At 39.8% G+C, this 144,179-nt stretch overlaps 6 protein-coding genes across 12 annotated transcripts; 2 read left to right on the top strand and 4 right to left on the bottom strand.

Annotated features, from left to right (window-relative positions):
- Window positions 1-28,881: 28,881 nt before the first annotated feature.
- On the bottom strand, window positions 28,882-29,393 carry CARTPT (CART prepropeptide). Its single transcript, XM_030467707.1, has 3 exons — window positions 29,241-29,393; window positions 29,074-29,157; window positions 28,882-28,989 (listed from the first exon to the last, which is right to left on the bottom strand). The coding sequence occupies exons 1-3, from the start codon at window positions 29,391-29,393 to the stop codon at window positions 28,882-28,884; spliced, it is 345 nt and encodes a 114-aa protein (XP_030323567.1).
- A 5,095-nt stretch (window positions 29,394-34,488) lies between these two features.
- On the bottom strand, window positions 34,489-69,417 carry MCCC2 (methylcrotonoyl-CoA carboxylase 2). 2 transcript variants are annotated; one of them, XM_030467105.1, is made up of 17 exons: window positions 69,246-69,417; window positions 65,541-65,607; window positions 62,449-62,533; window positions 62,093-62,194; window positions 61,462-61,589; window positions 59,613-59,725; window positions 55,281-55,394; window positions 49,589-49,653; window positions 48,588-48,687; window positions 47,507-47,602; window positions 46,238-46,310; window positions 45,988-46,064; window positions 43,912-43,978; window positions 43,501-43,657; window positions 42,642-42,756; window positions 41,319-41,404; window positions 34,489-34,897 (listed from the first exon to the last, which is right to left on the bottom strand). In XM_030467105.1, exons 1-17 carry the CDS (start codon window positions 69,390-69,392, stop codon window positions 34,780-34,782), a joined length of 1,710 nt encoding a protein of 569 aa, XP_030322965.1. In that variant the 5' UTR covers window positions 69,393-69,417; the 3' UTR covers window positions 34,489-34,779. The 2 variants fall into 2 exon arrangements, with proteins under 2 accessions (XP_030322965.1, XP_030322966.1); XM_030467106.1 differs by lacking the exon at window positions 55,281-55,394 and having other exon boundaries at window positions 69,246-69,413.
- A 796-nt stretch (window positions 69,418-70,213) lies between these two features.
- On the bottom strand, window positions 70,214-121,161 carry BDP1 (B double prime 1, subunit of RNA polymerase III transcription initiation factor IIIB). Its single transcript, XM_030466749.1, has 42 exons — window positions 120,855-121,161; window positions 117,356-117,908; window positions 116,624-116,727; window positions 115,553-115,612; window positions 115,119-115,262; window positions 114,112-114,245; window positions 113,035-113,129; window positions 112,371-112,425; window positions 111,575-111,718; window positions 110,308-110,592; window positions 109,779-109,956; window positions 108,634-108,793; window positions 106,152-106,228; window positions 104,058-104,190; window positions 103,434-103,510; window positions 102,661-102,832; window positions 102,061-102,143; window positions 100,760-100,982; window positions 100,079-100,263; window positions 99,196-99,418; window positions 98,552-98,739; window positions 97,779-97,977; window positions 96,137-96,252; window positions 95,261-95,480; window positions 94,539-94,729; window positions 93,362-93,575; window positions 92,171-92,385; window positions 90,778-91,171; window positions 87,574-87,672; window positions 87,231-87,267; window positions 85,266-85,349; window positions 84,417-84,648; window positions 83,153-83,310; window positions 82,510-82,645; window positions 81,766-81,943; window positions 80,503-80,563; window positions 78,781-78,970; window positions 77,178-77,385; window positions 75,692-75,734; window positions 74,561-74,852; window positions 73,021-73,258; window positions 70,214-72,670 (listed from the first exon to the last, which is right to left on the bottom strand). Exons 1-42 carry the CDS (start codon window positions 121,025-121,027, stop codon window positions 72,542-72,544), a joined length of 7,080 nt encoding a protein of 2,359 aa, XP_030322609.1. The 5' UTR covers window positions 121,028-121,161; the 3' UTR covers window positions 70,214-72,541.
- Window positions 121,162-121,303: 142 nt separating this feature from the next.
- LOC103530326 (small EDRK-rich factor 1) lies at window positions 121,304-127,390 on the top strand. The gene is made up of 3 exons (XM_030466750.1): window positions 121,304-121,405; window positions 125,949-126,057; window positions 126,531-127,390. The coding sequence occupies exons 1-3, from the start codon at window positions 121,399-121,401 to the stop codon at window positions 126,601-126,603; spliced, it is 189 nt and encodes a 62-aa protein (XP_030322610.1). The 5' UTR covers window positions 121,304-121,398; the 3' UTR covers window positions 126,604-127,390.
- Window positions 127,391-127,548: 158 nt separating this feature from the next.
- On the top strand, window positions 127,549-133,413 carry SMN1 (survival of motor neuron 1, telomeric). 6 transcript variants are annotated; one of them, XM_030467969.1, is made up of 9 exons: window positions 127,953-128,051; window positions 128,149-128,220; window positions 128,309-128,434; window positions 128,724-128,897; window positions 129,301-129,444; window positions 130,460-130,531; window positions 131,070-131,180; window positions 132,035-132,120; window positions 132,813-133,413. In XM_030467969.1, exons 1-8 carry the CDS (start codon window positions 128,013-128,015, stop codon window positions 132,089-132,091), a joined length of 795 nt encoding a protein of 264 aa, XP_030323829.1. In that variant the 5' UTR covers window positions 127,953-128,012; the 3' UTR covers window positions 132,092-132,120; window positions 132,813-133,413. The 6 variants fall into 6 exon arrangements, with proteins under 6 accessions (XP_030323832.1, XP_030323829.1, XP_030323827.1 ...); XM_030467967.1 differs by having other exon boundaries at window positions 132,200-133,413; XM_030467971.1 differs by lacking the exon at window positions 132,813-133,413 and adding an exon at window positions 132,211-132,800.
- A 940-nt stretch (window positions 133,414-134,353) lies between these two features.
- Window positions 134,354-140,269, bottom strand: NAIP (NLR family apoptosis inhibitory protein). Its single transcript, XM_030467615.1, is given in 16 exon segments — window positions 134,354-134,646; window positions 134,649-134,715; window positions 135,640-135,780; window positions 135,782-135,875; window positions 135,877-135,927; window positions 138,027-138,105; window positions 138,108-138,327; window positions 138,329-138,555; window positions 138,558-138,587; window positions 138,590-138,955; window positions 138,958-139,161; window positions 139,164-139,357; window positions 139,359-139,384; window positions 139,386-139,476; window positions 139,478-139,740; window positions 140,243-140,269. Coding segments are annotated over 16 exon segments (2,373 nt in total).
- Between the last annotated feature and the right edge of the window lie 3,910 nt (window positions 140,270-144,179).

Here is a 144,179-nt window from a genome sequence, read left to right as displayed (position 1 = left end):
TGAAACCCCCAAGGCAGAAGTAGCGAAAGGCTTAGACATTCTTAACAAATCACTGTATTTTGCTTCTTGTCTTTGTACATCATTTGTTAGTTATTGTAACCTGTTGATGAGGGAGTGATTTTGTTTATTGTTCAAACCCAGATGAGCCCTTAGTTTAGCAGTGACATGTCACAAAGCAGCTAAATATAATTTTACACACCAAGCCATCTTACTATACCCCATTCCCATTCAGCATATTCATCCCACACCATCACATACGAAGTAGGGATTTCCTTTTTGGAACAGCACTATTAACAGAGCTGTTTGAATGAACAGGACAATGTGGGTAGCACTTCACATGGCTACTGCAGTCTATTTGAACAAATAAAGGAAGTAGCCAAGGCTGTTTCTTCAGTATGCAAGTTTAAAACTACAAGTATGTAGTTGGCTGACATTTTCACAAAACAGTATTCTTCCTTGTTGCTCCACTTCAGTGTTGCCTGTCATTTATATTAAATGTTGTACAGAGCTGGCAGATTATTATCTTGCTAAGCAATGGGCAGATAATCTATCCATTAGATCTTCTTCACTGTGAAAGTGTGTACTAGCAGTGTACAAGATACCCCTGAAAAAAAATTATACCCATTTTTTCATAATTGAATGAGTCTTTTGGGGACAAGGGTGAATTTCATAGAAGCTTACAGAATTTTCTGGTCCTGTGAAAAGACTAGAATTTCCCATCATCAGTGACCTCAGGTCTAACAATTTTTTAAGATGTCTTATTGCATCTGACTACACATTAGCTAACTGACTGAATCTGAGGTTTTGGGGGTTTTTTTGGGTGTTAATCCATTATTTCCCCTGATGTTGTAATACCACAGAGAGTGCACTCTAGAAGAAAGACTGTTACCTGATCATGGTTTCGTACATGTTCTCACTTTCAAACATGAGCATTAGTCTGTCTCTGCTTCCACACAGTCAGCTGCGAAATCCCAGTTACCCAAAAAAAAGGGTTAGTTGTCAGCTGCTAAATAACATCAGTTTGGAATTCAAATATTTAAGTACTCTATAGTCCAAAATTCTTTCTACTGCATCAGGTTTTTTTAATCTGAAAGACAGACAAGAACATTTACCAATCCTACCTTAGCCAACTTCAACATGCAGATGTAAAAATCTCTCAAATTTTGCATAATCAAGTGATTCTTTTTTATTTATTTTGTAGATGCAAAATCAAAATGCATCTTAGAAAAAATCCACAGAAATTAATATGAATATTTTCAGCAGATTTTGTAATCTGATGCATTTTTGAGACCATACAGGAAAATTTTGTAGATTAGGCTCTGGTTTAATCGTGTGGGTACTGGGAGCAGGGAAGGGAAAACAAGAATTTTTAAATTTAGCCTGAAAGATACCCATGGCAGACTTAGAATGGAAGAATCCTCCAGTTGCAGGAAGGGATCTCTATTATGCCAAATCCAATTAGAACTAATAATGTTTTATACTGCAATATGTAAATAAATACTTCTGGATGAATAATTTTATGCAATTCTCTATGGCCAACTAATTTGGTCTGTGGGAGGAATACGAATGAATCTTTTCTAAAGCAACAGGACAACATTCAGTTTTTTCCTCAGTGGGTATTTTGATCAGCTCTATGTTTTTCTGCTTCCAGCTCCTGCTTTGTTGTTGTTGATGCTTTCCCACCTGAAAACTTCCCACGCAAAATATGACAGCAGGATCTGCTAGAAGGTGATTGCCTCCTTATTCCTTTTATCTTCTCCCTGGTGCAGAATGTTTTCTGGAAATCTGCCAGACATTCCTTGGGAACCCAGTCCATAGGAGACCTGCCACATCTTTGGCCTTGGTTTCCCTACAATTTGGAGCACCCCTGGACTATTCACCAGTCCCACCGGACTAAGCCTGTGACTCCTCAGTAGTGTTTTGTGTGCACATGATGGGTTGGTCTGCTTGAAAAGAAGTATTGCTTTCCTTCATAAATGTGGTGATTCTGCATTTAATGGAAAAAAATACTTCAACCAGTGCAATAAATGAAATTAATTAAAATATAATTAAGTCAATTTATGACAGACTCTTATCTTTAGAAACTTCAGTCTATTATTCTGGGGAAATTAGGCATAGTGTCTCTATAATTAGTGAGAAAATATATTGAAATGGATAATCCATGTTAGAGGCTGCCAAAATGCTTGTTTTTAAAACAAAGATCCTCCAGGGTATGTCCCAGACTCCCAGCTTTATGGAGCTTCAGAATATGGGTGCAGACCTTTCTGTACCAGCACTGGCTAATTACAGGGATGAAACTGTGCCCCTGAGACAGCCTGCTTTTTCTTCTCATGCTTTCCCTCACACACACACTAATGCCAGTGCAGCCACTGGTACTGATGGTGGGAGCCCTGTTCTAAAAGATGCTGCAGGCAGCTGCCAGCATTTTAAGTCCTGGTTGTCTGGACCTGCTCAGAGCAGGTCTATACACAATAAGCAGGTGACGCTGGGGGTTGGAAGGCAACTTCACCTTCTCTGCTCTGAACTTCCCTGTGAATCAATATCAACAATAGTTGATCCCATCCTTTCTCCCCTCTCAGAAGCTTAACCTGCAATGTTCATGTGGAGTTCTTCCTTTGTTTCAAGATTCTTTTTTACCTACTTTGCTTCTGATCCTTCACCTGATTCAACTGCTTTTGCTGTCTCTTCCTTGTTCCCGTGTTGCAGCTTGTATAAAAGTTGTGAAGAGCAGTCTGAGAGTGGGAGAGCATTTAATGCATCAAATGAATGTATCTTTTAGCCTGTTTGCTTTCCCCTCTCATATCCTTATCTGGCCATGCTGAAGAGAAGCTGTGTGCTGCTACTGAATATTGTAACAGAGAACAGATGAAGTTTGGAAGCCATGAAGAAAAATGCACTGTCTGCTTTCCCCCATCCCACCTGTTTTTATCAGTCACAACTAAATTTTCTACTTAATCAGAAAATTATTCTTTCAGCAGTTGGTTTCCTTTGTGCATTTGGTAGCATTTGATGTTTGTCTTTCTAGCTGGCAGGGTCTGTGGAGAAATCTGAAAAATCTACAAAGAAACATTGATTTATTAATTTTTTTAATAGCTTCCTTTATTTTTTCACAATAAACTTTGTCTAAAATGACCCATGACAGCAATGGTACTTCAGCAGCAGACGGTCAGATTGCTTTCAGATTCAGTGATGGATTTTTCAAATGGGACGTTAACTTCCAGAGACAGCCTGATACTGCTGAAAAGCATAGCCCTGCTGGTAGTTTGAACTGATTAGATTTCGGGTTATCACAGCATGCCAAATCCAGACTCTCTGGGTTAGTGGCACAGCTAGGATATGCAGCTTTGAAATAATATCTCTCTTGGCCCAAGTCCAGACTAAGCTGCAGTTCATACACTGCCCTCCAAAACAACAAGCTTTGTTAGGACAGAAGTGATTGCATGAGACATCAGATTGGCAGGTCAGAGAACATCAATGTTAACACACCCTGATCTTGTCTGCTGACAGTGCTGTTCAGTTTAATTCTTGTTTATTATATGTCATGTCAGAGTATAAAAAGCCTCTACTGATGTGAGTACACTTACATGCAAACCTTCTGCAGAATAGGGTTCCACGTATAGGCAGTTTTCAATCCAATTAAAGTACTTAAGAAGTTGTTAGCTTAAGCAAATGCAGAGATATTGAAAAAGTTTTAATATAACTCTTCTTATTTATGCAAGATCTGTAAGGGAATGATAAAGAAAAGTTGTATGTACATGTACCTGATCACATATATTTGTATCCTAAATTCTAAAGGCTTCTCAAACACAAACTAGGCAAGTAAACATGTTTTTTCTGTTTATCCACAATTTTTATGAAATAAGAATTTTGAACTTAAAAATTGCTTTCTATTTTGAAAAATTAAAACTTTTTCCCACCCTGAGATATAGTAGTAGTAATAGTAGTAGTAATGTAGTGTTATTCACATGTCTTCAACTCTGCACTTTTTTCTTGCAAGAGAGTAATTGGTGGAAAAACAGACTTTCAATTGTGTAAGAGGAGGACAGCTTGCATAATTGTAATGTTAATTAAAGACATAGTGTTAATGAGAACAACAAAAGGTGCTCTCCTGTGGTATTTTGAAATGTGGTAAAGTGCTTAGTTTCAGAATGGTTTCTATTCTATTTATGCAGTATGTAAAAGCCTGCCTTCCTGTTTTTGGGCTGTTTTGGGTTGTATATTGTTAAGTGACTTGATCATTGACAGCACAGTAACTCCTGAGAGAGGCTTCGTTTTGCAGCAACCACAGCTGGAACACAGCTTCCTCAATGTTTTCTTAGAAAGTGTTAGCTATCAGGGTGTCTGATGACCATGAATGCACATGCTGTTTGTTAAAGATGTTGTAGCCAAAGCAAATAGATAAACCTGTCCTTGGTTTTTCTTTTCATACTCCAAAATCCAGCAGTTCCCTGGGGGGGAAAAAAAAAAAAAAAAAAAAAAAAAAAAAAAAAAAAAAAAAAAAAAAAGCCCCAATGCTGATATAACATCAAGGCATCAGGTTTGAATACAGAGCTGAAAATTAAAGGCATAGTTGACAAAAAATTCCCCAAATTGACAACATTATTAATTGAGTAGCAATAAATAATTGAGTGTTTTGGTGTTGTGAATGACTGAGCCAGTGTGGTCTATACACAGTTACCACATCTATTTGAGACACTGGCACAGGCTGCCCAGAGAAGCTGTGGCTGCCCCCTCCCTGGCAGTGTTCAGGACCAGGCTGGATGGGGCCCTGGGCCCTTTCCCTGGGGAAAGGTGTCCCTGCCCATGCAGGTGGGTTGCAACTGGGTGATCTTTGAGGTCCCTTCCAACCCAAACCATTCTAGGATTCTGTGTTCCTAAACTTAGGGACTCCTTTGGCTACTGTACAGCAGGTACATCATAATAGAAATATATTCAGTATCTTCCCTGGCCCTCTCCCCCCTCCTGACCCTCCTTTGTTCAAAATAAGAAGCCCCAAACAAACCAACCCCCTAACAGCAAAATTGTGGCACTGTGGGCATGACTGTCTCCAGTTTTGTAATGACTACCACTTTTCTCCTGAAAATCTGACTCCTTTGCAAATCCGCTGCCCCCAGAAAAACCTGTTACAGATATTTGTGCAAATGGAAATAGATTACAAGAAGGTGGCAGTATGGTTTCTAAATAAGAATGAAGCTGATGACATATTTCTGTAGCAGCAAATGTTTGTGTTTTAAATCTCTTCCTTTTTCATCCCTTTTTGTTTAGGTGAATCTAGGACACAGACACTGAACAAATGCAGAAAATGAGAACCTAAAATAATCTGAGAATATAACTCTGCTACAGTGTGTCAGATACATCATCTGTGGACACACCATTCTCCCTCTTGGATTTTGTTGATGTGTTGGTAAGGAAACTCCTGAATACATTATTGCTTTATGAAAAGTATTTAATCAAACACTGTGGTGCACCATAGAGACAGAATTAAAACCTGGGCCCTTTGTCAGGGCTTTTTTTAGATCTCATAGCCTAAGGGATAAAAAGCAACTCACTTCAGAATTACTGTACACTGTTCTCTGTGGTTGATATTAAAATATTTTACATAACAGTGTGAAGTGTCTATCTAAATTTTGGTTTTCTATTTTAGATCAAACATATCACAGTAAGACATTATACAGTTTCCAGATTCCTTTCCAGGAAGTTCTTTTATGCAGAGCTGGAGGGGAGGCAAGATGTTGGCATAGCTGTTGATCTAAAAACCTGCTATGCCAACATATTGTCATCCTTCTTGTCTGTCTGCAGCAGAGGGAAAATCTACATTGCAATGTGCATTTGGAACAGCTGTAGTCTTTATAGGTAAGTTGCAGTGCCCTTTGTCTGGTCCTGCTTTTGAGTCAATGTGGCAAGTGTTTATTGGTTGTATAACTATGGAAGGAGAGAAAGAACTTGATATTTTTTTGTTACTGAAACAACTAACAGCTAAACTGGTTCTGAAGTAGTGTAGAGATGCAGTAAGAAAGGGGCTAGGAGGTCTGGGGAGGCTGTCAGGGGACAGGACAGGGGTTAGGTATTTCAGTGCCTGACTTGTACACGTTTGCAGAGAGATGATGACTTGTCTGTTAGCATCCTGCGTAGCAGTAGTTCTGATTACACATATTTTCCCTAGTTCTGACTATATACTCCTTCACCATGTACTTTTAATGTTTGTGCTTTCTGTTAAAAGATAGCTGATAAAGGGTACTTATTCTGCACAAAATATTATTTCATAAAATCAGAGTTTTGCTAAAATTAGTGTCTTGATCAGGAGTAGTAGTGATGCATAAAAAAAAACAAACCCAAAAATATACTGAAGCAGAATCTGGTTGTCTACATTTACCATAGCCCTTTTACACTCACAGTTCTTCTTGTGACTTAAGTATTGAGTTTGACCTGTATGTGAAAGAAAAACAAGAAAAAAAAATTTAAAGATTTATGTGTTATGACTAGGCTGAGTCACTGCTAAACCAATTTTGGGCTAGTATTTGCACCCCCATAACAAAAGGATGACAAATCCTTTCGTTCATATCCCTTTCAGCTATTCTAGTATTAAATTTTGTATGATATCTACACTTACACCATTTATGCACAGTGGGAAGTTGCACAGGTGATCCATGAACTTCTCATTTTAGCATTGTGTGCCAATAATGGCTATAAGCATAGAGCAGCACATTAAATGTAGCTGCAAAAAAATTCTTTGTTCTTGCAAACAAAGAGTTCCTCTGTTCTGATCTACAATAAAATTTATCTGGTATTTAAATAACAAAGTCAGAAGGCCAGAACACATTGCTTTTGTTTTTAAAGCAGGATGCAGACATAACTAAAAGTTAAGCTTCCCTCTTGCCCCAAATCTACCATGGGTCCACAGAGCAGCTGTTATTTTTCTTGTGGCAAGATGCTTTCTTGCTCCCTTAACAAGTAGCCTGTTGTCACTGGACTTTTTATCATGCTAAAATTAATCCTACTTGGTTTTCTGAAAAGAAGAAATTTGTGGGAGGCTATTTAACCTATATGGATAAATTAAAGAGAAACGGAGAAAAATGTTCAGTATAGGAAAAAAATGGCAATGATCTTGTCTTCATTTTAAGTAACAACTCTACTTTCTCAACTCTTTAAAGAGTACTCAGGCCTCTGGATTACTGACTTAAATATTGTGTTTTGGGAAGAACATAGTGAAATCTGCTAGAGTGTCACTGTTCATTACTTTCAAGAGAAACACATTTAAAATGTGTGTACATAGTGTTCCAGTCCTAAGCAGTTTATACCACTACAGTTACATCAGAATGCTAGCAGTGGAAGTGGCTCTGCATTTCTCTCCTGTTGCCTCAGGATTGTCTCAACTCTGACCATACCAGAATGGATCATACTTTATATTTGCTTATCCAGTATCACAGACCTCCTGTCTGTATCTTGTCTTGCTCTTTACAGAAATTCTTTCGACTTCAAGTAGAAGTGTCCATTTGAAGACTGCATTATCCTAAATGTAAAAGAGTTATTAAATAGGCAGTGTATACTTTGAACTTACTAAAATTGCACTCCTGATGTCTTCAGTAGATTCAACAGAACTTAGACTTGGTATCTTAAAATAATAATAATTTAAAAATCTGATTTTTTGGTAGGTTTGCTAATGTTTAAGCCCTAAGGTTGTTAAATATGAAATATCGATTACTTTCTCCAGCATTAAAAAGCTTCTCTGTTTAGAAAACAGTTCTTGCTTTCTGCTACAGCTGTGCCTTAGAAGAGCAGCACAGTGCTAGCCCAGCACAGTGCCTTCAGCTTTAGTCTTGAGCCAGGGTATGACTGTGTACACCTGGCTTTCAAAAGCTATTAGTATTTTTTTTTTCAACTTGTGTTCACTAAACATGTGACACTGGAATGGTTTATTTTTTGTGTCAATTTAGGTGCGGATTAAAATCTTTGAACTCATAGCACTGTTTAAGAGTTGCTTTTTTCCCCCCTTTATTTGTTTTTATTAAGAAGTTATTTTACATTTGCATACCAGTATTTCATAGTGTTTCATGACAGCTATTTTGTTTTGAGAGGTTGCTGAATCTTATAGTCTTCATCATGATAGAGCAGTGACCTTCAGTATAGTCTTGTAGCTCATGGGTAGGCAGCTTTCTTTCTTCCCAAGACTGCTACAGCACCTTAAGTGTGCTGTGTGTTGTCTCATGAACAAACTTGATCAGAAGAGATTTCAAAAAAACCCAGCCAAAGCCAAAAAAATCAGAAAATTGCAACTCCAGATTTAAAATTTTAAAATCTACACAGTTCCTCTTGAGACTCCTTAAATGTTTAGCAACAGCCAAAGAAAGAGAGGTGATCCTTCTCTTCAAATTTGGGGAACACTTTCCTTGAATCAAACACACTTTGTCTCTCTTTTCCAGTGCGTAAATGTCACTGTCAGAATGCAGACGTATTTAACTCATAGAGCCAGCATGTTAAAAAAGATGATTCCAGGTAAAAAAACCCAAGCAAGACAAACTTGGATATGAACTGACATGCAGAGTACAGTTCTCTTATGTCCTTCACTCTGAAAGACAAGGCATTTCAACAGCAGATCATAAAGAAATTTTGGTGTGGGTATTGACTGAACTGACTAAAGCCTTAACCAGTTATCTAAAGAGACTATAGCAGCATTCATGTTATAGGATGCTTCTGATGGTAATCTGATATTGTATAATAATTTAATTTCACAGAGTTTATCAGAGAGTGCAGCTGTTCAGGTATTTTTTCAGTGTGTTAGGCATTTACTTCTGTCTGCTGCTTTAAACTGAATTTAATTTAAGAATGGATTGGAAGCTAAAGCTTTCATCTTGTCAAGCATTCAGAATATTTTAAGGTTTGTGGGACAGGGCCAAGAAGTTAACATTTTTGAAGCATTCTGAAAAGTTTTGACTTGTCACTTCTGAAAAACTGCTTTCCAGCTGCACTGAAAATTTTTGTTTCAACTCCAACTTTGCACAGTGAGTGCAGTGGTTCAGTAATACACCTGTAGAAACTAAAATATAGGCTGAGCCTTATCCTCAACAGTCTATTGTATCTACAATGTACAACAGAGAATCTACATGGAAATCAACAATCTAAATCATGAGAAATATATTTTCAAAAACTGCACTTCAAGTAAAAGAACTTATATTTGGCAGGAAAAATATGGGTAATTTTTTGTTCGTTTGTTCATCTCTTCTCTGCACCATTTATCAGACACCAGCCCACCCTTAACATTAATTTTAAACCTATACATGCACAAAGCAAATAAAAGACTGGTCAGAATTATTACAAAGGATGAGGCAAGGGCCTGGGGTGAGATTCTGACTGTGCTGGTGTCAGCATGATTATGTATTTGCATGTGGAGAAGCCTAGAATGTGTGCATTACCTGTTTTAATTTCCTGAGCAGTTAACTTTCGTTTGAGGCAAAATTCCCCCTCTGGGACGTGGTGAATGTCCCAGGCGGGTGAATCCTTTTCCCAGACGACAGGAGTCTTACTCATGCGTGCTTTGGAATAGGGATGCAACATCCATTTAGGGTGGACGGGGTGTGCCATCCACGGCCATTGTGTGAATCCCTGATGTGATCCACAGACCCAGCAATTTTGTAAATCCAGGACAGTGCTTATATTTTGGCCCAAAGTGAGGAAGGAATTTTTGTCCCAGGGTTCATGAACCAATGTATTTCTTGGCATGCCAATCAAATCAGATTCTGCACAATTAACCAAACATGTTACAAACAACAGCAACCTCGGAACCATTAGAAACGAAATCATGGTCTTACAAAGCACTGCGTGCCAGCCAAGAAGGCGGCTAATCTTCCGGCTGATACGTAGTAACTTCTTCGGTAGTCAGTATCAGAGTAGCCAATTCTGAGACTGAGTCCGGGGGGGGTGTTTCCTTGTTCCGAGAACTGCAGGAGCTGGTAAGCACGTCCTCGTCTCGCAATGCCCAAAACCTGATTACAAAGAGCCAAAGAGATACATTGGTTTGCAGTACACAGTAAAGAGTTACTGCACACAGATTATCCAACCCGTGGTGATCTTATGTTGCTTATTATTCATATCTGTGGCCACCCATGTGTTTGAATTCAGTGGATGTTGCAAAACCAGTGTAATTTTACCTATGTTTGGTAAATTCACATAAGCAGTTTGACCAGGCTTTAGTTGCTGTTTGAATTTCTTGGGAGGAGATTTCTCAGAGTCGTTATGTTGATTAGGTGATACTGGGAAAAATGCTGTAAGGCGTGGACATCCATTCACGCCCCATCTATTGTTAATTGTAGTAACAGCATAGTTAAGTCTTTCGTCCCACCTGCTTTCTTGAGGTCTAAGGAGCTTTTTAATTAATCCATTATTACGTTCTACAATGCCATTTGCCTGTGGGTGATAGGGAATATGAAATGTCCAGATAATATTCTCGCTTTTTGCCCATTGTTGGACCAAGTGGGAAGTGAAATGAGTACCATTATCAGATTGTATGCTGTCAGGTTTAGGCAAAATTCCAAAAACCTTTTTCAGGAAAGAAACAGTATTTTCCCCATTTGCTTTTGCACAAGCTTCAGCACATGTTAACCCAGATATCACTTCCACCATCACAATAACATACTGTTTGTTTCCCGACCTCCGGAAGGGTCCTATATAATCTATTTGCCAAGTTGACCATAATGTTTTACCATCTCTGAGATTTAAATGGTTAGCGGTCAGTGGGTGCTCTCCCAATCGAATTTTACACAATTCACAAGCAGAAATAATTGTTTTGCACTGTTCACGTGTCACAGACCATCCACGTGATTGTGCTTCTTTATACAAATCAAAGATACCAGAATGACCCCTTTTGCAATTAAGCCATTCTAATAATTTTCCCCATTCTTGGACTTCACCTTGATTTAGAGCATCTCGGATTTCAATTACATTAATTCTTGCCAATTCATCAACCCAGTTATTATATTTGCTTGCTTCATTTTTCAAATTGGATTGGTGAGATGGTACCCATCCTACATGAAAATTGGGATTTTGTTTAGCAATTTGCAGAATTTCCTTCCATTTTTCTGTATGCCATACTGGTACACGATTAATTTCCCAGTTATTAATCTCCCAGAAAGTTACCCATTCAACACAGCCTTTAAATACAGCAAAAGAGTCTGTATAGACATATACAGGTTCTGTAGTGGCTTTTTCTTTTACAAATACATTCAAAACAGCACCCAGTTCACCTACTTGTGCACTTCCTTCATCTTGGTTAATTATTTGTTCTCCTGTGGAGGGCTTAATTGCAGCTGATTTAAAATACCATGTTTTCCCTTGTCTTCTGGAAGAAGCATCAGTGAACCAGGCATTATGCATACTGCTTTCAAATTCTGGGGCTTCCTTAATGGGGTTAGGAGTTTTCAGAATTAAATCTTTTTCATCCGTGGAGTTGAGGGGTTCCTGAATTTTCAACTGTTTATCAGGTCCCTCTGTAATTTGAAACAGCTCAGCATAATATTCAATCTGACTGTACCATTTCCTGATAGTACCTTTCTGAGAGATACCATCAGGGGGCGGTTGGCCAGATAAGACCTGGTTAAGCACTTTAAAGGGTCCCTGCAGGATTACCTGTTGTGTTCGAATAATTTTGCTTATCTCTTTCAGCGCCGTGCTGACGGTAAGCAAAGCCTTTTCTAGAATTGAATAGCGCTTTTCAGAGGCTTTCAATGACTGCGAATAAAACGATATAGGTCTGGGGGGTCCATCAGGGCCTCGTTGCCAAAAGTGATAAGAGAAGGTGCTACGGGAAAAGCCCCATTCAATTATTATCGGGTCTGAAGGGTGGAGAGGTCCCAGAGTTTGAAAGGTTTGTGCCTCTAGTAATAGAAGTTTTAACGCCTCTTCATGGGAATGAGTCCACTCCCATAGGCGATGCTTTTTAAGCAGGTCGTATAGAGGCCTGGCAATTATTGACAAGTCTGGTATGTGCTTTCGCCAATATTGCAAAGTCCCCATAATTTCCTGCAATTCCTTTTTATTTGTGGGTGCTTTTATTTCTCCCAAGTGAGACAGAGTATCCCGTGGAATATTCCATGTCCCGTGCATGCTCTACTTTAATTATGGGACGTAGACGTTTGTGGATTATGGGTTTGCGCTCATCTTCTGAACTAGCAGAAGATTCCTGGCAGGAGGAGGAAGGCGCAGAGGTACTTTCACTCGAGAGAGCGAGCTGATTTATCTTCGCCTCCAATTTGTTATATTTCTCGGTCCCGACCTTTATAAAGGTCTTAAGTACGTGGCGCAATTCAGGCACTTCTCCCTCTGAGGAATCAGAGGAGGTATTTTCCCGATTAGTGGATTTTGGTGGAGCTTTTGATTTTAAAATGGAGGACCGTTTTTTCCCTCTTATAGAAACAAAACGAACGGATTTTTTCCCCTGTCGCTTTGCAGAAGATACTCCCTCTTCATCGGTGGTATATTCAGATGTAGAGGGAGCATTATTTAGCACCGAATCAAAGTTCGTGTAAGTCTCAGATTCTGAAGTATTCGGCTCCTTTGATTCTAAAAGTTTTATGTTTTCTCTCATCTTTTTTACCTCTTGGTGCAATTCTTCTTTCTCCTGCCAGAATATTGTAGCCAAGGTGAAAAAGAAACGAGCATAGAAAAAATCTATACCCCTTTTTTTTACATTCTTTTTGGTCTCCTTATCCAAGTTGTATGGGTTTTCTAATGGGGTAACTAATTTACCAAGAGCAGCAAAATTTCCACTTTGATAACGTTCATAAATCAGCTCAAAAACAGGTCTCTTTGGGATATAATTATGGGCTTTTAGGTTTTCCCAGTAGGGACTAAACACTATAGCCTTGACAAATTCATCCTCTTTATAGAAGGACACAGTCTGGTCCTCACTGCTGGTCGAGCTGGCAGAACAAGCTACGGACTCCATTTGTTTAGATTGTTTTAAATTCTCTTTTAAGTTAGTTTTGCAATTAAGGCGCCCAAGAGCAGGCTCTGATTTTTTCCTCAATAAAGATCCTGCCGACTACGCCAACAAAAATGTCGCGATCCGACCTATTATTTTAATATTTTGTTTGAGGAAAACCAGCCACTGCTTCAGAGACGCGCAGAATTACAAAAGAAAATAATAATACTTAGTGATTTTAACAAGTTATAGGGATTTATTTTCAGGGAACAAAAGAACAAGTAAAGAGAGGAGATCGGGTTACCGAGTCCAGACCGCTGCGGAGCTGTTCTCGGCTTTGCCTTCAGGGCTGGTTGCTCGTTGGCTCCTGGCTGCTTCTGGAGTTAGCTGCTCTGGTGGCTTGTCCGTCGCTTGCTGGCTCGCCGAATGCTTGCCCTCTGCTTGGTTCTTTTGTTAGTTTTTTAAAATAAAACGGGGAGAGGAAGGAGGGGGTCTTCGTTTGCATAAATTGAAGAAATTCACGGGTTTCCCGGAACCGACTTTTCCTTATCTATTTGTTAATTTCCCTATTGTTTTCGGTAGGCGCCGGGGAGGTGGTCTGACCAGTTTTAGGCCTCAATAGGTGCTAACGAGGCATTCTTACAGGATTGGTGAAAGAATTTGCTCGAGAAACATTTGAAATTTTGAAAAGGTTCACATCACCTGCCAAATATAAGACTGATCAGAATTATTTCAAAGGATGAGGCAAGGGCCTGGGGTGAGATTCTGACTGTGCTGGTGTCAGCATGATTATTGTTCCATCCTCATTTAGAAAAAAGACAGAGCCATTACAGGGAATTAGGATCCCTGTTAACCAAATCTGTTTTATAAATTCTCTTTTATGAACTACAATCTTTTAAAAGCATCTTTTAAAAATGCTCAGTTACTCTGCTTCACTTACCCTTCACTTACCCTATCCAGTTCACTTGTCCAAGTATTCCTTGCTCTATACTCTTACATGTACACTATTCTCTCTTTGACACAGCAGCAGAGGGAACTTGTGTTGCCAAGGAAAGAACTGATCCAGGAGGGATCTGGGGAATGCAGTGCACAAGTATTCCACCAGGCTGACCAGTGGGTGACCTGCATGAGTCACCAGGACCCAAAAGCACTTGGCAAGCTTGGGTCCTGTCATTATAGAAATACTGTAAATATAGCACAAAGGTTGTCCAAAATAAGAAAATAGCACTGGAGGGCAGGGAGGGGAAAGGTGATTTAAAGTTTCTTCAGAAATAAGTGGAAGAGGATGCAAGGAGACTTTGTATCTCTGGTGATTACATTATCCTCTGAACTGGGTTTGGCACCTAGAATCCCTGTCTGATTTCGTGTGACTACCTGTTGTACATGCAAAGCACCTGTAGAGCATTGACTGGACTCTCCCCTGCTACTTGTTAATTGCTACCATAACTAAAACATGCCAAGAGGCAAGAAGGGCACAGACAAAGGTTTCTGCTGGTTCATACATTCGTGCTCATGGCACAAATAAAAGTAAAGGGATCAGTATTGGGCCCAGTTCTGTTCAATATCTTTATCGACGACCTAGACGAAGGGATTGAGTCCATCATCAGCAAATTCGCAGATGACACCAAGCTGGGAGGAAGTGTGGACCAACTCGAAGGCAGGAGGGCTCTGCAGAGGGAGCTGGACAGACTAGAGAGCTGGGCCGATTCCAACGGGATGAGGTTCAACAAGGCCAAGTGCCGGGTCCTGCACTTTGGCCACAACAACCCCATGCAGCGCTACAGGCTGGGGACAGAGTGGCTGGAGAGCAGCCAGGCAGAAAGGGACCTGGGAGTCTGCATCGACAAGAAACTGAACATGAGCCAGCAGTGTGCCCAGGTGGCCAAGAAGGCCAATGGCATCCTGGCCTGTATCAAAAACAGCGTCACCAGCAGGTCCAGGGAGGTGATTCTTCCCCTGTACTCAGCGCTGGTTAGGCCACACCTCGAGTACTGTGTCCAGTTCTGGGCCCCTCAGTTTAAGAAGGATGTAGAGGTCCTGGAACAGGTCCAAAGGAGGGCAACCAGGCTGGTGAAGGGACTCGAGCACAGGCCCTATGAGGAGAGGCTGAGAGAGCTGGGGCTGTTCAGCCTGAAGAAGAGGAGGCTCAGGGGAGACCTCATTGCTGTCTACAACTACCTGAAAGGAGGCTGTAGCGAGGTGGGAACTGGACTCTTTTCACAGACGACCTTCAACAAGACAAGAGGACACAGTCTTAAGTTGTGCCAGGGGAGGTTTAGGTTAGATATTAGAAAGAATTTCTTCACGGAGAGGGTGATTAGGCTATGGAATGGACTGCCCGGTGAGGTGGTAGATTCTCCGTCCCTGGAGACATTTAAAAAAAGACTGGATGTGGCACTCAGTGCCATGGTCTAGCAACTGCTCCGCTGGGTCAAGGGTTGGACTAGATGATCTCTGAGGTCCCTTCCAACCCGGCTAATTCTATGATTCTATGATTCTATGATTCTAAACTGCTTGTTTCAGTCCATTGTCTTGTCTGAAGAGTAGCTATGAAAATTGTTCTGGAAGACAAAGGCCAGATCAGCTGTAGAACTTGTTTTTCTGGGGAGAGGTTATAACTGTTCTCTCACTGCACACACATGCTTACTGCATAAGTCAAAACAAGAAATGCTCTCCAAATGAAGAACTGTATTAAGCTGCTTATCTACCATTGTTTTCTTCTTAGCTTAATTTTTTTTTTTTAAATAAGTGACAAAGATTTTATTGGTCTGCTGTAATGAGGCAATTGGAAGGGCAGGAGATGACAACATGAAGTAATGCCTCAGTTAGAAAAGTCAATTGTAGGTTGGGTGTTGGTAAAAACTTCTTAAAATATTATCTTCCATAACAAGTAATTTCTTTGACCCTTTCTGAGAGCATACACATGCTAATACTTGAAGAAATCTCAGTTTCTGATTGCTCCCTTGATAAATGGTCCCCAACATTAAGTATTTTGCATTTATTTAGAAGCAGTTTTATTCATGGCTTCTGTCAGCTTCACAGAGTATGTCTGATCTTTAATCATTATGGGATAAATTGCATTATTTCCAATAGATGGCTTTTTACACTATAAACTGATTGTTAAGGTTAGTTGCCTGTTTAAGTTGTGGGAGCTCACTTTCTACGTCCACTGCTGCTTTTGTGTTCTTTTACTGCTGAAAAGTTTTCAATGCTGAAATACATTCCTAACTTGTGAGTAAGGAAAAGGAAAATCGACATAATTGGGTAGGAACTGGAATGACACTGTCTATAATCTCTATTCAAGGAGGAGAAAGTGGGCTTACTTGGGAAAGACAAGGTAAGGCTAATAATAAGTACTTAAGAAAGATCTGTTTTCTCAAGAATTGGTATCTACAGAAGAAAAACTGCCTCAAAGTTCTTCCCTCCTTTTCCATGACTGTTGCAGTCCAAAACAGGGACCCAGTTTGATGCAAACAAATGTCCAACTTTATTGAATCAGAAGGCGATATTTATACACTAATCTAAGAGCTAATGCCACGTATAAATATTGCTGATTGGTGATTTCTACATCTCCTTACACACGTTTTAACTTGATTGGCTACAAAGCATTTAGCAACAATTAACTAACAAAGCTTATCTTTCACACATTTGAGCTTCTTTGTAGACATAACAATCGTGCCGAGTCCCTTAATCTAATCGTCTTGCTTACTCCTTAACCTTCGAGTGTTCTAACGTACTGGTCCCTGCAGTTACAAAAGTTGCTTTACGCAGAGCTGTCCTTGCGCTTAGCCCAGGGCCCATGGTCGAACCGTTCCATCAACAATTGCTCGGCACCAACAGTTCGAGATTGTACTGCCTCACATGACCTGATGGAACTTACTGACACCTGCTGCTGACCTTTGTGCATACAGAAAAGCTTACTGATTGATTTAACAGGTAAGTAAGTGTGTGTGTGCACAGCAGCAATTCTGAAATACCTTGGTAAAGGTCTACTTACTGTATTTTAAAATTAGCAAATTGCCAATTAATTCTTTAGTTAACTCTTCCCCCTCAGAATCAGTCTTTCTTGAACCACAATAAACACCAAAAAAAAAAAAAAAGCACAAACTAACTTCTCTCTCATTGCCTTATGCAGTAGAAGAAGGCATACCTACACTTTCTGTGAATAAAGTCAACATTTCTTACACCGTTGTTTTACAGTCAGGAAGCTGGTAAATCAATTTGTATAATTCATAACAAATTATCATTATGGTTACAAGAAATATCTCATATAAATGCCTATTGTTCTTGAAATTTGCATTTGAACTTATTTTAATTAAGGTAGTACCTCTTCAGGTAATGTTTGCTGAAGTAACCATCACTTGGATGGCTGCTAATCTGGGCTTCTGGCTCCTGATTTATGCAGACAGCCCATTTTGAGGTATAATATCAGTAATGCAGCAAATTGATCATTACTCTAATTGCTAAACTATTCTCCAACAGTATTCCAACACCCAGAGTCTACACTCCACTGCTTCCATCTTCTGCTGAGCTTATACAATAGAATGCAATAATTAATTCCATTATAAATATTTACCAGTGCTTGGAGCAGCATATTATCATATGGACATCATAAAGCAGCTCAAAAGGGAGTATAAAAGCTCATCCACAATTTGGGTGGCGTGAAGGGCCTCCAGTGCAGTCTAACTACTGAGCAGGGAAGACTGCAGAAGCCTCACCTGAAAAGCTCTGCAAGTGCCTTATCCAAATGCCCAGACATGCTGTAATGTTTCTACGAGACTGGATCCATTTCTACTGCTACCACCTTTGACTTTAGACAGGTTAAAGAAAGGATGAAGAGGGATGCAAGTTAGAAGATAGTATCTGTGGCTTTAGTCCTGTTCTAAGGAAGCTTATTTTAGTAGCTGTGATTTCATAACGTGTTGGTCATCTCTCCGGTTCCGGCCACAGGGCAGCATCTTTCCAAATGGGACAGCAGAAATCTCTGCTGAGGAACCAGCACCCTCTTGTGTTCACGGTGCGCAGAACCCAAACTCTGTGCCAGGACCCGGGTAACTCCGGAACCAACGTCACTCGGGAACTTCATCCGCTCAGTGCACCCTCCCTTGTTCCAGATCTGACCTGACAGCAGCAACTGAGGTCTCGCACATCTTCCTTCAATACCTGGCTCAGAAACGAATACACCTCAGATGTTAATTTGCACAAAGACCATTGGAAATATTTGGTCTGAACAACATTTGCCCCTTTATTTCTGTAGAGCTTTTATCTCTCTTCCTGGAAGCATAGAAGTTTCTCAAAGAAGTTTTCATCGTGTCTTCAGCTGAAGGCAGAAAGTCCTCAGTGGACTCCTCCAGTATGTAACACTTTGAAAGTTGCACAAGAAATAGTGCACTAGCAATGAAATAACATAAATAGATCCAAAGCAGAACAAATACATTGTTTGTGTAGGGTCCAACACGAATGTCTGAATAAAAGCACAATTGATGGAACTACCAGTTCTCTTTTTTTCAAAAATGAAGAGGACTGACTGGACCTAATCTGTCCATAAATTAAAGATTTTCTGTTCAGATTGCTTCATACAGACAATCAGAATTGCATGTATTTTGTAAACACTTTCCTATCAAATTTACCCCACAGCTGTAGAGTTTGGTAGAGAACTGTGTATTTTTGCAACTTTTGAAAATCTTCCTACAGAATTATAGAGTTGTGAGGTTCCAGTCAGGCTATCCTCTTTTTCCAGCCTTGGAACATAACTGTTCTTATTGCACAGTAGTTATCCTCCAAGAATTCTCCAGTGTGACCACCAATTTCTGTTTAATTCTATGGGTTTCTCAATGAATGAAGAAGTCAGTCCAAGTATTTTGCACATTAATATAGCCATAATTTATCAGGCTTGTATTTATGCTTATCTATGCAGCTTTGTTATCACCAGACTCACTGGTTTATTATAAGCCACCACTTTTACCCCTACTGTTTATAATATACTGTCGAGAGAAAAGTAGACCCACTTCTTTTTGGTGTCATACCCGTTGCTACAAATAAATGAGCTAATCCTTCCTTGAAGCTACATTTTAAGATTACTTAGAATCATCATTTTTGCCTGCAAGCTGTAGCTTGAAGAATAGAACACCCAAACTATACTGGCATATTCTTCTGGTGAGTTTAGTAATGCAGATTAAAAAAAAAAAAAAAAAAAAAAAAAAAAAATCTGTGCTCAAATGCAGAAAAATATGCCCCCTGCTGGATTTTGTGAGGATGACTGATAATTTGGTGAATACATTGAGAGGTGAAGTTGTAACTACAGCTTGCGCACCATCCTCAATGGATATAACACACAAAGAGTCACACTCTCATTTACCTTTATGTTTTTCATTATACTCTTAATTTTAGTTGCATTTGGTTCAATACATCAGCCTACTGAGATCATTAGTCTAATTGCAGTGATATCTAATTGGCAAAAATGTGTACATTGTTCTGGCAGGTTTTACCTGTTCTGTGGATAAATGCAAGCCTGAAACAACTGCCAGTATCATGTCTTCCAACTGAATTCACAATAGGAATTCAATTATGTTTTGAACAACTTTGTAGATTAAAGAAGGCTGGAAGATTCTGAAGCATAACTTTTAATGCTTATTTACTGAATTTCTCCATTGACTCTGTGAAGTGTTTTTTTTAACTCCTTATAGATGTTATGAAGAGGTAATAAAAAAAGAAAACATGTGGCAATCATGTAAAGGGGAGTTCTAAAATCTGATTGCAAATATTCTTATACTCATTGACTATTCTGAAGTTTAAAAAAAACCAGCTGAACAAATGGTTTGGTTTGGTTTGGGTTTTTAGCAGATAAATTTCTAGATGATACAGCACAGAATGGTGTACCTGAAAATCATGTGCAGTTAATTAATTGTAAGTACTCTGGAAGTGTAGTTAGAAGAAAGGTATTTTGACTAGATCAGGGCAATAGTCATGTCAGAATTCTACTTCCAGAAGGGCGGAAATTTAGCACATCTAAAGTGGCCTCAAATGTGTCAGTAAGACTGTGGCACAGAATGGTAGGTTAAGATGTATTTTATGTATAGAATCATAAAATCAATCATTTGGGTTGGAAAGAACTTCTAAAGGTTCTTCAGTGACCATGGACATCTTCAGCTAGGACAGGTTACTCAGAGCCCAGTTGAATCTGACCTTGTATGTTCCCTGGGATGGAGAATCTATTACCTCTCTGGGCAACCTATTCCAGTATTTCACCACCCTCGCTGTAAAAAAAAATTATTCCTTATATCTACTCTGATTCTGCCCTCTTTCAGTATACAGCCCTTACCACTTGTCCTGTCACTACAGGCTGTGCTAAAAAGTTTGTCCCCATTTTTCTTATAAACCCTCTTTAAAAGGCCACAATAAAGTCTCCTTGGATCCTTCTCTTTTCCAGGCTGAACAACCCCAACTGTCTCAGCCTTTCTGCATAGGAAAGGTTGTTTCAACCCTATCATTATGTCTGTGGCCCTTCTCTGGACTCACTTCAACAGCTACATGTCTTTCTTATGTTCAGGATGCCAGAGCTGGACACAGTTCTCTAGGTGGGGTCTCTCAAGAGCAGAGTAGAGGGGGAAAATCACCTCCCTTGCCCTGCTGGCAACACTTTTGATGCAGCCAAGGATGCAGTTGGCTTTCTGGGCCTCAAGGGCCCATTGTCAGCTCATGTCCAGCTTCCCAAACCATCACCACCGAGTCCTCCACAGAGCCCCTCTCAATCAATTCCTTCCCCAGACCCCTGTTGATACCAGGAATTGCCCCAAACCAGGTACAGAGCCTTGCACTTGACCTTGTTGAACTTCGTAAGTTTGGCATTGGCCCATTTCTCAAGCCTGTCCAGGTCCCTCTGGGTGGCATCCTCTCCCTCTGGTATGTCAAGCACAACACTCAGCTTATTGTCATCTGCAAACTTGGTGAGGGTACTGGTACCCAGTACAGAGTACTGGTCCCAGTACAGACCCCTGAGGGATACAGCTCATCACTAATGTCTCTCTGAGTCATAGACTACTCCCTGCATGAAACCATCCAGCTGATTCCTTATTCTCTGAACAGTCCATCCATCAAACTCCAACTGTAAGATCAGAATATTGTAGGGGACCATGTTAAAGACCTTACAGAAGACCAGCTAAATGACAATGACATACATAGCTCTTCCCTCACTCACTATTGCAATCACTACATCACAGAGGGCCACAAGGTTGGTCAGGCAAGACTTGCCCTTGGTGAAGCCATGCTGGTTTTGCATCTCCTCCCTGTCCTCCATGAACTTTAGCATAACTTATTTTAAGAGTATCTGTTCCATGAGCTTCCCAAGCATAGAGATGAGGCTGACAGGCTGGTAGTTCCCAGGGTTCTCCTTTCTACCATTTTTTAAAATGTGTGTTATGTATCCATTTTTCCCATCTCCAGGGACTGCATTCACTGCCATGACTTTTCAAATATCATGAAGAGTGGCTTGGCAACTACATCAGTAATTTCTCTCAGGGCCTTGGGTTGCATCCTATATGTCAGGCTTTGCTAGACCAGTTTCATTTGTCTACTTCAGACATTATTGAAGTGTGGTTTACTTTCTTAATTTGGAGATCAAGAGAGCTAATGACAGTTCAACAAAAAGCACAATATTCCTCAGAACTGCTAAAACACCTTTTCTTGACCATTAAATCAAGTCATGGCCAAAAAAACAAACTAAAGAACCTTTATTGAATCTAAGCCAATATTAGGTTAGAGGAACCAAGTGGATCTCTAAAAAAATGTCAATAGCTAGGACTTTTTCCACAGTCGTCCTTAGCTCTGGCTTAAATGACTAAAAGCAGCTTCTGTGTGTCACATCTAAGTGCCACAGTCTCTTGTTTATATCCCTGGTACTCCTGGCCCTTGTCAATGTCTGAGCACAAGGCTGTTTCCTGGTCAGCCCACTGCTCATCATGATCTCATCCATAGCATAGTCCCAACACATTCCATGCATGGGAGAGGTGGAACCCACACCCTGGATAACTGCTCCCATCCATATTCACCACCACCATCAGGATGGATCCTGTGTCTTCAATGGTGAGTGATTTCTCGGTGTGTGGATAAGCAGCTAAAAGAAGAACACAGCTTATAGAGAAGAAAACACCCACTTTCCTTTTGCACCTCTCTGTAGAGACTGGAGATTAATTTTTTCCTTCTTGTGTGAAGGTGAATTTACACATTTCTGCCTCAGATTGGCATCAGGACACTCCTGCATACCTGGCACACTTCACTGCAATATTTGTGGACCTGATATACCTGTTCCTTTTTCCATTTCTGTGACCCTATTTGCTCTTCAGTCTGGGAGCAGTAAGAGCAGAGGAGGTGTATCAAAAAACCTCATCTGTCAGACACTGTGTCTGCCTCTGTTGTGTTGTAACTACACTCTTCTGAGCACAGCTCTAGAGGGTAAAAGCACATGCAGTGACATTTCTTCTCAGAAGTAACAGAACCAGAAGCAAGCCTCTCCCCCCCCTTAGTCCCATACTTCTTCTAGTCCTTGTTCTGGTACCCTGTTCTCTGTAATGTCTGATGAACTAACTGGAAATTCTATGCTAAATGACATCTCAGCAGCACAAGCAGCATATTTCAGAAGGCAAGGTCTAGAACTTGAAGAGTGAACAGTTTTGGACAGAGCCAACAGTGATTAACACAAGTGCAAAACTGACAGCACTAACACTATCAGGTGTTACTGAAAAGCATCTTTCTTCATTGCATATTCATCTTAAGAGGTCACGGCAGAACACAGACTGTGGGATGGCTGGGTTGAGGGAGCAATGTTCTGTTTCCAGACCCATCAGGAATGCCCTTCAGCTCAAATCATCACTCTCACAGCCTTTGCATAATGTGCATATGGAGGACAGATGATTAACATCTGCTTTGAATTTCAGTGACAAAATATATCCCTGAACTTTTGGGAAGTCTTTTAGCAGGAAAATACTGCCACAGTATCTTGAGCACTCAGAAACTCTTTGGCTTTTCACAGATGCAGTAACATGTTAAGAAAAAAGGATCAGCAGCCACAGCCTGTGATGATCCTTTATCTCTACCTGTGGACCTGTCGATGGGTACTGGTGACTCCTTACCTGGGGGATTTAAAAGGCAAGCAATCTCCATCCCAAATTCTTTGATACAGTATTTAATATAAAGGAACTACACCAGCACAGGTAAAGCCAGTGTTATCAGTTCAAGGGGCAGAAAAAACATAAACCATCCTTTCTGACTCTTGACACTTTCTTATGTGTAAGCAGCTGCATTCATGCCACTGCTCTTACAAAAAGCTCCTCCACAAGCAGTCAAGAGAGAAGACAGCAAGGTAACTCTCAAAACAAACTTTCTGATGGGCCCAGATTGGTGTTTCTGCTTGGTGAATTCAGTATATCTTATCCTTACCTCCATCAGCACCACCAATGGGAGCAGGTTCCTTTTGCTCAATGTATTTGGCCCAGTACAGATGGCAACATTGCAGGAGCCCATCCTGATGAGTTTTGCCTGGTGTGACACAAGAGAGACAGCAGCCACCTGAGGGTGAGGAGTTTCTCTCCAGGCAATTTTTCAGCCACCCTCAGGGAACAGGAAGATAATGTAATACCACTTATGTTGCCTCTACTTCTTTAAAGTGTTTATTTCATTAAGCTTGTTGAAACTACATGTCTTCTAAAGAGGGGAAAGCATGTGCTTTCTGGATGACTTAGCAGAACTGGTGTTGAGAAATCACCACAAGCACTTCAGTAGTGAGCTAACTGTAAGATTTGCTCTGATGTGCTAGCATTGCTGAACCCCATGTTTTTGAGGAGACCTGTCTCTCCTGAGATCCATAGTATCTTTCCTAGGAATGCTGCCTCTCAGGAGATGTGAGGTACTCCCTCACCATGTTTGTTTGCCTGTATCAGCTGGGAAAAGGTGCCACCTCCTCCTCAGCCACCAGAGCCTGGACAAAAGATGCTCTTCGGCAGCCACATCCCAACTGCCTTGGCACATCTGCACCAGCAGAGGTCTATCACAGAACGAAGTGCCGACTTCTCTTCCTGGGCCACCTGCTGGAAAGAAAAGGAAAAAAATAATAATAATAATAATAAAAAAATAAAAATAATAATAAAAAAAAATCTTTCTTTAAACAGAGGTGAGTGTGCCCCTGTGTGCCATGAAGTCATAAACACTGCAACAGAAAAATTGGCAAGTGAACAGCTGAAAGTGCAGCTCAGACTATGGTGTCTGTGGCTCCTGAAAGGGAATGTGCCTTGTCAGGCTGCCCCAGATCTTGCCCTGCCCTGCTGATCCTCTCCAGGGAGTGTTCACAGCAGCAGAGGCTTTGTGTGCTCAGAGAAACCAGTTCAGTGCTGCTTCTAAGGTTTCTATGCTCTTGCAGGAAACATCCTCTCCTGGGGTGCCAGATGTCTGCTGTGACACTTGGGGCAGAAATAGGCAGAGCTCCTGCTGCTGGGGAACATGGACCCATCTGGCTCTGAGGACCAGAGCTGAGGGAGACACCACCTTCTGTTTAGCCCGTGGTGCATCAGGGCAGGAATTGCCTCCCCAGAACACCTGTGCTGTTGTTCCTGAGAGCTGTCAGAAGCCCCAGAAACTCATGAGAAGCCCAGGCCACAGCAGTTGATCCCCTGGAAAGAGGGGCCAGCAGAAGCTGCTGGTCAGCCTGCTACACAAAAAGCAGGGGCCTGCCAGCCAATATTCCAGTAGGTTTCTCTTCACATCTCTTTCCCACTGGAAGAGCAAATAAAAAAGAAAACAATCTTGAAATGGTGTTGCCAGCAGGCAAGCAGATTTACTGTGTTTGAATTCTAATGGGTTGACAGTCGAGACAGATGAGGCTTTACTTCATAATCAATAAACTCATTATTTCTGAACCATAGGATTGAGTCCAAACTTTCTTTCAGCCAAAGAATAACCCTCAAAAGCTCCAGTGCTTTTTTTGGGCACTAAGATAAGTGATGTCACTTGGAGGTGTCAGTATGTTCCCTGACTTCCTCACTGATCCTGGTTAAGACAGCCTTGCATTCTCTTTTCATTGGTGCCCAGTCTAGGCACAGGGATCCATTAGCTTTTCTCCAAACTATAGCATCTGGACAGAACCAGCTCAGACAGCTCAGAACCATGGCATTAGGCATGTGGTTTCTCCACAAGGTGTTCTGGGTGGCTGTCCTGCTTTCTGCTTGTCTGCGTAACTGTCCTCTTGTTTCATCCAGCTGTCTGTTGAGGGAAGAGTCCTTGATGTTGATCTCAACACTGACTTAGTATTCTGGATCAGCCCCTGTGGGGAACTGGGTGAGAGCTGTTCTGCCCCTTCTCTCTTTGGTGCATAAAAAACGGTAACTGCAGAACCCAGGCCCTTTGCAAGCACGACATAAAGTAAAGACCTCTACAAGGCTACCTTTAGGTCCTGTTGAACTGCATGGTCCTCAGCTGTGTAGTAGGACTGAGCTTTCCCACTTGGGCCAAGAGACCCTGTCCTGGTGTGCAGAGCTATTCATTCCTGTGGTATTTCCTGCATGGTTCTCTTTGGAGAGATGTTGAATGGTAAAGACACTGTGTTTCCCCTGGAGTACACCACTGACAACACAGCTGTCCAGTTCGTACAGCACCTGTGGATCCATCCTGGGGGGGCTGCTCATGACTGGGACCATCAGGGGCTGCCCTCGGGGTGGCTGTGTAGAGCCACACAGCCAGACCCCAGAGAGCAAGGCAGGGCTGCAGGCATCAGGTATCTCTCTGGGGACTGTCCAGGCTGGCATATCACCCCACAGGGTCCAGGACAGGGCTTTGGGGAACGGGAGACTGGCACCCTGTAGCATCTGTGGGGCATGGGATGAGGGACCCAGGCAGGGCTGAAATGGGGTCCTGGGTGACAGGCAGGGTGGGGAGAAGGCCAGGGGGAGCAGGAATGGCCCTTGAGACCCACAGTTACACTGGAGGACTTTACAACCTCCTTTTTGAAAGACATTGGAAACCCTCAGAGCTTTAGGCACTCCCCTGTTTCTAGAACACCATGACAGAGTGTGTGTCCAGTGCCCTCAAAAGGAAATGCGAAATCAAGAGATATTTGAAACTAAAAATGGTGTAATCTCATGTAACTGATTTTAGAAAAGTCAACAAATGCCAAGTCTATGCTGATTGTTAACAGCCCAGGTTTTCTTCCTCACCTGCCTTTTTTCATTCTGTACTAAAGAAAAAATTGTAATGTAATGAAAGTGGTTGTGAGTATAATCAAAGTGGTAAGAGCCCTTAGGCTGGCGCACAGCCTTGCAGGGAGTATTCTCATAATATCACAGTTTTCCTAAGTTAGGGTTTAGTTTTAAAATAGTGATCTTTAGTTAAACCACAGTTATAATTTTGAGCAGTGCAACCAAACAAAAAAAGAGCTATAATACTAACACACAAGTTGAACCATTCTTGATGTATTTTAGTCCCCTATTTTATGTTTCAATCCAGTTTTGTGTAAACAAACTGTCAGCAAAAATGTTACATACTGATATGATCTACACTGGAGCTGGTTCATTGGGATGGTTGTATCGGGGGCTGGGCTCATTGCTGAGGAGACCACCAAAAAGCCTATGAGCTCCATGCCTAGAAGCATTCAGCACCTAAATATGTCCTTATTGTAGGAGCAGAGGGGAACCAAACCCAGATTCTATAAAAATTATTTCATTATTCCTCAAGAAATTAACAGTAAATTAATTGTGTCTCTGGCAAATACCAGAAAGACATCCAGAAGCACAGTTTCCAATTTACAAAACCTCACACAGGCCACCAGCCCTGTGAATGCACTGTCACACCTCTCCTCCACAGCTCAGCACCCACCCACAGGCACAAAAATTGCAGTCACAGCTGGTCATCAGCTCTGCCTGGAAAATCCCATTGCTCCATCCCCACTCACTTCACAACCCTTTTGCTGTGTAAAGTCCACCCTGAACAGTGTTCCCACCATTTGCACGATGGCTCCTGCTCTACTTTGCCACCTCTTGCCCCCCATATTCCCAGATCACTACTACCTCTCCTGTGCACAGCATCCCCCAGCCCCATAGCACTATGCTCCCAGCCTTTACACTCTCTGAATGCTTCCACCTGCCACTTATTTGCTCTTTCTCTTGGGCTTAGAAGAACTCATCCCTGTCCTGAGAGGAAAAAATCCCCAACAAAGCAACAAACAACAGAAACCACCAAACAAAATAACCAACCAAAAAAAATTAATGGAAAAACCAAGACCCAACAAAAGTACAAAACCAAACAAAAAAGTCCAACAATAAGACCTATAACAACAATACTACCAATAACAGTCATAAAGCAAACAGTGGAAAGACTCTTTTTGCACTCAGGTTTTCTGTACTTGCTCTAGGCAGTCTTGCTCAGATTCTCTTACTCCTCAGAAGTAAATCAAGTGCCTTACAGAATTCTCTTTTTTTATCACAAGTGTCTGGTTTTCTCACTGTGTGCTCTCTCCAGCATCAAATATGAAGGCTGTTTGGAGGAGTGCTTTGCCCCCATGCCTGCCTTGGCTCATGCAGACCCTCATGTCCTTGCTGGTAGGGTTAAGAGCTGACTCTAGCATGGCCTCTGATAGATGAATTGTGACCCAGGGAGAGACAACAGGTTCCTTCAGTGGTCTCTCTTTCATGGCAATAAATCACAAAGCAGCAAAGATGATGAAGCTCACAGTGGTTGCCCCCCCTGCACCCCCACCCCCTTCCGTATTGCATCCCCAGCCTGGTGCCTGCAGCTGAGATGAATGCTGTCCTCTCCCAAGGGAAAACCTGAGGTGCAAAGTGTCTGCTTGTCATGGTCCCTTTTTGCACCTGTAGTGCAGGGAGCAGCCACAAGCCAAGCCAGCACCAGAAGACACAGACCTCATCTTCCAACCCTGTTCTGACCCAGCTGACAGCCTGGCTAAAGCATGAAGTAATGCAGGTGGCTGCAGTAATTTTGGAGTAACCCGCAGCATCTCCCTCCAAGTGCTAGGGATTCCCAAGTGTGAAATTAAAATTTCTTCCAAAAGACTTTCATCAGAACAGTGACTTTATTATCAGAGACAAACAAAGGATTAAAACACGTTATGAATTTACTGAAAAGCACAAGGTACCTATGGAGGACAGACGTATTTCTATACATCAGTTCATTGTAGAAACGTGAGCAATTTGGTTTAGGTGACTAGGATATCCCCTGGTTGTTTGCAACGGATCCAGACAGCTTTCTCTCCGTGGTGGCTCTGCTAAAGCAACCGATTTACCCCTCCCTCCAGCGCCCCGCAGCTCAGATACTGCCAGACCCCTGAACGCAGAGACTTTGCCAAGCCAGACGTTCTCCAGGGCAGGGGTAATGCGGCCGGGCTCGGTCCGAAGCTGCCGGTCCGGAGCCAGCCCGGCTGCCGTCTGAGCCCCGCTCCCCCCGCGCTGAGCCAAGCTGGGCCCTCGCAGCTGCGGTGCAAGAGAAAGGGGGTCAGGGTGCTCGGAACACATCCACCCCCCACCCCTCAACCACCCAGGGGATCCCCTTGTCCCAGCCTCTCCGGCCGGCAGCGGATTGATGTTCCTCGCCTCGGGAAGGAGCCGGGCATTCCGGGGCATGACACGGGGCCAGCCCCGCTCCCAGGAATGGCTCGTCTCTGCGCCGGCACCACTCTACCGCTCCCGGTACCGGCATCTCTACTCCACAAGGCACGGGCTGGGTTTTTCCTGGACGGCCAAAAATCAAACGGGTAAAGAGGGGAAGGAGAGGAAGGGAGAGGAGAGAAAGAACACAGCTCCACGGATGTCGGATGTCACGGACGGCGTTACACGGGCTACGCGGGGGCTTCTCGCTGCCTTTCTCGGGCTGAGGAGCCGCGGGAAGCCGCCGCCTCTGCCTCGGGCCGGCACGTCGGGGCGGGGAGAGGTCGGTGCCTGCGCTCCCGGCGGCTTGACCCGGGGCGTCCCTGCTTACAGGCACTTGAGGAGGAAGGAATTGCATGAAGTCCGCCGGGGACAGTCGCAGAGCTTGCCGATGCGGGCCCCCTTCCTCACGGCGCACTGCTCCCCGGCATCGCACTGCGGGCGGCGGCAGACAGTGAGGGCAACGCTCCGTCCCGTCCCGTCCCGTCCCATCCCCTCCCGCCCCGCCAGGACACTCACCATGGGCACCTGCCCGAACTTCTTCTCGAAGTGCGGCATCCGCTTGCTCTTCAGCTTCTCCAGCACCTCCTGCAGAGCCTCGATCTGCCGAGAGACCCCACAGCCCCCGTCAGACCGAGCCCGCCCGGGAGGCGTCCCCCGACCCGACCCCTGTCCCCCTGCCCCACCAGCTCCTTCTCTCGGGAGGCTCCGCCGGGGGATCCCAGGTCTCGGGCAGGGCGCGACGGGTCCGTGTCCGGCCCCTCCGGCCCCTGCCCGCGGGTGCTCAGCAGCAGCGCGGCCACCACAGCGCAGAGCGCCAGCGTCCGGCAGCTCTCCATGGTGCTGCCGACCGGCGCCGCGCCGCCGCCTTTATAGCGCCGCGCCCGCCCCGCTGTGCGTCAGCGCCCCCCGCGGCTCGGGCCCGCCCGGCTCGGATCAAATCCGCTCGGCTCGGTTTGCCACCGACAGCGGAACATTCTCTGAGAGCGAGCAAGGTGGCCTTGCCCGCCGGATTGTCCAAGGCGAAGGGTCCTGTTGCCCCCGTGTTGAGTGGGAGGCTCTTCCCTCAACCATGGGGGTCGAGAGGGAAAAGAGAGAGTGAGGCTGGTTGACATCTGGGGAAGCAAGTGGAAGCTGGGACACGAGGGAGACGAGGCCTGAATCTGGGGACCCAGGGATCACAAAAGGAGAGTTAGTAGCCTGTGGGCTGACTAACCCGCGATGTGGTGGAAGGATGTGCCAGGATGGGAGGATTAACCCAAAGGAGTCAGGGACAGGGTGAAGATAGAGATGGTGAGCAGCCAGCTGATGAGGATAGAATGCTTGAATGAGGGCAGGTGGGTCTGCCTGCAGGCTAAGAAGGCTCTGGGCCATAGTGAGCAAAGTAACGAGCAGCATAAAAAGGCCCAGCATAAAAGCAATTGCTAGTACTTAGATCAGAACTGTAAAAAGGTGCCTGATACAAAATGCCACACTGCTGAACAGGTGCTCACTGAACATCATACAACCTGTGTGTGAAATGGGGTCACCTCCTTCTCAGGAAGCAAAAAAGCACAGTCACTAAAAGGAGATCTAGCATCATTGCACCCTATCTCCATTCAGACCTTTCTACTGAGCTCTGTAAACCTGGTAGCCCCATGTTCACTAACACCATTGCCAAAAAAGCTTCCTGGCAAGCCCAAACCTGCCCAAGCGTCATGGTCAGAGTGGAGGCAGGAGGAAGACAGGAGCAGCTTCCCTCACTGAAAGCAATGGTGTGCCAAGGAGAGCATGCCAGAGGAGGGGCAGTGCTCAGACCTCTACAGGCTCACATCTCTGGGCCAAGTCTGGGGCAGACTGGGAGAGCTGAACAGCAGTTTTGCTGGCAGGAGACATCTGGTCTTCTGGTGTGATGGCTGTGGGGACAAGGAGGCAGCAAGCTGGGTCTGCCTGTGAAGAGACTTCACAGTGGCATGGAGATGCTCCTGCACTCCAGCCAGCAACAGCAAGAGCTGGACTGGAGAAGGAAGAAATTAAAAGGCCTTGTTAGCAGAAGTCTACTAGCTGGTCATCTGTAAGAGGAGCTAGGAGCAGTCTGAAAAGGCAAAGCAACATGAGAGGAGGAAAAAAAAAATTTAAAAATTGAACAGGACCAAAGGCATATTTTTCCAAAGAGAAAGACAGTGCTTAAAGGGACCAAGAGAAGTGTGGCCTAACAGGTAATTTTCAACATGACTATTTTGTTTAAGGCAATAAAAAGACCCTGATCTCTCTGACTATCATGTTGCTTGCCTCTGGAGCTGCTTGTTCACCTCTTGCTGTTACCTCCTCCCACACACTCCTATTCATTATCACATCCAGCAGAGGTCTCATTTGTAATTGCTGTTCAGAGATCCTCTGATGCTTTTGCATAAATCCTTCAGTCTCCTTTTGCCACAGGGAAGGCCAAGATGTCAGATGTCAGACTCCAGGCTAGAGGTGAACAACTCATAGAAAATGCTCCATTCCAGGCTGGAGTGAAAATGTAGATATGTGAAGTACTTAGAGTGACAGACTTTTAGAAAAGGTTTCTTTCAGCCAAGAAATAACACAGGCCAAGAAAAACACAACACTTCATATGGAGAGGCAGATATACTGTCTATTCTACTTCAAAACAGCGTCTGTCAAGCCTGAATAAAAATTTAAGCCATATTTTGTAGTGTGACGATTACTCACATAGGGATGAAAACACTACAGGGATGATCACAAAACATCACTGTTTTCTTTCTGACTCACTCTTCCAGTAAAAAGCTGGATTTGTTAGTTGCCCTAGTAAAATTATTGTTGAATGTGGAGGATATTGCAAATTTCTATTCCAAAGTTGTTTCTAACTGTCTGGCTACAGGCACCCACAGAACTGTACATTTCTGTGCCCATTACTGTCTGTATCACACTGTTTCTGCAGCCATCACTGTGACCTGTTCCCAATTTAGCCATTCTTGCAGAATTTCTTGTCAGCTCTAGGAGGTAAAAAAAGTCGTAGGATGCAGGACTGTTGAATATTGAATAAGAGTGTCAGAAGCTTCCATGTCAAGGAGCATAATGGTGTGAAGGTATAAAAACAGCCACAAAAAGGCAGGTACTTTTAGACAGCAGCAGCAGCAGCCAGTCATAAGACAACTGCTCTGAAATTAGGGGAGTCTGTGGCACTACAGAGCTCAGAGCTCCAGACAATGTGCATGAAATACCATCAGACCTCAGAGACAGGGCTCGGTTGTAGCTATACATTAATTCAAACTTCTCAAAGTTAACTTTCCTTCTCCAAAAAGTTGTTACTGCAGAGTAGGTCCAAACTGAACACAGCAAATGTGTCCTAACCTCTGAATGTCAGATGGATAATTTTTGAAGCTGTACACAGTATATGCTTTTCATAATCACACTCTTCCATCATGATCAATTAACTGAACGTACTCCTAAAAGCAGGAAAATACTGAGGTTTCTGTTGAGACTGGTGTCAAAATAATGGAGTATCCATTGAACGGATGCAGTGTATTTATGAGTTTTAGTTTTGGTTTGATGTAGACAACAAGTTGGATGAATTTTATGACTACTAGACCACAGAGCTTAGTGTTAAGCATTTGTTCAAGTGCACTACTGAATCAGAGCCATGAAAGTGGACACCTGGCTTTAAGTGGACAATATAGGGCTTTGCTGAAAAGCAGTGGGCTTTTGTAAGTGCTTTATTGAATTGCCTTAATATATAAACCTCAGTTTTAAAAAAAAAAAAAGTTAACATAATATACCATGATTAGTTTTCTGAATCAAGACTTTTCTTTGGCTGAAACCCAGAGCAGTGAGAAAAATCTAAGATAAATTAGAGTTCTGCTACATTAGAAGCAATAACAGTGTCCAGAGGCATACTTGAACGATAACATCTGTTTCATCAGCAGATACCAATTAATCTTCATGAATAACAGATTGAAAAATGTCATTTAAATAAAAGATGGGTTCTAACAAGTACAATACATATACAAATGCCAACACAAACACTGAGGCAAAATACAAAATCCCCATTAAGCTAACTCCAAAATGGATGGACGAGGGGTGGTAAGAGCCACCCAGTGGCTTCTCAGAAACTACATTTATCGCCTCTGTTTCTGTGGGCAGAGCTATGACAGAGGATGTGCACTGGCCACATCTCATTTCAGCCTTGGAAACAGGCACACAAACCTCACAATGACTGCATACCAGGCTCTCTACCCTTGATGTCTGTTATGCAAACTGCCACCACTTTTCATTGGTGACCACGTTGTTGCTCCCAGTGCTTCCCAGCACCTTCCTTGTTTCCATGAGAATAAAGAGGGAAAAATATCAATGGGTGGGATTTTATGATCCATCCTGAATTCACCATCTCAGCCTAGGTACTATGAGAAGCATTCTTGGCTGCTTCAATAGCTCCTCAGGACATGACAAGCATCTTAGCCCAACTCATTCACAGCTTTCCTCATCCTTCTTTAGAGGCATTGAAAAACACTCTCAAGGTCACAATATTGGCCTTTCAAACTTCTTTTGTTCAGATATTGACCTCTCTTAAAAAGGCCACATCCAGCTATCAGAGTTGGAACAAGGTAACCTCTTGGCCTTGTCATTTCTTTGAGGCAGGACAGAGTCATACAGCTGAAAAAAGCAACCCAAAAGTGAGACCAGATAGGAGCAGAAAGGTTCTCTGGAAGCCTACAGCACCACATTTGAGGTTCTAGTCCAATACAGGTTGTGCATTCGATATGGCTAAGCCATGTCCTTTGTTCCTCAACTTTCACCTGAAAAATCAGCATCATGCTATGGATAATCCTTTCCAGTATGTAAAGAGATTCATGGTTGTGAGCTGCTCCAGTACTACAGTGAATAGGTGACACATACTGGAACTGGGTAGAAAAAGTCTGAAAAAAGTCACCCACAGCTTTTAGGTTGCTTCTTCCATCAAGAATGTTATGCCCTGGCAGGTGGCAACTATCTTTCTTTCTTCTATGTTTATTTAACATGGACTTTGTAACATGGTCATTCTCACTTCCTATTGCTCTACCAGTAGGAATTCTTTTTGATGTTTAATGAAAGGAAATGTTAAATAAACTCAAATGAAAGGCAGCTGCCATTGCATGGGTATAAGATTCGTGATGGCAGAGGCAACCTAAGAGCTGTGAGTTAGTGTTTCCAGACAGCATAAATACATCTGCAAACATTGCTCCTGGTGAGTCCATGGAGAACACAGCTTTTCAGCAAACCACTGGGTGGCAAGAGGCCAGCACAGTATTTACTTTCTTATTTGAGGTGCACTACATGCCAAGCATTTAGTTTCTACAAGGTGCAGTATTTCTGAAGAGAACAAATGAAATGACAGATGCTGAATTATTGAAAAACATTATACCACAAGAATCTACAATATATAAATAAGATTAATGAAAGGACTCCAGCATCTCCACAGCCTAAAGTCAGTGTGATTCAGGGGTGTGCTCTGGGTGAAGCACTGATCCATGTGTCTTTGTGAAACCACAATTGCCAGAACGATCACATAGCAAGATTTGAAACACCTTTGCAGCCAACTACTGTCCTCAGAAGTGCCATCAGCAGCCTGCAGCTCCCACAGATACCAGCATATGCTCCCCAACTTATCCATAAAACACTAATCTATCCATCAGGTTCTTCTGTTGTTTTGAGGGGAACGGCACAGAAGAGCAATGCTTTTTGAATGAAAGCCAGAGAAAGGCCAAAGCGCCAACAGCTGTGTGAAATCTGTAATTATATGATGTGTTGAACTCCCTGCCTGCTCTTTCTCTTTTGCAAAAAATATTTACTAGCAAAAGTGGGTTGTTAGGTTGTTTTTTGTTTTTTTGTTTTTTTATTACTAATATATTTTGCATTTATAGGAGACACATGAAGAAGAACAAAAAAAATAAAGGAGCTGATAAACACCAAATATGTAGGTTATTTTGCAGATTTATTTATATAAGAGATAGTATCAATGGTTTCCTGTCAAAAATTAAATCCAATGCTAGAACTTGAAGTTTATTCATGCATTGCAGTGTCACACAAGGACTGTATCAAAACACTGAAGCACTGATTGTGATAACTCAGTTAAAAAAATAAGTGACATTTTGATGAAAAATGGCATTGTACAAATCTTTTTTTGTCATTTCAATATTGTTGTTGGTTTACTCTTCAGCCGTGATTTAAATATACAGAGGTACATTTATAAGTACATAACTAAGTTTATATCCTGAAAACCCCAAATTTTGTCTTCTTCGTAGGTGCATTTAATGCTGCGCTAAGACTGAGGCCCAAAACCAGTCTTGTGTCAGCTGGATCAATAATTCCATCATCCCATAGTCTAGAAATAAAAAAAAAAACCAGAACAATCAAACAATTACAATTAGAGGAAATTCATATATACAATGGGTAGATTTTTAAGTACGTGAAGCTGGCAACAATTATGCTAAAGAAAATGGACTCAAGCTAAACTACACTTGAAGCTATGGAGCTGAATCACTTTATTCTCAATGAAATAGACTGGTGTGCATTATTTTGTGGAGTTTGTCTTCTAGAATGAAGTATAAATTTTGAATATATGAAGAACATGAGGTCTATGTATTTTAAACAAGAGACTGCATGCTTAATTTAAATCTGAAATCATTCCTTTAGAGAGAAGAGATCCTCTTTGTTTTTTAATATGCCCATGGAAAATGACTTCCAGTCAGTGATCTTTATGTTTCCATTAGGAATGCTGGTATTTTAAGGACTATGTCACATCATTGTTTATTCTATTCAGGCTGGTTCAGCTGCCAGATAGGGGTGATACAGGCCCTTACTCTTTCACCATTATGAAAGCCCAAGTAAATTTTTTTTCTGAAGTCCATTTCTGAACAACTGTAAGATAATCTCTTTCTTAACTCAGCCATGAAAACTGAGGCCCAATACCAGATTTGTGGTCATTAAATTATGAATGAGTAATTACCAAATTCCCAAGCCCCCCAAATTACAAACACCTATAAATAATTTCCTTGATATAAAACAAAGAATTACAGTTCCTAGTGACAGCTCCATCCTACCCAAAATAAAATTCAAGTCAAAACCCATAATAGGCCATAAAACTGTAAATATCACATAACTAATATCTCTCAGTAATATATTTACACAAGACACCACACCACTCACTGCAGCCCAATCTTGCTTCAATAAGCATGCATTTTCATCAGGGTCTGCAACACATATGCAGTATCTTTGTTTAAGACAGCGATGCTCCCCCACCCTGTATTTCCCTAGAGAGACTTATTTTTCATTCTTTTTTGAACTTCCTTCAGTTTTGGTTAATGTTTAATTTTTTGTCTGTGGAAAATTTTAAAATATAAGAAAGAGACATGAATAGGGAGCTAAGACTGACTCCTCTAAGAGAAAGCATTGCCATTCCTTTCTAACTGAAGTTTCCAGCTTTAAATTTCCTATTGTCTGAAGATTAATTGAAAAAGATCTATTAGACAGGAAATTATATATTTTGCACTCCTTTTGCAATACTAAATGTGCCAACATCACCCCCTAAAGAAAGAGTAACACAAACTCCACATAAATACACTCTGATAAGATCAAGCATCTGAGTGTTTTCCATCTTTATTTTACCATTTGCTGTGAAACTAATATATAAAAAACCAGATAAAAATACTAACAGTCTGACAATGTACACTTTTAATTTTACAACAAGTACATGCATCTATCCTAGGATGCACAAAGTTACATCAAATTCTTTTGGAGAAGACATACAAGAATTGTTGATACGTTCTGGATAATGTGGTAAGCTCCTGAAGTCTGTTTCCTGTGAATAACTCCTTTCCTAAGTGTACCTTTAAATTGAATGTAATAACCCACTCAATTTTTTTGGCATACTTTAACAATAGTTCGGTGAAAATAAACTCAGAGTGAGTGGTTCTTACCTGACAGCAAAAACAATCAGAAGTTTTAATGTAAAAAATAACCAGCAGATGACTTGATTGAGACCTCCTTAAAAATTGTTTGAAATCTCTTGTTTTTTTCCCAAGATGGAGGCTATAGTTGTTCATATAACCTAGCATGATAGAATGGGTTGGAGAGAGTATTTCCTATATTTTCAACATCATGAAGTACACAGTACTCAAGTTTAATGCACATGCTTTTTTTTCCCTTCTTTTTGTATTTTTGATCTTGATTTAGTTTTGATGAAAATAGTCATTTTACTCTGCTAAAGGCATGGAGAAGATCCATATTAAGAATAAAAAGTAAAGTAGGTTTGTGAGGCTATATCAACTACAATCCCTATGTTTTCTTAGGACCATGAAAAAAAACAGCCCTGTAAGAACAGTGTCAAATACAGTAATTTCCATTTTGAAGCAAATTTGGGGGTCTTGATTGTAGCACTTTTGCTTGTTCTGCATATCAACTTCCTTTAACAAACAATTGCAATTAACTTTTTTATTTATGAAAGACAATTAAATGGAATTATGGAATCCACATCTCTTAGAAATATTTAATAAATCTGCTAAGGGCCTGGGGAGAGTTGGCATGAACTGAGTAAAAAAAAGTGACCTACTAAATAAGGTATCTTCCAAGCTAGAACTGTAATGAACACTTCAAAACATTAAGCACATTTTCACAGCAGTTTCGGTTTTGTGTAACACAATTAACTTATATTGACAGCCACAAAGATTTTATGTTGCACAAAAGTCAAGCTGCCTTCATACTATCACCCCTGGCTTCTGCTTCTCTTTGTTTAAAGAAAACTGCATTCTCCACTGGAATGTAACATGAATAATTAAACTATCTATTAAAACCCCAGAACATGAGTCATGACTAGAGTCATAAAATATTTGTAACCAAGACACTGTGGGTAAACGAAATTAAGACCCCAAAAGTAAAACGTAATTTGTTATGATGAAAATCACTGAAATCCTTTCAGAAACCTGTAAGCAGATTAATATAACTCATTAAAAAGGATGCTGCCTAATGACTCCCTTTAATTAAGACTGTTCACTGTGAAGGTTCTAATCAAGTAATTGATTAAAGTTTGATTAGAAAATAAAACTGCAGGGAACAATATTGACATCCTGTACAAGTTATAATTCATAAGCAAAATTACATAAGCAGAGTAAATAGGGAAATTTGCTTGTATTTTAAGATCGTTAAGGCATTTTCCTTTCATCTCGTTATTACTGCTAAAAGCTTGATTAAAACGCTAATGAAGTAAACTGGAAGGGTGATGCAAATTTCAATGGACATGAGGGGTGTGGAAGGCTGCTCCCCACATGCCACACAAGAGAGTAAGAGGATGAAGCCTCCGAACTGGCTGCATCCAAGCAGCAATGCAGACAGCACTCTCCCTACCCATCTACCATGCTTTTCTTTCAGAAATGCAACACTGAGTTTTCTTGTTGGCCATTTTGATGGAAAGATGTTTTAGTTAGTTAGTGTTAGTTAGGATGTAACAAAACCAAGGCTGTCCAGATTCAGTTTCAAAACAGCACCCTGGCATTTCATTGATCTTTAGCTGGTTTTTTAGTTTAGTTTTTGGTTTTGTTTTTTAGATCTGTGCACATGAGGCGTTCTTTAGAGGAAAAGGAGCAGGTTACTTCTCCTTGACCTATAGCAAATGCTTGCCAATAATTAATGCTGCCTGACAAGTGGGTTGCTTCCAAAGTACAAAGTGGATAAATGCCTCCTTGAGGTACATTACTTGCAGCAAAAAGTATGATCCTACTTAATTTCATTGCTGCTTGGGCCACTTATTTCACAGTAATGAAAATTTTTGAGCTAGCCGTCTGAGACCTGGCCTAGGAATTATCAATAACTGGAAGAACAATGCACAGACATGATAACATTAGGAGGAAGGCATGAAATCAGGGCAGCAAACATTAATATCTACTGGTACACTACATCACCTCTACAAGACAGCAGGGTGCAATCAAGAACTCCTGAACAATGCAGAACAAACCTATATAGATTGGAGAGAAACCATTGGACTGTCTTGACCTGAGCTAGTCACACACTTTCTCACTAGCATGTCAGTGAGAAGCATTTAAATATCAGTAAAAAGAGGTATTTAACTTCTGCTAATTTTAGCCAGATGAACCACAGCAGGATTTTGGCTCCGATGGATGGCTTCATGTCCCAGGTGGGCTTATTAGCTCATCACATGAACCCAAACATATGCAATCAAAACCCACACTAGCTCTCAGCTAGCTCAGGTCTGTGAATGTTATTTTCCTTCCAACCTCCAGGAACAATAAAATCTAAATAGCTACCCTTTTTTTTTTAAATGTAGGACAGGATAGCTAGTGTTAAGGGCCCTTCCTCACCTCTAGGCTACTTACTGAGATGCCTTCTGGATTTGAAGTCATACTTCACAGAATGGTAAAATAAGATGGAATAGTAAACTGGTAACATGGTAACAGTGGCTCAGTAGAGAGCACAAACAATCAAGTTTCATGCTTAAAAACAACTGGGCATTATTAAAAATCTAGATTCTGAATTTTAAAATTCTAAATTTATTCCTGCATTTAAAACTACTTTCTTGCACATTAGCAACATACTGCTGTAAATACTGACAATATTCTGTTGGCTTTTGAGATAAGATAAGGTTTATATTGCTAATATAATCAATATATATAATGTTAAACTTTCAGTCATGAGTACAAAAAGACTATAACTGTTTCTCCAGTGAAAAATAATAATAAAAAAATTTTTAAAACCAAGATTAGTTTGACTAATTTTTAAAATGGGTTATTATATCAGTGTAAAACTATTGTCCTTAAAATCCAGTTATAAAAGATGATAATATGTGTTTTCATTTTTCCTTCTTGCCTCAGGGCACAAGGTTTTGTGACAAAGGTACTAGGGTTGACCCTTAAAGAGATAGCACAAAAGGTTTTTAACAGCTGACACCAAAAACCCTATGAAATTTAAATTGGTTAAAAACATTTAAAAAATTTTAAAGAAGTCAAAACCAGCATGCTCCCAGAAAGTCCATGCCAATAACAAATCAGGATTTCATAAAACTATCCTCATTTTTATATATAAACACACCAAAACACTGTGTCAAGGGGAGTTGCACACATGAATAAACCATATCTGTGAGTCAGTTCAGTGTCCCCACATAGAGCCTTTTCCAGAAAGAGACACCAAACAGTGATGGGACTCAAACCCTCCCTAAATCCATGAACCACATGCTATATGACTGTGACACTAAAATTTGCTTAGCTCATAGAATGGTTTGGACTGGAATATACCTTAAAGATCATCTACTTCTGAACCCCAGTCATGGAACCTCCCACTAGATCAGGTTGCTCCAAGCCCCATCCAACCTGGCCTTGAAAGCTTCCAAGGATGGGGGAGTCACAGGTTTCCTGGGCAACCTGTGCCAGTATCTCACCACCCTCATGGTGAAGAATGTCTTTTGCTATGTATCCTACTGAGAATGGCAAAGCTAAAATGGCAAGAGTTTCCACTTAATTAAGGCACTCATTTGACAAAATATTAATATGAGTATGGATCCCACATGTACCATTATTTCAGTTAAATCCATTCCCCTATGCCATTAATTTTATATCTTCCTTCAGATTATAATAAACAATTCACAAAGGAGATCACTGATGATATACTGCTGCTGTATTAAATTTGTCATACATTAGATTGAGCAGGTATCAAGTTAGACAAAAGGCTCCCAAGCTACTTCTCATATTGGTATCTCTACAACATTGGCAGACTATCTTGCACCCACCTATTGACATAATTTCTGCCCATGATGCCCACATCAAAATGTATTGTATCCCAACCAGTCTGAACTGAGTTTATTTCCAGACTTCCCAGGTAAGAAATTTTTCAGTATTTCTAATTCAGCTACACAAAACAGTATGTACAGCAGACCCCACAGCTGTATGAGACTAACACTCTTTCTGAAAAATGGGAAGCCACAGAGACACAGTAAAACCATGTTATTATATGTTATTCTCTATTATCATTAGCAGCTGAGCTACTACATACCACAAGCAGAAAAATGTGCAGGATGATAGAGGATGACACTAATGCAGAGTGACAATCAGGGGCCAAGAGAGCCTCCAAGCTCATTTCCAGAGGTTACAACCCAGGATGCCAGCTTGCTTCATTAGCTTAGCTAGTTCCTAGGCATTTACTAATTTTCTATTACCCTCGGCACAAAATGATGTGAAGGACTCCTCAAAACACATGAATATGCCTGCAGCCATCAGGTAATGCCCTATCCAAATTGCTATCATCCAGTGTAGTCACACACAAAGATCGTGACCTGAGATTCGCAGATGGCTTTAAGTCTTCCCAAAACCTCTCCTTTATCACTGGCCTATTCTGCTTGCAAAATCCCACTAGAATTAATTCTTCTTAAATACATGCAGCTAGTCATCACACTGTCTAATGGGCTTTAGAAAGGTGACCAGATAAAAGACTGAGGAGAATGTTACCAAACTTCACCAGAATAAAACACACTAAATACATTTTCCATGCTACGTATCATTGCTTACAAAACCAGCAGAATAATCCCTGCAAGTGCATGAGTTCTTCTGAAACAGGACATACTACAAAATCTCAGAGACAAGACAGAAAAAATTTGTACAGTTTGTTATGCTGTACTCCTGTAAATCCCACACAAACTTTGTTCCAGGTCACTCCGCTCTGCTATTATTCAACACCAAGATTTAGATGTTATTGCTATTTCCTGTGATTATGATTAAGTGTTAGAAAGGTAAATTACATGTCACCTTGCACTGGAATAATAAGGGTTTCCTTCCTCCTCAAACCTCCTAATGATTGGCTCTTTCAAAGCTGCTTCATCTGCTGGAGATAACTGGAAAAAAAAGGCAAATACACAAACACAGGTAGGTTACTCTTTAGTATTTTCTTCCACAGTGACAGGAGACGCAGCATCAAACTCAAATAAACTGCCTAAATCCTCTCCCTTTTTACCCCTGTCTACATATAATTACTGATTTAGTATATCTAACAAGGAAAATACCACTTTTCAAAATCGGTGTGTGGAAAAAAGGGAGTAAAAGTATATTTAACTTTTACTTTCTTATACTTAACTTTAAGGATATATGGGGATTGGCATCTGAAAAATTACTGAAGCTACTGTACTGAAAAAAACCCCCAACATTCTGAGTTGCTTTGGGCAAGACTTTTTAATAAAGCAAGTCTGTGCTACTCTAACACTGTGTATCGCTGTGATACTGAGTGGCCCCACTGCAATTCAGAAAATTTTGAAGTTTCTAACACATCTTACTGAAATTTACTACAATTGTTTTTCTCAAACTTCTTTCTTGGTACGATCCTATCAATCTTAGCAGATTGGGGAAATAAAGACAGAGGGACTTGAGGGCAAATATATTCTATCCAGAGAATACACAAGTGTAGAAAAGAGATCTGTTGAGATTACATGTACATACTGCTTCATTATTCTGAATAACTGCCAGGAAATTTTAAGACATCACAGTCAAATCCCTTCTCATGGTTATAAGGCACCAGTATAAACATAAAACATGTAATTTAAAAAACACAGTAAAAATATAGAGAAAAAATAGAAAATATTATTAAACAAGATACTACTAATTTACAAAAAAAACATTGATACAGGTCAAAACCTCCACAGACTTCTGAAATTTTAAGGTCATGATTTTCAGTCACAGAATAATTTGAAGGTCAGCTTTCTTTAAAACTGACAACTTCTAATATAATTAGCATGACACTTCATTCTCACATATTCCTCCTCACACTCACAAATCAGGGAGCATCTCAGGCTGCTCATCTTGTGTAGAATTAAAAACATGGTGCACAAAATACAGAAAGATGATACAAGAGATAATCCTCCTTTTAAGCAAACATGAGACATGAATATTCTTCACATTTAGAAGACGTAAACAATAGCATTTCACAAATGCTTTGTGTTTGTCAGTGCCTGAGGTCACATTGGGAAAATGATAGTTTGTTGATGTCTCACTCTGTGACATCCTTTCCTAGCTTGTAATGGGAGCAGTGAAACAATAAATAATGATGACATTACTGCAAATGAAAGAAGAAAGATGTACCTGTTTTCCCTCCCTTGCTTTTCGGTCCTTTGCTATTGTAGCTAGAACAGTTGCAGCTTGCTCTCCTCCCATCACGGATATGCGAGCATTTGGCCACAAATAAAGAAATCTTGGGCTGAAAAAATAAATAATAAATTTCAAAGGAAGGCACTGCTTCATTTCTGAGTTAAGAAGTAATTCTCACTCAGCTAAGAACTCCTTTTTATGCATGACAATCTTACAATATCTAAAGAATGCAAATTGATGTATTTCAATGGTTGCTTTTAATTTCTTTTACTCAAGCCCTTTCAAATTTATTTCCTTTTTTTTTCCTGAGTTTTATTATTTCACAGTCTCCCTAGGAATTTTTTCTCTTTAAAAATATCACCAATAACTTTAACTGTATCAGGGACCTTGAAAAATGAAAAATGAACTTATGTGAATTTTGTTCGAACAGTTAAAAAAATAAATCCCTAAAGGTTCTGAAAACATTAGGCATAAAATGCTTAAAATGAATAAGGACTTTTTCAACAAGCTGATACTATTCATATAAATGCAGAATTAAGGCCCACCAAGACTGCCTAATTATTGTTCAGGACTGTACAATTTTTCTTCCATGAGCTAGAACCAGGAGAAAAGCATCTCAGCATGGTTACTTGTCAGGAGATCTCCATCAGCACCTAATTCAAGGTTAATCATGATCTCACCAATCTCTACAGATTTGTCAGATTTTTATTTAGTTATGACCACATTCACTGATATCTATATTGTTTTCTAAATAGCAAAAGTTCTGATAGAGTTCAGATAGTTCTCCAGAATGGTATTCCAAGGTTATCTTCTCTTAAGATGGTCTTGTATCTTAATTTGAAGCAACACTTACCTATATGCTCTTCCACACATTCCATAGTTTCCAGCTCCAAAAGAACCACCAATAATCACTGTTATCTTAGGTACACTGGCGCAAGCTACAGCAGTTACCATCTTGGCACCATCTTTTGCTATCCCTCCAGCTTCATATTCTCTACCAACCATGAAACCTAAAGAATTACAATATGGACAAAAAAAGTCACTGACTTTATATTACTATACTGTGCTATACATGCAAAGAAAAAAAGCCCAAAAAACAAATTATAAGGCAAAGCCTTCAGCATCTTCTGATGGGCTGCTTTCAGAACAGGCTGGAGATGTAGGTACACTGAAGCACACAAGATTCTGCCTAAGAGTCATGGCCTCTGGAGTTAAGAGTAAAGCCTACAACATAGTGAAACTTCAAAATATTGAGTTTATTCACCTGTAATATTCTGTAAAAACACAATGGGAATATTTCTCTGGCAACACAATTGGATAAAATGTGTACCCTGTGGAGAGGAAAGAAAAAAAATAAAAGTAAGCCATCAGAAGTTGAATCAGTTAAGCTATCACTACCAGCATTCTGATGTCTGTGACAAGTCTCCTTTCACTGAAATCCGTGGGAGTACTTGCACCACAAAATGCTGTACTGCTACTGCTCAACCAAAGTCAACTGCAAAACATGCATTCACACTGTTGCAAAAGTAAGAAAATGCCAAAAGCAAGTGAGTTCAAGGGTTAAGCATAAATAAAATCCTTCAAAAGCATTACTGCGTTGAAAAGCTCAACTGTTTTGACTCTGATAGGATGCAGCTACACAGTCGGCTTCACAGCACAGCATCTTACAACAAGTTCTGTAAGACTCTGTCATGGGCATTAAGACATCCAGTCAGAAAAAAATAGTTCCCCATTTCCTGTACAAAATAAAATTATTCTCTAAAGTTGTGAAAGGTCAACGTGTTTGCTCAGTTGTTGCAGGTGCTGTTAACACTCGATTCGATTCCTTCCCTCAGAGCAGATGCCCTCTATCTATTTTCTACGAAAAGACTCTTTTACCTAGCAAAGATAAAAATAGTAGTGGACAAGCTTCTGCTTCAACTAGAAATAATGTAAATCAGTAAAGTTCCTCAGGTCATTTAAGCCCTGCTGGTAAAAAATAGGTATGCACAGGAACTGAAAAAATCTCTAACCTCTTCACAATAAAAAAACCAGCAAAAATTATAAAAAGAAAATAAAAAAGAAAAATCGTAACACATTAGCTTTATCTGGCTATTTCAGAGAAGTGCTCAACAATAGTGACAATCATGGGAAAAAGGTGCGTCACAACTCATTACAAAAAAAGCAGGAAAAAAAAAATATTGTGAGATGATGATGCCTACAGAGGCAATATCATCTACAAAAGTCACTCTAGAAATGAAACAAATGAAACTTTACCATCTCCTCCTACAATACTGATATGCCAGCAACAGCCAGCAGAGGAAGATTCCTTACATTTTTTCCTTTGCTAGGAAGAAAGATTGAAGCACTAAATTATTAGAAAAATACAAAAACCGTTACAAATACTGAAGAAATTATTTTCAACTTGGGAATAATTGCCTTAATGCTAGCTGAAAAGAATGTCACTTAACTGCAGTGCTCCAAGTTAAGCATACATGAAATTCAAATTCAAACTTCATGTATCATTTTATTACAGAGATAAATCAAATAAAATTAATTTCTTTCTCCAACTCTCTCATCAAGGCCTCTTTTTTCTCATATAGATTTTCAAAACTGATTTCTTCACCACTACCTTGAGGAGCCTGCTAGAACCAAACTGCTATACACAATTCCCACTACGAAAAATTCAACTGACACTGGTGTCTTGAAAAATAAAGAACCAAACCAAACAGCATAGAGCAAGGTAAGTAACCACTCTGCCATATCAGGAAACCTTCTATCAACACCAGTCCCTCAAGCCCAATCTGTAAAGCACTGTTAACTGTAATGCAATCAAAATATTTCACCAAAGATGCAATTTAATTCCCAAAACAGGCATTTCAGTTCATAGATTTTATGAAGCTGCACACATGTTCACTCATTAGTGTAAGCCAGGCGTTGCTGCAGCAATGTATGAAGATAAAATCTTTGGTTTACCAATCAATTGAGTACTGGAATCCAGATTTGATATCTTCCAGCTATTATGAAAAGAATTGTGATTTATTGTAGTACTTTAGAGGTTAGCAATTATAACTTGTAGGGTACTTCATGCAATCAGTATGGACTTGTCTTGTAATAGCTGTATCAATTGTGTTTTAGTCATCCATTGACCTGTCTACTTCACATCAAAAAAGTCTACAGAACACTGTTTCTAAAATAAGGCCAAGTACTTTTACAGCTTATTAAGATACTTTATGTTTAGATGAAAGATGTGGAACCAGTCCACTTTCATGATTTAAAAAAGGTCTTCATTTAAAAAGCAAGTTGTCCACCAGAAGTTTTGTTTCTCAATGGCAAAGAAGCTAATAATCTCTTTATTTACCTTTTTTGCTGACTCTGAGAAAAGAACTCCATTGTTTCCAATAATTCCTACTGGGTAACCAAATATTCTTGCAAACCCTGAAGGAGAAAGACACATTAGTAATTTCCACATATATTTATTTTACCATAGCATATTGCTGCTGTTCTTTTGGAGAGAAACATTATTAAAATCTTAACAGGTGAGCCAAACATACTGAATCCCTCTATAAGCTCAGTGAGAACATATACCGAATAATTATATTTCTAAATACCTGTAATTAAAGTATCCCCATACAACGCTTTGAATTCATCAAATTTACTTCCATCTACAATTCTAGCAATGACCTTAAGAAAAAACAGAAAAACAAAATTAAAATCCTAATCCTTCATAGTTTTTAATTTGTTTAGAAAGACCATACTAACATACAAACTAAAATTAATGCCCACCATATAAACAGTTTGTATGGCAGGCAAAAATAATGTACTTTTTAAAGTATGATTTGTCTAAATGTTTATTAAAAAATGGAATTTCAATACGTAGCATACTCTAACCCTAACTGAACAGTTTAAATTATATAAGAACAAAGTTTTCCTGATTAGTTAAATTTCAAAGAAAAACTGCTACCTCTGGTTATATTAAACATTAATCAATAGTCTCACATTTACAAAGAGAAAAACATATATAGCCATGAGTCAGTTTCTTAGATATATGTTTATTTTCAGCCTTATTTAAGTTTGCAACATACAAAAGTAACAAAGTTCTGGTACTGAGGTTTCTCAGAGATGCAAAGAAAGCATTTTGCTTAAAAATAGGTCCCCTGCTAGCAAGACATTATCGAGAAGATATTTACCTCACTTTCAAAAAAATAAATCCAAGCTATGAAACTTGTGAGACTCAATGAAAGTGCTCATCTTTTTTTTGCCCTTAATGCAAAGCAAAACCTAGTAATTTCTTTCAAAAAATGTACACAGCAAGGCTATTTCTAAAATAAATACTTGGTTAGTAGTGAAAAAGTCTTTGAATATATGATCTATGCAAGATACGAGAAAGGTTGTAGTCCTGGATGAAGGTACTGAGGCAAATAATCACACTAAGCCAGCAGTGAAGTACAACAGTCTCCATATATGGTTGGAAGAGCAGTGAATTGTTTGAGGTGATTATATTCCACAAATTTTAAAATTTTTCATCTTTAATGGAAAATGAAAGCTATCAGATCACACAGCAAGTCTACAGAATTTTTACCAACACCAACTTCCCTATTTTCTGGTAACTTTTTCTGAGTGTTCTCTCTCATCCTCACTCATCTCTCCTAAAAATATAACTAAAAAAGAATTATATTTTCAACAAGTCATTGTTATAGCAATGGATCTGCTGGACACAACATAACAAAATGTTAAAAGAATTTTATGAACTTTAACCCTTCACTATACCAGGAAATCAGATTTCTGCAAACTATGATGATGATACTAAGAGCTATTTCCCACAAGAAAACCACGTGCATGCGTGTACAAGCACACGGATCTTGCACTTCTGTTCTTACCTCTTTGACATCAAAGTTTCTTTTCAGTTGGTCACCAACTATTCCATATATCTCATCAGCAGGAAATAAAGGCTCTTCTACTGGTTCTGTAGTCACCTGTAGCAATTTAACAAAACAATTTACACATCAAAGGAATTATTAGTCCTCATCATTACTTCAAAAATAATCAGCAATTATTTTGACAACTACTTTGTGCAGTTTGTCACCAGCTACATGCAAATATCTGCACTGACCTGTACTAATTTTGTATAAATATCAAATTTCTCAGACTGAAGGCTGATAACATTTTCTCACTTCCTGCTACCTTTGTTTCTACTCCTGCATATACCTCATACATGCTCCACTTTTTCCACACTATCAAAAATTAAGATGTCCTCCCATTCTCTTACTTGTGCCCTATTAGGCAGGTAATATTTGGCAATATTTTAAAAACTGATGAAGATTTTTACTCCACAAGTGGATACAACATCCTGCCTTTCTTCAGCTGCTGAGCATTAATCTTCAATTCACTCTCTCACGACTCTTGCAAAAATGAGTTAAGGAAACTGTTCCCCCATATGCTATCCATTCTGTTCTCTACAAGGAATTTTTAAATCAGTATACTTCAATAACATGATTTAGGTCTCCTCAGTTTTATACCTTTTGTTAATAATCACAGAACATTTGTATTCAAAAAGATGCTTTGACAGATACCTAATTTCTACTCTGTGGGAATGAGCATGCGGGCTTAAAATTAAATTCAGCACCTTCCAAGATTGGATTAACCTTAAAGCTAAATTTTGTGGTTATGGAGCACTGTTCCAGCTGCTTCACTCTTGCTTGTAAACCCAGTGATTCTGCTGAGAATAATCCAGCAGGGATGTAACTGCAGAAATGAAACATTAGAGAAATCCTTAAGGAATGTAGAGGAATGTAACTGCATGGTTTAAATCAGAAGTGGTTGGCTTCACCTGATATATATGACACCATAATTTCCATTTTCAGTCATCAAGTCAGAGGCAAAAAAGGTGTCATATATATCATGTGAAGCCAAGCACTTCTGATTTAAACCATGCAGTGTTTTCAGATTCTAAACACTTACATCTATTTTCTTTTGGTGATTCAAACTTCTTACAACTTTCCTTGCTAGATGAAGTGCATGGTTGTCATCTGAAGCATAATGATCTATTACACCAGATTTCCTGTACATAAAATAAAAATAGTAATACGAAGACTTAAAAAAATTATCTGATTATGAAAATTTGAGGTTTCAAGAACTTTTAAGACTTTAAGTTTTATATTTATCTTTAAAATACAGATTATAAAATAGAGCTCTCCATGCTTTGTTATGAAATTACTCTCAAAATTATACCCATCCCTGAATGAACTTTTATTTGAAACAGGACATTCAAGTTATCACAGATGACAAAATAGCAACTCTAGGGAGTAAAAAACCTAAGTGACAATATGAAAGACAACAAACATCATTTACATGGAAATTAAAATTAATTTGAAATTATAGAGAAAAACTACTTATACAGAAATGGTATGAATTGCTCTCAAGAATAAATCTTTATTTATCCCAGTAAACTGAAGAAAAATTTAAGCATTTATAGTACAGCAGTACTTAACTTGCACAGTAATACCTAACTTTGCTTCATATTCATTTTAGAACTAAAAAGTGCAGAGAATTCTATTTTGATAGCAAATATCCTTCACAAAAAGCACAAGCTATTTTCATCTTCTCTGTGTAAGTTCTGAGACACAATATGCAAAATATCTTTCTCAACATGTAGTACTGTAGACACCCAGTATTAAGTAGTATAAAAAAGTCCTCCTTATTATGCATGATGCTGCAGTGTGTTAGACATCTAAGTATTTTAAAGTAGTAAATGAAGGAAAGAAGATCCTAACTATAGTAATGGTAGGGTTAGGGTTAGTCAGCACCAAATAAGGACACAGAATATGTTAATTTTCAGAATCTAAATACAGTTTTAAAAAGATCTAAAAATAAAATTGGAATAAAATAAAATAAAATAAAATAAACCCTCTTAAGGTCCAAAATATAGAAGAAATTAACTCTGGGATAATATTTCTTTGAACCTGCAGTGAAGATCTGCCCCTCCAAGATCCTCTGCTGATACCTCTTCACCTGTTGCTGCTTTAACCTATCATAAGAAAAGGATAATGAGCTTTACAGTTGATACTTGTTTTGCATTAATATTTATAATGTCTTAGTTATAGCAATACAAGAGTTCTTTGCAATATGTTTTTTCATTAGTAAGGCACCCTCAGTAACTCTCCCTCTGAGCATTTAAAATGTGAGAAAACGGAATTTTTTCAAAATTACTTAATTTCTCTGACTTTGTATCCTTCTTCTAGCATTAATATGTAGCTTTTATTAAGATTCTCCTCTTAATATTTTATTTATTGCTGTGTCTATTATTAGTGAGTACGCTTACACCACCTTCAGATTTATAAATGCATGGTTTCTAGCACTGAACATTATGAGTCTATGATTCCCCCTGAGCTATCTCTTCACGAGGCTGCAAAGCCTCAGCTCTTTTCTTGTGTTCTAGCATCAAAAATGCTACAGCCCCTTTATCATCTTCATGGACCTTCACTTAGGTATGTCCAGGTCTGTCTCGGTCTGGAAAGGTCAGGGTTTAGCTTAGCAGCCCAAATGTATCTTGAGTAGATGGGAAGGAGCTCCACCCTTGACTTCCTGGAAACATTCTACCTAATGCATCCCAAGATGTTGCCAGATGCCTTTGCTTCAAGGGCATGTTGCTGGCCCATGTTCAGCTTGGCATTCAGCAGAATCTACTGTGCCTTTTGTACCAAGCATCTTCCCAACTGGTTGGTTCCCATCCTGTTCTGGTGCCCAGGATTATTCCTTCCCAGGAGCATTTGCCTGCTGTGTTTAACTTCAGAAAGTTCTGTTCAGCCCCTTTCTCCAGGTTGTTGATGTCCCTCTGAAAGGCAGCACAATCACCTGCTCAATTACCCACTCCTCATAGGTGTATTATCATCTGCAAATTTGCTGATGGTGGGATTTGGACCTTTGTCCAGGTCATCAATGAAGATATTAAACAGTATTGGTCCAAATACTGACCTCGGGGGTACACCATTAGTGACTGACCTCCAGCTTGAGCCCAGCAGTTCAGTCAGTTCTCAGACACCCTCATTTTTCATTTACCCAGTCTGTACATCAGTTTGCTGATGATGTTACAGAAGACAGTGCCAAAAGCCGTGTCAGAGTCAGCATAACATCCACTGCTTTCTCTGATGCCACTGAGCAAGTCAACTCAGCATAAGAAGGCTACTGGTTTTGTCAGGCCTCATTTGCCCGTTGTAAATCCATGCTGACACATGTCACTTTCTTGTCTGTAGTGTTTCTGAGAATGGCTTCCAGGATTATTTGCTCCATCACCTTCACAGGTACTGCAGTGCAACAGAGCATTTTACCAACCATAGTATAAACTTTCTTGAAGTTTGCTGAATACTTACAGACTGCAAATAGAATCTCTACAAGGTATATGGGTATTTCCAAGGAAATCCCTGTTCAAGCTCCATCAGCTAGCAATCATCAGAAGACATTGATATAAACTTGAGAGAAAATGTGTATTTCCCACAACAGATCAGACTGACATGTAGAACAGTCTCAAGAACACATATACACACAAATCTGACAAACTTATCCCCTTTTACCAGGCTTTCCCTCACTGCTGAGGACAGACAGTAGGAATTTTTCTCTGAGGAAGGACGAAGCCAAAGTTTCTGGAATGGGATGTAGAAGCCTACAGGACAACTAAGCTACCAAGCATTATGGCCAAGGGTGGGGATAGATTTCTCAGGTGGTGCAAGAATGGCTCTCAATTTTATTACTGCTGTGATACTTCTCTTACTATTGAGATTCATGAAGTCATTGCTCTCAGCTTCCTGAGAAGAAGGCCAAGGAACCTTGCACTTTTGACTGTACCTGCAGGTTGCTCTTTTTTTTTTAATAGAGTATACTTATTTGAAGACTAATTATAATTGACATCAGGGATTTTCTTTCACTTCCTCAGAGTGTTTTGTTTTAGGCAGGTGAGTGATAAAATCACTGAGTGGTAGAAGTGGAAGACTTTATGGGAAACAGAACATACACACTAATGGCTACAATATCTGCTACAACATGGAATTGGAGTTTCTATGGGAGTCTGAAGTAATTTTGATGTTAGAGAAACACAAGTAAAATATTTTCAGTGAGAGTATGAAAAGCTCTACTGAACAAACTGACAGGTAGTTATATTAAAGTTTGATCTATATGCACACAGATAAGGATCACTACATCTAAAGGTTGCTAAGGAACAAATGAAATTGGAGGGCAGTTGTGAAATATTTGCCTGGAAGTGGTGAAAAGTTTTTGTCCTTTTTAACTTCACAACATCCCTGAGTCACTGGCTTGCCTATCCAAGTCTTTCCTTTGGCACCTAAAAAAAGGGCCACGTTTTTTCTCCTGCCTATCCTGTCTGGAGTGACCTCTACTACATCTCAATGACACACATATCTGACCTAAGTTGCCCTGCAATGTTACACAATTACTATCCTCTTAGAATGAAAGTCAGGTAATGTTTTTCTCAGCTTCCTGGGTAGTACTGGGTACTAAATGTCTTAGTTTGTACCTGCTTGTTGCTGGAGCTTGGAAGAAATTGGCTTTGAGTAAGCTCTCCAGGACACACTACTCAGTGCACCCTAGAGATGTCCCAGGGTCTGATGAACCTTTCCAGCTCAAACAGGTCAAAGCAGAATCACTCAAGGTTCCCAGCATTCCCCAGCATTCTTGACAGTGGAAATGCCATGTCGGAAGAGCTGAGTTTGCTCAGGTCTTCCATATTCATAGAATCATAGAATCATCCGGAAGGGATGGAAGGGACCTCTGAGATCAAGTACAACCCTTGATCCACTGCCACTGTGGTTACCAGACCATGGCACTGAGTGCCACATCAGTCTCTCCTTAAAAACCTCCAGGGATGGAGAATCCACCACCTCCCTGGGCAGCCCATTCCAGTGTTTGATCACCCTTTCCATAAATAATTTCCTCCTAATATCCAACTTAAAACTCCCCTGACAGAGCTTAAGTCCATTCCCTCTTGTCTTACTGGCAGCTGCCTGGGAGAAGAGCCCAAACCCCCCCTGGCTCCAACCTCCTTTCAGGGAGTTGCAGAGAGTGATGAGGTCTCCCCTGAGCCTCCTCTTCTCCAGATTGAACACCCCCAGCTCCCTCAGCCCTTCCTCACAGGACTTGTGCTGGATCCCTTCACAGCCTCCTTGATCTTCTCTGGACCTGCTCCAGCACCTCAATCTCCTTCCTGAACTGAGGGGCCCAGAACTGGACACAGGACTCAAGCTGTGGCCTCCCCAGCACTGAGTACAGAGGCAGAATCCCTTCCCTGGACCTGCTGGTCACTGTTCCTGATACAGGCCAGGATGTCATTGGCCTTCTTGGCTACCTGGGCACACTGCTGGCTCATGTTCAGCTTCCTGTCAATTCAAACACTAGCTGACCTTCCACAGAAAATCCCCCTGAACCTCAGCAAGCCTCAGGGACAGTACTGCCAGTTTATATGTCTCTGTCTTCAAGATAATGACCTGTGCTGGACCTCAGAAGGGTTTGTACTTAGATAGCTAAGGTGTTCCTGCAGCCAGAGCAATTATTTATAACACAACAGCCAAGTTAGTAACTCTTATGTAAGAGCTCGTTTCTTTCATCATATTGATTTCCTTATCTCAATAAAAAGATGTTTGAATCACCCAATGTTACTCAACTAATATTGTTCTCAACTAATATATTCACTCCTATTTATACCCCTTTTCACCAAGGAACTCCTAATACCTAAATTAAAGTGTAATTTTACAGTGTAAATTTACAAAGATTTGCTAAATTTGGAGCATTTTTGAAATAAAAAACTGAAAGAGACTAATGAAAGACAAAAAAGAACAGAGACCTAGGTAACAGGTTACCTATTACCTAGGTAACCTAGGTAATTTGCAACAGCTGAGGCTGAAGAAGTTCCAACAGACAAATGCTAGAACTCTACATTCTAATGAGCAATAAATAAATTAGTGTTAAATGGCATGGCTGCTATTAATTAATTAATCTGCTTTTTCTGATTACTTTGTTCTTGTCAACTTGGAAAGCCCCTAGTGAAAACATAAAACACTTCAAGATAAGGTGTTATTTCATTACGGTAGATGATACAATATTCTACTTCAAGGAATGTCCCTCCACTGCTTTCAAAATGTTAGTTACATTCGGAACTCATTTAAGTTTTCCTGGAACAGTAATTAGCATTTACCAGCCATAGAAAAGTATGTCTGCATAATGGATAAGACTTTTTCATGTTTTTTTAAAAGCTGAACAAGAAGTTAAAATCCACCTATACATTGTACTTTGGAAAGAAAAACAGGACATAAAATGCTAAATCCACTAAATCCACTTTTAGCGTTAAGATCACACAACAGGGAATAAAATACCTAAAACTGAAGGAAAAGAATTACATGCAAAAACACAGTGGAAATGAGAGCAGTGCTGTGGAAGTAAACACTAAATAATAGGTGAGTTAATGCTTTTAAGGAAATTTACACAATCATGCCCTGGGAACTACTGGTCAAAAAAGAACTCGGTCTGTGGTTTTCTTCCCATAGTTTATGGAACCTGCTACATTTTCCCAGTATCTTAAGTGGTGGAAAGAAGTCACATTAACACAGTCCTCCTCCTCCATTACTATGGGAATTCAGCCGAGGATTATCTTCATTAACGATGCTTTTACAAAGTGATTTCTCCATTTAGGTGTGCTCAAGTTGAAAGGACTTTAGAGAGACATTTGACTTGCACTGGCTTAGTCACAGGAAGCACAAGCATCTAAAAGTTCCCAAAAGGCTACAATCAAAACAAAAAGAGCCATTGTGCTGCCTCAGACCAGTTTGTTTAAGAAGACAAATATTTGTCTATTTCAAAAAAGCAGGTTTATCCAGTCAGATTTCACTGAGAGTTAAACAGTTGTGCTGGGAGCTGCCCTACCTGCTAACTCTAGCACTAACATAACATTTACTGCTAAAAATCCCTTTCTTCCCATAAAATTTGTGTTAAGTAAATTTGTATCAGTTTAAAAGTGAGCACACACTAGAACATAATACTGGTACTCAAGCACTCCCTTTCCTGTTGAAACAAGACTACTAAGGCTGTCTAAAGCTGCAGTTATTTTTCATGGTCACAAATTCCACTATGAGTTCAACAATAAAGCAAGTTTTAATTTACAGGAGTTCTTCAGGTCAGTTCCCTTAAAAGCAATTTCCTTACTAAAAAAGTAGGAAATTACAACAAACTCGTAACTGCAACTACTTTGCCTGTGAACTGACATAAAAAAAGCAGATCAGTTCTGCTTCTGAAGTTCTCTGACCTTGACTCCAAGATACAATATGCTTGTAATTTTTTTAAAAATTTATTTCAAGTCAAACCTAGAAACTATATCATTGAAATTAAAAAAAATATTATTTAAAATGTGTATGTCAATTTAAAAGTAATACTATAGAAACACCTTAACAGAGTTTGATTAGTATATATGCTTTTAACACATAGAAAAGATTTAATTTAGGATACAAACATTCAGATATACTTTAAAAATGTAAACTAATCTACAGAATATGTGCAACTATCTCACTTTGGAAGGTTTCAATAATTTAAGATGTACAACTGTCACAGCACAAAATTTTCTGGGTGCTATGTTACAAGAAAATTCTGTATCCTTACCAGCGGTGGCCCTCCCAAGAATATAGTTCCCTGTTTGCCAACAATAATACTTTCATCAGCCATTGCAGGTACATAAGCTCCTCCTGCTGTACAGGATCCCATTACTACTGCTATCTATTGGGAAACAAACAAACAAAAAAGTTAATGAACTGTCCAACCCGTAGAAATAACAAACAAATACACACACACACACACACACACACACTACTATTATACATTGTACTGGTTCTGGAATAACACTGCAAGATTATTTTTGCCTGGCAAAGCAAACTTATTTACGTTTTACCTCTCCTTAAAAAATATGGGGAATTATTTTGCTGCTTATTGATATAATTTCACCATTAACATTCTTTGAAGAAAATTCATCACATCTACTAGTATGTAACTTCAGTTCTTTAATAGATAAACTAATTAACTCTAGCCCTTCAAGGCATTTTGAGTACCTTGTTACAGGCTTTACCATGAAAAATCTCCACTTTATTCTTATGCCTAATTGTGAGATGAACTTCGACTTGATGACTTTTTGCTACCAGTAATACTTCGGTGACCCTTTTACAAAACTGAGTCGACCCTAGCCACAATGAATACTGTATCAATGTATGATCACGAAAGTGAAGTTTCTCAATTAACTTCTCCAGGCAAGCTCCCCCAAAGGCAGAAGAAAAGGAATACTTCTACAGAAAAGGCAAACAATAAGGAAGTAAATGTCTAATCTAATGCTTTCCTTTGAAACAGCCACCAAAAAATCAAACCACAAAATAATGCTATTTAGTGTTCATTTGGTTTGAAAATAATTCCTAAAGCAACATGAACCAGCATTCTGTGTTAAATTATAATGTAATGTTTGCTCTTAAAAGTAAACAGCATACAAAAATAAAACTTCCAAATCATGTTACTTGTATCTAAGCAGAAGTAGGTGAATGATGTCAACCTGCTGCCACCAAACCAAACAGCTTTTTCAGTAAATGGTTTTCAGAATCTTAAACTATATTCAGCCACATGACTGATCTGCAGTAATTCTAGGGTGCATTTAATATAGACCTTTAGGAAAATACAAAGTTAACATAAGCCTCTAGACATGGGAGAAACTTGGGGAAACAGTTCCTTTGATTTTTCCCCCAGGATTTGTACAGCTTTTGTATTTTTTATTTTTTCCATGTTTATGCTGAAAAATATGCCTGTGTTAAACCTTTAATTCAGGTGTTACTTTTTCCATATGCAAGTTGGAATTTGTATATATTGGTAAACCCCAAATCTAATTATCAAGTAGCACAACCTCAAATTCCCAACTAATGTGCTTCTTCCTGTCTTCATTCTTTGTATTATTGCCCAGGAAATTACTTAATATCTGAACAGAAAAAGAGCAGTTCTGATGCACATGCAGTATTTCATACCCACTGATCAGTTCCCCATTGTAACCGTGTAGCATATGAAAGTGAGAGGGCTTAGCAAGCAGCTAATGAGAAGCTAATCACAGCTTTTTGATTCACAGCTGTACAGACATAAATGCAATTTAAAGCTGCAGTAGGAGTATAATAAATTAGTCACAGGTAAAAATGAAGAGAAATATTAAAAGCACCACAGACAACAGGCAGAGAGGGAAAAAAAGCAAGGGCAGAATTGAGAAGAGATGATGAACAGATGAAACAGACATTCAGGCAGGCCACGAAGAAGAACAGCAGGTAAAAACCTAACAACACCCAGACTCTGGTGTCAGAAGAATCAATCAGAATGGCAATCAGAAGGACCATAATTCCCTAACAACATTTCCTAATAAAACATAGCCTCAGACAGGGAAGATGATTCCAGCTATCACAGCCTGTTAGCACAAAATCAATAGCAGATTTACAAATCTATCTGCTTTTTAAAATGAAACAAAGAACAGAAACACTTTTCAAACAAAACACACCTGTATTAAAAACTTTAAATTAAGGAAGCATTTCAGTAAAACATTTTTCCCAGCCTTGAGTAAATATTTTAATAAAATTGAACTTTAAAGAGAACTGTCTTATTAAAAGGCAACTATTTTTTATAGTACTTAGTTTTTATATATAGAAATACAATTTATATTTAGAAATACAATTTTAATGCAACACTAAGGTAATATGGTAAAATAATTCAGCAGAACAGCCCTGTGTCTGTCTCCTTTGACATTTACTGTTCTACAAAAATGATGGGATCGATTTTATTTACACTTAAAAATTTAAGGTACACCCTAGGCCTGTCAGTAACCCCACAGAAAGACCAGCTTGTCAATTATCTTTTTTCCTAATTATTTTTCTTCTACCTCAACAGGGCTTCTCCTCTGGAGACCCAGCTACTACAATTGCTCCACTTCTATTGATGGAAAAAAAAAGATTTGCAGAAGTTAAATTACGCCAGACTTTCTCAAGAGATTTAGTGTATTGTTGGTAACTTCAGCTATGGATTCCTCTGGAGGCAATGGATTTCAGGATTCTTTGGTAGAGGTAAAGATGGTTGAAGACATGAAGTCTGACTTGCTTCTAGAATGTGTTGAAAAGGTATCAAAGTAACAAATGTAGATTCCTCAAAAATCATGCAACACCAGTGACTGCCACATAAGGAGTCGTCAGATGGAATATCGTGTACCTGACTGGTGCATCTGCTTTGCACTGAAAACAAGTATTGGCACAGCTTCTCACAAAGCATAAATATAGTTCCAGCTCAGCCATGCCTCTCAATGACACATATTGGCAAGGATGAAGACAATAAAGTCATATTTCCAATTTATATTACCGATGAGCTCAATAGTCAAGTATGTCAAAACAATATGGTAATGAAACACTTCCATGACAGTACTGAGATTAAACAGTATGTTAGCTGAACATTTATTATGCCTGAGCTTTCAACACCTATTTTTAAGCCTAATGTTTTAAGGCAATTTTTCCTCAGTTGCAATATCCTGAAAATTTCTTTCACCTTCTTTCATTAAACCAATATAAAGTGACAGATATTGAATTGACAACTACACCTACGAGGAAGGTCTTGAACTTTGACATAATTCACTGAGAACACCAGCTTGCAGTCAAAAAAAAAAAAAAAAAAAAAAAAAAAAATCAAAGCTATTAGGAACTACCAGAAGAAAGAATGCAACACAGAGCAGTCCACATCCTACATCACTATGCTGATATATATATGTATATATATATATATGTTACGTCCATCATTAGTTGACATACTGAGTAGTGCAGTATGGCTCCTTCACCTCAAAAAAGTATGATTTCTGAAAAAAGTATGAAATCTGAAAAAAGGAGCATGAAAAGTATGGAACACTATCAATAGGAAGAACAGCTAAGTAAGCTTGAATCATTTGGCCTGCAAAGGGGAGTAAGAGGCAGGCAGGTATATGAGAGGTCTACAAAACTGTATGAAGAGGCTGAGAATTGGCTGACTAGATAGAAACTCTGTAGGAACAACTTGGTCACCTGCCTGCCTGGAACATTCCTTTATTTGGAGAAGGTTATCTTCAAAGACCATGTACTCCTCTGCCCTCCCTGGCAGCCTCTCACCTGATCCTGCTGACAACTCCCTTAACAAGCCCAAGACCACTCTCCTGAAGTTCAGTGTCTTTATCCTGCGACCTGCTTTCTTCACCTCCACTGGGACCTTATTCTCTGTCCTTCACTTTCCCTGCAGCCAAGGATTACATAAGCAATTCCATCCTAAAACAGTTCTACATTCTTCATGAGTAACACATCAAGTAAACCTCCTCTATCATGCCACCTGCATCAAAAAACAGACCCTATTGCATTCCCAAAATATCCATGACACAGAGCCACTTCTAAACACAGGAACTGTGACTAACAGTAATTCTGTGCATCACTAATACATTAGAAAATAACCTCATTTCTGGGGCAGTATTATCAGACAGCACATCATTGTATAAAACAGATTTAGACACACACGCATACCCTTGTTAGCAGGAAGTGTGTCTCATTTACTGGCCATCATCAAAGGGGTCCTCACCTTTACATCATGGACACAGAATAATCAACTGTTCCAAGAGATTTCCTAGCACTTCCTCACGTGGCCTCCCACACCATGTTGTCAAGTCCCTTCTCACACTCCAAGACAGAACTGGGTAGGTCATAACATTAACACTAAGGCCATAAAAGAAGGCAGCTTCTTCAAAGCTGTAATGACTTTCTGTGGACAGTTGCTGTGTTTACAGTACCTCCAGTCCCCAAAGCAGGACACCAGGTCAGCACAACACAGTGAGGTCGGAAACAAAATATGGCTATAAGCTTTGCGTAAAGGCAGCAAGCATAAAAACTAATTAGCCCATTTCATCCTTAAGTAAAAGGAAATTACCTGTGGAATTCCTTGTGAGGACATGACTGCTTGATTATAGAAAATACGGCCAAAATGGTCTCGATCTGGAAAAACTTCTGCTTGCCGAGGTAAGTTTGCTCCTCCTGAATCAACTACAGTGACAGAAAAAGGATATGCTGCTGTTCAAAGACATGCTAAAAGGTAAGCTGCTGGTAAAGTAGCTGCATGCTACTTAAGAGATACAGCAATCACTACCACTAACACTTGTTTGTATTTCTATGAATCTAGGTATATTAGTACATTCTTGTTTAAAAATAAAGAAAAATAGTAACACTCCCAACCGAAATAACATCCATACCAACAAAAAGCTGGCTGACTACAAAGCCCTCTCTCTTTACTGCACAGTGGAAATTACCTGAAGCAAGTACAGACATGGAAATTGAAAAGGTAAAATAATTTACTAAGTTTGAGTGATGAACAATGTCATAATATATGTGGATCATAATTCTCAAAGGTGAAATAACAATATTTAAATTTTGTCTAAAAGGCATACCTGTGTCCTACAGTTCCCCATTCCATAGGATCTTAAACCAGTAGAATCACACACAATTGCTGACCGGTAACTCGCTAAAAATTAAGATTTGTTTGAGCAGACAGAATCTGCTGGTAATTCGGACTGAAAAAAAATCATAGCTGTTTTCCAAGAAGCAAAGTTAAGTTTCTTTGTTTGTTTTTTTTTTTCTTTTTTGACTAAGATACAATTTCTCCTTCCCCTTGCCTTAAAGACTCTCTATGTTGCAGTCTGACGATACCACAAAGTCCCAACACACACTGTCCCTGTATCCACCCCCACCAATATTTACAACATTTATCCTAATCCTTGTCTCAGTATTCTTTGCATGTCTGGCCTATCAGCAGGGCAAGAAATTACAAACACTTATGCTGGCCAGGATCTATGTTTACCTTGATTTTTTAACTAGTACAAGCATCTCGACTGGCAAACAATTTAATGCCTCTCAGCTGCTAAGCAGAACAGCCCAGTCTACTTTTTAAATGGAGACAGCAGAATGGTATTTCTCCTCTGAGACTGATTTAAGCAAAACCACAGGAATACACACTCTCTTAAATAACTGTCAAATTTGGCTGAATTTGCCTAACGGGTTTTGAAGTTATTAGCCTATGAATCAAGAGTGACAGACTGACACTGGCAGAAAGCTCTTGTATTTGCACAAAACCCCACTAAGAAAATACTATCTGTATTACATGAGATACATCCAGCACTCTGATCTTAATCTTTAATAAAAGTACATATAAGTAAAACTTACATGAAGGTTTGACTAAATGCTGACTTAGTACACAAATTCAAAATGCAAAATAATTCAGTAACATTTCTGTTTCAGAAGTCATCCCAAATTGTAAAAATCTGTTAAGCCCAGCTATTACTGTCACTTTTGGCACCAAAACTTCTTTAATTTGATATGTTTTCCCATAGAGCTACATGCCCCACCAAAAGGCAAAGTAACTTTTTTAAAAAAAACTGTAATTAGAATTAAGACTGGACTGCTGCAGCATGACAGGAGAAAAGAGGAGAAGGAGAAAGAGAGAAGTGATACAGCAGCATAGTTTTATCTTTATCTTTTGAATAGAGCCCTCAGGCAGTGCAGAAGATAATTCTGAGAACCTTCAGCTAAAAGTTGCCACCAATCTGTAGAGGTAGCAGTACCAATGAAATCACATTAAAATATTTGCCTTTATAATACATACTTGGTTAATCAAACCTGAGGACACATCCATCTCAACAACTGTTATTTAAAGAAGTAGCATGTAATCTAGAGAACCTAAGCTTCTCCTAACAAAGAAGATTGGTTATTTCTGCAATGGGACTTACCCAAATATAGGCAAGGAAGGTGATTTTGCATGGCAATTTCTTGAGCACGTAAATGTTTCTTAACAGTGATGGGATAATAGGTACCACCTTTGACAGTTGCATCATTAGCAACAATTAAGCATTCCACCCTAAAAATAAAGTTTGTCACAGAAAAATATTTCTAATGAGTATGTTAGTTATGAACTGCAACATGCCAAAGGCCCTTGAAGCCCTCCTCACCTGCATCTCCTAAAATGCACATTGTAACAGCAGTCTCAGCACTATGATATCCTGTTCCATGGCCCCTTCACTCCCTAGCAATAATAATAATGCTGTATAACATCATATTTAATTTCAATAACAGTCTTGGAGTTACTTCTCCTGAGTGAAACTAATTCTTAGCTTAGAACAACACTCTGTATTTTGAAAACTGACTTACTGATGCACTGATCTAATTCCTTCATTGTACACAAAAAACTCTTGCGCATATTCTGCTACAAAAAGGAAAAAAAAATCATCACTCCTTCTTAGCTAATTCTGGGTTGACAGAAATTACACTCTAAAAATACTAATAGATGAATTCTGGAAACTAAACAAAATTATACCTTTATCCTTTTCATACCATAAATAAGGTAGATCACTGGTATCTCACCCAAATACTCGTCCAATGCCTGTGATAATGCCTCCTGCTGGTACCTCTTCATTACCATACAACTGGTAACCTGCGAACTGGGAGAATTCCAAGAAGGGAGACCTGAATAGTGACAAGTATAACACAATTGTAACAAAGAATCTTCCGTATTTGTCACTAAGTCTCACTTAAAAGCTTAAATTGTTAAAATCATGTATCTTTTTAAAATAAGGTACAAGTATTTCAAAGAACACTTCTGTAAAACTTCATCTGCGCTACTTTCCAGTGTTTACAGAAACTAAATAAAAAACCAGCCTGTTGCAGTATTTCCCTGCAAAATGAACTTTAAATGTTTTTTAAAAAACAAAATTACGTACCCAGGATCAATAAGCCTGTCAATTCTCTCCCTGGGTAACAGCTTTCCTCTTGACACATGAAGCTTCCGAGCTTTTTCTCCGCCTCCTATGATACAATTGTGAACTGTTAAATTATTATGGACACAGAGAGACAAATCACCACTTAGATTAAAACTGAGAGCGGAATCATGAAGTTCCCAGTTTTTGAAGTATGCATCTTAGTAATGAATACAATAAATAATGGTTTTCACTTCAAACAGATTTAAGGTATTGATAAAAATGCCTGCTTTTCAGAATCTACTTCATTTTCTCCCTCATTTTTTGTAGTTAGTCTTGAAGTAAACATTTTGATAAACATGGCTATCTGAAACTTTCTCTCATTGCTTGGCAGTGAACAGAAGGGTTGAAAACACAAACACACAGACAAGAGCCCAGCAATGAGAACCACAGAAAGTACAGTTCCGGAAAATGGGTTCATACTGGCTATGCTGAATCCATCCTTGAAAGACCCAACACAATCTGGTTTAATTTCCTTAAATCTCTCCAAAACTGTACACAGCAGTACATAGCATTTAACATCAAGTTTATCTTTGCTTCATCTGAACCCTTTACTCAACGCCATCCTAAATCATATCTCCTGTTCTCTGGAACTTTTCGTCATTCAATATATTTTAAATTTGTTGACACACCTCAACTTCTTTATAGGAACAGCTTATACAAACATTGCCTATGTAGACAGATCACTGATCCACCTCATCACTTTAAAATTCTCTCCCCCTTCCAAAATAAAGCAGGTGCTATTTTACTAGCATTTCTCCCAAGTCTTAAAGATTTGTCAGATAATCACCACTGAAACAGAGCTTTAAAGCCTACCTATCAAGCATCCTCCTTTACCTCCTTCCTGGATCACTACACACATCATTTCCTACCTGTTAGGCATGCCAGAAAGCCCACAATTTATTTCCAAGTCAGCCTGTTCATCATGTCTGTATATTCAGCCTCAGCCTAAATCTTGTAAATTCTTCAGGTACAAGTGTCTTAAGACGCAGCCTCTCACGTCCACCCACAGAACTCATATTCTTAGCCAAGTTCTTAACATTCCACATCATGGTAACTACATTTTCTCTGCCCTCCATCTTTCCTTTGCCATTTACACCCAGAGTGATGCTGCAAAAATGATTTTCCATCTTCTGATTTTTGTCACGTCTCTCCCTCTTCACACACTGATTGTAAATACTTGCTCTCTGGACCCCATAGCCACTCTACTCAAATTTTCTCTTCCAAGATCAAGATGTTTCCCCTTCTCTACATTAGTCTCCACTCCACAGGCTCTGAGAAGCAGGGTCCCCAGCAATGAAACAAATTTGAAAGCACTCAGTTTGAAGTATCTTCTTTAATTTCTCCTTTTTACAGTAATATCTATAAAAATTTCACTGTGACTGCTGATGTGCTTTGATTGCAGTCAGTCACGAAAACTAAAAGTATCTCAGCTGCTTCTTGGGCATTTCATCAGAAATCTCTCTGTTCTAAGTTATCAATGCCTGTAAATCATTTGGGACAGGGACCACCTTCCTGTTGCACAGGTGGGCATTAGTCAGTAGAATGCCACATGGGTCCACAAAAGAGCAAACCATTCATCACGAAGACACCAAGCCAGAGCTCATCCTCTGAAAGACAGCTCTCACAAAGAGAAAAACGTTTCACTTTTCCTTCAAAGGTATTCAGCATAAGCACCTAATTCTTCTCATATACTTGAATGACAGGCAGACATTGATGAATGTCAGTCCATGTCACTCAGAACAGTGTATTGACATCCTGGAAGATCTCCCTGAGACACAGAAAAGATGAGGGCCGTGTTCTTGTCCTGTTGCCATGTAACAGGCAAGAAACAGGAAAATGTGCAGGAGTGAAGACAGTTCATGAGCCACACAGGGAATTGCTGAACAGGCTCTACACCCATAAAAGGCAAAGGTAATCTATGGGTTCCAGCATTTCCTCAGGAAATCCTGGAATTTGTTTCATAGCAATTGAGAAAGAACACAGCACAAAATACTACTTGTTCTCTGCTCCAAAGCTGCACCAAATTGCATTGTTCTCTGCTCCAAATTGCATTCTATAAGAAGCAGTATATGAAGAGATAAACAGTATCAAGATGAATGCAAGAAGGGAAGAATTAAAGCTGTGTGCTCAAGCCCTAGCAGCACAGTTTAAACCATTTATAAACCATTTTATCATCTCCTTTAACTATAGTCAACTGCAATTAATTCTTAATTAAAAATCAGTCTTACAAGTCAGAAAGACGAAACACAGACATCAATCTTTTAAACTACTATAGACTTGCTTTTGTTTGCCAGTACACCTAGAGCTAGGGCTTTGAAAATCCTCTTTGCACATAAAGTGATTAACATGCAACTGGAAGAGAAACACATTTGCCAGACATACTTGTTAGAAATGCAGCAGTGGATGAAGCAAGGGAGTAGGTGAGGTGGAAAGTATATAAGTAAAAGCCTTTCATTAATAATCCCTCCTATTTAAAAAACACATTGCCATTAGAAATATACATTACTGTGATTATTAAGATCATAAGTGATTAAAAATTAATTTACTCTAAATATCCAGTTTTAACTATCTATTTACTTACTTATTGCCTCTCTGGCAATTAAATTAGTGTTCTGTTTGACTAAATCAGCTTTGCTTTCATTTATAGATTCTTCCAGTAATTAATGGATTTTCTTCCAGTAGCATATAGCTCTGATATTCAACTTGCAAACAAAAAATGTGCTAAAACACTGGATACTGTGGTAGATGAAGAAGTGCTAATGGCATGGGCATTTTTCTTAGCTAGCCTGAGTTATCTAAAAAACCCTCAACTTTGAACCATCTTACCTTGGACATTAACCTTTAAAGATTTTCAACTGACAGAAGATGGTAAATCTAGATTTAAAGAGATGAACAAAAATTTCAGTATGGCCTCTACAAGCCAGAAAAATGTGCTCTACCTAAATGAACTGATTAATAAAAGTATAGCCATAGAGGAAAAGAATCCAAACAACAAATCTGCTTTTTTTTACCAAACCAAATAAGTGTTCAAAAATCTAGACTATCATACTTACCTAACCTGATTTTTTCTGCTTGCTCTTGGAGTTCAGTTACCAGTGCTTTCATTCGTTCATAGTTTTCCTAGTAGGGAAGAATAAAATAGCATTTTAAACTTAACCAAGAGTGACACTCTTATGTTTCAACAAACAAACATACACAGTACAAGATTTATTTATCTTCCAAATTTCATTTTGCCTTATTAAATACTGGCATTGTGTTGTCTTTGAAGTATGAACAACTTTCTACCTAAGTACTGGTTTTACTCAAACATCCCATAGCATTTAATAAACTTGCTTCACAAAATCTCTCAAGTGCATTAGGATTGTAAAAGACTAGTTCCAAGTTTGATAAACCAAACCAGAACCAGTCATTACAGAGTTCAAGTGTTATTTTTCGGGTTTTGTTAATGTTTTGCTAGAGGCATGCTTGGTTTTAAAATCCAATTTTGTAAAAATGCATGAAGAGGATTCCAATAGCTGTCCCTCTTCTATCAAGAGATGAATGACCTTGACCAAACACTTCTGTGAATGCTTTTTACATTTGTGCTGTTTAGGTAGAAGGTGGAGATAAACCAAAACTTCCAAAAATGTACAGGTCTGGTCTTCTGGCCAATATCCCTCTTATAAAAACAAAGACCAAAAAAAGTGATCCAGTACTCAGCTCACCATTTCTATCAGAATTACCCCAAACTGTGTGCTCATTACTGTATTTACCATTTTTTAGGAATTAGAAAGTAGCAGTCAAGCTTAATTTGTGGTATTTTCTTTTTCAGATACACTATGAGCTATGTTAACTCTTAGAAAAGCATAACTGCAACAAAGCAACATAGCAACTGCTTCATACAAAAAAACACCCTACTGCCTCAGTTCTCATTTAGAAGATTAATTGAAGTCTGCTTTGACAGAAAATATGATCTGTTGACTCTATATTTGGATCTGAATACTCAGAATTAAGGTTTCTCCTAGAAGGAACAGGAGTTGCAGTTAAATTTCTTCAGCTCTGTCTTAGTCACTGAAAGGCATGAGGATTCAAAGCAGAAAGAAAATAAAAGCACGTACACAGGCACCTCACATCAGAGCCATTTGAACTGCACGGTAACACTCTCAAAAAATATGTTTCTCCCCCTTTGCAAATGCTACAAGCAGAACAAAAATACTCCACTGAAAGGTAAAAAGATACCAGCTGAAAACAGGTCTTAGCAATTTTTTCATCTGTATACACAGTTTTTTCAGCTGTATACACCATTAATACATACTGACAGCATTTAGAAGTCATCCAGCAAGATCAAGGTAATGCACTGAAACACCAAATCTAACTCTGGTGCCACTGCTGTCTCTTGAAAGGGCTCCCCATGTGGTAACCATGTGCCATCTGCAATCTGGCTCACAGCCTGCACAACTGCTAGCCAACACCTAACATGTCTCAAGAGACCAACCTCAGTTACCATGGTCATGAAAAATTGTGGATTTTTAAAGTTCACCTATTAAATAGGTGATTTACGCAATTCTGTAAGTATTTAAATATTTGCCTTGGTTAAATTCACTTAATTTTAATCTTTATCATTCATATCTTTCACCAGAAAAAAGCTTCATTATACTCTACAAAGGAAGAAGATGCATTGAAATCTTACTTCTGGCTTTCAATACACAAAGAAAAGGTTTGTCTCAGAACTAAATGTTATAGTTCTAGTAAGTGTTTGTGGGGTCTTCATTAATTAATGACAAAAAGGCCAATGAAATTACACAAATCTTTCTGGAAAGCGGCCCTTGCACCAGTAAGTTCTATAAAATTCTGCTGTTAAGATGAGGGCTCCTATGACCTTTAAAGAAAATTCAAGAGACTAAACTTACAGTGAAGATTCATGAGTGAATTCTACTACTGCTACACAGGTGAAGTGGCTGCAAGAGATAATCCTTGGAATCTTTATATAGATTTTCCTTTATTTTTCAGAAGTCAGACTTACTCATTTTTAAATTACATTTCTACCTGCCTGGTTAGAAAGACAGTTTACATTAGGAAGGCCAGCCTGTCTAGCTGAGTTCACAGGCTGAAAGGCAAACATTAGGTAAAGAAGGCAAGACCTTCATCAGCTACTGTTCTGTCTTCTTGTGTTTGCACTGTTACTCCCAGTATTGCTTTTATTTCAGATGGTTAAGTGCCTCACAGCAGGGACCTCAGGTCTTTGTGTCTGCAAGACACTACATGTATTTACAGTGCTCCATAAATTATTTCTACCAAATATTAACACTATTAGCTATTTTACTGGTTGAATGACGTACTAGATGTACCCAAGTGGGCTTGTCTAGCAGAGCTAGGCAAACTTTTCCTGTCTTGACATCCCATTGGAAACTACTGTCAAAATACAGTGACATTAAAAAAAAAAAAAAAAAAAAAAAAAAAAAAAAAAAAAGAAAAAGGTGTTTCACAAAAGTCACCAAGTCTTTCTTTTCTTTTGAGATCTAAAGGTACAAGTAAACAAATGCAAACCTAGTGACAGCTTAGTTGAGTAAGCACACATACCACACTGTTTTTTGATGGGTAGGCAATATATGAATATACACTAGTATATGTACATCTTTTGTATACACAAGCTTTGCATGTGTGTGTATATATATATTTATATATATATATATGCCAAAATGTCACAGAAGTTTCAGTCAGCTAACTCGCATGCCAAAATTTAGCTTCTGCAAAAGCAAGTGCAGAACTAAAGGAAACATTTCATTAAGAATACGTTATTGCTTCACTTGCTCTTTGCTATTTTAGGTGGCACAGATTCGAAAGCAATTTTGATTCACACCATAAGCTGTTCTCAGCCTAACTACAAGCACGACTTTCATGTTGAATAGCATTAAAAATAAAACCATTTACACCACCTATAAGTACTGTTTTCTTCGTGAAGACAACTGAAATTCTACCTATCCCTCCTCTTCCTCCAAAGATGATTCCTCCTGGTGGCGTCCTTGGGGCATGCCCATGACTGTCTTACCTCTTCCACCTGCCTTCAACTCAGGAATCAGTGCAAACACAACAAAATTTCAACCTTTTAAAACATCAGACACTCCCCTTAACAGCCTAGGAATTCCCTCGCCACAAATACGATATGGATTGGCTCTCTTCAACACCGAAAATAATAGTAAGACCTAGCATTAGGATTTAAAACAGAAAAATGTGTAAAAAAAAATAAATAAAGGAAGCAGACAATAGTTGAAACCCGTGCTCTTTACACACAGCCTGTATGTATTACAAACAAGTCCCGGAACCCAGAAATGAGAAGGGGGAGCAGGACGGCAGCCACCGCCCCTCGGGCCGCCTCCCCCGCACCGACAGCCAGGGCACGCCCACCCCCCTCTGCCGCGGTGTAAAGGCCACGGTGACACCGCTGTGGCACGGCCACCGGCAGCTGCATTTACACCCAAAGCCCCCGATGGGGTCTCGTCCTCCCGCCCGGCTCTCGGCCCCGCGCTCCCGCCGACCCGGGGAGCCGCCGGATGGCCGCGCCTCACGGGCGGGGCCCGGATCCGCTCCCAGCACCGGCAGCTCCGTCGGAATTGGGATGGGAGCGGACGGCGGCACCGCGGCCCGGCCAAGGGGCAGCCAGCCAGCCCGCCCGCCCTCCACTCCCGCAGCTCGGCACCGCTGCCCGGCCCTGGGAGCTTCCCCTCCGTGGCTTGCGGCACGTCAGGAGGAGGGAGCCTGACCCGCCCGGCCCGGCCTACCTGGTAGAGCGCGGAGCTCGCGTCGGGGCGGGAGCCCACCGCCGCCACCGCCTCACCATGGTAGCCACCGGTGAGGGGAGGGGAGGCTGCGGCGCCGCGCAGCAGCCGCCAGGCTCTCGGCAGTCGCCGGGGTCCCAGCAGTAGCATGGCTGCCGAGCGAGCAGGGCCGAGCCGAACCGGTCGCCCCAGGCCCGCCGCCACACCCCCCGCCGCAGCCAATGGGTAGAGCGAGGCCCCGGGCGGCGGGGCCTGGACGGGCTGGGTCGCCGGGGCCTGGCGAGCGTCCAGCGTTCCGGTCAGGGGATGGTGCCCACGCCCCGGTCCCGGTCCTTACGGTCCCGGTCCCCGGCCGGTCGTCGTGCGGACGTTCCCGTGGGAGTTAGAATCGGTAAAATGCAAAAGCCTTGCCCTGTCCAGTCCGGTGTCAGTGCATGGGAGCTGCGTGCTCCGTTCCATCCCCATGGCCCCAGGTTAAACACTGCTCAAGAACTCCCTTTGTTTACACCTCACCTTTCAGAGAGGATTGCACACAGTGCAACCCAAAAGCCTTTGCCATTCCCATTACTAGGAGAGCTTTGTCATTAACTACACCACTGTTAAGACAGTACAATAGTTGCATAAGATTTTTTAAAAACTCTCCATGGGGTGCTTTCTCGTTTTAAAGTGCTGCTGTTCCCCAGCACTCCAGTTTCGGTTTGTTCTGAAACAAGGGTATAGTATTTCTAATCATTCTATGATTCTATTTACTAAGATAACACTGGAAATCAGTTACGAAGAAGTTGACCTCCCATCGTAAAACCAACACCAGACAAGAACTCTCCTGAGGTAAAGCCAATATATTCCACCTGTTACCACCACACAAGCAGGACAGAACACACCCCAGCGCTGAAGACACAACTTCAGCCATTCATTTAGTCCATAACCTTCCTTTATCTTATGAACAAAACTGCAAGAAACTGACACACAGGTAATATAAAATAATTTATTAACATAAATTTACATACAGAATATGACTACACTTTCTTTTAAACAGAAAGCTTATATGCAGTAATAACAGAGTGTCGGACAACTCAAGCAAAGCATTTATTTATTCCTCATCTTTGTAAAAACACTGAACTAATAAGCATTGAGATTTCACCTATCTTTTCTTACATCCTTCACCATTATAAAACTCTCATATACAAAACAGAACACAAAGCTGTCCAAGTAAAACTTGTTCTTTAAAAAAAATCCTCTAACAAATCCTCTAACAAAGTGCATGTGATTTACTGCAGGGGAAAATACATAGCCCCAGTTAACAAGGTAGATAAGGCACCTTAAATAATGAAATCTGAATAATGAAATAGTTGTTAGGGGTGTTTTCCCCTTGTAGTATGAATCCAAGCTAAACCATACACAACTAAATGTAGAATGCTTATCACCTCAAAAAGTACTTAGGACTATTATTTTATAGTCATCCCCCACAAACTTATTTTTAGGCTCTATCAGTGCAAGTGACTTAAACATGCCACAGGTTTCAGAAACTAAACACTTTCATACATAAAATAATATTGACAAGATATGCAATACACAGAACTTGATGTATAGATTAATCTATTTCATAATGCTTACAAGACGACAATATTTAAGATAAACATTTCAAGTTAAATAGATTAGGCAAAGCACAAGATGCTGTCTGAACAGAAACTGGTCTTGGGGTTCAGGTTTTGGTGTTTTGGGTTTGTTTTGGTTTGGTTTGCTTTGTTTTGGTTTGTGGGAGGGGCTGGAGGGCTTGACAGTATGCTTTCAAGTAAACTGCTTCAGATGGACATGGTATCACCTTTTCTATCTCAGTAAAGTACTGCTAGTAACAACGCCTGACTGACAGGGCCCTGACCATGTAACAATCTGGAGTAACAGTAGCTTGACTGTGTGTTTTTCCTTACTGAAAAAATTTTGAAGGCTCCATGACAAGCTTTGCCAATAGCTTCTGAAAATGCAAATATTCTGAGACCTGAAGTATTTCAAAATTAACCAAATGCTTCTGTGAAAATACCTGCCAGTAAACGATTATCCAATCCAAAGCTGATGATGGGTTTCTTAAGAGCATAATACCATCAGTTTGACTTTCATAATAAATAATTTTGCAAAAGTGCCTGCTGCCATTAAGTAATAGGAGGAAAAATCAGACTCCTGAAATCTGTGCACTCATTTTTGTGTAATGAGTTTCAGAATAAATACTGAATCTTTCAGTGAACACCTGACTTTGAGATTGCATGAACCTTGACACCTCATCAAACCAGTCTTCTTGATGAGGCAAGGAAAAAAACTAGACTAAAATCTAAAGCTACACTAGCATTTTATAGCAAGTTACAGTACACGTAGACACAACATAATGAAAACCATACAAATTCAACTGCTTCAAAGTAGCTAATCCTCGAAGCAACCCTACTGTATAGTAACAGTTTAAATCCAGCCTATTTGTGCTATTTTGCACCAAGAAGTCAGTAGAGATAAAAACACCTGTATGAAAAAAAAAGGAAAATAAATTATATCTATGTCCTTGTTTTCATATTTAGATGGAAATCAGCATTTATAGTAGGAAACATTAACCACTTCCCACTCCAGTAGGACAGTTGCAAAGATTAACATTGTTTATCATATTTTAGTAAATTGTGGGGTATTTATTATTTTTCAATAAATTTTCAAGGAACTAAACCCGCTTGACTTCTCAGGGTAGACTATTTTAATATATCCAATTAAAAGCTCCTACAAAAATAAGTAATTTGGAGATGCTAATAAAAATACCTGCAGTGCTGAACCTATCCATGTATTTACTATACTACTTCCAGTAACTGCATCCTTATCTATACATAAAAAGGTTTCTTCTTCTTTCTAACATATTAACATAGCATACTTCACAAAAAGAAGTAAATACCTTGTATAACATTTTAAATAATCTATGCATTTAAATTCATTAATGCATTTAAACTGAAAGGGATACCTGTCACAAGATAAAGTATTTTTTCCTTGCACTTTCCTGAAAGCTAGTCATGCATCTATGATCAGCATCTAAAACAAGTGGAAATATACATCAGAAGCTGCTGGTCTGGTTCAGTAACAGCAATGTAGTAGTTCATATTATGTCAGTATTTCAGAAGTACCCAGGTTGCTTCATATTTATGTAATTTATTAACAACACCTTGGCTGAGAATAACTGTGGTGTAATGAAAATCAGAACAAAAACAACTTCTTCAAAACACTCCTTTTGTGTAGCATTATACTCTCTGATCTCAGGATTTTATAAAGCAAATTTGCTATTCTGAATCATCCACTTCCATAAAGATGTCACTGAAAAAATACTCAGAGATTCTCGTTGGCTCTTCTTCTTTCTCTTGACCTTTAGGACAAAGGGGTAGCTCCTCAGACGGCTCATTACTGGGAATCTAACAGGAAAAAAACAAGGCTGCTCTTAATGGTCTTAAACTGTTTATTCATGGGTGTGTATATATATATGTGTGTGTGCGTGTGCGTGTGTGTATATATACATATATATATCTGCACTTAAGCTTCCAGAGCTTACTTAAAAATGGAAAACATGCAGATGTATGTGCAGATAAAAAATTTAGTTCCATTACAAGTTTCCCAGACATGAATAAGTCAGGATTTATTCACTGAAGCAAATATCTCTCTCAAAACCCATACACAATATGCCCACCTACCCACTCCTGAAATAAATAATTCAGTTTTCTTCAGGTATCAAAACATGCGTGGGCACTCAAAAGTAAACACATACCGGCACTGCAGGATCAGCTACATTCTTACACTCCAGAGATGATGATGTGCTTGTAGAGGGAAGAGAACAAGATTCCCTGCCATCCTTAGTGGATGGAGCAGGTCTTTTTAGACTTCGGCTTGGAGTCACAAGCTGAGGTTTTTGGATCTTCCTTTTATTCCCTTTAGTATCTCCTGCAGATTTAGAACTACTTTTTTTGCAGATTAAGGATAAAAATCCCAATGGTTTTCGTCCGCACCTGTTCAAAACAAATAAAGTCAGGATGTTAAAGGATTGCTCCATGAAAGGAAAATGTAAATAGTACCACCGGAGTCCAACTAATTACACAGAAAACAAACACATAACTCTGAGATCTACAAGAATTCTAAGAAAAAAATACAGAAAGTCATTCTGAGAAGGCTTTTGTATTGTCGCATATTCTGGCACAAGAGCTTTTCAAAGAGTTATAGAGACTCTTCACAATCTTCAGCTCTCAGAACAAGAGCTCTCTGCTTGTTACTAAAGCAGAGCTTATAACAAGATACTAGATCTTCAGAAAGATTCCAAGAGGAATGAAGACATACTTCTAAAGAATGGAAAGAGCATCCTTCATGTAATCAATGGAAAAAGAAAACTGATTCCCAATGGTGTTGCCATGGTAGACAGTCTTAAACACCAGAAGGAAGATTTATCTGCTGCAGCCTATTAACAGCACCATACCTAGTACCAGTGAACTTATGGAAGTCACAGCAATGAGAGAGTTACAAAGCGTATCAACTTTACACGTTTAGAGTTTATAATTTAGAAAGTAAACTTTAAAGCAAGAGTTCCAGTATTAACACATCTTTACAGAACTGCTGTGAATGTCTCGTGTACAAATAACCAGTTTTAGTACTCAGAAAAGCATAATGAAAGACTAAACAACAGGATCGGGAAAGACTGGTGGAGCTGCACAACCATTAAGCACAAGAGCAAGAACTCAAACACTTTAAAACATAAGGCTTAGGTATAGGAATATTAAAAAAATCCACAGTCAGACAGATAGAGAAATATCCTCTGAGCTGTCATGGTTGAAACTCCTCTGGGGAAATGGCACATTTTAGGTTAGCCCTAAAAATCCTGAGTTCCATGTACTATATCAGTAACAAATCTTATTGGCAGAAAGACAAAAATCAAAACAAATGGATGGATGTATATACCCCAACATCAGACTGAGCTAAGGAAAACAACAATATCCTAAATCTGAATCATAACCAACAGATGTCTGCCTCATAAGAGGCATCTCTTAGTGTTTAAGTCAGGCATGTCAGAAGTGTCCCTTGATCAATTTGCTCAGATAATAAATAAATAATCAAAGTTTCAAAGCAGACAGTTTGATCCTTTCTATCTGCTGAGGAGGATAAATGCTGCAGCCTTTGGCCATGTAAGTCACAAACAATGGTACTGCTCCTTTTGTAATTCACTTGTTGAAAAAACAATATGAAAACCCCAAAGTAAAAAACAACTTTTTTTTTTTTTTTTTTTAACAGAAAAAGCAGCTAAAACATGATTGCATAAGTACCTGAGTAATGGAGTTTTTGAAGTTGATGCTAGGCTTCCAGTATGTTCCAAATGTTCAGATTCACGCACACACCCCTGCATGGCTTGGCCACTTACTACTTCTTTTCTATTAGAGGTCAATGTAGACATCACTTCTTCCTGTCTGGATGCTGAATTCTCAACTGTTGTTTTCCCTGGATCCTCCAAAGTCTCAATCTGGCTTCTACCAGCCCGTGGTGACACAGACTCAGGTATCAATACAGAGGTAAGTACCTTTTCCTTTGCTGAAGCCTCTGTTTTTTGAAAAGCAACCCCTGCAAAAGGATTGTGAGTCATTCATGAACTTCAGTTACTTCAGTGATAATACAACAGCCCACAAGACCCATGTGATGTGAAGATGTCTTGCACAATTACAAGAGAAAGGCTGAATTTTTGTTCATTTTTTTCTAATTTTCTGTTTTGAAGTCACCACCAAGAGTTAAAAGTTCACAATCTACTTTTAAAGTCTGTAAGATCTTACAGATGTTATAGGGCAAAGGTGGTATTTGTAACACATGCACTACCCCATCCATTCTCTATACATTATAGAACTTAGTAAAGTCCTTTATCTGTTCAAGCTTCCACAGTTTTCAAGTTTTTTTCAGGGCCAAAAAGTAGTTCCTCCAAACCCTTCACAGGCTCAGATACCCAAAGACTGTATTGTCAGCAATTCTGCTTCCCATCTTACCCTTCAGAGATGGATTAAGCTTTCAAACAACCACACTGTGCACTTACTTGTAAAAAGAAAAATATAAAATAAGGTAAAAATAAATTATTTTGGCAAAGTGTGTTTAAAATATCTTTGGTTATTCGTGCTTTTCAGCAGGTGGAAACATTTGCTTAAGAGGAGATACTATGTTACTCCAAGGATCACATTTCCCAAATAGGATAGCTACAGCAATGTTTTTAAAGCTATTATTAACAGCCAGTTATGTACTCTGGTACACTTAGTTTATAGCACAACATGGAATGGTGGTATTAAGGTATTACTTGGAAAATTTCTTTGTATTTTTATGTTAGATAGCCTCAGGCAGGACTATTTAGCACAGCAACACCACTGTGATTATGCATTTACATTCATTATACTTCATTTTACAAGTTAAAGTTTACCTACCAGAAGCTGTCATTGGGGCATTTGTGGATTTAGCTGAATAACCCTGTATTTAAAAGAGAAAAAAGGAGTTATTTCTCTCAATACAAAAGAGATAATCAAAGTGGATAAAATTTTATCAGGTATGTTCAGTTTTAAGAACAGGAGTCATACAGAAGACTAACTCATCTTCAGTTCAATATCATCCATCACTTAAGGTGTTCTCATGACAAATGACTCAAGACAAGGATGTCAAGATGAGAGGTTGAAGAAGGAAGAGGAGTTATCCAGTCCTTCCAGGAAAAGCTCTCTGAATCATGTGGGGAATTATCACCCATTCCCTCACCCAGACACATTAAAAAATCTTAAGCCTACTCACAAAAATTTATAGTGCTCACTGCCACAACTTGGTCATACTCTCAGAGCACAGAGGAAAACATGCTACTAGTGGGTTTATTTGCAACTTTTTCTTTTAAATATTTGCTATGTTAAAAAATGCTATTTTGGAACATATCTAACAACTTCTTTATGTAACAGACACCATGAAGAATCATAACACTGTTCAGTGAACCTGGACAGTCTGCCAGTCATGCAGTACACACCCAGTTTCCCTTCCTGTAATGTCATTGTAGGAAGGCTGTGGTGAATGAACCAAGTCTGCCTACTAGGAAGCCTAATAAAAAAACCCTAAAGCCCACATATTCTCAGCAAATTTAATACAAAAGCAACAGCCCAAAACTTGCTGCACAGTTCAAAATACAAAAACAATCTATAGGTGTTTCTATGTTTAAGCAGCAGTTTTATAATCTGATGATCCCTTCCCAGTTGATAAAGGGAACTAGGGAAAAGAAAGGAGACCCATGGGTTGAAATGAAAACAGCTTTAATAAAATAGTAATAAAGAACTACTATTACTCCCAACATGAAATACAAAGGTACACTCAGTGGTTGCAAGCTGTGTGCTCCCAGCAGTGAATGCCCAAAGTCAAACACTGCAAGCCCCACACCTCCAGTGAGCAGGTGATGGTCACAACAAATGCAAGAGTAGGCCCTGGATACAGAATGATGGATGATGCCCTCAGGGATGGCAGCCACTGAAGAAAACCCAGCAAACTTATACATTTATAAGTGAGTTATGTTTACAGTACGGAATACTGTTGGTCAGCTTGAGTCAGCTGTCCTGGGTTTCACTCCTCCTACTCCTAGCTAGCTCAAAACTGGTAAAAACCTTGAACCCTATGGAAATCCCCATACCGTGACTGGACACAAAAGTGTCTCATCGACTGTTCTCACAGAATGAAGTGCAGCTTCTCTGAAGAGAAAATTTATTCTATAATTATGTCCCAGTTAAACCAGGACAAGGTGTTGATTTTTCTTTTAAATTGTACAGGCAGTAACTCCATTAAGTGACAAATATAATTAAAATGCTCTTCTTGAGCATTTTAGATGTTATATTTATGTGTTATATGGATCTATACTATGCACAAATACCCATGAAATTAGCATCTCACCTTATAAGTGGTCTCCAAGTTATCTTCAACTACAACAGCAGATGGAGCTTTCTTGGCAGGAGAGAAATCATCTTTTTCAAGCTCAGCAGCTGACCTTTTTTGAGTTGTCTGCAAATCTGGGATGGGCTCTACTGATACACTCCGTAGTTGTGTGGTTTCCATACTGCTGTTTAAAGGTGCAGCAGCTGCAGTTGTAGAGGATGCCATGCTATTTATATAAAAAAGTCATTATTGTGACTGTACAAGAAGACAAAACTCACTTTGTGTAAGTATTATGTCTGGAAATTATACATTGATCTAAGGTAATATTCTTGCTTAATGTCCATATTAACTTCAAACATTCTATTTACTACCAAAGAAATATTTTGTTACACTATCATGAGTTAGGTAATAGAGTTTTTCCAGTCACAGTTGAATCTAATTACTGTTCTGTTTGAAGTCCACTTAATATTTTCATAAAATGTAAAAATATGACAACCGACTAAATACCCTAGAAAATTCTAAAATATAGTATCATTTACAGGAACAGTTGAATCTTCACCCTCACCCCTCACACCATTCCACCTCCTACTCATCCCAGTATAATTTCAAAAGACAGCAAAACATCCAGGAAAGCAGTAGAAACTAGGGATACAGAGGTTAAAGCAGTAAGGGAACAGTGAAAGAGAAGATGTACCCTAACTTGGCTTGTCAGCAATTCTATCGTGTGTAGGTCATATTGTCTTGACAAAATTAAAGTCCTAGCCTTTCAGTAACTAAGGGAATAACAATAACATCTGATGTTACAGGGCAAGGTCTTTCACAATCATGTGGAAACGCGTCACATCTCTTTATGATCTTAAGATTTACATTAATAAAGTAAAAGGGTTTTTTATAACTTTGCAACACTTCCCATTCTTCAGAATATCATTTTCCTTTGATGCTTAGTTTTTTCAATCACAATGTTGCAATAACACTTTTGTTACGTTGCATTGAGGACTCCTCCTTAAAAAACAAACTCAAACTCTTTGTATCCCAGTACTGCAACCCAGCTGTTATTCTGCTGAGCAATTATATTGTTTTCTTTTTCAGCTCTTCTGCCTTTTGAACATGGCACAAACTCAAGACAGTGGTATCTGAATTTATGACCATAAATATGACTTTATGTTCATCATGATCTTCAGAAGACCACCTGCACTAAGAATCTGTAAAAAAGATTATCAAAGTGCTACTTTACAAAACTGTTAAAAGTACTGCAAAAATACCAATATAGTTAGATTTTTCATTTCAGTTACTTTTCATTCTAAGTGTTCATGGCAGAATAGACTCGGGTTTGACAAATGACCTCCTAAAAAGTTGTATGTGCTTTAAAGGCCAAATCAGAATTAAAGCTGACACCAAAATCCCAGCTAACTAAAACACTAACTTTAAACCAGTGATGAGATCTTTCTGAAATCTCATTATAGCCCTTTCCACTTTCTTAATTCTCAGGCCAGTCTGCCAAAATTACTTCCTCTTATATTTTGTCTTTTGAGAAGTTCTAATCTGTAATGCACAGGGAACAAAGGGAACAATCAAGTTGTACAAAAACGTGTTTCACTTTGCTTAGAAATAAAGCATTTACCTCTCCACTTCGGTCACACTTGTTTCACTTGCATTTATTGGGCTGATAAGTATTGGGGCTGGCAGTAATGGCTCAGAATTTTGTTCCAGTAAACCAGATGCACCAAAATGTTTTGAGTCAGTTGGGATTTCCACCAATGTCAAAATAAATGTCTGTTCCTCCTTTGGACAGCTATGATCCTCATTCACTGCTGTAATTTTTTCAGGGAAATAAATAACAAAAATCTATTAATTCAAGTTTGAAATTGCACTGTTCTCTTCATGCTCTCTCTAACCTGAGTAATTAAATTTTAGGCACTCATTTCTCCAGGGAAAAATGCACTGGGAATATCCTTGAGACAATATGCTTACTTTCTTCTTATATGAGACACGCATCATTACCCCCTGAAGTCTGTTCATTGCAGCAGAGTCCTGATTAACATTCAGAACAAAAACTAAAAATGCCTAGTAATGGAGCTTTATAAATGGGTGTTCTAGCATTAAAGAACAATTGCACTTTAATTAAATTTGTCTGATAGTGGCCAAATTGTTTTCAGTCTTTAATTACAACTGTCAGCTCTCACTGCCTAATTAATATTGTCAGGTATTAAGAGTTAGTTTTCAAGTGACAGGGGTCTGCTGTTTTGACAGTAAACACAATGCTTTTTCCCCTCTCTGCAGACTTGCAGACGGGGACCTAAGAAGTAGTCTTGAATACTTGAATAAATGAAAAATATAAATAATGTAGTTAACAGATAGACATCAACAGGTAGCTGCCAACTGGAACCTGTTAAAATGAACTGAAGGAGAGAACATTTGTAAAACTTCAAGAGGGTAAACAACAGTGCTGCTCTCACTCTTGATGATGTAAAGCCTCTCTTACTCCAACCGCACTCACGTTGGTTCTTCTAATTAAAGATGATTTAAGATGTTCTGTCCTGAGATCCTTGCAATAACAGAGTGTAACAACAGATTCCTTAAAAAACAGTACTAGCCTTATATTTTACACATGCTCAGGAGTTACAGCTGTGGGCTGTGGTTTCCATGTAGAGCAAGTATTCCGGGCTTCTGAAGCAGTGATTTTCCCAGACCTTAGCAAGTACTAATTCCAAACCAGTGCCATTACAATCTGTTATAGGGAAAAGCAGCCATCAGCTTCATACCTTTTGTCACATCTAATAAGTGAGGAGCTAATTGCTGACTCGCTACAGCTAAAGAGAGAAGTCTGGTTGTCTTTGTACTTTTTCTCCCCCTTCTTCTCCCTTCTCCCCTGTGCCACACTTGTACATCCCTCTTACTCACATAACTCGGACACTGGCACTAACTTGACAACTTCATGAGCCTCTCCAGAGCACTAAGCCAGTGGAAAACTGCACAGGTTGTCTCCCTCTGTCATGTCAAATGAGTCAGAGGCTCAAGAGGAGCTCTAAAAACTGTTAAGCCTAAGACAAGGTAAGCAGCAGGAGCTCACAGCAGGGAGGAGAGATCAAGAAGTTTCCCTTCTACTGATACTTAAACTCAATAAAGTGCCATTAAAGAAGTTCTCAAGTCTAGTTTGTGTTAATGAAACGTAATAAGAGGCTAGGGAGGGGAATGGCACTGTGCTGTGGGTCATTATTTTTTGCTATAAAATTGATTCAGCATGTCCATGAAAAACATTTGAAGTTTTTTTAATTCATCTTTGCATAACTGCAAGGTCCACAAGTGTGAGCTTCTGCTAACTTAGAATATTAACACATTGTACCTGGGGTCTCTTCTGTGCTGCTTACACACTGCTGCTGAGAATCTTGAGAGCAAGCTTCCTTCTAGAAATAACACATATGAAATAAAACAAGTTAATAAATTTGAGAAATAACTCTAGAAAACAGGGAAGAATGAAAGTATGTCAATTGCTGAAGAGCCAAAAAAATCTAATGACATCACAATAACTGTATTTTATCAGCTTTTAATCCTAACTTGAAGGCTATTAGCCTGACACGGACAACAAACACTTGAGCAACATAAAATTTATATGCAGCTCAATATTTGTATTAATGGTTTGTCAAAAAAAAATTATACTTTCTACAGCACAGCTCTGTCAGAGATGACTCACATTATAAATTGCTCAGTGGCACTAAGAACACAAATTCCCCCAGCTGTTACAAAACTACTGAGTGCCAAGGAAAAATGCCAAGCTCTGCAACTCATCTATCCTTTCCTTTTTATGGCAGAAACGCTGCCAGAAATACTCCACTGCACACTGTCTCTTTTCACACTCTCTGCCAGTCCTGTAAGAACCAAATCATTCTTGTACTTTGTTCTAATATGACATTAGTCTTGACACAATGGGTTGCACTAGGGCAACAAGCTACTACCCAGCAGCTGTTCCTCTTTGTCTGCATGTACATCTTGGGCAACATCAGGAAACCTGAGAGAACTGAGAATTAATCTTTCTCTCAAGAAGAAATAAGGTACTTTTGTTTATACTAGAACAGGAATGACACAAACCACTGCAAAGAAATGTGTGTGAAAGACATACTGTTTTATGTTTATATACATATAAACTCTTATATACATATAAAACTCTTAGCTGGGTTTTGAAATCAATGGTAAAGAGCATAATGAGGGATGAAATTTGTATTAAACAAACCAAATGAAGGTGACAATGAAAATACTGTGTCTGCCCAACACTGACATTTGAAATTAATTTCAAATTAAACATAAACAGCAGTAAGAGGTCAAACTGAATGAGTACATGAATTGTAGGTAACTTCTTGCATCAAAACTGTTTAAAATTGCTCAAAATTTTGTTAATACATTTATCACTTACTGCTGAAATGTTAAAAGCTGCAGCTTGCAAATAGGAAGGTTATCTGATAGTTCTATTGCAAAGGCATAACCAAAGTTTCATTCACCAGCTACAGCACCAGGTCTAAAATGGGTGAGTATATCTGAACTGAAAATCTTTTCCTTCACAGACTTTCAGAAACTAGGTGCTTCTGGTCTGTAATACAATTAAGTTACTTACCTGAGTAAAGTTGGTTGTGCTTATATTGTACTCAGGAGGACAAGGATTTTGCTCAGAAAGTCCATCCACAGAACATGGGACCTCTAGTCCAAGGTGGCACTTTTCAGGTTTTGGTGATGTAGTTACAGGTCTTACATGTTCTGAATTTTCCCAAGCATCTCTCATCTCTTTTTCTGTTCTGCAAGGTATTTTAAATTAATTTAATTTGAAACCAGTTTAAGATACCCTGTACACGGCGTATATTCTGTATGATTATTTATTTAATATGAAGCTTACATTGTTACAGAGACACGGGGCACCTGTTTAAAAACTACACCACTCTATTAAACAAAATGCATAATCTTCAAACAGATCATCAGAAATTATTTCAGGAAAAAGCCTCCCTAACACCACTAATTGAGACTTTACTTCTAAAAGCATGTCAAGTTCATTAACACTTCCTAATTGATCAACTCCTTTACCATTTCCTTTCATAAGCAGTTTCACGGTAGACAATTAAAGCAGCATGGTGATCATTAAGCTCTGAAATAGCTCTAACACAAGTTAATGTTCTATCTCCAAAACCTGTAAGAACTTACACAAGAGAAAAACCTTAAAACAGAAGTCTAAACTGTATGCTTATGGGCACGAATACACACCTGTAACCACACGATTTCCACCATAGGCACATACTACCTATCAACTTCAGATGCATATTTTGAGACTTTAGAAACAAAATCAGTATTAACTCATGATTCTTCTTACCTTTCAGTGTTGTCTGTTTGCTTGAAGAGTTCCACACTTCTAGTTGGAAAATCATGAAGAACTGAAGAATCACCTACAGCTGGTTTTAGCTGTTCTTGTTCCACATTCTGCATTTCTACAGTACCTCTTAGAGACTCTAAGATCATAAAAATTAAAATAATAGTCTGTGTGCATATTATTTCTTAAATATAAGCTTTTGTATATTTTGTATATGTGTACATATAAACACTACAAAATTATTAAGCTTTGTCATGTACACACACATGCAGAACAATTGAAATACATACATATATCTCATATTCCCTTTGTTATGTTGTATATTTTGCCAGTGATATGAAGATAATTAAGAGTTTGAAGACCACCTTTTTTTGTAAATGCTTTAAGAATACCAAAACAATTCTGTAAACCTCCCCTTCTGGTTTTAATAGAAGTAGTAGTAGAAAGTACACTGTAGAGTACTGTAGCTCTGTAATCAGCAGTCCAGTACTTTAAGGGTGATGTAATATGCCCTGCATTACAATGGTGATGCATGAACATGAACAGAAGGTGAAGATAACTTTCAGCTTAAGTTTCATTTCATATAGAGAAGTGAATACATCAGAAAAGACCATTTTCTGAACCCCAAGATAAGAAACAGACTTACTGCTTTCAACTTGCTCTAATTGTTCTACAGGAACATTTGTATTAAGTGACTTCTGAATTACAATTTCATGGGACTGCAATCCTCCTAAGTCTGGCTCAGGCTGCATGAGTTTGCCTCTTGTTGGTCTTGTACTGTTCACCATAGGCAAAGAGCTATCACTGCAAGAAAAAGGGAAAAATACCATCAATATAGTTCTTGATTTATGACAGCTGTGAGATAAAATGACTATTTCTAACAAGGACCACTGCAGAGCAAAAAGATGGAGTGGGTGAGATGATGAAGAGCTGAAATACTTTCTGTAGCTAGCAGAGAAGAAAGAAGGCTATTTGGCAGAACTAAAAATAAATTATCATCTGGGAATCGGAACAGGCAGATAAACTGCAGACTAAGATGTTGCCTATCTGCAGAACAAAATTATTTGTGAATTATTTTGGTTGGGAGGGACCTTAAAGAAACCCCTTTGCCATGGGCAGGGACACCCTCCACCAGAACAGACTGCTGCAAGCCCTATCCAACCCAGACCTGAACCCCTCCAGGGATGGGACATCCACAACTTCTCTGGGCAACCTGGGCCAGTGTCCCATCACCCTCACAGGAAAGAATTTCTTCCCAAAACCCAATCCAAATCTCCCCTCTTGAAATATTTATAAAACATGAGATTAGAAAGGTAACACTGATCACATGGTAGTTATATAACATGGTAGTTATCACATGGTTAGTAATATAATGAAAGAACTAATAGACTTAAAAGCAACTGACAAGTTAAATAATCTGTCAAATAATACAATGTGATGACCAATAGATACTTTCTGAAAAGGTTTTCCATCAAGCTATTTCAACATTCACAACTGCTTGACCAGAATTTAGAAAAAAAGCCATATCAATAGAAGATCAATAAGTTCCTTGACATCCCCTTGGTCTCAATCTCTGGTCTACATCCCACTGCAGCAGTGACACTGAAGCAATTTGCTTTGGCCTGATTAGCTGTAAAGTATCTTGGGAAAAGAAGCTTGGAAACTATCAGTGATCCATAACAATTAAGTTTGAATATGCTTTCCCCCTCCCACCCCTCTACAAGGGTAAACTTAAGCAGTGAAAAACATTTCACAGAAGTCAAAAGAAAGAGACAAGAGAAGTTTTACCAATTACATAAGCTGAGAAACGTTCACTAAGGCAAGACTGCCTGCAATACAATAAAAATGTCAGAAATAACCTAGCAAAAGTAAGACCTCTCTCCCCAGAGAAAATGAAGTAGTGAGTTAACCTGTTATCTGAAGCATTTTTCTCAAAATATTCTTCAGCACCTATTCTTGTGCCAGCACTTTGATCCTTTACATTAATGTTGCTTCCGTCCTCAGAAGGGCCCATTTCCTTCGTAGAAGTGTCTGAAGAAAGTAAATACTGACTAGAAGTTCTATTTTGGATGGAGTAGGTGTGGGATACAATGCTATTCACCATGTTCAACTCATCTTGAGTTGGTAACTTGTCTGTCCATTCTGGTTAGGAAAATAAACAGAGCAGAAAAGCTTAATTCAGAAGACTCACATTGGGCATGTACATAAGGATATTTTACAGATGTCCAACTTTAAAACTCATTTAACAATTCTTTGGATATGCAAAACCTAGCTAAATGCAGTCCTAAGATCACGTTTGACAATATGCATTCAACTAAATAAAGCAGAGAAATTCTAAACAAAGGTCTACAAAAAACTAAATCCAGGTAATTTCAGGTTGTAGCTAATTAGGTAGAAAAAGATATGCTTCCAGATAAAGGCTAAAAAAGATCACTAATAGTTACAATTTAAATCTGATTCCTTTATTTTGTCCAATTTATGTGACCAGATTAAATCAAACATATCTAAGCAGGTATCAGAAACATCTTTCTAGCACAGTGATGCAATTGGCAGTATCCAGCAAGGTGCCTTACTTTTTCCAGCCATCCTGCATTGCCTACTCTTGCTATACATTACAACTCAGCAGGATTAAAAACATAAGACACCTGACCTCCTGCTACGCAGCAGCATTTGGAAGACCTTTGAAGCCACTGCTCCATCCTTCCTGAGGTGGACCCAGAAAGTACAAACAAGACTTTGTACTATAAATCAGACCATACCTTCAGAGCTTGTTTTTAACTGGAACATTGGGTCACCCATTGCAAGTAAAGTCATAGCAGCTTCAGTGCTTCCATCATTAATTCCTGCAAAGTTGTTCATGCATTAAAAGTCAAACACATTAACCAGAAATCCCCTTATCCATATTCAGAAAACACTTGACACTATTATCAATATAGTGAAGCCTATCTTTTAAATTTTAAGTTGTTGCAATTAAAAGATAAAGATGCTTCTAAATAATCAGCAGTTCTCCTCCACTAAATTCAAACTACCAGAAAAGCATTGAGAAGCAACATTATTCCCTTTAATGGTGTACTGTATAAAGTTGGCAAGGTGTTGGCAGCAAGGGGAATGCCCTGGACACATCGGTTCCTTTCAACTGATGCACTACAGGACACACCTGAACCTGACAGCAAAGATCATGGCACCTTTGTGAAACATATTTCAGAAAGGATTGTTATTTACTTAAATTTAATATATTTAAATTTAATAAATTTTACATTATTGCACAGCAGTGAAGAGTGAGGGAAAAGTGTCAGAAACAACTCTGTAAGTACCAAGGATAGTGAGGAAGAAGGGGGAGGAGGTGCTTCATGCTCATGGGAGCAGAGATTCGTATGCAACTTGGTGGAGAACTCTGAAATTCCCTGAAGCAACTGCACCTTGTAGAGGATCCATGGTGGAGCAAGCTTATCCTGAAGGAATGTACCCCATAGGAAGGACCCTACACTGGAGCAAGGGGAATGTGAGAGGAAGAAGCAGGAGATCTGAAGTGTTAGGAACTGTTTGAAACCTCCATTCTCCATCCCCCTGTGCCATTTAGGGGGAGGAGGCAGAGGAGTGGGAAATGAAGGCATGAAGTTGAGAGCCTAAAATGGCAGGGAGAGGAAGGTGGTTTAGTTTTTGTCTTTGTTTCTCAGCATCCTACTGTATTTTGGTTGCTAATAGATAAAGTTAGTTTTCTACAAGTTGAATGTGTTTTTGTTAGTGATCTCCAGGAGCTTTTCTATTTTATTTTCTCCCATCATTCACTTAAGGAGGAGGAGTGGGAAACAGCTGGGTGGGCATCTCACAGCCAACCAAGGTCTGCCCATCACAAATAAAAAAGAAGGAGGTTTTAATCACAGATAAATGATTAACCTATAGTGTTGATCCATACTCCCAATTCCTAATCACTATACAAATTACATCTCTTTGCCTATTAATAGCTGGTGATAACCAGTAAAACATTTCCATCCTCCAAAACTAGTACACTGACTGGTAGACTACTTGCTAGGTTAGATTTTATGATCTTAAAGGTCTTTTTCAGCAAAATGGTTCTATGATTCCATGAAATAAATCAAATGAACAAAGTAGGCTTCCTCCCCTTCAATTCAGACAGTAGCCAACTCAATTTTCTGCTTTCTAGGAAGATGTACTGACAATGTGTTTATACTTAAAAGTGATATCTACCCTAAAGATTAACAGATACATAGAATTTGTAATATATCTTACAGGGAAAGATGATTTGCTTCTGTAATACTGTGATCCCAGTCTGCTACACAGGATATTTTACCAGGTTAGGATACTGAAGTCAGAGATCACAGAGGTGACAAAGCTATGAATTTGTCCACTTTTCTATCACTCAGTCACACATCAAGCAAGGTACAACTAAGTACTTGCAAATTTTCCTCTTTTCCTAGTACAATTAACTACAGCACAGGAAAATGATAGGTGAGATACCTAAAAGGCACATTCTAACCCCCAGAAACAGACCTTTGCAATGCTTGGTCTCCCTGCTACATGCTAGAGAACAGTCATGTAGCAGGAATAAATAGTTTCAATCTCCTCAAAAACATAAAAGCATCCAGTATTTCATAAGCAAGGCTTTTTATAGGATATATAAAGCTCCGAACTTCCAGCAAGAACAACTACACATTGATAGCAAGTTAGCAGGAAAGATATGAACAAGACTGTTTCATATCTACCTTTTTCCACCACTGGATTTTCATGTGTGGTTGTTTCCTTAAATAAAAAGAAAAACAATATCAAAGTTTTATATAAAATTACAACATAATTTTAATTTAATGCTACGGGTAATTTCTTTGCCCACAAGTTACCCCGGTTTTGCAAGGGTATTTTAAAGTCTAATAATATTTACTATAATAGTTTTGCAACAGCTGTGTGTCTCATATCTCTATGGGACAGGTAAGAGTCTATAAAGCTACACTGCTGCAAACAGACATGGCAATCAGACAATGTTCACATTGTGTTCTATGTGCTGTGAAACAAAAAAACCCCACACTCTTACACAGCTGCTGAGGTGCTTACTTTTTCCTCTGTCTGCAGTATGGGCTGGACAGATGCCTGAGAGAGGCCTTCAACATCCATAGCCACCTGCTCATCTGGTATATCCACAGGTATTTCCAGCTGTAAAAATTATTTTAAAATATATCAGTTCATCAGAAATTAAGAAAATCTGTCAAAAAGAAAATCTGTCAAATGCCCATTTTTTTGAACTGCATGTACTTAACAGATCCTGAACTTTAGTGTGATCCTTCCCAAAAAGCAAATCATATACTACATACTAAAATGTAGTAGAAAAGTACATACTTAATACTGATTTAAGAAGGCAGCAGTTATATGAACTGAAGGCAGAACTAGAAGTGCTGCCCGTAACTAGACTGGAAGCATCAGACAGCTTAAGACCTTGTTTTCCAGTGCTTTTCACTCCACCTAACTAAGGTTTTGTGGCCAAGATTTTTAATGGTGGCTGTTTACACTTCAACATTGTTAACTGTTAGTTTTCACACTTTTTCTTTTTAAATCTTCAGGAAGGAAAAAAAAAATCAAAATCTTCCAAAGTAAGAGTAGGTAATATAGATATCCACCATTTTGCCTGTATTTTTTTTTCTTCTTCAATACTGTCTTTTTCATTGAGAACTTCAAGTATTTGACATCTTCAGAAACCAGCATTTGAAATTTCTCTGCAATGTTACTGTATTTCCAGTGAGATTTTTATGAAAACCAGTCCTTAATCTGCATAACTTTTAAAGGCCTGTGCTTTTACAGATGCCTTCCCACCTATCAATTTAAATCTGACAACAGCCAAGGCCTCCGGTAAATAACTATATGCCTGACTAGTTAGTACTCATGGCTCCTGTATGTTAAACAAGGAAACTTGAGTATCATCTCCACAAGTAGTATATTCCACATCTCTGAAATGAAGGGATTCAGCAGAACTTCCCAGGCACCTTTGCTGCCTGTTATTGATCTAGAGTCTAACTTGCTGGTTTGACTGAGCTTTAAATTCTCTTGCTGTTTTACCCAGAGAAAGAAACAGTGTGATTAAGTCAGAAGACAAAATAAAAAAAAACCCAAACCACCATGATTTCAGCAATGGGAGAGGAAAATAACTGGCAATAGTAAGTAAAAAAAACAACAACACAACCAAAATAAAAACAACAATCCCAAACCCAAACCCAAACCAACCAACCAAAAAAACACCTGACAAAAAGCCCAAAACCAACAGAGTGAAGAGAAAGAAGTAGTGATGAAGATGTGAGGCAAGAATGGAACAGGTTGGATAAACAGATCTGGAACAAAGTGAAAGAAAAAAAAAAAAGCTGTTAAGACACATCACTGGAAGAGCAGGCTAGAAGGGACAGAAAAAAAGAGAGGTCACATTAAATTACAGGGAAAAAACAGAAAAATGTCTAAACCTTTGAGAAAAATCCCTTTTAAGGCCTTGAACAGAGTCCAGTGTTCCCAAAACTCAACAGTTTCCTGATGACAAAATAGTATGTCATTTCCTTTCTAGTGACTCATCTCAGTAGGCACAATTATTAAGCCTTGCTGAAGTCTTAGAGCTGAATTTTATTCTTGTCTGCAGGCTTAATGTTTCCAACTCTAAAAATGGTCTACAGAAGAGTTTATGCACAGAATTTGAAAAAAAAATTACAAAGATGCAGGTGGTGTCTCACTGCAGCCACAGGGACTGAGGCCCATGGATCTGCTCATGCCAGACAGAGCAGAAACATCACACAATCACAAAATGGCAGGAATTGGAAAGGACCTCTGAAGATCATCTGGTCCAACATCCTTGCTAGAGCAGTTTCACCTGCAGTAGGTCACATAGGAACACATCCAGAAGGGTTCTGAATGCCTCTAGAGATGGAGACTCCACAGCCTCTCTGGGCAGCCTGTTTCACTGCTCTATTACCCTCGGAGTAAAGAAGTTTTTCCTTATGTTTAGGTTGAACCTCCCATGTTCCAGTTTGTGACCACTAGCCCTTATTCAGACACTGGATGCCACATCCCTGAATCAACTGCAGCCCATGGCAGACCCACATGGGAGCACAGGCAAGGAGTGCAGTTGTTTGCAAACTTTAAATCCAGAACTGAGGGGACAAGGATGAAAATTTTCATGAAAATACATTTAAACTATTTTTAACCCATGGAATTGTATGCTACAGTAAGCATAAAAGGGAAGACAAAGCTCACAACACAGAGCAACATCAGCAATGACCACCTTGAGCTGGCTTTTGCTATCAAAAACTCAACAAAACATATTGTCTCTTCTGAGCACCACATAATACATAGAGCCCAAGGTATGAGTACATAACTCAAAGGACAACTGATGGATATTTAAAGAGGGTGGAGCACAGACAAGGGAATGCTATCATGTGTGTACCTAAGGATGGGAAGAAGAGCTGTAGTTAAGAGTGTACTGGATAGTGTAGGACCTGAGCATGATATAAATGGTATGAAATATAGGGTAGAAGACTGTACTGGGCATGGCTGGGATGAAGTTAACTTTCTTCAAACTAGCCCACATGATGCTGTGTTTTGGATTTATGGCTAAAAACGGTGTTGATAACACACCAGTGCTCCTGCTGTTCATGGACACTTCTTGCACAACATCAAAGCTTTTGTTTTCCTTCTCTTTTCCCCAGCTAGTAGGCTGTGGGTGGGCAAGAGGTCTGGAGAGCACACAGCTGGAACAGCTGACCCAAACTGCACAAAGGGGTATTTCATATAATTATTTCTCATGCTTAGCAATAAAATCTCTGGGAAAGAAAGAGGAGGGCATCTACGGTTATGGTATTTGTCTTCCAGAGAAACTCTTACATGGACTGAGGTGCTGTGCTCCAGAAATAGCTCACCAATGGAAAGCAATGACAAAATTCCTTACTTTGCTTTGCATTCACAGGCAGCTTTTGCTTCATCTATTGAACAGTCCTCGTATCAATCTTTAAGCCTTCTTACCTTCCACTTTTTCCTTGTCTTTCAGATTAGGGAAGTGTGCAGGCAGCTGCCCGGATGCTGGTTAGGGTCAGCCTACCACACAGTTAGAAGTCTCTCAGTGAGAGGGACACTACATACAGAATCATCACCCTTATCCCATCGTTTCCTGACATGTAAATGTAAAATTGAAGGGCTCCATTTGTTCCATCTTGGGCCTCAAAACACACAGTAAGCCCAGCAGTCTATTTCTGCATTCAATGCCAATAAACAAACTGGTAAGCACCTTACCTCCATGGTTTCCTCTATCTGAACAAGAACTGGTTTGGGAGATCGAAGACCTATAGGAACAAACACTGGAGCTTTGTTTACTTCCTCAGGTGCAAAGCATTTGTCTTCATCATCAGGCTCCAACTCATCTGCCTCCTCTTCCTCTTCTTCCTCCTCTCGAGAAGCCCGGAGAGTCACCCAAGTTGCCTCTGAACTTCTGTGCTCCTTTCCAGATTTCTTTCTACATGTAGTTTTCAAGCTTTTGCCTCTAGTAACACTCAGTTTAGCTGCTTGCCTTTGATTCCCCTTCTCACTGCTATCAGCCTCACATTCAGACGCAGAAGAACCAGCATGTCTTGGCTCTGAGACACGTTTTGGCAGTGCAATCTGTTTTGATGACCTCTTCGACTGCTTTCTGAAGTACAGAATAAGAGCATGTTTAAAACACAATGAAGTCCAAGACAAAAAAAAGGGATACCACAAACCAAACCAAATTCCATTTATAAAAATGGATTATTGTCACCAGAAATATAACCTATTTGTTGACACATTCCTAACCTTCCTTATTTATAGTGATAAAAGCACATCTGCTTAACATTTAATCACAAATCCTTATTTCTTAATGTATGCACAAAGTGCTGAAGGGGTATGTGTATTAAGCAGTTTCTGACTGCTGGAAAGCTGCACAAATAAATTTACAAGACACAGAATTCTTTGATTAGAAAAGGATTAATTTTCATTTTGATGGATGTGGAAATCACATGCTTTTTGATGTTATGGGAACATCCCCAGCTCTCTTTTGCTAAAGCCATACCAGGAGCCTAAAACTATGATACTTTGGTTAATCAGACTAATGCCTAGAATCTAGAACTGCTAAGTGATAATTAATTATCTGTTCCAGTTTCTCAGACAGCAATCTGTTCAAATAATCAGCTGCTTACTGTTTCTTTCCTCAAAACCATGGGCTGTTTTCAGTACCACTTTGGCTACTGAAAGCCTTTCCAAACTTCCCCAAAAAGCAACCTCACTAATAAACAGTGGGTAGGAGAAGCTAGCACCAGCAGAGGACACTACCAGCACAGACTTTCTGTTTAGGTTAATGCCCAACATGCCGCCAGGTGTGGGTACTTCAAACACCTTTCTTTTATAATCAGGAATTCCTTTTGAAACCAAAGGTGGATCCTAAGATGGGCTGGTGGGATTGCTGGCTGAGTTCATTTTTTCAGAGCACAGGCACAGTAAGAAACACAGGGATATCTGCAAACACCTGGTAGAGTTCAGATGGAAGACACAAGGACTAACATCCTGCATGCACTTCTGTAACACCCTGCAGAACTGTGGCTAAAAATTATGGGTTTTAAAACAAATGACAAAACCAATCAGCTGAGCTTACAAGTCAAAATTAGTTGTTTACCTTGTGAGATTGGCTGAATTCTTTTCCTGAGAGGCAGAAAGCAGCGAATCGTCCTCTTGTTCTACCTGATTCTCACACTTTGATGATACCTCTGGAGACTGAAGTCTATTATCCTGCCTGATTCTTTTACATGATGCTTCTTCAGAGTCTGTAAAATGGCGTTTTCTTGTAGCCTTTGAGAAGGACGCAGCTTCCACTACGTTACTTGAGTTTGGCTGAACAGAGGAGACAATAACTACTGTATCAAGTGCCATACCTTCTTGACTACTTTTGGTGACAAAAAGATTTAAAGAACAAAGTTTGAAGTTCTTGAAAACATGCCCAACTGTCATTCCTGATAGAATGGGACATTTTTCTCCATTTTTTGAAATCTCGGACTCTACAGCAGAAGTGTCACAATGTGGTATTTTCTACAACGTCTGAGCTCCCAGTGCTCCTGCTAGTTAATAGACCAAGGCCAAGCTTAATTATCAAGCTCAGCTCTCCAGAAGCTGGAAAGATCAGTAATTTTCTAAAACTACCTATTAATTTACAGAACAATTTGAGGGAAGGAAAAATTACTTTTTTCTGCCCTGGAAGCAAAATAGGAAGAAAAAACCACCATAGTTTACAGAAACACACTTAAACATTATTTAAAACATACACACAGAGAAACATGGCCCAGAATAAAGAAAAAAGCAAGGACAGTTTTTTTGACTGAGATATTTTAGTGAAAATAAGAAATACTTGATTCAGGTACTACAACTGCAGACAGAGAAGGAACTAGTCTGGGTTAGGTTAGGCCTATTGAGTGAATTTTAGCAGAATGAGGTCTTAATTTTTTTCAGATACATTTCAACTTACAAGTACACGTATTTTAGGGAGTATCTGATGTTAAGACAGCTGCCTAAATTTCCATGATTCAGTTAATAACAGACATTACATTAACTGTTAACAGTGTTAGAATGAACGTTAGCACTGTGATGTTGCAGACTTCTGACCATATAATGCAGAACTTAGACAACAGTGTACATTAAATATTTTCAGTTTTTAGGCTCCAAGTCCATGTATTCAGGATAATTTCCAACTATGAACTTAAAAAAACTTTTAATCTTTTCGAGCCATATAATGAATTATGCCATCTATGTTTATAAAAACGAAAACACAAGAGTTGAAGTATAAGTTGACTGAAAATACATTATCAGCACTCACCGTTGATATATCAGATTTTTCTAATACCAAACACTCTTCTGCATCTTTATTCTCAGCCTTGTCCTCTTCTCTGTTTTCATCACCTTCAGGATAATCTCTTTTTCTTGTAACTCTCATTAGGTTTGACCTTGGGTTCCAGTGGGATTCTCTCACTTGATGCAAAGGTTTTTTATCACTTAGTTTATTTTCTTCTCCAGAACTTAATTCATCAGACCTACAAAAATATTTAGCAACTTTTACATTTCAGGAACTATAAAATACATTCTAGAAGTCTGACTTACTATCAGATAATTAGTAAATCCAGCTAGAGATAAACTTAAATGTTCTGCATTTTTATTTGTTTAGCTGATAAAGTTTGAAAAAAAAAACCAAAGAGAAAAAAAAGGTGAAAAGAAGATAATTTACTTTTCTGCAGGACCTTTCTGGTTACTTTTCAAAAAACCCTTTGGAAGGAAAACAGCATTAAATCAGGTAGAGCAGAAAGTTTCAGCTATACCTCCATAGGTCCTCAAAATTAAGCAACCATAGGAACACAGTATTAATTCATTCTAGTGCTCAAGGTACAACTTACAAAAATTAAACTTATCCTTGCCCAAAGCAGGACAGATTGAACAACAGGTAACTTAAGACATAACACAGCACTGTTACATGGAAATGGCACTATCTGCCACATACTGCATACACATGAACAGCATCCCTGCTACCAAAGAACCAGGGCACTGCACATCATTGCATGAACCTCTGTTGGACAGAAAATGTAATGAGACTTAGAATGCCTCTTACAGAGCAAGCTCATCCTGTTACTCTACCTATCACTTCTCAATTATAAGGGAATGCAAATGGCACTGCTCAGTCTTCCTGTCAGTGGTCTGGAAGTGGTCACAGTGCACTCTACCCTAAGAATGTATTACTGAGAAATTAAAACAGCTAAACTCTGATTACTTTCTTCAACTCTCACCTGCAAAATACCTTCCAAAAAGGAGAAAAGTCATAAGAAAAAATGTTTCAAACTCTTTTATTATCTAAAGATGCCACCTAGTGACCTTCACAGTATGTAGCATATAACAACTAGTACAGCTCAGAGCCCACACTTCAAAAAGCAAGAACTGTACAAAAACAACTAGACAAAAAAAAGTTGCTTTACAGAGCTTTTTCCTTTGTCAGCAGGGAACTTTACCTTTCTATGGCATCCTGAATGCTTTGCATATCATCTGTAGGTTGATGTTCTTCTTGTTCTCCCTTGCTGTGGCAGTTAAGTGATTCTTTAGAGGTAGAGAGAGTTTCACACTTCATACTTTCCGGATCTATGTCTGAATTTTCATTCTTGGACAAATTCCCCATAAACAACACCTCCATGTCACCCTTGGGCTTGAGGAAAAAAAACAACATTAGCACAAAATACATTATCTGTAAAATAAAGCACTGTAAGCTGTGATCAGGACATTAACCAAAGACAAAACTTGACTTTAAAACTTTCAGGTAGTTTATTGTGCCCATCACTGTTCCTTTTACCTTTAGAGAAGGTATTTATCGAATAAAAATATATACTATAACAAACATAGTTATACCATGAGCAACCAGCAAGGAGCTGAGCAGAAAACCAACAGAAATATGGCATGCAGGTAACTATTCACGTATCATGAACACACCTGAAATCTAGAAGTTTAAGTGAAGTCTTCAGACTTGTCAGTAAAGTATATGTATTACCCATATGTCACTAACAAAATTTTAGAAGACCTCCAGTTAGGGTGCAAATAAGAATGTAAATAGGAATGTAATTCTTACTAGTCCAAAATTAATGTATGCATTTAAAACAGTTTATTTATGTGTCTTAAAAACAGCTGTTGCAGAGCCAAGCAACAGAGAGTATAGTCAGAAGTATCTGTACAGAATACTCACTTCTGAGGAAAGAAGTTTCTCAGAGTCTTCTCCCATGGGCTGATTCTCTTCTTTATTCATTTCTTCCTCAACTGGAGTAGCAAGTTTTTGTGCCACTGGAGATTCTGCTTTGCTATATACATTTTCTAGGTTTGGTCTAGTTCTCGGAGATCCATTCCTTACAAATTGTCCTGGTTTCACAGTACCCAGCTTGCCTTCTTGGAAAGTGGATTTTCCAGCACTGGTGAATTTAAAGTAAACAAAACAAAACAAATTATGTCACTTGATTTTGGTTGAGAGGGGGGAAAAAGCAATTAAGTTTGAATCAAAAGAGTTAGAGAATGATAAACTGCTTTGCTTAAAACCATGAAAATTATCTTTTGTATTTCTGATGTGGGGTATTTGTAGTTAACTTGTGAGCAGGAGTAATGAGACTTCTTTGTAGAGACATTTTTAGCATCAAGACAAATGCTGTGTGGCTAACCACACCAACATCAAAGTACCTGCAGCCTAACACATGCTTAAGACTTTCATTTAAAAGGAAGAGCAGTAAAATAGAAGAGCACACTGATATCAACAAAAGACAGTGATCTGATGTTTAGCAATATTTATTGTTACATGTATGATCACTGTTCATGCAAATACAAACCCTACAAAAGCTTGGTCAAAACCAGCTGTGAGCTCATATAGATCTGTGTACCAGATAAACAATAAGTAGCTCAGGTCAACTATAAATGTGCTCTGAAAACCTAGGAAGGAGCTGCCTGCCGACAGTGAAAATTTAATACTGGGGAAAGACAGATAACAAGGTACAAAAGAATTTATACTTGGCAAGGTGTCCCATTATACACCAGATGAAAGCCTTTAAAATGCAATTTTTCTAAATTATAACCTCACCTGCTTTGTCCACACAGTACATTTTCAGAAACACAGGGCACCTGAGGCACTGCTTGCTGCTCTTGTTCCTCTTTGTTCAATACATCTGCTTGACACAATACAGCTTCCTTTTCACCCTTTAATTTGCAATTAAAAGCATGAAGAAAAAGAAAATCAAGGAAGTTTTTAAAACAAGTGTGTATTAACAAAAAAAAACAAAAAAAGAAGAAAAAGAACTACAGATCTCTGTACTATTTTCTCAATCTGGACAGAGAGAAGAATTATATGTATTTACTGAGGGTAATCTGTGTGAGACTGTAACTCATTTTACAGGCAAGCAGCAAAAGAAATCTTCTTCACCCTGGGATACCTAGAGTTTGGCTATTAAATACTATATGCACTCAAGCATTATGTGTAACACCTGCCTATCCATCATTCAGTCAATGCTCTGTTACAAGGAGCAATATGGAAACAAAGTTCTTTGGCAACTGGAAAACCTTTGAAAACTGGACACTGCAGAGCACAGCAGAGACATAACCATGCCACTACAACATGGCCTCAGATGCAGAATGGCTTATTGGTTTTACCTCTGTATCTGCCACACTGGTTCCTCAAGGAAGGCACCTGAACACTTCTCTCAGCACTCCAGGTCTGTGACAGCTCTATCAGAATGAAGCATCAGGCCTGCTGTAGCTCTACAGATCTACACAGCAGAGAGCAGCTGTATGTGCACCACAGATAGGCCACAGGTATGAAATAGCCAAAGCTGAACTGCAAGCATCTATTCTCAGCTAGGGCTGAGCTGACACTGGTACAGAGAGGGGATTACAGATGCAGTGCACTTGTGCAGCTCTGTACTGCAAGCTAGCTCTACAGAGGTTCAAGAACAAAGCCAGCTAAAACCACTCCAGAAAATCAGTCACTCTTTCAAAGCTTAGCCATGTTGGAGATCTAAGGCAGGTTGGTAGACATGTCTATACCCATGGACATGTCTATATCCATGGCATGGCTCATGAGCATGACTCATAACCACAAAATGGTTACAGAACTCATCATACTTAATGGCTTTCAGGATTTCAATACCTTTTACAGTGCCTATTAAAGTGTCTGTGGGGATACATAGTGCAGATTTACACTCAATTTACCTGTGTAAAATAGAGGAGTGTCAGGCACTGTAGTGGTAAAGCCAGCCAAAGCTTACCAAATTAACAGGACCTTATATATATTTTTTTTTTTTTTTTACAGAAAAATAGCTATCCTCGGCCTTCTCTGGATACTCTTACTACTAGATTCCTCAAGATAACTTTGATTCATCCAAACAGGAAAGATAAAATGAACAAAAAGGCTGGATTTTATTTATTTCAATACAAACCCCATTTTTATTCTAGAGTTTATCTAAAATGTGCATAATCATTTTCTCTATCATACAATCCAATCAAAATCAGACCCTTGATTTCCAAAAGATATTAACAGCATGCCTTGTAGATTTCACTGATTTCAAATCTGCAATACCTCAACATACTAGATTTGGGGAGTTTTTCCATGTATCACTGTGTCTCAGCTTCAGGGAATGCAAATCAATGTTCTAATTTAACATCATGAAACAGAACATGCAAGTTGGAGCCACATGTTTGAAGGCAAAGTGTGTATTCTCAAGACTTACAATTACAGCACTGGCAGGCTCATCTTTTTGCAATACCAACTGCTCTGCTTCAGACTTTTTCTCCTTATTTTCTGGTCTTCGCAATTCCGTCTTTCCGACAGCTTTTCTCAAGTTTGGCTTGTACCTCTGGAATCTGCTCCACGTTAACTTGACAGGCTCAAGGGTTGTTTGTTTACTTTCTTCTTTAGTGGTATTTTTGCTACCAGTGCCAAGGCAGAGAGGGAAAAAAAAATCCCAAACTTAATACAAAACTATATAATTACTAAGCACAGATTCATTATATTTACATATAAAAAACATTATGTTCACATGGTTTAAGAGAAACCATGTAAACATAAAATTCTGCTGAGTTTAAGCTGCAAACAAAAAACTGTTTCAGCAAAATTTTCAAAGCATTGGTCTCCTAAACACTACTGCAAGAGAATCCACTAACTCACTGAGGACACTACTTTACTCTCTGCTTATTACTATGAAGCCAAAGCAATTTTCAGATGGTTTCTCCAATAGGCAACCTAGTATTCCTCTGCTCACATGAAATCAATCCAGTGTTTCAAATGATGGAAGAGCTGTAAGGTGAATGCTCACTGATTTAATGGTTAGCATAGATGTCACTGGCATTTTAGTAGCACTTGTGTCAAAACTATTACAACAGAGATTAATTCCAGTGTTTTTATTACATTTTTTTTGCCAGCCAGCAATACATTGGCACAATTATTTCCTGCTAAAATACCTTCATTGCTACAATCAAGAAACAGAAGTAGCTAAGTCCTTACCTTGTATTAGGAGTCGAGGTGTCATCTTGGCTAATTCCAGGCAGACAAAACTGGAGCTCACCACCCTCTGATCTTGAAAACCTCTCTGGAGACTTACAGTGTGGCTCCTCAGAAACCTCCTGAGCACAAAGTGACTCTGCCTTTTCTAAGGATTCCAATGGTTGCAGGATTTCATGTTTTTCCGTTTGCTGAAAAATGTAAGCCCAAGGAAAAGCCATAACACTAAACTGAGACATTACAACGTCCATGAAATTCAATACTAATCATTCTCTGAAGTGTTTATTACAAAAACCCCCTTGCAAATGCTCACTAATAGTTTTCTAGTCCAAAGACATGTTTCTTTTAAACAAAACAGCTAAAAACCTAGATTTCTTCTTTGCCATCTTCTATTAATACTTTTTTTTCTTCAATGCCAACCCTACATATGCACCTCAGGTCAGAAAGTAATCTGGAGACACAACAAGAGATACAGACTGGATGTAACCTTTGTCTCCTCACATAAAACCAAGAGTAAAATAAGAGCTTTCTTGTAAAAAACCACAGGTTTTAAAAAAAATTGTTTCAAAAAATATTAACTTCGTATTTTTAAAATTATCAGTATTTCATTTCACAATTAAAGGAAAGAGGGGGAAAAAAAGCCTTACATGTGTAGCAGAAGGGATGCTACATTCACTGTCACTCTGCGACTGTGTCAGACTTTCTTCCTTGTTCATATCTTTCTGTGATACACCTTTATTATTAGCACGAAACACTTCCTTTCTACATGTTGTCATCCTTAAATTTGGCTTTGGTCTCTGGAACCGACTCCGCAGTGGTCGAGCTGACGATACAACAGTTTTCTCCTCTTCCTTCCCAGGTCCAGACTTCCTGCATAAACAAAAGAACAATCGAAGGCATGGCACAACAGAGGTTCTCCAAGTCATCCATGACATGGATGCAGCTCTCTTCAATACAGTAACCAAGTATAAAAATCCTTAGTTTTCTCAGAGCACTGTTACTGATACTGTAGCAAAAGTTCCAAAAGAGTGGGTTGAACATCATCACAAACATATGTATTGTATAAATATGTATGCAAAGGTAAGTTTAAAAAATTGCCATTTCAGAACTGCAACTTTCCTCATACTTTATGAGGAATATCAACATTTTATAAATGCCTTTGTCTAATGATGTTAAAAGCTACCCAGTAGATTTACAGCACAGGGTTTTTGCTTGTCTTTTTTTTTGTGTTTGTTTTTGCTAATAGGAAACCACACCAGGAACAACAGGAACTGAGCATCAAAAAAATGTACTTATTCAAAAACTGGGCTCCCAGACTAAGGATCAAATCAAAAAACAAAAGCAGATAAATTTGGTTCTTTTGAGGTCTTAGGAGTTTGTTTCTTTAAGTCTAGTATTGCCTTGATTAAACATCTCATTATAGAAACAAAACTTGTTACTAATGCTGGAATTGAATGTAAAATTGTAGCCTATCTAGAGATATTGATGGTTTTGAATTATACCTTCTCTCAATTTAAAATAGAAACTTACCCTTTATTAATATCTGACACCTGCTTCCTGTCATCTAACAATTCCTTTTCACTTCTACAGCTTTCTGCTTCAAAAGGTTTTTCTTGGGAATGCTGGCTTGTTTGTACTGAGTTCTTCCCAGAATCTGTAGTGTTCCCTTCCAACATCACATTGCTTGGCTGAGTGTCTTCATCAACTGTCACATCCTGAAAGGAATAAAAGTTTCACTCTGTTAAGATGAAAGACTTGCTTGACCTCTCTTCTAGAAAAGCAGAAGGGTGGAGAGAGAAGAAGTTTATTTAAGTATCTTTCACAAAAACACTCAAAAAGACCCCTCTTGCTACCTATGCATCCAACTAAGATCAACATATAATCTAAAAGTAAAAATTTATTATTTTTCTATTTGCTTTCTATCTCAAGTGGTCTCTTGGAAAAGAGAGCTTTTTTTCTTCTGCGCTTCTTGTTTCAGATTTGGTATCACAAACAACAAAATAAAATGAGATATAAAACTTCTATCCATGGAAAACAGAACCCAGCTGCAAGCATGAAGAAATTTTATGACAATTCAGTTTGCTCTGGAAGAACTTAAGCATGCAGTGGCTGTGCTTATAAACCATGTGGCATATAAGATCTTTGTCAAGAAAGGCTTCTAATTGGGACCCAGCAAAACAATGTGCCTAAGCAACTGCTCAAAAAACTTACATTTTTGAGGCATGGATCACTGTTTTCATCCCTGTGGTGTATCACACCCATTTCTACCTCTTCACCTTCAGTTTTCTCCTCTTCAGAACCTTCTTCCTTTGTCAGGTCTTTTTGCTTTGCATCTAGATTTGGTTTTGGTCCTTGTACTCTGCCACTCTTTAGAGGTAGTGGTTTCAACACACACTGCTTGCTGTCATCTTGTAAATCAGCTGTTTCATTAGACCTGGAAAAATACGTAAGATCCACAAGTACATAACTTATCTGAAAGTGGAAAGAGTCTTGGAGAAGTCATATTTATTTTTTAAGCAGTTATTAACATACACTCAGTTAAATGGAGCTATGCATTACTAACTTCAGGAAGCAAAAAAGTTAGAAGTGTATCTGCTAGAGACTGAAAGACTACCTGACAACTTTAAACTTATGTTTGCCCTGTTCTTTTTCTTTCCCACTGGAGACAGGATACCACACCAGATAGACCTTTTTCTGATACATAATGGCTCTTCCTGTAGTTCTATCTGGTTTAGAGGCAGATGGACCTAATTCAATGAAGGGTTAAAAAAAAAAATCACATTCAGAAAATATATACATAACTTCACAATCTTACGACCGTAGAAATATTTGATGCACATTATTACAACTCTCTGATGCTTCTATGCCATTTCACTCTGAGCACCAAGTCACGAAGCATGATAATGAAAGAAGTAACAGCTGAGGAATTTTTCTGCCAGATTATCAAATCCAGTTTACCTCTTCAGCTACCCTCTTTTCCTTGGTTTGTTTGTTTGCTTTCCCCAATCTCTCCTGTAAAAACATACTCCTCCTTTTGCACTACAGCTGCCATTTATCCACTGAAGAGAAATACAAGAAAACACCTCTTAGTTACCATGTGCATTAAACTGCCCATGTTGGAATTTTTTCTCCCAATACCAGACACATAACATTTAACTAAACATTTAACTACACTTTAAGAAGAGACACTTACTTCTATTGTTTAAATATTTAACCACGGAGACTGAAGCATTTCAGTGTACTAAGTTAGTGGAGAATGCTTGAGACTAACTTTCCAGGTATTTTTGCACTTATCATGACTGGTATCTCATTTAAAAATTGCTTTAAAACCAAAAATGTTTAATCTATTTGGTTTAAACATTAATAAAGATTCCTATTCTTTCCTCAATTTCTATCTCATTGCACAAGTTTCTTCAGAAGCTTCTGTAACTACTACACTATATAGTATTGCCAGAAGTGAGAGAGAGATTACTGGGCATCAGCATGCGACAACTTATTTTTCACATACTTACCAAGACACTGTCTCCAGGACTTTATCATCTTTTTTTGCAGCTTCCTCACTGGTACCATCAGACCTATGACTTTGGTTGGTATTCTGAGTAGAAAAAGAGTATCAAGACATTAACTTTCTACATTTTTGAAGTACAACATTACCTAACAGACCAGGTAACAAGCCATAGCAGGATACAAAACGTGTTGCTTATGACACAGACAATTATATGATACATTCCACAGTCAGAAAGAAGCAGTAAAATCTAGATCAAAAAACTAAACTTGTACCACAGTAGGACATGAAAGACTATTAGCATCTACTGTTTCTGTGACAAGCTCCCAGCTTAGCTGAGGCCTCCAAGCAGTATCACACTATCACTACAGGTTAAGCTGATTCCTGCTCATACTCATGGGAGAAAAAGGAAAAAGAAAGAAAAGAAAAAACAAAACAAAACAAACAAACAAAAAACACACACACACACACACACACACACACACACAAAAAAAAAAAAAAAAGAAGAAGAAGAAAGAATGGAAACCCTCCCCCCAACATTGTTGTTGCATCCAGAAGCTTTTTAGTTAACATATTATCTTCAGTTACCTTATTCTATATTAAATACCTTTCCAGTCTCCCCCTTAGGTCCTTCCTCAGGCTGTGAATAGGACATTTCCTTATTTCCCGGATCTTTTTCAGGCTTTTCTCTCCTTCCAGAAGCTCTTGTAACATTAGGCTTAAATCTCTGTCGACATCCTCTAACTACTGCCTTTGCACTTACAGTGTTTTGAGGTGCTCTGCACGAAGAATCCACAACAGTAACATTCATTCAATAATATTCAAGCCTATGTAACATTAAATGACTTGCAGTTTTCTTTACTGGAATTAGGTTGTCTTCCAAAGGATTTGCACAAACTTCATGCAAGTTTCTTCACACAAGAACAGAAGTTTTTTTTAATCTTACATCGGGTGGAAACTCAGTTTTATCTACCTATTAAAAATATATGAAGTTATCACACAGGGGAGTAACCTAACTAGACTGCATACCATAGCTGCTTCTGCAAATGTCAGAAGCCAAGTCATTTGCTGGCAATTGAAGGTGGGAGGAAAGCAAAGTCATAGTTTTCTTTGACTAGTTTTCTCATTCTTCCCCTCATAAAATCCAAGCATAGTGGATACTTCATAAAGTAATGCTTTCCTCAACTTCCCAGAAAAGAAGCACATACCTTCTACCAGAATACCACTTGGTATCATTAAAGACAATGCCAAAATCCAGTTTAAAATTTATTTTAAACCTTCACAATTGCTGTTGTATTTTTAGAGTAGCACTATATAGAATAAACTAACAATCATAGATAGTTAAATCCAGTAGACTGGAAAAGCCATCTCAATACTTACTCAGATTTGGTATCCAAATCTGTGTTCTCTACTTCTGTGGCTTCATTTCCATCTCTTCTATGGTCTTCTCCAGAGCACTGGAATTGAAAAAAGGAACATTTACTCTTGGACAAGTGTGCAGACACCTCAAAAGCAGTTCTCAAGATACTACTTATTAGCCTGTAGCTGGTCCACAGTACCAGCACTGATCAAATCCAATACAAAATCAAGAGACTTGAGGGAGCTGGGGCTGTTCAGCCTAAAGAAGAGGCGGCTCAGGGGAGACCTCATCGCTGTCTACAACTCCCTGAAAGGAGGTTGTAACCAGGTGGGCGTTGGTCTCTTTTCCCAGACGACTTTCAACAAGACAAGAGGGCACGGTCTTAAGTTGTGCCAGGGGAAGTTTAGGTTAGATATTAGAAAGAATTTCTTTACCGAGAGGGTGATCAGACATTGGAATGGGCTGCCCAGGGAAGTGGTGGATTCTCCGTCCCTGGAGATATTTCAAAAGAGACTGGATGTGGCACTCAGTGCCATGGTCTGGTAACTGCAACGGTGGTTCAAGGGTTGGACTCTATGATCTCTGAGGTGCCTCCCAACCCAGCCAATTCTATGATTCTATTAAACAATGTTTTGCCTTCTGACCTTTTCATTTGCATTCACAAGGCTTGGAGAAGTCTCAGCCTCCATTTTCTCTTGTGTAGCTGCTTGTCTCCTTCCAACTAAGTTGGGTTTAGGTCTTTGCAAGCACCGTCTCTCTGGTGGCTTCTGAGTTTTCCTAAAGACAGAGAAACAGGTGGTATACATTATTATAGTAGAGAAACTCAAAGTCCTATATGGTCCAAGATCTACCTCAAGGGCTCCACAGACTGCATGTGTGGTGTACAGCAAAACAGTAAGCTAAAAAAAAAAAAATTTTATCTTTCTGGTACTAGCAGATGACATCCTACTTAACGCAAAGAACGTCAAATAACCTCTAAAAATATCTCTGGCTTTCAGGGGAATCTACTTTAAACTATTCAAAGGAAGAATTTCCTTCTGTTAAATAAATAGGAATACCTCTTGTCTTAGAGATGCACAGTTGATGTCAGTGTAAACAGGCTTACTGATTTCAGTAGAAACAAGAATAAATTTGTCAGTCTCCCCTCTGTGCCACGCAAGATCATGGAGCAAATTCTCCTAGAAACTATGCTAGGGCACATGGAAAATAAAGGGGTGACTGGCGACAGCCAGCACAGCTTTACTAAAGGCAAAGTGTGCCAGACAAATCTGGTGGCCTTCTATGACAGTGTTACAGTGCTGGTAGGTAAGGGAAGACCAACTGCTGCCATCTACTTGGTCTTGTGCTAAGCATTTGTCACTGTCCTGCACAACATTCTTCCCTTTAAACTGAAGTGACATGGACTTGATGGATGATCACTTGGTGGATAAGGAATTGGCTGGATGGTTGCACTCAAAGAGTTGTGGCCAGTGGCTTGATGCCCAAGTGGACACCAGTGATGAGTGACATTCCTCAAGGGTTGGTGCTGGGTCTGGCATTGTTTAACATCTTTCTTAGCAACATGGACAGTATGGAAATGTTCGAGCATAGGTTACATGGGACTCTTGAGCAACTTGGTCTAATGGGACGTGTCCTAGCCCATGGCAGGACAGCTGGAATTAGGTGAGCTTTAAGGTCTGTTTCAACCTATACCATTGTATGATTCTATGCAAAGGGGTCCAAAGGGGTGCGGATGTGCAGATTTTCTAGGGAAAAAAAAAAAATCTAGCATCTTTGTTTCCTGTTCCTCTGTCACCTTTCAAAGCTATCTTACTCACAAAACTATGAAAACAGTAGTTTGTCCTAATGCAAACATCCATACATTACTGAAGAACAGGGTACATAAATCAATCTGTGTCCTTAGACATTGCAATACCACATTGTGAGATTTACATACTGTCTGACAGAGTCCTACAGCTTATCAATAATCTTCAGATTGGGAACTACTACTTTGTCTTATACTCTTCCTAAGAGAGGAAAAATAAAGCTTTGACAGTGTTTAGGATAAGAGTGACCTACTATTCAATAAGGGAAAGGCAGAAGCATGAAAACCAATTTAGCATTAACTAGCAGCCCATCCATAAAACACCTCTAAGAAATATTCTTCATGGAATAGGATGCCACTAACCATACAAAAACAGAAACTTCAGGCACAGACTTGTTAAAACACCACAGTTACAGCAATAAGTATAAAAAATAGTCACAGATATTAAGGTCATAAAGGAGAGCAGGTAAGACAGAAGTTTGGAGTGTCTTCTAGGGAGATGTGTCTCCACCTAGACTCTTTCTTTGAGTTCTACAGAGCAACAGTTTCAAATTAGGAAGGTATGAATACACCACACACATGTGTATTGCTAGTGAGTTCTGATGCACAACTGTGAATTTCAAAAAATACAGTGATTTCCTTTACTTTAAAAAAATTCAAAAAATCATCTTTAACAGCCAAAGTTCATGCACAAAATAGCAGAACTCCTTCAGAGAAATCTCTCATTCTCGATGACTGTAGAGGGATTAGTTTTTTTAAAACTGAGTTAGGTCTTCTTCCTCAATCCCAAATTAGAATTTCTACCAAAAAATGCCACTGAATATGGAAAAAAATCATGATACACCACCTAGTCTAATGGTCAATCAGAATTATCTCCAAATTAAACAGATGCAGATTTAGGTCAAGTACTACAAGATAAAATAACTCTACTTACATGAATTCAAGCTGTGGATCACTTTCTGATGCACCATGCTTTTCATCTGGTCTATGTAAGTCAGGTATGTCTTCATTCTGAGTGAAGAAGAAGAAGATGTTGTAGGAAAAAACTGAAAAATGTAGAAAATCTCTTTGCTATAATGTAAAGAAAAACACAAACAAAACCAAGATGAACAGTATGGATGAGGTCACAAGGGACCTCCTGTACCTGATCTAAGCTTCCTGCTTAAGCAGAACCACCTGGAGCTGGCTGCCCAGTATTATGCTCAGACTGCTTTCAAATTGCCTACACCAGAGACCCCACAGTGTCTCTCTGGTTAACCTGTGCTAGTGCTCTGTCACCCTCAGAGTGAATAACTGTTTCCTGATGTTGAGAAGAAACTTTCTGAGTTTCAGTTTATGCCCATTGTCTCTTGTCCTGTCCTTGGACACCACTGGATACTGAAGAGTTTCTCCTGAGCCTTCTCTTTTCCAGGATGAACTTTTCCTGCACTTTTCAGATTTCCCTCACAGAAGGATGGTTTAGTCCCTTCACCATTTTCATGGCCCTTTGACAGGATATTATTTCTAGTATGTCCCTATCTCTCAGGGAGCACAGAAGTGATCACAGTACCCCCCAGGTATGGCCTCACCAGCACTGACCAAGGGAGCAGGATCACCCTTTTCAACCTGCTGGCAATGCTTCTTCTAATGCAGCCTAGGATGCAATTGGCCTTTTTTCTTTTTTTTTTTTTTTTGCAGCCCAGGCACATTGCTGGCTCCTGTTCCTTTTTGTGTCCACCAGGACAAGGACACCCAGGTCCTTTTCTGCAGAGCTGCTTTCTACTTGGATAGCTCTCAGCATGTACTGGTGGTGCCCAGGGTTGTTCCTCCTGAGGTGGAGGACTTGGCATTTCCCACTGTTGAAATTTCAGAAGGTTCCTGTCAGCCCATTTTCTTGTCTTCTTTGCTATTTAAATAATTTTCCTAGTAAGCAATGACCATCACTACAAAAATGAAAAAAATAATTGACAAAATAGCAAACTGATCACAATTACAGAAAAGATTTTATGAAATCTATTCACTGAATTAAGGTAAAAGCCTACTGTATAAAAATATAATTTCTCTACTTTCTTTATGCCTTTAATAATATTAATAGAATCAGGTGTCACATCACTGACTGGCTGAGCATTTCATGATATGTTCATATACTTTTAAAGTAAAAATAGATCAAAAGAATTAGAACTACACATAAAAGGTGTTCTGAAATTAACAGTTTTAGAGATCGTTATGCCTTATTCTCATATCAAAGATCCATAATTTATCAGCCAGAGAGATTCTGATTTTCATACATATTATTCCAACTAATATCAAGAAACTGCATTGTTGCAGTATTTCCAACTACAGGCATTTAGTATTTGTGAAAACCCTAAGTAGACAGTTTTCCATTAAGATTAAGATTCCATTATTTTAGGAAACAGAATCTGAAATAAACACGAACAGACAAATAATTTTCCCATCACATGAGAGAAAAACTAACACTTAAATTTCCTCATTTCTCACCACAAATGTCAAATATTAGCCGTAAGATCATTTCTCATAATTTTTCATCTTAGAAAGCACAATAGAAAGTAATTTATTTCACCTCAGCACAAGTCTTTAAACAGTATGATACCAAGTTTCAAAAATTATAATGATGCAAGGATTGAAGGATGATCAGAGGAACGACATTTGCTCTGTCTCAGGAGAAATGTAAGATTAGGGCTCCTCAGCTTGAAAATATTATTCTTGTTGAGAGCAATATGTGGCATTACAAACAAGAAAAGATGATGAACAGACATACAGCGTATACTAAACTACCAGGCATCAGGCTTAAAACAACCCAAAGAATCCACTTTTGCTATTAAGCAAATAAATAAAGGAAATAACTCTCAGGTGCAGCATGCAATTCATGACAAAGGTACAGACTGACGCAAAACAAAGCAGTGACATAAACTCATTAGTGAAGGGTGTATAAAGGGCTTCAAGGAAGCCAGATGCCACCTGAGGAGTTTCTGAAACTGCTGGACTTGATTAGAACTGAAGAAAGATCATTCAATCTTGGTTCAGTTTCTCACGTCTTTCCTGGAACACCTCATGGTACCAAGAATTTACATAGGTTTCCATTCTGAGGCAGCCTGTGCTCATTATGCTCAAATCAGTTCCCCGCACTGCACTAACAAGCACATGTCAGTAAAATGTTCAATTTTTGATATTGTACTCCTTCACTTTTGAATAATTAAAGTGTTCAGCTGTTTAAATTGGCTATGAGATAAGACAGGCATGCACTCTACACTCTCTGAATAAATTTAATCTACGACATTTTTGCGAGGTACTCAGGCTTGTTGCCTTTTTTCCACCTAGTGGCAAAAACATCACAAAACCAACCAAAAGTCTTTGATTTACGAAAACAGAAAGAAGAAGATCTTAAGAAATAAGAATTACATTATAAAGCCCCAAACCTGTGTTTCATTAGTTTCTTCAGACTGTCTGTCTTTGTTTCTGATCTTTGAAACTGGTAACTCTGAAACATGGGTCTCCTGTGACAGATCATCTCTAATTTCTAGGTTTCCCAGTTCAGCAGATTCCGTTTCTAACGCAGTATCACTGTTATCTTCAAAGCTGAAATCAATAAAAGCATACAAGAATATGGTATTAGTTTATTTTAATAAAAAAGCTATAATTGTTTACAGAGAGGTCAAGTTGCACAGAAAAATGATGTAATTAAATAATAACTTGTTTCAGAGAATTTGACAAGTTTCAGTAGTATTTGCAGAATACGAGCTTTAAAACAACTTTTGTACCTATGCAATACTATTACAAGATTATGTTAAAATCTTATCTGAAAATCTTGGACTAGACAATTAAAAAAATAGAATTTCCTCATATAGGTACTGTATGCAGGAGGTTTTTATTCCCCTGATCTTCTGTAACAACCCGTATTTAGTTAAAAGACAAATACTGTTTTTTCATTATTCCTATGAGGTATTAATGCACATAAAGTTTCTGGGAATCTGCATGAAATAACAAACAATTAGACCATAGCTAAATAAAACAGCACAAAAAAATTTGAAGTAGCAGCTTTACAATGACTGCTTAGATTTACCACTTTCTTGCATAATAACTTTCCTGTATTAACAGTCATTTTTCTTCTAGTAAAGCAATGCTTGAAATTGAAACCACAAGCTTGTCTCCCACCCAGGTTCTGCACAATCCCAAGCAACTTCTCCTTCCCGCAATAAACATGAAAAACAAACACAAATTCCAAGTGTATAGCAACATCACTTAGCAACATTACCAAGCAGTGTTTTGAGAGAAAAGTATTACAAGTCAGGATAAGCTAATATTCTCCATGAAATAAAAAATCAAAGTTAAAGCAGTATTGGATGGGATGTAAATTAACTTTGCAAGTGCAGACAACCAGAGAAAAAAATATACTGAGAGTTTAAAAGAAAAACATCTTATTAGGACCCAGAGCAGTCTTCAGAAACCAAAAACATGCCCATTCTGTGGCAGCTAACATGATGGTAAGCATGAATAAGTAAAATCTGTATTAAAACTTTAAATAGTTTTTAATTTTGTCTAAGCTTTCCATTGTAAACATTACCTGCATAAATTGACATCACTTTTTCTCTCCATTATGTCATCCACTGGTAAAGAGGACTCTGATCTCTCTTCCTCTGTAACAGTAGTCTCATCTTGTTTTCCTTCAGTAACACTATCCAGTTTTTCTCTACAGGTGGTATGACCATCATTGCTTTCATCACATACCATCTTTTTTTCTGCTAATAAATAATAATTAAATCAAACTGGACATTCTAGGCAGCATCTTAGAATTCCAACTATTACATCCTAGCTACAGTGAATATTAATTTAATACCAAAAAAATCATTGCACAATTTCCAAAGGATAAGCAAACTTAGGCATCGCACCTAAGTATTCAGATTGAAGAGAACAGTTCTCAGCTAAAATAAAATTATTTACTATGAAAGCTGATTCTGAAAAGCATTGTTCCACAAACTACCAAAGCAGTTCAGTGATTTAAATCAAAATTCAAGTTCTCATTTTAAAGTTTGCAATGTCTTTATATAACATTTACACTGGAACATTTGGAAGTGAGTATTTTTGCCTCTTACTTTTCTTGGATGATTTTCCTTCTTCAGCAGTTTTTGAAGAGACAGACATTTCTTCTGGAAGATTCTCCACCTCCTCTTCAAGATCATCTCTTCTCTTCTTCTTTCTCTTCTTTTTTGCTAATGCTGGCTCTAATGCAACCTGTTCTTCTGTCTGTTCAGCAATGTCCAAAGATTCCTCATTTTCTTTCTCAGCCAATACAGCATCTGCTTCTGTTTCTGCATCAGAAATTCTGTCTTTCTGAACATCATTTTGATCATGAGCAGCTTCTGTGCTGGCAGCTTTTGCTATTGTGACAATACAGCTCCTGGTTAATAGACTGGTGGCATATTATAAGCCATACATATCAAAGTTATTTCCACCAGTAGCATCTTACAAAACCATAGATAGCTGCCAATATACTGCAGGACCACAGAAAGTCAGTCACAGAAAAACTTCAGCCTATTTTATCTTCAGAATCTCACATTTCCATTCACAGAAAACACAACTGAAACTGGCTGCTACCAATTATTACTATCCCATACATCAGTAATCTAAGTCTGCAAAAGTTATGCTACAAAGCCAGGATCCTCTTGGCTTGTGTACTGGTTTTGGCTAGGATAGAGCTGATCTTCTCCTTAGCTGCTAGAAGAGAATTGTGTTTTAGATTTAGTATGGGATTTTGTATGAGAAGAATGTTGATAATACACTGATACTTTTAGTTGTAGCTAAGAATCAAGGGCTTTTCAAATTCTCACACCAGCCCTCCACACCAGTGAATAGGCTAGGAGTTCACAAAGAGCTGGAAGAGGCACAGCCAGGAAAACTGACTCCAGTTGGACAAAGGGATATTCCAGACCATATTATGCCATGTTCAGCATATAAAGCTGGAGGAAGAAAAATGAAAAGGGAGGAGTGATGGCATTTGTCTTCTCAAATAACCATGACTTGTGATGAAGCCCTGCTTTCCTGGAGACAGCTGAACACCGGCCTGCTGAGGGGAAGGACTAAATTCCATGGTTTGGTTTGGTGCCTTCTGCTTTACCTAGTAAACTGTCTTTATGGCAACCCACAAGTTTTCTCACTTTTATTATTCTGATTTTCTCCCCCAGCACAGGGTGGTGTGTGAGAGCAGGTGGCTGTGAGGTGCTTAGTTGCCAGCTAGGGTCAAGCCACAATATCTTGTGCAGAAGAGGAAAGGAAAAGATTCCCTACATTATTTTTCCTCTGCTAGCAACACATGGCTGACCACTGTTCTGTAATGATATCTCAAATGTTCTTTTACAATACCTTCTGGCTTCTTTTGAGGCCTTGATGGCTTCTTTTCCTTAGACTTCTGGCTTTTAACAGTTTTTTGCTTCCTCTTTTCTTCATCTGCTAAGACCTTTGCAAGCAGCTCAGCAAAGAATTCAAAATCAAAGGGCCGCTTTTCTTCTATTAGATTAAAGCAAAGAAATATTTAGAAAATACTTCAAACTTGATAATTTTTCCAAGTTTCTGCTTTGAGTGTTACATTTTCTACAAAAAACAAAGGTTGTATATATCTAAGCAGATAATTATTTTTTAAAATACTTTCTGTATGACTGGAGCAGGGACTAGAGTTGATATATATATGGATTATGTTTAGCTTGTTTTAAACAACAAGTATTAAAAAAAAAAATCACAGTACTTACTAAATTCAGAGGTGGTAAATGCACAAACTGTATCAAACAATGTATTAACATGCCATTCTAAGACTTACGGAGCTTATCCAACTAACACTCAAAGCCTTTAAAGATTCTCAAAGCAATTTATGGTAAGTGTGCTAGAAATTCCCATGAATCAAAATAATCTTTAACTGAACATTTGTAGGAAATTTTGTATTAATCTCAGTCATCAAACATAGAAGAAAGTCATGAATTAAACCTGAAGATTTTTACTGTGAACAATGCTTGTTATAAAAATTCCCCAGCTTCTGAACTCAACTACGAATAAAAACTTTTTCTTATAATTAATTCTACAAGACTAAAGCACAAAAATTACCCTTAAAAAATACTACTACCATTTTATAACTCATTGTAGGGTGGGTATCTTCAACTCTACTTACTGAAAGCTTTGTCTATCCTCCATCCGTTAGCTTTTTCCTCACGCTTGAATTTGTTCTAAAAGCAAGGGTATATTTTTCTTTTTTAGTAAGCAAGAAATGCAACAATATGTTGTACAAAATGGCAGATCAAGGTATGCCTTCTTCAATGCAACACATTTTTCTACCAACTAAAGTAGTTAAAACTTAGCACACTCAAAGAACATAAAATTTTAATGAATTTTAAAATATAAAATCTGTCACTAATAGATACCAATAGTCATAATTTTGTATTATTTTCAACATCTTTCTTCTTGCTTTCAACTCAAGAAGGGCTTGAAATATCAAAGATATTCTAGGCTGCATATCACAAAAGGGGGACAAAGACCCTCACCAAATATCTACTTATGTTTATTAGAATTCCACAACTAAAACTGAGACAAATTCATGTATGCTCTAGGTCTACGTATGCTTGATATGCTACATATGTTGACTGGAATTCAACCCAGCATATTAACATTTTAGATTCTTAGTATCTCTTACAAACAGACATTAAAAAAGCACTGAAACAAGAGCCAATTAGCACCAGAATTATCAATATCAAGAGAGGAAGCACAGGAATAGCAAACTGGAAACAGCAAAGTGGAAAGAGATACTTAACTGCTTTATTAAGCACTTTAATTTTTACCTTAATTTCTGCTCGAGCTCTATGAGGAAACAGCCGTCCAATCAAGGAGAAGTCTGTCCCGACCATACTGATAGCTAAAAAGAACATTTCTGTTTCTGGAGTGAGAAGGTGAGATGAGAGAAAAATTATATTAAAAATTAAAATTTTAAATAAACCACATTTAAGCATTTAGTTAACCAACCTTCTTGCTACCTGAAATAAAAACACCCTTCAAGCTTAATGCAACAGCACACATAACTTTAAGGTTATCCCCTATGGCTGCAAGTTCAGCTGAGCTGCAGTATCTGTGTTACTTTACCTAAGTGCCTCTAACAACATTTGCTGAATGAACTATTTAGCAGAAAGAACTGCCTGATCTACTATAGAACTGTGGAATGTGAAATACATTTTGGAAACGTAGTAAATGAAAGCTAATCAACTCCCCATTGTCAGTATTTTTTATGAAGACAACCACAAACAGCAATCAGAAAAAAAGCATGTGTAAAAGCACCATCTCCATTATTAACAGGAAGCACATTCCAAAAGTAGCACGGTGAACTCTGAAGCTAATATTTCCATCTGTAGTTGTAAAGAAACCATTTCAAATTACAAAAAGTCTTGCATGGTGTTATCAGCCTAGATGTAATAATCACTTCAGAGCAGCTGTAATGAAAATACAACACACACACAGAAAAACCCCAGCTCTCCACATGCACTGAAATCAGCCCACAGAGATGGGCTTACACGATTTACTCCTGCCCATGCTGGAAGAGCCAAGTAAAGATATATTAAGTGCTAACCATTCCATACAGAGCTCAAATATCTGGACACAAGAATGCAAAAAGTATGGTTTTGACAAGGCAGACTAGCATTTCCACAGCATCTAAATGCCCACGAGAAAAAAAATTCACAGGCAGCCTGCACATAACAAGGATTTTATTAGAGCACACCAATTTTCACAGTAAACACCAGAGAACTACTTTTTTTTAAGAGTTTACATCCTGCATAAGTAGATCCATTAACTCCACTGGAAATAAAAATTGTTGAGTACAAAGTACAGATAGAAAACCACGATTTTGAACTAAAAAATACATTCACCTTTATTTGACCACGGTTTTGTATAAAAACTCTTCCTAAAGCTGGAGTATGTAGTTGTGGAGCCACGCTCAAATATGGGATCATTTTCTTCTACAGTACAGGGACCTTTTGTTCGTAGAACTTCTACAGTTAAGCTGGAAAGGCAAACACAAAGAATTATCTGAAAATATTACTGTAACATATAGAAGATGTTCATAAGCCAGCCACTCAGATTGTTTCTGCCACAAGTCAGTGTTAGTGCTGTGTAATCAGCTTTAATAATATTATTTACATTTACTCTAATTGGAGAATGTAGCAAAGAATTACTCTCCTACTCAGACTGTGCAAGCAAATTTATTTTTTATATGACACATATAGCACAGAAAGACATAATTAAATACCTTCTAAATATCCCATCTTTTCAACATTAGAGAAAATTATTTTGCAAAACCACAAGAGCCTCTTCATGTATTTTTACTAAACTACCAAATTCTTTTACCAGGACTGCTCTATCCTTACAGTTTGGCTTAAATCTCACACTAATGATACATTTGGGTAAATCAATAACTTGATAATCTAGTACTTTAAAAAAAAACATTCTAAGCAAGGTTACTAAAAACACTGACAGCTGAATAAAGCACCGATATGAAAGATGCAAAGCTAGAGCAAATCATACTGACAGGTAACTGAGTAACAGTAAGCAGACACATGCAACTGTGAAAAACAAATTAAGTAGAAGACCTTTGGAAGTTGGATGAATATTCAGTATTCATTCACTGTAATAAAGTGCTGGCACCTTCTCCTCCACCAAAATCATTTTACCATATACAGCAAGTTTGCCACTACTGAGAGGCCGGTGACTGCTGCTCTTACTTTGCCACGAATTTGTTTTGCTCCCTAATTTAAGACAGGTCAGCTCTCAACACATAAATACACTCACATTTATCGCCGTCCAAAGTAACTGTTCACTACTCACAAACTAACCAGTAATGTATTACACCTTGTGAGTCAGACACAGAATTTGTTACCTTTCTTCATCCAGAATAATTGAACCATCTTCTGCTACTTTCACACGAGGAACTAGAAGTGGACCATCCTGACTCTCTTCCCCATTCTCTGCTTCTTCCTCCTCATTATCCTCTTCACTATCAGGAGTATTTTTCTCTTCCTGCCTACAATTTTAAGAGACCAAACAAATATATGACTTTTGTTAGTGTTTTAATTGCTCCTCTGCATGTCAGACATGCAGCACTTTAATGGACCACCCAGTGATGCAACCCACCACAAAAGCTCTTTAACCGTCCTCCCCTCCCAAATTACAATTCATTATAAATTAGGGCTGTGATATTGAAACAGTATGAAAATAAAAAAACCTACACTCTTAGCATTACCACACAGACAAGTTTTTTGCCAACATCAGAAAAATTTTTGACTGTTAAGTACTTCTCTCACCAATACTTACTCTTTCATTTGACTCAGTGCAGAATTTTTTTCTGTTCTCTTTTCTTCTGCCAATGAAGACCTAGAATTGTATATAAAAAAACCCCAACAAACTGTTAGAGATGACAGCTTGTAGAGACATATTTCTGCTTCATTCCACAAAATCTGCTTTTAGAGGATGTTGGACAAAGACACGAAGCTTTTTTTCAGTACTTTGTATCACATCTAGACTTGAATCTAACTGAATAACCACCACTGCTTAATGAATTTTGCCCTTTTTTGTTTGGTTGGGCTTTTTTTGGTTTGGTAATCCATTGCAAGGGTTCAGGGAATGTGAAAGCATCTGGTTTGTGACCTGCTTAAGGACTATTTAGTGTACATGAAAAAAATAACAAGGAAAGTGATAAATAAAACACAGAAGCACCAAAACACTAACAAGCATTATGTCTGTGAGAATAGACATAAACAGAAAACTTATCTGTTACTGAAAGAACAGCACTTAGATGGCTGTACTTATGTTTGTATCGTTGGTTTTTGTATTTCAGGAAAAAAGCCCTGTTCTGTCTGTGGCAGCCTGCTGCATTAGTGTTCCCTATGCATAAGCTCCTCTGTGATGCTCCTTCAGCTTTGCTAATGGCAGAACCTAGAAAGGGGACAGCAGCAGCTACACCCATCCAGCTGCCATGGAGAGCCCTCTTGGGTCTTGCAATGCATTCTGCATTTTAGCAGCCAGGAAGGAGAAATGCTTAGCTTCTTGTAGTCCACTAAATGTGCCAGGACCTGTAACTAAAGATTTAACAGAACCTAGTAAAAAAAAAAAATTGTGAAAAAAATCCATTACTCTGCATTAGTACAGAGATAGATCAACATTAGTGACAGGTCTCTGTTTTTATATCTCAACAAACACAACAATCTCCATTCTCATTTCTGTATAAAGATTGAATAGATGTGAAAATGTCTACAAGCTTTTGTTACCACTGCAAAAAAAAGTGCATCTGTACTAATAATCTGGAATTAAGAACTCTCCTTTCCACAATTACTAAACTGATAGAAAAATAACTTAATCTAAGGGGAGAGAAAGAGTCATACATACTTCATAGGATTGTTTTCTGGCAGATAATATATCAAGTCCCTCATGGTCATTTTAGAACGATCTGGTGGAGAACGTCCTTCAATTATTGGAGGCCTCTGTTTCAACTGTTTCCATATAAAAAGAAAAAAAATTAAAACAAAAAAAACAAAAACTAAAAGTACTTTACACCTTACAAATTACTATTTTAATTTGCTTATGAAGTACCCGACTCAGGAAGCTTTGTTTCATTCCCCTGCCCCAAGTAACTGAAATAAGTTTATTTTACAAGCATCCCTTCGTCAGAAAGCATGCCACAGACCATGGTCTTACAATTCAGTATACTGGCACAAGTAAAAAGCTATTCAAAATCACAGAATTCAGTCAACAATCAACTTGAAAATCTGTGAGAAGCACTAAATCCCACAATTCTTACAGCAGTTCCCCATTGTATTGCCAAATGTGAAACTTATGGTCAACATTTTCATTATAAGAGAGCAGATCTCATGTCAAAGAGCCTTGTGGATAAAATCAAACTAAAAGATACATAATTTCTCCTGAAATCTGAATATTATGAGGGCACACAATGATATTACTGTTTATAAAAAGGCTAAGTCCATACAGAGTATGAGATATCACAGGCTACTATCAGTAAGCATCTGGTGACCATCAGAAAATACTGCTGTAAAGATAACAAATTAGGTGAATGACACAACTCTGCCCTTCCCAGATCAGCACTGCCCAACACAGGCCTACCATCCGCTCCTTCTTTAGCTCTTCTTTAAGCATTTCTCTTAACTTCCGAGCTTTGAGGATCCTTTCACGGTCAGAACATATTCGTTTCTCTTTTACAGGAGGAGGTGCTATAGGCAGCTTTTCTTCCTGTGTTTCTGATCTTTCTTGTGTTGGTCTCTCCTTGAGAGGCGAGGGTACATTTTTCTGCAAAGCATCATCACTTTTTGGGGCAGCTACACCTACAGTTTGCTCTTTGTTCATTGGTTTTTTTAGTGGGGAAAACTGTGGCACTTGTGGCACAGGTGTTTTCTTTTCAGGCAGCATGGAAGACTTCACAGAGCCTTCAACATTACTCTTCTCCGATGGAGAGGAGTCCTTCTGCAGTGAAGCACTTCCATCAGGAGCCTGTGGTGCTCTCCTCTGCAGTTTTGATGCAGGACACTGAGCAGATGAAGGTCCAGCTCTGGGTCTGACAAGATTTGGCATGGTGCAGATCCGTTTTCTTCTCTGTATGGGCATCTCTGCAGGTTTATTAGCTTCTCCAGCATCGTTTGAGCTATTAGCCTTGTCATTGCTGGAAAATTAAAAAGAATATTCTGAAATATTTTACAAGGACAGATTTGTAACTTATACTTTAAAGAGATGTTTATGAGCCAATCAGTAAAATCACAGTGCTGCAGAAAGATACAGTAACACATAAGAAGTCACACTAGAGCCAACCTGTACCTGCTACTTCCTCAGAAGTGCTATAAGCACTGGTACATTATTTTCTAGTATTAACTACTGTTAATTAATTTTAGTTTTACAAGCTACCTGGCTAATAATACTAGCCTCACCTGTTCCCTCCTCACCCTACCCTTTGTTTGCAACTTCTCACTCAGAATACCAAACATGGTACTCCAACAAAGCATTATAAAAAATAACCCACATAACATTGGTAACTTATCAAAAACACTTTAATAAGCCCATATGCAACAAGTAGGTTGATGATTTTTATCACAATCAACCTAAGCATTCTTCTTACATGTTTGCAAATAGAAGATACATAAACTAATAAAATAGCAACTCAGCAGCAAAACTGACTGTTGCTTTTCTACTGCTCACATTCAACACATCAGAAGTGGTATTTTAGAGGCAAAAACTTTTACCTTCCCTGGAAAGCTTTCAAGTATCCATCCCTTATGCAGAAATAATTTCCAAAGTGCAAGCAAAGTCAACAGCCATTATGACTCTCCTGTATTTGCAAACTCCTCCACTGATGTCTCCTTGGCTGTCACTCACATTAAGATTGCACCAGAAATCCAACTGAGTCAGAAACACAACTGAGTTTTTACTTTTACATTGGAACTATGCCTTGTTTCTGCACGTAAGGACAACCACACCCATGGTTCCCTTAACCATCTTCAGAAACAGTCAGAAGCAAATGCCTTTAAACACACAGTGCAACTTTGAAATCCTCTCCAGCTACTACTTGGACTCAGGCAAATGCCACAGATGTTGTGTTTAATAGTTCTGGCAGACTTTTCTGAATCAGTTTGGTTTAGCACACAGAATATCCCTCAGCAAGGAGTTCAACAGCTACATGCTGCCTGTAGTAACTAGATCCTTCCAAGCTCCATTCAGAACCCTCTGACTTTTGTATCAAGGAGACAGTGGAAAGTAAGTCCTTGCTCACCTTCTCCATACCACACCTGTTTTGTGGAGTTTCTAATCAGGGTGCCGCACCAGATTTCTCAACCATTAAATACAATTTAAGAGAAACTGTATTTTAAAAAAACTAAATCGTATGCTCAGAGAGTTTTTACTTCCCTGGTAATCAACAAAAAATATTCAGCATTTAAGAAACAAAACAAAGGAAAGTAACAGACACTAGAGATAAAGATTTGAGCAGCTGCAAAAGAAGAATGCCTTATGTTGGAAGAATGAATTTACAAGGTATTTTCACCTTTGCCTTTATGTTTCTTGCAGAACACACAACAAACACATTGTACTCTGTGTCACCAGTTACTTCACTCCGGAAGTCAAATTGTGTGACTTCCCTCAAATCCTCTCTTCCTGAATCTTCAGAGACAGCCAGGCTGTTAATCTTTAACATGCATCCTCTGAAGAGAGAGCTCTACCTGCAAACTTGGGCCTGCTTCTGCTCTCTCCTATTTGGTTACTATATGCCTTCAAAAGCACCTAAAAACTTCAAGAACCAGCTATTCAGTGGAATATTCAGCTAATATTCAGCTATTCAGCCTTTTGAGAGAAAGAATGAAGCAGCAATCAGCTCTGCCTTCCCTACACACTACCAGAACTAAAAGTACCCCTGAGAACCTCCCAGCAGTTTTATGTTGGATACCAACTTCTCTTTAGCTGAGTGGTGGAAACCATAAGCTTCCAGGTGTCTCAAGTTCATCATTCTTCCAAACCTGCATTCTTCCAAACCTGCACTTTCCTGGCCTTATCTCCCATGTCTCACTCCACTGGCAATCTGAAAAGGTTTGTATGCTACATGCAAAGTGAACAACTTCCATCTCAATCTTAAATTTCTTGTAACATCTCTACTTTTTTTTTAAAAAAACAGCAGGATGTGGGGTTGTGTATTTGTATGCTTGGATATTTTCCACACTTGTTGGAGTAAATATTTCAAAAGCCTGTTACTTAAATGGCACAAGAGTTTTTGCACTTTTGCTCTTCTCCCTAGGTTGGGCCTTAATGCTGGTGGGGGTTAATGCACAACAGGGTGGTCCTGAAGGACCGTGTCCTAGGCCAAACCATACCATGCATTTCCATTGCAATAAAGAGGACTTTAAAAAACTAACGAGCCAAAAAGCCTGAACTCCCTCACTAATGCATAAAGAACTGAATACAGATATTGCTTACTGCAGGTGGATTGGACAGGATGACCTTAAGAGGTCCCTTCCAACCCAAGTTATTCCATGATTTTATGATTCTAAACCAGGAAGCGGTGTAAGAATGTAAAATCAAAGGAATTCTCTTTCGGAGTGGAGAGCTTTTGCTGCGCACAGCAAAACGGAGCTTCCTGCCGCTGCGGCGCCAGAAAAGCGGAGTATCGGACCACACCAGGCCCCTCCTTTGCAGTCTGAACTCACGCATTATTTCAAGCACCTGCAGTGCAACCGCAGTCAAGAACCGAAGGTTCTGCTTAGGTTGCAAACGCTTCCGACACCCCGAAGTCACTGCCCGACCAACACGGAGCCGCCACCGGGCACCGACCGGAGGGAAGGCAGTGCCGCACCTATTCTAGGAAGCTTTGGAGCTCGAACGACGCCAAACCGAACCAGGTACAGCCGGCAGGTGACAGGCTGTGACAAAAAAATGTTACTGGAGAGCCACCCGCCGCCACATCCACGCGGGGTGCCGAAGGGCCCCCCCAGCCCTCCCCGCCCCATCCCACTCGCACGGATCCACGGTCGGGCGCTGGCCCAGGTAAGACCACACCGGGGAAGCCCCGCGGAACGGCCCGCCCCAATCCCCACACCTCGGGCTACCGCGGGGCCTCTGCGGGACTCACCTCTCGGTCCGCGCCGCGTCGGGCGGGGACTCAGCCGCCGCTCCCGCCGCAGCCTCCTTTCTGGCAGCCTCCAAGGGGCCCGAGGCCTGAGGCTGCGGCTGTGCCGTGCTACCGGCGCCCCTTACTGCGGGCCGCACGTTGGGCCGCACGTTGAGGCGGGCCCGGCGGAACATGGCGCCGAGGGCTGTCTGTGGGTGAGCGGCGCGCTGCCCGGTAACGCCGCGATCCCGGGCGCCTCACGGCATCTCCCCCCCACGCCCCCCCCCCGAGCCTCCCGAGCGTCACCAGCGCGCAGCGGCAGGAAGAGGAGGGGCGAGGGTCAGAGAGGCGACCGCCCGCCAGCCCGCACGGAAGGGGGCGGGGCTGGACGAGGGCGACGCACCGCCTCCCGCGCGCCGCAGTGACGTCAGGGCCAGCGAGGTTTTATAACTGGCGTCAGAGAGGGGGCGGGCGGTCAGAAGGTTCTGGCAGCCGCGGAGGGGTCGGAGGTGTTGGCGGCAGCAGCGGGGGGAGCAGCGGTGCTGCGCGGCCACAGCGTCTCGCCATGACCCGTGAGTGCTGGACGGTCTCAGGGGGTGGTCGGGGCCCTGCCGGGCAGCGAAGCGGAGCGGGTAGGGGAGCCGTGTCCGGCCGGTGGGAGAAGCGCGGCCTGGGCGTGACGCCGAGGGCAGCTCCGCGGCGGATGCAGGGGGTGCCGGCCGCAACGCGGTCCTGATCAGTGAGATTGCGGGGGCTGTGGCTGTACGCGTCCTGCTGCTGTCTAGCGCTTGGAGTTTAACCTTCCTCACCCGGTCCCCGGGCGGAGAGCGGGGAGGAGGAAGCGATCTGCTGTGCATTGTGAGGTCCAGGCCCCCGTCCGGCCCGTAAATAAATGGCTTGTATATCCCTGCCGAATGCTTCATATGCTGTGGTTGTTAAGGCTGTGGCTGAAAGGACACCAGGACTTGCTCATCATCACCTTGTGCAACAGTAATGTTATCACTTAAAAAATGGGAGAGCACTGTGAACCAAACCTAGCTGTTCTGTCTTATATCGTTGCTGGGGTTGCTGTTTTGTTTTTTGTGTACAGTACATAGAAATATAGAACCTGCCTATGTTTTAATGTTTTTACGTTCAGACTTAAAAAGACATACCCGGAAGTGCAGATGGATCATAAACAGTTTTTGCAAAGATCCTGCTTGGAATGTGAGAGAGAGGCAGGTTTGTGGCTCTGGTTGATGGTTTTTTGTCCTGTTCTGTGTGATGCTAAATATAGCTTAAGGTTAAAGAGAAGCAGTCTTCCACGTTAGCTTAGCAGAATTATAACTTTTCATGTTGACATGACCTAGTTTAATATGTTATCTGGAGTAGCAAAGTTGTAGGCGTTGTGGTGTGCTGGTGAAAATGTTGATTAGATGAGTTGGAGAGGTTCTTTTTTCACTTGTCTTCTTTTATGGCTCTGAGCATGCACCAGACTGCTTTGTTTACTTTCGAATTCTATTTTCAGGGTATTGTTGTAGGCACTTTTCTTCTGCTTTAAGTTCCAACGTGATTATTTCCTTTGTGTCTCAAAAAAAACCTTAAGGGATAAGGACCTCAGTAGCCAATCCTTACTGCCATTCTCTTTGACCTCCTTACAGCAGAACTGATTACTGCTTGTTCCAGTGCTGTTTGAAACTCTCACCTTTCTCTGCAAGAATAGCTGGACTTTGGAACTGGAAGAGACAGGGGCATGTTGTGAACTAAGGTCTTGAGCATCCCTATTCTTGCTTGCCTCTATAAGCTTTCAGGAAGTACTGGGTTTCAGCATCATGCTGTGTGGTTTGGTGTAGTGTTTGTTCAGCATTTCTTATTTAACATGAGTAGCTGGACTTGCTGAAGCCTTAGGCCACAACTGGAATAGAGTTGATTTGCTTCCTAGTAACTGTTACAGTGCTGTGTTTTGCTTTTAGTATAAGAATAACACACTGTTTTCATTTTTACCACCTATGCTATATGTGAAGTCTAGGAGTTTTCAGTTTGCCATGCTCTGCCAGCCAGCAGGTGCTCAAGAAGCACAATCCAGAAGACAAGGAGGCTGCAGGCATCAGCAGGAGGTGCAGCTTGACAAGAACAGCTAACGGCCTGCCTGGAGACAGAGAAGGGAATCCAATAGGTGTTAGAAGACCAGAAACCACTATTGTACCAAAAGGTGCATGAAGGGCTGCATGGATCACCCACAGAATTATTTGTCCAGGTCCAGGCCATCCTGGGCCTCTCTGGAGGCACCCAGCTGAAGCTGGTTTTCTGCTGTACTTTCTGAGTACTGTTTTTTTGTTTGTATGGAAGACTCAGTGCCTCCGACTCTGCCCCAGGCTCCACTCAACTGAGAGTGAGCACACATCAGCTCACTGCAGTTGCTCCCTGCAGAGACACACAGGTCCCAGCAGCTGAAGGTGATGTGTTTGTCCCTCCTTGAATGGTGTTTGAATGCTCAGCCAGCAGCTTCTCCCATGTTATGACTACTCAGGGACAGGTATATGCAGGAAGGTATATATAGTGCTTGAATTTCACATTTCAGGAAGCTGTATTGTCTTCTGTCAGGACTGGAACACACCTCAGGGAAGGTTTAGGTTGACATTATGGGATGTAGGGAGTGGCTCTGTCTCCCTTAGAGCCAGGGATACTCACTTAGCATCCCAGGTGAAGTGTGGGGACTAGGCAGTCCTTGGCAATGTTTACTTGGTAGCAGGGATGATACAAATAAGTTTCTCTCCAAATAGTTGCTTCTCTCTGTATACAGTCCGGTGTGTGCACTGTACTGCTTTGCTTTTCTACCTTTTCTGCTTCCCTGTGCAGGAGAGGCAGCCAGGCATTTCAGTGATGCTGTTCAGTTTGGTTTTGAAATTTACAGCTTACTATGTCTGTGGATTAACTGCAGACACTCTCCACAGTGTTTGCTTGGAAAGGAAGGAAGTGCATAAGGTTAAGGGTGGAGGGTGACTGCTGTATGAATTCCAGCTACAGCTGTGCTTTGACTTCCTTCCTCTTTCTTCATGATAAAAGAGGATATTTCATTTCTTCAAGCACCTCAAAAAAGTGCTTGCTTCATTGCTGCTGACTTATTCATATGATATTCATGCCCCCTGAGCACCACAATTCAAGAACCATTTATAACCTGGAATATATCATCTGCTCATGAGTCATCAAATTCTAATCAACACCAGTATTGCCAGAGATAGATAGACATTTTACTTAGTTTCTGAACAAATAGTAGCTCTTCTTCCACATGAACTTCAGAGACAGAATCTCACTGAATGCTGGTGAGCAGGGTGGAGCAGGAGTTTTCTTAGTGGTTTTGATGTCCTGTTGCAGATGAAGTAGATTTTTCCAAAGCAGGAGGAACCCTCAGGAAACAGCTATTCTGGTTCCAGCCTCTTGCCAGACAGTAATGTACTGGTGTGAAGCCTTCTGCAGGGCCACTCTTGTCTACTTGTTGACAGACCAGGTACCTTTGTCAGCTCAGATATGGTATGAGTATAAAGTTGTGGATGTTACCAACAGGTTGCTGTTTCAAATTCACCTAGTCCTAAACTGTTTCCATATAACTGAAATTACAGGCACCTGAAGACTGGAGAGGTACCAATCTCAAGATTGTCATCAAGATTGAAAGATGGCATAGGTAGTCTTAAGACTGGAGAGAGAATGAAAAGAAGCACAACAGAAATTTCAGGGAGATGGAGATACTGTTTTTTTAACATATTAAAATGTGATAGTGGTTAATTGAACTGGAACTGTGCCCTTGCTGCCAAGGTAAGGGAGCACCTACATTGAGAAATTCATAAAATGAGGAATATTTAAAAATACAGATGGTGGTTTACAAAAACATCTAAAAAGCATGCACAGGAAAGCAAGTTATGAGCACAAGCCCGTAATAGTGCATGGAAAAAACCTTGAATGCTTGTGTGCAAATTCCTTCAACAGCATGAAAATCCTCCCACATGTGAGCAGCATTAGTGCTGCCCACCCTGTGCTGGGACATGTGCAGGCACCTGTTTTGGGAAAGTGCTAAGTTGTTTTTATTCTGAAGCAGGTGTCTTGATGAGGAACTGGATTTCTGGCTATGTCAATTCCAGCTTTGTCAGCCCCAGTTCTGCAAAGGGCTCTGATATGTGCTAGGTGAACAAAACTGGGCTGAAGCTGCATAGATGCTGTAGCCTCATTCTTCATGGATGTCAGCTGCCTTGGAGCAAAAATGAACTAAGCCTACAAACAGCTGCCTGTGTACTACAGGGTGTTCTCTGCTTTGTGGTGCCCAGAGTAAGGCAACTTAAGCATTTGATTGCCCTAGCTGAGCTCTTGGGCTGTGAGTACCTAATAATACATTATGAATCCTGAGTTAGGTGGTTTTGGGGACTTCATCCAGTGAAAAGTAAAGCCAGAGTTCCTATGTGTATCAACCATATTGGTATCTAAGTGGATTCCGCAGAAGTGTATTCTTCCTGCAAATTAAACATATGAGCAAGACTGTAAAAGGTCCTGGTGTGTGACTATGGCATGGGATGGAATCTGTCCATGACTTTGTATGGCAGCATTATAGGCTGAAAGCAGGATGTTTCTGAATTCCAGATACTTACATTTGCTTTTTTATTTCTTAGAGGGCCTCAGGAAGAGTTTGAGGAACTTCATAAACTCTCAGCCTGCCCTCATTTTAATGCTGCTTTTTCAGACTAAAATTAGTTTGCACTCTAGATTGGATGCTGGAATCTGTTTTGAGATAGGATGGCTTCTTTTCAGATGAGATGTCATCATTTTGCCTAGGCTGTTGATGGGATGGTTTGCCTTCAGTCTTTAATGCAAAACTGCACTGCGTTTCTAGAAAAAAATGTTGGAATGGATTTTGGTGCTCTGTTGGACATGATGTGTCAAGATGGAAGTGTGAACACTAGCTTTAATGTCTTCCAGCATGCACTGAAGAGGAAGGCTGCGATGGCAGATCCTGCCAACTACGGAAGATAATGCCATACCAGCTCTACAGATTGAGCCAAACCTTACCACCTCTATATTTGACTTCTACATGGGAAAACTGTGTGTAAAAAGTGGTAGTACCTGTATAAACTGTGTGTTGTCTTACAGGTGGGAACCAGCGTGAACTTGCCCGCCAGAAGAACCTGAAGAAGACTCAGGAAAACCACAAAGGGAAAAGGAAAGAGGATAGCTTGACTGCCTCTCAGAGAAAACAGAGGTAAGATGTAGTACAGTTCAGTGAAATGGCTAGGCAAAATAGGAGGTGAAAACTGGTCAGAATCCAGTGTCTTAAGGGCTGAAACTGTGGTTACTGTATCTGCTTGTTAGACAGGTTTATTTGTTTATAGAAAGCTTTTTTTCTTATGAGCAGCTTTGTCTGGTGTGAACAGAAAACTGGTGCAATACTTTCTGAAGGGCTTTGATCCATGGTGTTCTTTACTTCCAAAACTAAAAGAATCATATTAGGTCTACTAAACAGGAAACTTGCCTACCCCATGGAGCACTGGAGTAAAAACAAAAAAAAAAAAAAAAGGGTAATAGAATCAGTGTGCTCATGGCTGTGGATTTTTATACTAATCTTTTCCTTGTCTTGAAATGGGGCTTGCTAAAGGGCAGAAAAGCATTGGAGGAGAGTTTACTGAGAAAAACAGTGAGCTGATATCCGAAATACATCTTTTTTTTTCTTTACAGGGATTCTGAAATTATGCAGCAAAAACAAAAAGCGGCTAATGAAAGGAAGTCTCTGCAGACAGGAGCAAAATGAGCTCCCTATATGGAGAAGAGTGCACCAATGAAGCAAGAGGGCCTACATTCAGAAAAGTGTTCAGCCATTAACTGATAAAGTCTGTCTTGCAGAGTTGTTCAACTATCATTAATTTAGGGTATTTTCTGATTAGCATAGGTGTAGTTGTCTGGAGTGCTGTTGCAAACCTAACTACACTTTTCTGCATGCACATGAATAAATGTACCACGCAATAGCTTTACTGTAGCTTTTGCTGTATTTGTTGTTTCACTTAATGGTTCCATTAACAATTACTTTCCAAGTTTACAGTTGGACCAGAGTGTTGTACAGCTTCAATGAGAATGGCACACTCTTGCAAAATGTGCTTTACCCTACACAGGTCTGAACTGTAAATCTCAAATGATTTTTACAATAAAATGTTGCATGAGATACTGTCTAATCTGACATGGTTATGTTTGATCAGTTGATTACTAAGAAGCTACTGAGAACACAGTATACGGAATTGTTGAGAAAAGCAACAGAAGTATGTCAGTGTCACAATGTAAATATAAGTAAAGTGTGTATGTAGTGCATATTGCTAGCCATATAATATGCAGAGGGAAGTCCACCTATAGAAAAAGATGCCTGTTGAGCTTTAGACTTCACTGGTATACACTGGTGACTGGATCTACTACCAGTGCTCATCCTGGAGAAGCTGCAGTTAACAAGTTGCAGATGTAAGCTGATTGTAAAACTGCTGTGTCACTAAAATGTTTCGAAATGGCTGCTTAAACTGTCCTCAAGAATAAAATTCGGTGTTGCTATAGCAGTTGCTATACAAATATGTTGAGCACGGGAATATGGGCTCAGGTGGAACTGGTTCCTCTCTGGAAGAAGCGAACTGTGGAGCCTTTGCCTGTACAAGCTCCGTGGGTCGGTGTAGCACTGCATTTACCGTCAGCCGTCCCGGCACACCGTGAGGAGGGGCCGGGCAGGATAGTTGGCGGCGTCCTGCCCGCCGCGGGTGAGGGACGAGGTGGGTTTTCCTAAGGCCCTGAGTGGGATGGGGGCTGTTCCTGCTCTCCAGGCTTTTCAAGCCGGGTTTCAGGGACTCGAGCCGCGGAGCTCAGGTCCCGTCCAGCCCGGCTCTGTGAGGGGCCCGGGCTCTCAGCTGCGTGGGCTGGGGAGGCGAGCAGGGGGCGGGCTCCGAGGCGGGCACGCAACGGGGCGGGGGGCAGAGAGCATCCGGCGGGCGGGCAGGCAGCGGGGCAGCGGAGCGCGCGGGCAGGCAGAGCGCGGGCAGGCTCCGAGGCGGGCGGGCAGAGGGCGGGCGGACGAGCAGTGGGGCGGCAGCTGCGGCCGCCGTTACCCATAAGCTCCGGGGCCGGCGACGCGGGGGAAGTGACGATTCCCTGTGTGGGGCGGGCGGCAGCGCCTGTCCGGTGGTGGGCATGGCGGATCGGGTGCTGTTCAGACGTGGGACCGGGCAGGTGGGTGCCGGACGGGGAGCGGGACTGGGCTGGGGCGGGGGGACGGGAGCGGTGTCGGGCTTTGGAGTGGCGGCAAAGGGATGTGTGGCTTCCGCAGAGCGACGACTCGGACGTGTGGGACGACACGGCCCTCATCAAGGCGTACGACAAGGCGGTGGCCTCCTTCAAGGTAAGGGGGGCGGCCCGGGCCTAGCGGGAGCCTGGGCTGAGGCCGCTGGATCGTCCCGGATTGTTTTTCTCCCGTTTTTTTCCCGCAGAACGCTTTGAAGAATGGAGAATGCTCGGAGCCTTCAGAGAAGCAGGAGCGGCAGCAGGGGATGAAGAGAAAGAACAATAAAAAGAACAGAAATAGAAAGAAGAATAGCGCAGAGCCTTTGAAACAGGTTAGCTCGCCTGTAAATGCTGGTTGTGTTCGTACTGTGTGTAGCGCTTTGTGGTATTTGGAAGTAGCTTTGCATGGTACCTTAAGAGTACCATGCTGGGCTGGGGAAACGCCATTGTTATAAATCTTACTTACAAGTTAACCGAGCAGTTTCACTGAGTACAAAAGAAAAAGCTTTCTGGGTGGGAGTTGTCTGTCTCATGTTTGGGACAAAAAAAAGTTTAGAAACAGGCATCTTTTCCCCTAATCTTTAGTCTAGGTATTTATTTCCTCTCTTGGTTCTGTTGCAGTGGAAAGTGGGTGATAGCTGTAACGCTGTTTGGTCTGAGGATGGTAACCTGTACCTAGCAACAATCGACTCCATCAATCAGAAGCGAGGCACATGCATTGTTACTTACACAGGATATGGAAACCAGGAAGAGCAAAACCTGTCTGATCTACTTCCTCCAGCTGCTGATGAAATAGTAAATGGGATGGGGCGTTCTGAGGAGGGGAAGAACACTTTTCCTTTCTTCTGAAAAGGAAAGAGAAAGTGGAAGGGTCAACCTTCTCAATAGTGCTGGTACCACTACAGTGTTCTGAGTGAGAATCAATAACTGATTCCATGGTGAACAGGCGAACATCAGGTGAACTGATGGAGGGAATGAAAGTGTCCCCCCAGAACAACAAGTAACTAATGAGTGAAAGATAACGTGTCTAAAATGGTGAGCAGATAAGATTATGATGTTGTATGATATATCCTGAGTAGGGCTGGGAGGGCTAGAGAGAGAGAAGAATGTGAATGGGGCTTTCCAAGCTTTTCTGTACTAAAGCTGTATGCTGGAATTCCTGCTTAGGGCATCTCATAAAAATGTCTTGGTCTTCTAGAATGAAAATGAGACTCCATATTCAACAGATGAAAGTGAAAAATCTTCCCAAACACCTCAAAACAAAAGCAACTGCACAAAATCAAGATTCTCCCCTCAAAACCTACATTTTCACACACCACCAGCAACCCCAGGAGGGGGACGGGTAAGCTCAGTTTTATCTGCAATAATTCATATACCACTGTTGAGCCTGGTGCCTACATTCTGAGACTATAGGATAGTATTTGTCATTGTCTAGAAACCAAGTAGCAGCAGTTGGGGAATGGATATGTAGGTGTGCATGTGAGAACCTCTTGGTTTGTCATTTTACAATAACCTGGCCACAGTGTAACCCTTTTGCAGTGCCATTGTCTAGCAAGGAAAAATCTCTGCCTAGCTAACACTTGCTCTGACATAGCCATGTAACTTGAAAGAGGGATGGTATTCCCTTGGCTGTGATAGTGCTGTTCATGATAATACAGCTGATGTTTAAGATTGTACTTTTTTTCTAGCCTGTTGGTAGTTTCACTGTGTAGGACATTGAAGGCACCTGGCATTGATGTCTGGGTGTCATCAAAGCTCTCACCTGTAGCTTCTCCAGTGCATCATGAGGGCTGGGGTATTGATACACTCTGTGTAGCAATCCAAATAACAGTGCAGCTCCATACAGCATTGTGTTTCTGAAATATTACTGTTTCTGCAAAATGGCAACGTTTTCCTTTGATATTTTTTTTTCTTTCTTATCGACAGACTTGTATCTGGGCTCTTTTTAAAGATATTCACAAGTGTAATGGCTTTTAGTCAACATATTCCCCCAGCCACACAGGAGCAGAGAAATTACCTGAATGCCTGTGGGCAACATCAGATCCATTTCTTCACGTGATAGTGCAATTGCTGACTTCTACTTAGGAAAAATCCTTTTTTAATTACTTGTACTAAGTAGAGCCCTGTTTGGGCACTATTTACCTCAATGACACACGTAATGCACGTTTTACTTTTCCATTTGTGGAATCTCCACAGAAATAGCTGCTGCATGTTGTTTCTGCAGTTTCATTCTGTTGCTGGGATGTGTTGGCTTTAGTTCAAGGTCTTGTTTTTAATTGCTTCAAATAATTCTCTGAAGGAAAATCTAATGCCTGAAATCACTTTTTAATTTGCACTCTTCAATTTTCTCAATGTAGCCTGGGTCAAAGTTCAGGCCACCTCCATTGTTTTCATCTTGCTGGCCTCCACCCTTCCCAGCAGGACCACCGGTAAGTGTTCAGAGAGCAAGGAAGGAGTTTCAGAGATTAGTCCTGGTGATACGTAACTGTAACTAAATAACTAAATGTGACTATAACTAAATGTGCCCACTGCCTGTGTTTTTAGAACCCTTTTCTACATTTGGTGTTTGGTAGCACATTCAGTTACACATGCTACAAGAACCTAATGCATGAATTCTAGTCTGCATTCATTATTGTGGTATTGAAGCTGTTGGTAAGAATACCAAGGAAAAAATTATTTGAAGAAACTACACCTTATATTTGATTAACAGCATTTCACTGATACAGATAAATATTTTTATCCCACTAAAACTTCTATGTATACTCAAGCTTCAGGAATCTTACTTCTCTCAGGCTTTGGAAATCACAGGTTTTCAGAAAATACTATTGTACTTGACTCTTTTTCAGATGATGTACTGGGGGTATGTCCCTATGTTTCAGTTTTATATTTTGATCTTTTATAATTGGTTGCTGTCTATTGCATCCTATACCTTATTGAAACACAGACATTTCCACTGTGATTTCTTAGTTGATTCCTCCTCCACCACCCATGAGACCAGACTCTGCTGAGGATGATGAAGCATTGGGAAGCATGTTGATAGCCTGGTACATGAGCGGTTATCACACTGGGTATTACCTGGTATGTGACACTCCTGCTTTGAAATCTCTTGGTAGTTTTGCTTTTGTATTGCTACTGCTATTTTCAGCAAGAAGTTAGACAAGGAGGGCTGTTTCTTAGGTCTCCTTTTCTTATTTATGGTTGCTAAATCCAAGGGTGTTTTGCATTATCTAAGTATTCTTGTCTCCTTTTAGGGGTCACATGGGCCAGCATATATGTACAGTCAATGTTGGTTTAGTTCTTTGTTCCTCTGGAGGAACTTTTTGTAGCCAGTGTTCTATAGCTTGCTGAAACAACCAGATCTGTCTCTGTAGACAGGTGGAGTAAGTCTGGATATGTGGTCAATAGTCTTCTGTGTATGAGTTGTAGTATGACACTTAGGATCAGACTTTGCATTTTTGTGGACTCTATTTGTCACCAACTGTCTCAGGTGATTTTGAAGGTCCAGCAGAAGCTGTAAGCATAGTTGTGAAAAATCTGTGGCATGCAGTATTTATTTCTGTTTTCCTTTGTTCGCTCTTGAAGAAAGGAAATTAAACAAGGAGTGGAACTTTTTGCACTGAGGGAGTTGGAAAGGGAAGGGTTTGTGCTGTGGGGTATCTTCCAAAGACTACTTCTTTGCAGTTTCCTGCTTCAGGTTATGTACAACTGTGGATTGTTCTCATTTACTTATACCTGGACAAGAAATACATATTTTAAATGGTTCTGTGGAGCCACCAATTGTAAAAAAAGACATGTAGTTTGGCTGTAGTCCTGTTTAAACAGCCCATTCTTATTTCCCCAAAGAGTTAAAAGCTGTTCTTGATTTGTGAAAGGGCTAAAAATAAAAAAAAAAGTGTCCCAAAATAAGATTTTTACTAAATTGTCTCTTGTAGGGTTTAAAACAAAGTCGAATGGAAGCAGCACTGGAGAGAGAAACAAATGCAAAGTAACTGGATATTTATCACTGTTTTGAAGGGTTGTAAGTATCATAATTTTGTGCTTAATGAAGATACAGTGTTCCTTTACAAATTTGTTTGAAACTTCAGTTCATTTTACAGATTATCAACAGGTTAAAACTGTGAGCTTCAGGACTTCCACCTGCTCTTATGGCTCTACAAAGACCACATCTGCCAGGATTAATCCCTTCTTTGCTTAGCAGCCATGGAATATTATTTTCTTGGCTAGAATGAAGGACATTATTTTCTTGTTTTGATGAGAGGTTTGCCTACAAAATCTCTACGTCAGGATTAACAGTGTATCTTACTTGGATTACAAAGGGTTACCTTATTTGTTTATGGGCAATTTTGAAAATAAAGGTTAAGTGAAACACAGTTTTTGTATCTATATACACATTTTCAGAAGCAACTGCCTCCTTATAGAGATGGGGTTGCAGGATGTTTGGCTAAACTTTGTTTTCAGGACAAGATCAACAGTTCTGTTTGATATTGTTGAGCAATTCTGTTAGCATTTCTCCTGTGCCTGTGCTTCTATTTTAAACCCTTTGTGGGAATTCTCCAGTAGATTATCTCATTCCTTACAGAACAAAACTGTTCTGCTGGGTGCTTGTTTTCATGATTTTCTGTGAGAACGTGTAGTTGTGTAGTTGAGTAATTCTTGCTTGTTTAAAACCAAAAAATCTCCTGTATACTAATTTGTCCTTCTTTTTTAAAGCCAGGTACAAATTTTTCCCACTGAGAGGTGTATATCACTAATGCACTGATGGTTGATGGTGAAGATCACAATTTTGTCAAGACAATTAATGTTTTCTTAACATTCAGCTGCCCCTGATAACAAGTAAACAAATTACTTGAGTAATTATATGTGCATCAAAACAAGCTACTTTTTGAAGAACTCTTAGTCAAATGTATTTAGAAAGCCCTTCAGCAATAAAGTATTTTTTACTTCCCTGAAACAAATTTAGATCTTTGTATCACAATATAGATCTGTCTTTTATTCCCACAGGGTAGATTTCCTTTCTCTCTCATTTTAGTACCTCTTGTATTCCTCAGACTTTGTACGAATGACACCACCAGGTCTAGGAATTATAGTACATCAAAAAATACAGTGCACTACAGTACACTACAGGCAGCTGTGGCACCAGTGTGTGTTATGGTGGCCACTGGTGGCACTGGCCTGGAAAGGGGATAGCATTGTATTGGAAGAGAGACCTTAGGGGTCTGATTGATTAGAATCCTGAGTGTGACAGCTGCATTCAGAGAGCCTCATTTTTTTGTTTCAAATGCTTGTTAATAAAGTTAAATTTTCACTTTAAGTGTGTGGATTGTTTTGGGGTTGTTTTTATTTCTAGCTTTTGTAGACATTTGTTGGAAATGGCTAAAATAACACCGAGATATTTTGCTCTGTGCCCTTCTGATTAACATTGATAAAATCAAATTGGAAAAAACACAGACTCTGGAAAGGTAGTGGTAACTATGGACTTGCATTTCAGCTCTTACAATCTTAACTCTTGTAGAATAGAGGCTGCTGCCACAAAACTAGACAGAAATGTATTTAATAACAGTGCTTTGCTGTTCAGGGAAGCTAGCCAAATACAGGGATGAACTCTGCTGCGTTTGGTTGCTTTTGCTACTGAGGCTGAGCGTCAGAAAATCAGTTTTCCCACAAATGACTGATCAAAATGAGAGGCAATCTTAACCTCCCTACGACTCTCTGAAGGCTTTTTCTTTATAATCTACCTGAAGTAAATTAAGATTGTTTGCAGCGATACTAAACTTCTTAATCATCTGTTCAGAAATATTTCAATGCTAAAGAGGCACTACCACTGTCTGCCTTGATCAGCTAGTCCTGGATTAGTGTCTGGCATTACATTATAAAAAGTGGCCTTTATCAGTTTTTTTACTTACTTTTAGTGTGGTCCTGACCATAAAGTGTTCTATGATTTTTATTTCATAAATTGTGTAATTTATTTCCTTACAAGCAAAGCAACTGTTTTCAAATAGTTTAAATAGGCTTTAAATGAAATTTTTCATTTTTATATGGAAGATGTAACTTAGGCACAGTCTGTAACTGTAGGTGCAGCGTAAGTCAGGTTTTTAGAATTATGTTAATCCTGTCTTCTGTTCCTCAAGCCTAACCCTGTTGAGAAGACTGACATGTTACATCCTGGTAAAATTTTACAGTGTGTGTTTATTTGCAGTGCAGGTGTATAATTCATGGTACAAGAAGGTACAGAAAAAGCAAACAAAAACCCCTTAATAATTTGAAACTTTTCTACTCTTAAAAGTTGGTGAAAGTGGAAAGATCCATTGTCAAGGTAATTTTAAACTCCTAGACTGCTGCTCCTTCCTGATATCAAAGATTTTAAGGTTGGCTGCATCAAGAAGCCAGCTCATTACTGTTGTCACAAGGCCAGGCAATTGCAAAACACACTGAACAAAAGCTGTCAGTGCTGATGCACTGGCTTTGATCTGATGTGTGAACATACAGCTAATGTCCAGCTCTTTCAAAGCAGGCATGTTACTGAGTGTTCTAAAGTTTCTCCAGTTTCTGTAACATCATGATTTACTAGCAGTGAGAGTTCTTCAGGCTTCTGGAAACCTCCCCAGTTTACAACCTTTGCTCCAAAAATAAGCAGCACCAGTAAGGACTTAAAAAATGCTCCAAGCCCATATGAAACTTGAATAAAAATGCAATGAAGAAGCTGAGGTACTGTATATGAAAAATAAAGCAAAATTGTTATTAGATTGAAAAAGTACAACTATGAACTCATTTGAGCATTTTGGTGCCTCAGACTGATACAATAGAGCTTCAGCAAGCACATTAATGCCTAGCAGCATAAGATACCAGTGTGTCTACAAGTGTTCCAATACCACTCTTACAGAGGAAAACGAACAAATGCAGCACCAGGCTCTGCAGCCACTTGAGGTCAGACACCTGATCAGCTTTGCAGAGGCACAAGATAGGGTTTAACAGTCTCTTCCACACCTGTGTACCATCACATGTGCTCATCAGTCTTCACTTATGGTCAGTGTACTTAAAAGATGGGAGTCTGTCATCAGATGACTATATATACTAAAATACACATTAAAAATTAAGATTATATGACAGCATTTTCTTATAAAATACTACATTTCCTTTAGCCTATATGTGAGATGGGTGTAGATTTAGAGATGTTTTAACAGCTGGAGCACATAAGCTAAAATAGCTAGCCACGCTTAAAAGCCAGTCTTCTTTTCCACTGATTATTATTCTACTTTACATTGTTTTCGAGAGGAAAGTGAGAGCTAAAGAGGCATTTCAAAATTGATTTCATCAAAGTCTACTACATAAGCAGCCTTAGTACACTTTGATAAGCAAGAAATTCTTTGGGCTGTGCACAGAACAGGAAGAAATTATACCCATTAAAAATTACATAATATGCAGTTGTTGTACTGTATGCAAACATTATTAATTTATCCTTAAGTAGTGCTTTCTCAGAAAAGTTACTCATGTTTGAGGATCTCTTATATGACTCATTTCTAACAGGCACTCATCAGACATAGGATAAATAGGAAGCATCTGAGTATGAGACATTTCTTTTTTTTAATTCAAGACATTCCACAAAAGAGATTGAGTAAAAGAACAGAAGTAATTTTTGCTCTGTTACATGTAAATTAAGGTGATGTAGACTGCACTGCTTTAAAATGCTCCTTGTAGCATTCAGTAGCATGTCAGGTAACTTCTGGGAATCCAGGACTGCTACTCAGCTGAAGTTCAATATAATCTGAAATCATGGAGTGTTACCAAAATTATGAGGTCACCTTCCTGGAAGGAGCCGATCACAGAATTATCTGGGTTGGAAAGGACCTCTGAGATCATCAAGTCCAACCCTTGATCCACCACCATCCCAGACCATGGCACTGAGTGCCACACCAGTCTATTCTTAAAAACCTCCAGGGTCAGAGAATCCACCCCCTCCCTGGGCAGCCCATTCCAGTGTCTGATCACCTTCTCTGTAAAGAATTTCTTCCTAATATCCAACCTAAACCTCCCCTGGCAGACCTTAAGTCCATTCCCTCTTGTCTTACTGGCAGCTGCCTGGGAGAAGAGCCCGACCCCCCCCTGGCTCCAACCTCCTTTCAGGGAGTTGCAGAGAGTGATGAGGTCTCCCCTGAGCCTCCTCTTCTCCAGACTGAACACCCCCAGCTCCCTCAGCCCTTCCTCACAGGACTTGTGCTGGATCCCTTCACAGCCTCCTTGCTCTTCTCTGGACCTGCTCCAGCACCTCAATCTCCTTCCTGAACTGAGGGGCCCAGAACTGGACACAGGACTCGAGGTGTGGCCTCACCAGGGCTGAGTACAGGGACAGAATCACTTCCTTGGACCTGCTGGCCACGCTTTTCCGGATACAGGCCAGGATGCCATTGGCCTTCTTGGCCACCTGGGCACACTGCTGGCTCATGTTCAGCTTCCTGTCAATCCAGACTCCCAGGTCCCTTTCTGCCTGGCTGCTCTCAGACACTCTGTGCCCAGCCTGGAGCTCCCCATGGGGTTGTTGTGGCCAAAGTGCAGGACCCGGCACTTGGCCTTGTTGAACCTCATCCCGTTGGAATCAGCTCAACTCTCCAGTCTGTCCAGGTCCCTCTGCAGAGCCCTCCTGCCTTCCAGCTGATCAACACTCCCCCCAACTTGGTGTCACCTGTGAATTTGCTAATGGTGGACTCAATCCCCTCATCTAGATCATCTCTGAGGATATTAAACAGAACTGGGCCCAGCACTTATCCCTGGGGGGGACACCACAGCCGCCAATTGGATCAGCACTGTTCAGCACCACTCTCTGGTAGCCTCCACCAGTTCCTAACCCAGCACAGAGTGCTCCTGTCTGAGCCCTGGGCTGACAGCTTTTCCAGGAGAATGCTATGGGAGATGGTGTCAAAGGCTTTGCTGAAGTCCAGGGAGACTCCATCCACAGCCTTCCCCTCATCCCCCAGGCGGGTCCCCTGATCATAAAAGGAGATCAGGTTGGTCAGACAGGACCTGCCCTTCCTAACCCCATGATGGCTGGGTCTGATGCCCTCTGACAGGCCTGGAGTTTCCTGGGTCCTCCTTTCATCCCTTTTTGTGGATTGCTGTGACATTCCCCAACTTCCAACCACTTGGGACCTCCCCAGCGAGTCAGGACTGCTGGTAAATGAAGGAGAGGGGCTTGGCGAGGGGCCCCTGCTCCCTCATCACCCTGGGGTGGATCCCGTCTCTCCCATAGACTTGTGGGGATCCAAGTGGCTCAGCAGGCCACAAACTTTTCCCTCCAGCATTACAGGGGGACTGCTCAGCTTCCTATTTCTCTCTACAAGCCCCAGAAGCAGCTGTCCTCAGGACAACCTGTCTAACTGTTGAAAACTGAGGTAAATAAAGTGTTAAATACCTCAGCCTTTTCCTCATCTTTGGTAACTATGTTTCCCCCCATGTCCAACAAAGAATGGAGGATTTCCCTGCCCCTCCTTTTGCCCTTGATGTATCCATGGAAATTGCCCTTGATGTATCCATGGAAATACTTTTTGTTATCCTTAATTGAAGTGGCAAGGTTGAGTTCAAATCCTGCCTTCATCTCTCTCATTTTCTTTCTACATGACCTAACTATATTCCCAAACTCATCCTGAGTAGCCAGCCCCTTTTTTTTTTATAGTTTTTAAGATCTCTTTTTTACCCTAATTTCTTTCCATATCTCCCTGTTCAGCCAGAGCAGTCGTCTCCTCCCCCCTGGTTTGCCTTCGGGCACACAGGGACAGGCTGCTCCTGTGCATTCAGGAATTGGTCCTTGAAGTACACCCATCCCTCCTGGAACAAACCCCTTTGTTTTCAAGGGCTGTTTCCCAGGGTACAGTCTGAATCAGTCTTCTGAAAAGGCCAAAACCTGTCCTCCAGAAGTCCAGTGTAAAGTTGAGGAAAGTGCATTTTAGAAGTGACATCTTCTTTTTTCTAAGTAGGAAAGGATACGCCATGGAGTCTGGTAGATGTCTTTGACCAAAAACAATGTCTTTCTTTCTTCTGTTTTTTCTTAAGCCATGTCATTAAAACATGTAAATGCAGAAGCATAACCCTGGTCAATTGCTGGCATCTCCAGTGAGGAATAGGAAGCACCTATTTCAGATATGTTACATTCTTGTTTGTGTTCACTTCCTTGTACAATCTGAAAACTACAGGGTAGAGACAGCAGTTCTGGGTAAACCTGAAAAAAGCAGCTTAGGCTTTAGAGGTGATAAAAGTGAATTTAACAAAGTATCTTTACCTCTTAGGAACTGAGAAATGGTTGGGGTACACATGAGACTGTATTACACAAAGTAAGAAGTTGCAAAGTCCAATAAACATTGAATGAAAATTGGAAGAAGCAGTGTTAGACCAATATAAGTCAACTAATCAATGAAGAACATTCTTATTAGAAGGTCTTAATGGTGCTGCACTTGAGCACGATTTTTGACAAGCCTTCCAGTGACTTTTTGCAGTCAATTTAAATCAATAGGATATAATTTGAGGGACTGCTTTAGAAGAAAAGCAAGTGTAAACCAATAAAAAGTATAGAACCCAGCAACCTTTCTTAATGCAAGTACTGCAGCCCTCCCTCCATTTTTTTTCATCAGAAGCCAGAAGCTCACTCAGACTTCTCCCTGCAATGAACTCCTGGAACAAGGGGTGAAAGAATTTATTAAATGGATTAAGCCTTTGGACAGTACATTTCCTCAGTAAACCCAGCCTAACATCTTCATCAGCTCCTGCTTCAGACACATCATGCTCAGTGAAGCCAAAAGAAGGCTTTAAAAGACCAATTGAAGCAAGCCTACCACAAGAGGAAAACCTAGCCAGCACATGGTCTCTTCTTTACTGAATTTTAGTAGGTGACAGAGCAGATAGACTTTAAAAAGGGCCTTGCCACTGATGATATTACCCTTTGGGTGTTATACCCAATATGCAGTGCAAGACACCATAAAAGTGGTCTTTAGAATGGTCTGCACAGCCCTTTCAATGTCAATTTAATCAACAAGCTGCTCCACAAGGTCAGTATTACAGGATAACAATTTCTTGGTACATACAGAGTGCTGGACTAAGACAGCTCTGCAGTGGCTCAAGTGGTGGTTGCATACTTAGGAATTTCTCTCATCCTGTTAGTACAGACAGCAACAACCAAACAGTGCTGATGGAGATGACTCCTTTGTATAAAATCTATGATTTGGGGCACCGAATTCATTTCATTGCAGTCATCCAGAAGAAAAATTTGTTCTTTTCAGTGGCTGAATTACATCTCTTAAGAGCTGTTTTTGTTAACAGTCCCACATACCCTACTACAAGGTTGTATATAATGTAAGCCATGCTCTGCTCTAAGCTTGCATACATCAGGGACATAAAATACAAATTGAAGCCTGCTCAGAATAGGGCAGGCACATGAGACCCAAAGAGAGATTTTCCTGATCGATACTTTTTTTCCACTTCCTGCTTCACCTTAAAACACAATTGTGGAGCTAAGGTTCACAAGGATTTATTGAAGAGAGAGCTAATATTCTGGCTGATCAGTAGTGTCTTTTGAGACAACTGAAAGGTTCCCACAGAGTAATTTCAAGTTAATAGCCAAATGGTTTGAGTTGCCAAAGGAAAACAACTTACTGAGCTGTTCTTGTTGTAAGTTTTTTAAGTGGCTTAGTCAAGATCTTTACTTCCTGAAGACACTTTCAAATAGTGTTGTATCTGCAAAAAGGATGAAATTAAATAGTAAAATTTAGTGAAGAATTGATTCTGTACAAGAAAGTCAAGTACAGTCAGCTGCAGTAAGAGTCTGTGATTTTCTAGGTAATGGAAGGAACTGGTGTCCTGGTTTGAGCCAGGATAAAACTGATTTTTTTTTCTGTCTTTCTGTAATTTTGCTTTCAGCTAAGGCTCTTGTAAATAGCTGCACTTGCTAAAATTAACAGCCAGTTTCTCACTCAGTGTCTGCTTCTGGGACCGATAACACTCGATGTTTATAGTTACTGCTAGCGACTGTTATGCATAACCAAGGCCACTGCTCAGTTCTGAAAAACATCTTGTGCTCCGGAAAGAGAAAGGGAGTAAAGAGGTCACACCTGCAGCCCTCCTTTAGGGAGGAGCAGACAAGGCAAATAACCAAAACTGACCAGAGTATTCCATCCCATGCACGTCATGGTCAGTATAAACTTGAGGGATCACAAGGGTCAAACCCCTTCCTTCTTCTCCTTCTTCCCCTGTCCCTGTTTGCTTCGCCATCCTGGGAGGATTTCATCCTTTCATCTCCCTGTGGCCCTGATCCGTTCCAGCCCATATCTGTGTGTTCCTGCCTCCAGCTCCCAACTGCTGCTGACTCCAAGACTCCAGCCTGGACTTTCCCAGGGCGGCCCTGAAGCCTCGGTGGTGATGTGAGTAACCTAGGTGGAAGAGGGGAGCAATGTGGTATCATTTTGCTGTATACTTGTATATATTTAATAATTTTTAAAATTTTTATCATTACTCTTTCTTTTAAAGCTGCGTAGTTTAGTTTCCAACCCCTAGGTCTCTCTCCCTTATTCTCTCTCCTTTCTTTATCGGGGAGGGGGTTTAACAGAGAGCATCTGTCAGCCCAGCGTTAAACTGAGACAGATTTATTGTTGCCCAACATGGGGTTTAAGCTAATTAGCTCAAGCCCAGTTAAAATTTCAACTCTTTTACTTGAATACTTTGAATTTCAGCTCCAGTGGGAGGATACCCAGATGGGTCCGCTGAGCAGGAATGAAACTGTTTTCTTTGGAAATTTCACAGGGTTGGAAATTAAACCAATCATTCTGTACTTTTGGTATTCAGGATATGCAATTTGCTGCTTTGCAGCTGGAATGAGTGTTAATAGTTTTAGTAAGCACTGCTTAAGTAAAGTAGTTGTGATATGGTCTGCAATACTAATATACAGTGAAGTACATGCTGCAGTGGTGTTTCATACAGGGATAAAAACTTTGATAGTAGTTATATTTTCAGTTTTAATTTGAGGAATTATACCACACCATTCATCTTGGGCTGAGTTCACCGAATTCTAGTCAAAACGGCATTATGCTTGTTATAGTTTTGATTCTCCAGCTTGTTGCTGTCAAACTTTCAAATATGTGTGTATGTATTCTCATATATTAATCATATATTGGTGAGGAGTAAGACAACTATAACAATTAGGGGAATGAGCATACCTTGAACAGAGAGCACCCCCATTTCTGCCTCTGCAGGCACTGCTCACCCCCCCTCACGCAAGGGCACAACTTGAACATGGCCAGCAAACAATGCCAGAGTATCTGCTGGCTCCCAGCTGCTGCCTCCACCCCCACAGACACTGCTGTTCAGAAAACAATCCCTGCTGCTGCTGCTCCTGCTGCAGACACCACAGCCTCTCCCACACAATCCACACAGCTACTAGTTGGCCCTGTGACCAGGAGAAAAATAAAACAAAAGAAATCAGATGGTGGCTCTAGTCCTTCAAAGTCTGCACCAGGTGACCAGGTGATAGAGGAAGCAGAGGATACTGCCTCTCCTTGGAGAGCAGCTAAAGCAGTCATCTGAGGGGGAGGACTCAGAATCAGAAGTGTATTTTCAGTCATATTCCATGAAGGACTTGTGTAGTCTGAGATAAGACTGTCTTGTAAAATGATTTCTCACTTGGTTACTCTGATGCTGGAATGAAGGGGCTGCTACCATAATATTAACTTTAGTTAGAGCTGCTTCAGAACTCATTGGTACTGAAGCACAGCTCCTCCTGGTGCCTCGATTACCTGTACTGGGTTTTATGTACACAAGTAGAGCATCTTCCCTTCATCATACCACCGATGCTTCATGGAGTAAATGCATTGCCTTATGCTCAGAGAGCTAGAGCAGAAAGACTCAATCATCCAGGGACTGTAGAAATGGTAACAGTGTCTGAGACTTTATACTGATTCATGGATGGCAGCAAATGCCTTATGGGGGTGGTTAAAGCAGTGGCAACATAGAGGTAAACCCATCTGGGTTGCTGAACTGTGGAAAGACATTGCTGCTCTGTTAGAGAAACTTGATGTAAATGTCTGTCATATACATGCTCAGTAGCTCTGGCTCCTAAGGAATGCTGAAACAGGGAATGAGCAGATGAGGCTGCTGAAGTGTCCAAATAGATCTGGACTGGGATCATAAAGGTGAACTACTTTTAGCCATGTGGGCCCATGACACTTCAGGTCATCAAGGAAGAGATGGAACATAACAGTGGGCTCATGTCTTGGCGGGCTCATAATTTTGGACAGTATTGCACAGCTTATCCATGATTGGGATGTATGTGCCACAATTAAGCAAGCTGAAAGGTTGAACCCTCTGTGGTTTGAAGGGAAAAGGTTGAAATATGGGTATGGGGAGGCCTGGCAAATCGACTGTATCACTCTCCATCAAACCCACCAGTGCTATGTGCTTACAGTGCTGGAAGCAAGTACAGGATGGCTGGAAACATGTCCTGTGCCTCATGCCACAGCCCAGAACACCATCCTGGGCCTTGAGAAACAAGGCTTGTGGAGACATAGTACACCAGAAAGAACTGAGTCAGATAATGGAACTCAAAAGTAACTGGGCCATAGAACATGGTACTGAATGGGTATACCGTATCCCCTATCATGCAGTAGCATCAGGGAAAACTGAAAGGTACAATGGATTGTTTAAAACTACCTTAAAGGCAATGGGTGGTGGAACCTTTAACAGCTGGGACAGAAGTTGGCAACACTCTGGCCCAGCAGTTAAACTGAATGACAGCTGATAGTATTTCTTTTGAATAAAGCAAGTTTCCACAGCTTCTCTTTGTTCTGATCCATTAGGTCTGCACTGACCTTGTTTAACATGGGGTTAGTTTGTACACCGCAAGTAATGAATTTTCAGCTTGAGCTGAAAACCTTTGCTGAACCTTATCTAGCTCTGTGCAGAGACATCCTGGTACCTCAGTGCAATGATCCCTTCCAGCCTTCAGTGGTCTGGAAAGAATACTTAGCTGAGATCCAGCCCTGTTTTAATAAACAACTGAACTGTCAGCCTCACAATCAGGTTCAGAGTCGTAAAGATAGATTCATCTAGCACCACGCAGACAAAATTGTGTTTAGGTTGACCAAAATACCCTTTCTGGACCCACACCAGCTTCCTGCAGAGCTGCTCAGTCTCTGCACCATGCTCTATAAAGCTCTTGCCCTGCCATGACTTGGAAGTTCTGATACAGAGCATGAGTTCTGGACAGAGCCAGCTCTTAGTCCGTGCTCTTAGTACTAGTTATCCATAAACAGATACAGGGTCTCAAAATAGATCTGCCAGCTGTACTTGTTACTTCCGAACAGCTCCAGTAAGATTTAAATAAATGCCATTATGCATATATGCAGTATATGTATTGAAAAAGAGCCCCAAAGTTAATCCTTACCTTACCCTGATGACCACTTTTCATGACCCAGCTTGAACTGTTTTTCCTACTCAATGAGAAGGGTGCAAAAGTACAACAAACCCAACTCCTCCTGTGACAAGGAACAGATAATGGAGATAATGACCACAGGTTCTACATCCAAGTAAGCTGGTTTTTATCAATAGAAAAAGCTAAAACAGCTTTAGAGTGTCTTGACAAAACCTTTTACATTAGGAAATGCTGATTGTAAGGGTGAATATACTATCAGAAAACATTTTATCAAGATGCTTTCACCAGTACCAGAAAAGTCAATGCTGAGGGAATTCCTCTGGCTTGGAATGGCCTGCTGGCCAAAACACATTAATATGTCCTTGTTCTGCTAGTTTTAGAACTAAAGTACTTTTAAAAGTACCTTAGAGTAACAGGTACTGCATTCACCTGATAGCACAAGGGGCTTATAGGGATTATTTGACTTTGCACAAAATGAAACACACATGCAAAACCAGTGATTTCTCTGCCAACACAGAATAACTACTGCCCTCTAGATGCCTGCAGATGTAAATAATAGCAAAAGGACATAAAGACCTATGTTAACAAGTAAGAATTTAAAGGACTTGCAATTAAAACTGTCTATAAAAACTGTAAATTAGCATCTATTGCTTGTATATGGTGAGCGTGAAAGGCAG

Source organism: Calypte anna, chromosome Z (assembly GCF_003957555.1).
Source record: "Calypte anna isolate BGI_N300 chromosome Z, bCalAnn1_v1.p, whole genome shotgun sequence".
Classification (NCBI taxonomy): Eukaryota; Metazoa; Chordata; class Aves; order Apodiformes; family Trochilidae; genus Calypte; species Calypte anna.
The sequence above is the reverse complement of the archived record's forward strand: the minus strand, read 5'-3'. Positions and strand labels throughout refer to the sequence as shown.

Excerpts from the sequence above, each read along its gene's own strand:
- BDP1 (XM_030466749.1), bottom strand. The coding sequence starts at position 121,027 with ATGTTCCGCCGGGCCCGCCTCAACGTGCGGCCCAACGTGCGGCCCGCA. Across the intron at positions 84,649-85,265 it reads GTTAAAAACAAGCTCTGAAG|AATGGACAGACAAGTTACCA; the intron begins GTATGGTCTGAT and ends TTTCCTAACCAG. Across the intron at positions 77,386-78,780 it reads AGTGTGACCGAAGTGGAGAG|CATGGCATCCTCTACAACTG; the intron begins GTAAATGCTTTA and ends TTATATAAATAG.
- MCCC2 (XM_030467105.1), bottom strand. The coding sequence starts at position 69,392 with ATGCTACTGCTGGGACCCCGGCGACTGCCGAGAGCCTGGCGGCTGCTG. Across the intron at positions 48,688-49,588 it reads GGGGCAGATCTTCACTGCAG|GAAATCTGGTGTAATAGATC; the intron begins GTTCAAAGAAAT and ends TTTTATGTACAG. Across the intron at positions 46,065-46,237 it reads TGGGGATACTTTAATTACAG|GGTTTGCAAGAATATTTGGT; the intron begins GTATTTAGAAAT and ends TTTCTCCTTCAG.
- LOC103530326 (XM_030466750.1), top strand. Across the intron at positions 126,058-126,530 it reads GCCTCTCAGAGAAAACAGAG|GGATTCTGAAATTATGCAGC; the intron begins GTAAGATGTAGT and ends TTTTCTTTACAG.
- SMN1 (XM_030467966.1), top strand. The coding sequence starts at position 128,013 with ATGGCGGATCGGGTGCTGTTCAGACGTGGGACCGGGCAG. Across the intron at positions 128,898-129,300 it reads CTCCAGCTGCTGATGAAATA|AATGAAAATGAGACTCCATA; the intron begins GTAAATGGGATG and ends TTGGTCTTCTAG. Across the intron at positions 129,445-130,459 it reads CAACCCCAGGAGGGGGACGG|CCTGGGTCAAAGTTCAGGCC; the intron begins GTAAGCTCAGTT and ends TTCTCAATGTAG.
- CARTPT (XM_030467707.1), bottom strand. The coding sequence starts at position 29,393 with ATGGAGAGCTGCCGGACGCTGGCGCTCTGCGCTGTGGTGGCCGCGCTG. Across the intron at positions 29,158-29,240 it reads CCTCCCGAGAGAAGGAGCTG|ATCGAGGCTCTGCAGGAGGT; the intron begins GTGGGGCAGGGG and ends GTCTCTCGGCAG. Across the intron at positions 28,990-29,073 it reads AGTTCGGGCAGGTGCCCATG|TGCGATGCCGGGGAGCAGTG; the intron begins GTGAGTGTCCTG and ends CGCCGCCCGCAG.